This window comes from Trifolium pratense, linkage group LG2, assembly GCF_020283565.1.
Source record: "Trifolium pratense cultivar HEN17-A07 linkage group LG2, ARS_RC_1.1, whole genome shotgun sequence".
Classification (NCBI taxonomy): Eukaryota; Viridiplantae; Streptophyta; class Magnoliopsida; order Fabales; family Fabaceae; genus Trifolium; species Trifolium pratense.
In genome coordinates this window covers 9,433,947-9,578,125 of record NC_060060.1, presented here as the reverse complement: position 1 = coordinate 9,578,125, position 144,179 = coordinate 9,433,947, and the positions used below count along the sequence as shown (strand labels likewise).

At 32.0% G+C, this 144,179-nt stretch overlaps 9 protein-coding genes, 4 long non-coding RNA genes and 1 other non-coding gene across 29 annotated transcripts; 6 read left to right on the top strand and 8 right to left on the bottom strand.

Moving 5' to 3' along the window:
* The first annotated feature begins 10,423 nt into the window (after positions 1-10,423).
* Positions 10,424-14,175, top strand: LOC123905812 (trihelix transcription factor DF1-like). The gene is made up of 2 exons (XM_045955546.1): positions 10,424-10,843; positions 12,060-14,175. Exons 1-2 carry the CDS (start codon positions 10,563-10,565, stop codon positions 13,705-13,707), a joined length of 1,929 nt encoding a protein of 642 aa, XP_045811502.1. The 5' UTR covers positions 10,424-10,562; the 3' UTR covers positions 13,708-14,175.
* Positions 14,176-43,237: 29,062 nt separating this feature from the next.
* On the bottom strand, positions 43,238-45,547 carry LOC123905811. Its single transcript, XM_045955545.1, has one exon. It carries the CDS (start codon positions 44,883-44,885, stop codon positions 43,539-43,541), a length of 1,347 nt encoding a protein of 448 aa, XP_045811501.1. The 5' UTR covers positions 44,886-45,547; the 3' UTR covers positions 43,238-43,538.
* Positions 45,548-50,834: 5,287 nt separating this feature from the next.
* Positions 50,835-57,412, top strand: LOC123905810 (general transcription and DNA repair factor IIH helicase subunit XPD). Its single transcript, XM_045955544.1, has 13 exons — positions 50,835-50,952; positions 51,237-51,784; positions 52,449-52,729; positions 53,268-53,350; positions 53,431-53,834; positions 53,972-54,165; positions 54,249-54,429; positions 54,506-54,630; positions 55,345-55,434; positions 55,562-55,640; positions 55,735-55,811; positions 56,453-56,561; positions 57,084-57,412. Exons 2-13 carry the CDS (start codon positions 51,251-51,253, stop codon positions 57,204-57,206), a joined length of 2,280 nt encoding a protein of 759 aa, XP_045811500.1. The 5' UTR covers positions 50,835-50,952; positions 51,237-51,250; the 3' UTR covers positions 57,207-57,412.
* Positions 57,413-59,862: 2,450 nt separating this feature from the next.
* On the bottom strand, positions 59,863-65,682 carry LOC123905809 (fructose-1,6-bisphosphatase, cytosolic). The gene is made up of 12 exons (XM_045955543.1): positions 65,348-65,682; positions 64,232-64,279; positions 63,578-63,652; positions 63,437-63,498; positions 63,087-63,153; positions 62,703-62,816; positions 62,502-62,588; positions 61,508-61,578; positions 61,357-61,422; positions 60,908-60,994; positions 60,691-60,766; positions 59,863-60,112 (listed from the first exon to the last, which is right to left on the bottom strand). The coding sequence occupies exons 1-12, from the start codon at positions 65,504-65,506 to the stop codon at positions 60,002-60,004; spliced, it is 1,023 nt and encodes a 340-aa protein (XP_045811499.1). The 5' UTR covers positions 65,507-65,682; the 3' UTR covers positions 59,863-60,001.
* Positions 65,683-68,329: 2,647 nt separating this feature from the next.
* Positions 68,330-71,288, bottom strand: LOC123904129. The gene is made up of 7 exons (XM_045953823.1): positions 71,235-71,288; positions 70,124-70,446; positions 69,901-70,033; positions 69,400-69,804; positions 68,908-69,276; positions 68,687-68,761; positions 68,330-68,587 (listed from the first exon to the last, which is right to left on the bottom strand). The coding sequence occupies exons 2-7, from the start codon at positions 70,444-70,446 to the stop codon at positions 68,330-68,332; spliced, it is 1,563 nt and encodes a 520-aa protein (XP_045809779.1). The 5' UTR covers positions 71,235-71,288.
* A 1,492-nt stretch (positions 71,289-72,780) lies between these two features.
* TRNAN-AUU lies at positions 72,781-72,852 on the top strand. Its single transcript has one exon. It is a non-coding gene; the product is annotated as a tRNA-Asn (tRNA).
* A 1,647-nt stretch (positions 72,853-74,499) lies between these two features.
* On the top strand, positions 74,500-78,296 carry LOC123905808 (calcium-transporting ATPase 10, plasma membrane-type-like). Of its 15 annotated transcripts, XR_006808521.1 has the most exons (9): positions 74,540-74,790; positions 75,258-75,953; positions 76,024-76,069; positions 76,299-76,496; positions 76,572-76,687; positions 76,808-76,894; positions 76,989-77,077; positions 77,522-77,640; positions 78,066-78,296. XR_006808521.1 is itself a non-coding variant. In XM_045955539.1 (6 exons), the coding sequence occupies exons 3-6, from the start codon at positions 76,661-76,663 to the stop codon at positions 78,139-78,141; spliced, it is 279 nt and encodes a 92-aa protein (XP_045811495.1). In that variant the 5' UTR covers positions 74,500-74,790; positions 76,299-76,496; positions 76,572-76,660; the 3' UTR covers positions 78,142-78,296. The 15 variants fall into 15 exon arrangements, 3 of the variants coding, with proteins under 3 accessions (XP_045811495.1, XP_045811497.1, XP_045811496.1); XR_006808529.1 differs by lacking the exon at positions 77,522-77,640 and having other exon boundaries at positions 74,539-74,790; positions 76,814-76,894; XR_006808526.1 differs by lacking the exon at positions 77,522-77,640 and having other exon boundaries at positions 74,539-74,790.
* A 10,821-nt stretch (positions 78,297-89,117) lies between these two features.
* Positions 89,118-94,985, top strand: LOC123905807 (ubiquitin carboxyl-terminal hydrolase MINDY-3-like). The gene is made up of 7 exons (XM_045955538.1): positions 89,118-89,843; positions 91,030-91,108; positions 91,306-91,457; positions 91,622-91,745; positions 91,890-92,075; positions 93,449-93,520; positions 93,634-94,985. The coding sequence occupies exons 1-7, from the start codon at positions 89,464-89,466 to the stop codon at positions 94,456-94,458; spliced, it is 1,818 nt and encodes a 605-aa protein (XP_045811494.1). The 5' UTR covers positions 89,118-89,463; the 3' UTR covers positions 94,459-94,985.
* Positions 94,986-106,313: 11,328 nt separating this feature from the next.
* LOC123905806 (vacuolar iron transporter homolog 1-like) lies at positions 106,314-107,444 on the bottom strand. The gene has a single exon (XM_045955537.1). The coding sequence runs from the start codon at positions 107,332-107,334 to the stop codon at positions 106,693-106,695; it is 642 nt and encodes a 213-aa protein (XP_045811493.1). The 5' UTR covers positions 107,335-107,444; the 3' UTR covers positions 106,314-106,692.
* Positions 107,445-117,552: 10,108 nt separating this feature from the next.
* Positions 117,553-119,096, bottom strand: LOC123905805. 2 transcript variants are annotated; one of them, XR_006808519.1, is made up of 4 exons: positions 118,629-119,053; positions 118,376-118,546; positions 117,996-118,125; positions 117,553-117,881 (listed from the first exon to the last, which is right to left on the bottom strand). It is a non-coding gene; the product is annotated as an uncharacterized LOC123905805 (long non-coding RNA). The 2 variants fall into 2 exon arrangements; XR_006808518.1 differs by having other exon boundaries at positions 117,996-118,546; positions 118,629-119,096.
* Positions 119,097-120,199: 1,103 nt separating this feature from the next.
* On the bottom strand, positions 120,200-125,480 carry LOC123904128 (tryptophan aminotransferase-related protein 3-like). The gene is made up of 6 exons (XM_045953820.1): positions 125,194-125,480; positions 122,943-123,237; positions 121,723-122,021; positions 121,326-121,612; positions 120,499-120,705; positions 120,200-120,207 (listed from the first exon to the last, which is right to left on the bottom strand). The coding sequence occupies exons 1-6, from the start codon at positions 125,478-125,480 to the stop codon at positions 120,200-120,202; spliced, it is 1,383 nt and encodes a 460-aa protein (XP_045809776.1).
* Positions 125,481-130,657: 5,177 nt separating this feature from the next.
* On the bottom strand, positions 130,658-131,700 carry LOC123905804. The gene is made up of 2 exons (XR_006808517.1): positions 131,548-131,700; positions 130,658-130,914 (listed from the first exon to the last, which is right to left on the bottom strand). It is a non-coding gene; the product is annotated as an uncharacterized LOC123905804 (long non-coding RNA).
* A 7,465-nt stretch (positions 131,701-139,165) lies between these two features.
* On the bottom strand, positions 139,166-140,106 carry LOC123905803. The gene is made up of 2 exons (XR_006808516.1): positions 139,781-140,106; positions 139,166-139,496 (listed from the first exon to the last, which is right to left on the bottom strand). It is a non-coding gene; the product is annotated as an uncharacterized LOC123905803 (long non-coding RNA).
* A 2,587-nt stretch (positions 140,107-142,693) lies between these two features.
* LOC123905802 lies at positions 142,694-143,182 on the top strand. Its single transcript, XR_006808515.1, has 2 exons — positions 142,694-142,835; positions 142,938-143,182. It is a non-coding gene; the product is annotated as an uncharacterized LOC123905802 (long non-coding RNA).
* The last annotated feature ends 997 nt before the right edge of the window (positions 143,183-144,179 follow it).

Below are 144,179 nucleotides of genomic sequence, written 5' to 3'. Positions count from 1 at the left end.
TTGGTCAGTGAGTTTTTTTTTTTTGTTTGAGTTTGGTTTTGCCCGAAACCCAATTTGTTTAATGGATTTTTTTATTTTAAAATTCATACTCATCCAATAACCCCGGTCCAACCCTTTTTTTTGTTGAATTGGGTGGATTTAACCGGTTCAAATGGATTTGACCAACCCATGTACACTCCTAGGAATGGTTGAGTAATGTTTTTCACAAATTATCAAAAAGAACATTTATCTTAGTATATTAAAACAAAAAAAATATTGGAATTTTTTTTTTTTTATGTTTTGTGAAAAAATTTACTAAACCATCCACTATAACTATTTTTAAATTAAATGAAAGAGATACTAGTCATAATAACTATGATGTTTACAACTTTTTAAAAAGGATGGGTGTGTTTGTTCGGAAATTAAAATTATAACTAGTATATTATGACTATTATAATTTTAATCTCCGAACAAACACACCCATATAACTAGTATATTATGACTAGTATATTATAATTCTTGAGAAATTTTTTTTTATGTTTTGTGAAAAAATTTACTAAACCATCCACAATAACTTTTTAAAAAGTGGAATATTATGACTAATATTATGACCAAGAATCAAGAAAAGTGGAAAATGCACAAAAAAGAACAAAAAAGGAAGAAATTGAAGAATCCACCGCACCACGATGGATGGCGAGCGTAGCACGATGAGAAGTCGTTTAAAAGATTATAACAAATCAATTCATCGTAGCACGATAGATCGCATCGTGGCCCTGATGAGAAATCTGTGAAGCATCGTGGATACTATAAATAGAGTTCTCCTCCTTCACAATTATTCATTCAGAAGTTTAGAGAGCTATAAGCCTCTAAGGAGAAAAGGAGGAGGAGCAAGGAGAGCTAAGGAACTCTCAAGGGAAGGAGACTCTCCCCCACCATCGGGAGACCAAACTTCCTCCGCAAGGAATCGAGGTTATTTTTATGTATGTTTTCTTTATTGTTCAATATGTTTAATAGTAGCTAAGTCCTTTTAGGTTAGGTCGAGTAGATGAACTCCCTTATGAACGCTCAGACATGTAATTTGGTTCGAACAAGACTATATATAATTACTATTTAGTTATTATCTGTTATTGTCTCTGGTTATTTATACACTTTCATATATGAATGGCCACATATTTTGTTAGTAACTAGAGTCGAAGTGGATCCCGTGACACATCTGAGACTCCGAACTAAAGAGATAATATAACCAACCAACATGAGACCATTAAATTCAGTATCTGAGGTTATGTTTGTGATTAAGATTAGCACATAATTAAATTCTGCATGATTTAAGTTAATCAAACAAGGTAGGAGAACACGTGACAACTTGTTAAACGATGAACTCCAGGGTAAAGATACTATAAAAACATTATTTGTTAAACGTTGAACTTAAGGGTAGAGATACTATAAAAACAAGGGGGAAACCTACCAGCGGTTGATTTCACTTAGTCAATTGCAATAGAGATAAGGAATGGTAACACTGAACTTATCTTAATAGAAATTAATATACCAGATAATAAAGTAAGAAGATATAGCGCCAGTTACCGAGCAGGAATAGGGGAGGGATTGGAAAGCACTTAACCTACTTTTATCATCTTGAACTCTTTCTTTTATCTTTAGTCTTATATTATCTAACTTCTGTCTCAAAACTTTTTTCAAATAAACAAAACGAAAGCAAAACTATCTTAATTCCTAAACGAAACTAGTCTCCTTGGCACGATCCCTGTGGATACGAACTCATACTAAACACTAGAGTGTGAATTATTACTCGACGATAGACTAATCCACTTGCCAGACTGCAGTCACCCACCCTTTAACATTGAAATAGAAAGTGGGAAAGTCATGTGTAAATTGTATTCCAAGGAATAAAAAGTTCCTAGGCATAATTTATTAAAACTTGAAACAAACATAGGAATGAAAGATTCCCAAAGTAACATTCCTTGGAATCAATTTGTAATCCATGAAACAAACACCCCCTATGTGTAGATAGTGAGCATCTTTTGGCAGTTTTCCGTTAAAAGAGAGCACATAAATGAACTGAATTCTTAGTAAATTAGAAATTTAGTATAGGACCCTCAAATTAGAAAATTGATTAATAATATTAAGAGTAATTTAGTAAATTTGGTAATGATTACTAACAGTGGTTGTGCAAGTGCACAAAATCGCTACCAAGTAATAAAGTAGTAAGTTTATCGTTCTCCACAAGGATTGTGCCAAGGTTTCTAGTTTCGCTTAGGAATATAGATAATTGCCTTCGCTTTGTGTATTTAAGAAGGTATCTTTGCGGGTACTTTAGTAAATGCAAGAAATAAATGACAGAAAATAAATAGCGGAAAATAAATGTTGTGTGTGTGACCACACGAGAGTGTGGTCGGATCCCTCCCTTACTCCTGCTTGGTGGCTTAATTATTTCCCTCTTGAAGGATTTAGACTCTTGAAAATAGGTTAGAAGCAATATCTGTTCATATTTCTATTACAAGCTTTTACAGAGCCTAGTTAAAGGTTAGCCTTACTTTATTTAGACACCATAGTCCAGAACTCCACTTCCTCGTTTAAACTCATCGCCCTGGGAACCCCTAAATTATAAGTTGTCACGTGTGCCTAAAACTAGTAACTGACTTACAGGCAAACTCTGCAAGTTAGAAATTAACGCTCGTTCCAATCGTATACTAAGACGGCAGATACTGAATTTAATGGTCTCCTGTAGGCCTTAATATGTCATCCTTCGGTCGGGATTACTAGCTTCGTTTCCTATGCGATATCCACTAGACCTTAGATTTTATTCTAATGTGATCAATATTAAAATAATTAAAACCAGACAACAAAAGAGTTTAAATAGAAATAACTAAAATTCATAAATATTACAACCAAGCATTCGTAAGAGAGTTTCTCGACTCCACCTAACCTAGGAAAAATAAATTACAAAGACAGAAAGAAAAAGAACCTTAATGGTCCTGGAGTTCCTTGGCCTCCTTGCCTCCTTCTTAGAGTTCTCCTAACTCTTGACTATGTTGGAATATTGTGGAATGGAGTGGAATGAATAATAGTGAAGGAGGAAGACCCTATTTATAGTTTTACAGCTGGGTTTGACTTTTTCTGGGCCTCCATCGCGCCCATCGTGGCCACGATGGCGTGTATTTTTGCCTCATCGTGGCCACGATGGATCCTATCGTGGTACGATGGAAGATTTACTCGAGATTTTCTGCTTATTTTTCAAGTCATCATCGTGCCACGATGACAAGCCATCATGCCACGATGGTAAAGATTTTCAGCAAATTTTCTTCAATTTCATCCTTCTTCTCATCGCGCCACGCCCAGGTTCATGTGGGTACGATGGTGCGCTTTCTTAATTCCATTTTTGCCTTTTGTTGTTGTTTTTTCCATTTTTCTTGCTTCCACTCCTTGTGTCTTCACTTTTCCTGATATTTCCTTGTTTTTGGTCTTTATTTACTATAAAAATTATACTAAACTACTACTAAAAATATCATATAATTGGCTGTCATCAATTACCTTTATAATATATATTATCAGTAGATTGATAGGGAATCATTTTTTTTAATTAAAAATGTAATTAAAAATGTAAAAGGGAATCATATTTTATTTTTTTTAACAAAATAGGAGCAGCTAGATATATATCAAGGTAGAGGTAGACATCTCAAATATGTTTACATCTCAATATAAAGGCCATGAGCTCTGAATGCATCACCAAATGACCACTAATTTTGTGCGCAAAACCACCATGGAAGTAGTCTCTAAACAGTCCACCCGATGTAGCAGTTATCAGTTATCGAGTCGTTTGTATCCGCCTTCATCCAACCAATGATCGACGAATTCCAAAGGACCATCTTCGCCGTGACAGCATGTGCTGGTCTGTGCGCAAGCAATAGCATCTGTAGAACCTAAACCTCCACGTCTGTTGGCGTCCGATAACAAGTTGTGCACTCTTCTTAGTTGAAGTTAAAATCTTCATTTTCATTCGATGTGCAGTAACTTTGGTATTGCTGAATCGGATACCATTTCTATCCAACCAAATTGAGTGTAAAACATGAAGGACACCAATTGTTGCAATGTTCGTAAGAAAAGTGCTCTAACATACATCCAAACTCTTAAATAAATTCGAGAAGCAATCCCAACCACGTCCATTTTTGATTCGCGAAACAACATGTAAGAAACAAGTGTGAAGTCGTTTCCGAGTGAGCAAGACAAAGATCACAAGCCGAAATCACAATACATCCCAGCTTCGGTAGATTTTCATCTGTGGGCATTCTATAATGGAAACATCTTCATGCTACAAAAGATGAGTATGGCAGCACAAACACATGCCAAACCCATGCTGACCAATCAATCCGATTATGCATAAGCTTGTTTAGTGCTCAAAAGACCATCTTCGAAAGAGCACCAGACCATGTTTGTTTCGGTATAACCAGCTTATCAATATGAGCGTAAATGGAAGCACATCATGATGAACTATGCTTGCTGGAATCATTTTTATTATATTATAATTTTTTTTACTAGTATTAATATTTCAATGATGTTGTATTTGCCTTGAAATTATGATCAGGAAAAAACAGGTTGAGCTGTTGCCTCCTGCGCGAGGCCCAGCTGTGATACGCTGGTAGAGCTTTAGCTGCTGCCTCCTGCGCGAGGCGCAGGGTATTCTGTGCGAGGCGCAACCTGAGCGAGCCTATTTATAGGCAGTGCATTTTCTGACTTTTGTAAGGTGATTTTAGGATTTCTAAAGCCAACAAAAGACTAGGGTTTATTAAAAGAACTTCGCTTGGGCATACTCTAGGGTTGGGGATTGATTCATCACCTTATAAACACTTATTGATTGAATCTCTTGGTCACGGGGAGGGATTCGGGAAAATGGTAGAATTTAGGAAAACTATAACATCTTGCAACTCTTGTATTGAATCTTTGTAATCAAGCTTTTCATTGATAGTGGCTCTCTCCCCCATAGTAGGTTGTTATAACTGAACTGGGTAAACAATTTATTCGTGTCTTTTATCACTTTTAGTAGTTCTAGCTTTTGTTGATTTATTGCTTATTCTCATCCATTCTGATTTGGTTGCTTCAATTCATTTTCCCCACACATCAAAGGTTTTATTGATGTGGTTTTCGGTCCGAATTCACAACAAATGATAAATAATAACTATCATTTTTTTTTTGGTAAAGAATAACTATCATATTTATTAAACAAAATGTCCTATAAGTGTAGCTCAAATGGTAGCTATCAGGGATATTATTGGAGTGACTGGGGTTTGAACCCCGGATTCCACGTTTCTCCATATTTAAATGTGTCAATCTTGGCATTAGGCTACTTGTAAAAAAAAAATAGTTCGAAAACAATGTCACTTTTTTTTATTGTTTAAATTAGTATTTTTTTTTCAACTATAATATATATTAATATTGAATTCATCGTTATTAAGTAATTATTTTTTAATTTTCATTTAGTGGAGTTTTGGGGTTCCAACTTCGATCCCTGCATATATAATAACTTCACAAAAAAGGCACATTAATGGTTAATAAAAGTAATTTTGTAAAATCTTAAAAAAAAATTCTTTTGTTTATATATGTTCTTAATTTGTATAAATAGTCAAATGTGGTCATTATTGTGGGATAGAGGTACCCCCTCCTACAATAATGTTCCAGGTCTGTTGAGATCTGCAAGTCTCAAAATGTTAGGTCTGCCTCAATTTCGTGTCGACTTTTTATCTATCTTGGTCCTTGTGACTGTTGTCGGACTATTTTGCTCAAAAGAGCTAGTTTGCCTGTTGTTTTGTTCAGGAGGTTATTGGTTCGTGGATCTTGATTATGTGTTGGTTATCGATTCATTCTCTAGTTTTGAACCCTATTTGACCCTTGCAAATTCTCACTCTTCATTTTTTTTTAACATGGTTTTGCTCCCGTATGAAGGTTCGCTCGATTGCACTTGTGACGAGTGCTTGTTTTGTTAGGATTGATTAGGCCTGGTCCACCTATAATTTTTATTATCACAATGTATTCCCGCTTGGGTTGTACCTACGTTAGGTCTAATGTCCCCAAGTCTTTGTATCTCTTTATTTTTATTTAATATATCTCTCCTTTTATCTAAAAAAAAAAGGTATCCATTATAAAATTAGTGTCACCTTAAAAAAATTGTCTTAAAATAAATATCATTACATTTTTGTTTTACCAATAATATTAATTCTATAATAGTAAATGAACATAAATTTGTCATTTGGGACTAAAAACAAAACAACATATTTTTGGAGACGAAAATATATAATTTTTTTTTATAGGGATGAAAATCTAAATTCGATAATTTTATTGAAATGGAAAACATGTTTATTTAACTCTAAAAAAACGCGCCATGTCAACATATGATCTAAAAGCACATATTAAACAACCCCAAAGTATAAAGTTTGTATTAAATTTTTTTTTTCAAGAAATTGAATGCACATTTTTAAGGGAAATGTTAGCATTTCAAATGGAAAAAAAAATTATAACTCTTTTTTTATACCGATGTTGGCATTATTTCATCATTAGATCATATGTCATGTCATTTAAAACATATCGCATCGTCAATTTATAGTTAAAAATTATGATAGAGAGATCAAAATTGTCATATTTTAAAATAGGGGGACCAAATATGCAAAGTTATAAAAACAAATGGACCAAAACTGCAATTAAATCTAAACAAATTATAACTTTTATATTGAATTTAAATAGTTAAATATAGAGGCGTCTCAAACACACTAAGCCGGTATTTAGTCTAGCGGTGGCTTGGAGCATCCGCGCGTTTAATGAGAAGCTTCAATGTAAAGTTTCAGCGAATCACGGTAAAAGAACATCGGAACTCAAAAAATCACGCTTAAATGTAGAAGAAAATATTAAATTTATAGCGAAAAATACGGAATATATTGCAGCACGATTCGCGTTAAAATATATCAAATGTTGACGTAATCTTTTACTATGTGAATTGTATTTTTTATTTATTTATAATGAAGCTAATGAAGATTGAACTTAGAAGCATATTACTCAAATTCATTATCATTAGATCAAACCTAGTGACTTTATGTGAATTGTATTTAATCCAAGAACAAATTCTTTGACAAATGTAAAAAAGAATTATTTTAATTATATTAATTATTACTAGCGGTTTGGAGTGGTTTGGATTGTCGGGTCAATTGGATTTTTCTGATTCTCTTACACCCCTAACGGTGATAGTTGAGTTGTTAAGTGAATGTGTTAATTGACGGTGTTATTTGCGTTGTTAAGTAAAGTTGTTTTATTGCGTTGCTTATCTAATTGTGATTCGGTGTGGATTCTCTCTCGTATATATATATAGGGAAGGGAACTAGGTTGCAGATAGGGTTGGGAATAGGCCAGATGGCCTATAGGGGCCTTCGAACTAGCCTGTTGAAGCCTGGCATGGCCCGACCTGTTTATTAAAAATGTCAGGCTCAGGCTTTAAAAAAAGTCTATTTACATAAATAGGCCAGACTCAGGCTACTAAAAAAATCCTACAAGGCCTGATAGGCCGGCCTATTTATATAGGGTAAATAGGGTTTTACCCCCCTGCAAAATAAGCCAATTTTGCATTACCCCCCTGCAAAAAAAAAACTTGGGATTACCCCCTTGCAATATGAAGATTCTCTCTTTTTACCCCTTGCTTGACAACTTGACATAGAATCTTTATTTTTTATGAGGTGGCATGCATATGTGGCATTTATTTCTTTTTTATTTTTTTAATTTGCACATGTCATTTTTATTATTAAATAAATTGGTGACAAAAATTTTAAAAATTCCACTTAATTAGTTTTTAAAAAAATAAAAAATATTGTGTCAAAAAAAAATTATTAAAAATAAAATATGTTAATTCAAAAAGATATGTTAATCCATTGTTTCTAACAAAAAAAAAAAAAAAAAAAACTCACAATCTTTTCCTGTAACATAACACAAATCTTTCTCTTTCTCATTCTTCTTCTCAAAACCCAAAATTATTTTTTCTCTAACACAAACTTAGAATCCCAGAATCATTTTTCTCTAAAATAAAACCTAGAAATCCGCCGAATCACTCCGCCGAATTCGTCGAAACAAATGATTGATGAAGAACAAAGGCAGGAACTAGGAACCGGATTTCCTATAAAGGCAGAAACTGGGTTTTTGAATTTATGGGTTAGGGATTGAATTGATGGGATGAAGAATTGGGAAGAAGAATTATGTTTTTGGGTTAGGAAGAAATTGGGTTGTTGCAAAGGGATGAAGAATAGAAGAACAAAAGAAATTTATGATTATGTTTTTGGGTTTACCGAGATTGATTTTTGGAAGAAAAAAAATTGGGTTCTTTTTGGATTGTTGTTCTTGGTGGTGTTGATGATTTTGTTGATGTTGTTGTTGTTCTTGGTGGTGTTGATGTTGTTGTTCTTGTTGAATGATGAAAGTTATTGTGGTAGGGATGAAGGGGAAATTAGAAAAGAATTTATTATTATTTTTTTAATTTTTAGTTTATTTAATAATAAAAATGACATGTACAAATTAAAAAAAAAATTAAAAATAAAAATTAAATGCCACATATGCATGCCACCTCATAAAAAATAAAGATTTTATGCCAAGTTGTCAAGCAGGGGGGTAAAAAGAGAGAATCTTAATATTGCAGGGGGTAATCCCAAGTTTTTTTTTTTGCAGGGGGGTAATGCAAAATTAGTTTATTTTGCAGGGGGTAAAACCCTATTTACCCATTTATATATAATAATTATTATTTATATTTATATAATATTATTATCTATATCTTGTAAAAAAAAATATATTATTTATATAAATACAAAACATTAGAGAAAATATATTTGTTTTTTCTTTTACAAAGAAAAAATATATTATTTAAACAAAATATTTCAGCACAAATCACAAATCATCGAGTTAACATTTGTGCTTAAGAAACAATTTGTATTATGGCATACTCAATAGACTTTATCGTAATCATATTTGTTATTTTATTAGCTTTTAATTATTGTGCAAATCATTTTATTAGCTTTTTCTTAATGTTGTAGAAATTATTAAAATTTAAATGTGAAATAGGCTTTTAAGGCTGTTTGGCCTATTTAAGAAGACTATATAGAGGCCTTTATGTAAGACAGACTTTTAAATAGGCTACAAGGTCAGACCAGGCTTTAAAAAGTCTCAGGCCAAGCTTAGGCTTGAAGAAAAATCGTAGATCAGGCTCAGGCCTGTCAAAGCCTGGCCTGTTCCCAACCCTAGTTGCTGATAAGCTAGCAAATTTAGGCAGTCGCATTAATGATAACTTATGGTTTGATAGTTGTCCTATTGGTTTTAGGAATTAGGAGCGACCTTGTTAGTAATAGGTCTGGTCTTCCTATTTTCGTTTTTCTTAACCTTGTAGAAGGTTTATTTGTTTCCCCCCCTCTGATGTATTTCCCACCCTTTTATTTAAGTATCCAAAGGTTGGCCACTTTGTCTTTCCTCCTTTGTCTAAAAAAAAATTGTTAGTTTTGGCCCCCTAACACATATTTTGTCTAAAATATGGTGATACAACATGTTTTAAATTAATTTTATAAAGGTTTTTTGTTACAATTTCAATGATGTTGGTAATATTTTATCATCAAATCATGTAATGTCGTTTAAAACATATCACATCATCAATTAATAGTTACAAATTATGATAGAGCATCAAAATTGTCATATTTTAAAATAGGGGGACCAAATTGACAAAATTAAAAAATTAGACGAACCAAAACTGTAATTAAGCCTAAATAAATTATAACTTTTATATTGAATTTAAATAGCAAAATATAGAGGCGTCTCAAACACACTAAGCCGGTATTTAGTCTAGCGGTGGCTTGGACGCATCCGCGCGTTTAATAAGAAGCTTCGATGTCAAGTTTCAGCGAATCACGGTAAAAAGAGCATCAGAACTAAAAAAATCACGCGTAAATGTTGAATAAAATAATAAATTTATAACGAAAAATATGGAATATTTTGCGGCACGATTCGCGTTGAAATATATCAAATGTTAACGTAATCTTTTACTTTGTGAGTTGTATTTTTGTTTTTTTTCTACAATGAAGCTAACGACCATTAAACTTAGGAGCACGTTACCTAAACTCATTACCATTAGATCAAACCTAGTAATTTTATGTGAATTGTATTTAGTCCAAGAACAAATTCTTTCACAAATGTAAAAAAGAATTATTTTTATTATATTAATTATTACTGGCATGGTAATAAATAAATTACATTTATTAGTGTTGACAAAGAAAAATAATAAAATAAAAAGGTAAAAAAATAATTTCTTGAGATTACCTGGCAGATCGCACCCAAATAATTTTTTAAAAAAAATCACCAGACAGACACACGTTGTATTTCTAATTTTCTATAAATAAAAATAAAAAACCCTATTAAAAACAATTCACCACCCATTTTATTTTCTCATATATTTTTTCACCCTTTTCTCTCTAAATTGCTTAGGCTCTGTGAGAGAGAGAGAGAGAGAGAGAGAGAGAGAGAGAAAGAGACAGAAAGAGAGAGAGAGTACTAACTCCTATGCTATGCTAGGGGACTCAGCAGTGTTAGGAACAGGAGGAGGTAGCTCAGGAGATGGAGGAGCTTACCATGACGGCGGAGAGACGGTGGCAGGTGGTGGTGGATCAATATCAGGAGATGATGAAAGAGGGGGTGGTAGTAGAAATGAAGAAGGTGTTGATAGAAGTTTTGGTGGTAATAGATGGCCAAGACAAGAAACTCTTGCTTTGTTGAAGATAAGGTCAGATATGGATGTTGCTTTTAGAGATGCAAGTGTCAAAGGTCCCTTATGGGATGAAGTTTCAAGGTTAGTCAATTTTTTTACAATTTGTTTTACAATTTTTTCAATTTTAAATTTTTATTTTTTATCTTTTTGAGATATTTATTCAACTTACTTCAATGTCACCTTCAGAAATCTGAGAAAAAAAATTTCAAGTTTTTTTTTAATTTTATTAAACTTACTTCAATGTCACCTTGAGAAATCTGAAAAAAAATAAAATCATTTTGTATTAAAGTTTGGTATTTTAATTTAGTCAAAAAAAAAATTTAGTTTTTTAATCACTTTGAAAGAAAATAGTTAGTCAATGATTTTTGAGATTTTATTAAACTTAATTCAATGCTGCTTTGAGAATCTTAAAAAAAAATTGAGTTGATGGTATTCAAGTTTTGTATTTTTTGGTCAAGAAAAAAAAAGTTTCATTTAATTTGAAACCCATTTTTCATTTTTTCAATCTCTATCTAGATTTATGTTTTTTTTGAAATCTAATATTTTTTTTCTCTTTCATTTGGACTAGTTTTCTTGTACAGTTGAATTTTTAATATTGAATTATTGAATTGAGGTTCCCTCTTCTTGTTTTTTAATTTAAAGATACTGTTTTGAAAATTAATAATTTAGAGATGTGTGCAAGCATCTATCTATTATATGATGACTTTGATGTGATTTGCTTTTCTGACATTCATTTTGATACATGTTGTATTTTTTCCAAATAAAGTTACTCACTTGAATTTTGTCACCAAAAAGCAAGATTTTCTTCCTCCCTTATTTCAGTTACCCATTTTTCATAAATCTTCTTTCACACTTTGGTTCATGCATTTTCCATGAGCAACAAACTTTTTCTTTTTTTTCAACAATTCACACCATTTAATTTTTTGTTAATTATTATTTTTAAAAATTAATCTTCACTCCAATTACATCAACTTTGTTATATAATATTTTTATATTCACCTCTCCCCTTATCTCCAATTCTTAAGTTACTTGCTCCATTTCAATTCTTAGGTGGGTTACTCTTTAATAATTTCCTCTCTTATTTTATTTTTTGAATAATTAATTTTTATTTTTATTTTCATTTTTCACCTTTCATTATTTTTGACTAAATTCATTTATTACCATTTGATCAAATTGATTGATTCTTATCCTATAGATTTAATGAGATAAGATAAAGCCAGAAACCTTTATTTTATTTTTTATTTTTTTATCTTTAATTTAATTTTGTCTTTATTTTTGTGGTACTATTTTTTGATAGGAAAATGGCAGATCTTGGTTATCAAAGAAACTCCAAAAAATGCAAAGAGAAATTTGAAAATGTTTACAAATATCACAAGAGAACCAAAGAAGGAAGAGGTGGTAAATCAGATGGTAAAACTTATAGATTTTTTGATCAATTACAAGCTCTTGAAAATAACCCTTCAATTCAATCACCAAAACCACAACAATTAAACACAACACCATCACAATCATCTACACCTACAACAACAGCTCCATTACTATTACCACCCCCATTGTTAAACTCTACATCTTCTATTGCTCTTCCCACCCCTCCCACCACCACTGTTCCATCAACAACTACACTTTCAATTCCTATGTCTTATACACAATCCAACCCGACAAATTTTCCGCCAATGCCGATACCACCTCCGACAAATACAACTAACCCTCTTCCTCAAATTACTATAACACCCCCACCATCTTCATTCCCCAATATTTCAGCAGATTTCTTCTCTAATTCAAGCTCATCTTCGACTTCTTCGGAGGAAACAACGACAATGGAAGGTGGATCGAACCGGCGGAAGAGGAAGAGAAAGTGGAAGGATTTCTATGAGAGAATAATGAAGGAAGTTCTTCAGAAACAAGAGGAGTTGCATAAGAGATTCTTGGAAGCTATTGAGAAAAGAGAAAGAGAAAGATGTGCTAGAGAAGAAGCTTGGAGGGCACAAGAAATGCAAAGGATTAATAGAGAAAGAGAAATTCTTGCTCATGAGAGATCTATTGCTGCTTCTAAAGATGCTGCTGTTATGGCATTTTTGCAAAAGATTGCTGAACAACAAGAACAACAAAATATTGTTCCTCCTCCGTTGAACAACAACACCGTTGTTCCTCAACAAGTGCCTCAAGAAACAACACCGGCACCAACACCGATAGCAAAGCCTTTGCCAACACCGACACCATTGCCAATGGCGACACCACAAGTTCAAACTCCAGCACCATTGCCAATTCCAATACCAGCACCAGTTATACCTCAGGTTTCACCGTTGCCGCAACAACAGGCACAAGTTCAGCAGCAGCAAGTGACGAATATGGAAATTGTGAAGAGTGACAACAACGGTGGTGAGAGTGTGATGCAAGCAAGTTCTTCAAGGTGGCCGAAAACCGAGGTTGAAGCATTGATAAAGCTGAGAACAACTCTTGATATGAAGTACCAAGAAAATGGACCTAAAGGGCCACTATGGGAAGAGATTTCAAGCTTGATGAAGAACTTGGGGTACAATAGGAATGCAAAGAGGTGCAAAGAGAAATGGGAGAATATCAACAAGTATTTCAAGAAAGTGAAAGAAAGCAACAAGAAAAGGCCAGAAGATTCAAAGACATGTCCTTATTTTCACCAGCTGGATGCTCTATATAGGGAGAAGAACAAAGGAGAGGGTGCTGCGGTAGTGAGGCCTGAGGGAACGATGATGGCGCCATTGATGGTTCAGCCGGAGCAGCAGTGGCCTCCACAGCAGCCACCACCAACAACCGGAGCAGATGTAACCATGGAGGATGCTGAGAAAGATAGGCCGCACCGTGATGAAGAAGCGTTTTATGATGACGACGACGGTGACGATGAAGAAGAGGAAGATGAAGGAAGTGACAACTATGAAGTGGTTGCCAACAAACCACCCCCACCACAATAAAAGAGGAGTAAATAATATGATTGTAATCAATCATAGCAATGAGGCTCTAGGTGGGGTCCAGAAGAGTGCATGTACTTTTGTAAAAAGCGGCAGCGGGAGGCGGAAAGTGGTGGCAACAGCGGCGGCGACAATGGCGGTTGGTTATTGAAATTTTTGAATTTATACATGGTGGTGTACCATAGTCATCAAGATTATAAGTTTTTTTCTAAAGGGAAATAATTAATTATTTTTTGGGCTAAATAAATAAGTTAATAAGGGAGCTGGGAATTTAAGATAGAGAGAGGGGTTAAGAAAAAAATGAATAATAGAGGAAAAAACCTTGAATTATGTTATTGTCTGTTCTTTAATTTTTTTTTGTTTTGTTTCATGTTTAAGGTGGTGTAAATGGGAAAAACCATTAATTGGGGGGTTTATTTAATTTTTTTTCTTCTTTACATTCAATTTTATTTTTTGGTTTAAAATTTTCGATTTTGATTATGGTTACTCTTCACATGTCAGTCATATGTTTTCTGCTTTCATTGTTTATGTTGTTTTGATTGATTTGATTTTTCTTCTTTCTTTCTTTCCTGCATTTATAGTTAGAACACAAATGAACCTGAAAGAAATGTGAGAAAAGAGAATGTAGGATTATTTTCTTTGTCCTTTGACTTTTTTTATATTATACTATAGTTTATTGATTAAGTGGTAAATATTGTTTTACTTTAGTATTATAGATATAGATATAGATTTGTTAGAAGTACACGAAATCTAGTTCAACCGGTAAAAATGTTGAAATTGTTAAGTCTCATTCGATATGATTTGTCCCTGTTAATATTTTGAAACTTTTTCTATTCATAGAGTTCGAACTTTGGTCCCTCTATTTTGTATGTAGGAGTCTTTAGTGACTTGTCATTTTATCTAAAAAATTTATTTAGGTTAAATTTTTTTTTTGGTAGAATATTCAGGTTAAAATTAACCACTTAAATTTAAACATTAGGTTGGGTGAATATTTTTGGGATGGTGGTAAAATATGTGATCACAAAAATGAAAAGATAAGATGTAGTTTGTTTAAAATATGAGAATAGGAAAATTAAAATTTAAATTGTAGCTGAAAAAGAAGAGAGAAGCAAAACATGTTGCTATTCAAAAATGGGGAAAAAAAAGTAGGAAAAAGGAGCTTAAAACTGTGGGGACAATGACCCAACTCTTTGTATTGGAATAGGACCCTTCCCTTGCAGAAAATGCCAGCATCACACATGGAGTCATAAACTCTTTGTGCGAGGGTCCACCAAAAGGAATCTTTTGAGGTGTGAATAAGAGCCTAAAACCACACTGTAATTTTAGGCTAAATATATCTATTATCTAGGATGTTTAAGATTCGCATTGATTAACTGGAATAATAATAATGCAATAAATTAAAAATTTAAATGATTTATTTATTATTAAAAAATTTAAAGAATTATAAATGTGAAACTTAAAATGATTTATTTGTTGCGTAAAAACTTAAAATTTTAAAGGTTACAAAAAGACATTTGAATGCATTTAGCTGTAATTTTTCTTTTTTTTAGTTTTACAAGATACTACCATTGAAGCACAACACATTTGAGTCCTTAATAAGTACCAATTCTAATATAAGAACTCTCTCTCTTCTTTTTATGGGACCCACTTTATTTAATATATTCAAAAAATAAAAAAATCACAACTTTTAAATTGGCATAAAAATTTAATGTCAGCCATATATAAACGTTGGTAGTCATTGTTTGTTCTTTTTACCGTTGGGAAAAAAATAAATACTCCTATCATATAAATCAAAACCAAATTGAAGGATTTTACTCCTCTCAAAATTACCATTTTATTAATTATTTTAAATTATTTTTTAATTATGTAATTCTTAAAATTTGGCAATATTATTTTAAATTAAATTTCGAATTTTAATTATTTTTTCGAATTATAAAAAAATAGACCATACTAATTTTGTAATTTTATTATTAATTCAATCAATTTATATTATAAAATAGATAATTAAATATATTGTAATCATGTGAAGTTATTGATGGGATCCATTTTAGAACTTTTTAAGAAATGCTCCATTAGAGAGGTTGAGTACCTATTAGGTACTATTATTAAAAAAATAATAAATTGATGATGTGTCCATGTGGGACCATTTAAGTACTAAAAAATGTAGTGCTCTATTGTGGATGCTCTAAGTACTATGAAAGATGAATATTTCCATCGTGAAATTTATTATTTAATTAGTAAATATTAATTTCGTTGTTTATATTTGGTTGGTTTCATTGAAACTTTCAAAGAATTACACAAATTTCGAAAGAATATTAGTTTAGTTTATGGGTCTTGCTAACTAGTGCCCCCGGGGCACTAGTTAAGGAGCTAAAAGAAGAAATAAAGGAAAAGTTATGTATTGAAACAATCAAAATTTAGACTTTTCATGTGTTGACTACACAATACTCAAGAAAAACCTTCTAAATTTAAATTCTTAACCAATGCCCCTGGGGCACTATTTAGCATTTGCCTTAGTTTATAAGGAGTATTTTGCAATGAGGATGACTTCAATTATTGAAGTTAATTTGAGAATTTCGTTGGTTAATAATCGGTAAGCATCTATCTCTAAACACTTAAGTTATTAGGTTTAATTTAGTGTTGAGTGTTTTAAATAATATATATCATAGATTTAATCTTCTGCTCTATTATAAAAAAAAAAAAAAAAACACTTTAAACTTTGATATTTGTATTATTAGAGAATCTTTTAAGAACCAACCCATATTATTTCACTACACGAAAATCATCAGTGTCGTAAGAATAAAATTTGTTGAAAATTACTAAAATCCCTACGAAGCACAATGTTTTCAAAAATATTTCAAAGACATGGAGCATTTGGCGTATGAGAAATAATATTTTATTTAGAGGAACTCATACTAATGTACTTACTTTAGTGAACCAAATTATCTTTATGTCGTGGTTTTGGTTTATAGGCCGAGGTAATAATGTTAGTTTAGCCTTCTCTGATTGGTGTAGCAATCCTTTAGTTTGTTTTCAACGTACCTAAAGTGATTGTTTAATTTTTTTGAATTGTAAGGATTGAGTACCTCTTGTATTCATTATAATTCAAATTTTTTACTATAAAAAAAAATATCAAAGACAGGTCCCTAAACAAATATGGGATTAGATTCCATTTCTGAAGAACTTTCCCCTTGAAAATATTTCTGAATTCTTAGGACTAACCCTTCAAAAATATTTTAGAGGCATTACTCATAGAAAATAACCATATTTAATTTATTTTTTTCCAAGGAAAATACCCCTTAGAATTTAAATTATTTTAATCTCTTTGATAATATAAATACAAAATGAATTAAAAATAATTTTTTAACCATATTTAATTATTTTTTTCAAGGAAAACATACCTTGTAATTTAAACTATTTTAGAGATTAATTGTTATCTACTGACGTTGTAAAACTTTTTTATACATGCATTCAAAGAAATCACATCATAGGGCCACCTTTATAATTTATTCTTAAAATATAACCTCAAACGTTTACGTCTCATGATTTGATTGAATGCACGTATAAAATAATTTTACATTGTCAATGTATATAAATCAATTTTTTTTGAAGATATAATTAAAAATAATTTTATATTATTGATGAGATGACTAAGAAAATGGACGAAATTAAGGAGCATGTTAAAAAGTTAGAATGGACGTCATTAGATGCACTTTACACACAATGGTTTCATGACACTAAACAAGTATAGCACATAAATATGATCTTGATTACTTAAGTTAAAGAAGGGATGTAAAAAGTGGAAAACAACAAGTTCTCGCAAAGACTTTATTTTCATAACTCACAAGTGATAAATAGAGAAACGTTTGTAATTGTTGTGTGTGTATTTGTTGGGAATAATGCCTAAATATCTTTTTTGGAAGATTTTATATTTAAATATAGTTTAGATTTATATTTGAAATAATATAATATTAGGGTTTATGATTTATATTTTAGTTTAGAATATTTAAGATTTGTTTAGAATTTATTATAGGATTAGTTTTGTTTTAAAATATATATGATTTGTTTTTATGTAGCTCTATATATAGAGTCATAAGCATAATGAATAAAATAAGAACTTTAGTATTCTTCATATAACCATATATTTGAGGAGAGTTTTCTCCCTAAAATTATATCTCACCAAATCCCGCAATACAAAAACACAAAAAACCATATCAGTGGTATCAGAGCGCCGTCGTTCACAAGGACCCGTGAAGATGGAAGAAGGAGAAGATGAAGATGATGAAGAAGAAGACGAAAAAATCAACAAAAACCCATAACAAAAAATCATAACCACAACTACATCTTTATGTATTACATGAAATATTCACATGTAATAACCCATAACCAAAATCAAAATCAATACATGAAAAGTATGATACCTACACATGTATTAATAACCCATAACTCATAACCAATACATGAAAAGTATGATACATACACATATATTACAAAACCCAAAACCAATACATGAAAAATATGCTCATGTACCATATGAAGATGTAGACAACAACAACAACAACAAAAACAAAAATCAACATAAATCTCTAGCTGGATACAACACAAAGATATTCAGTCGGGGAGAAGTGTTAAACAAAAACAGCAACAAAGAATGTGGATGAACAACAACAAAAATCAACATGAATCTCACGCTAGATACAACACAAAGATTGATCAGTCGAGGAGGAGTGTTCAAAAAGGTTTTTTCAACTCAAATCCTAGGTCGGATACAACACAAAGATATTCGGTCAAAGAGGAGGCTTGAGAAACAAAAAATAAAATAAAATTTCAGCGCAAATCTCAGATTGGATACAACAAAAAGATATTCAGTCAAGGAGGAGTGTTGGGAATAATGCCTAAATATCTTTTTTGGAAGATTTTATATTTAAATATAGTTTCGATTTATATTTGAAATAATATAATATTAGGGTTTATGATTTATATTTTAGTTTAGAATATTTAAGATTTGTTTAGAATTTATTATAGGATTAATTTTGTTTTAAAATATATATGATTTGTTTTTATATAGCTATATATATAGAGTCATAAGCATAATGAATAAAATAAGAACTTTAGTATTCTTCATATAACCATATATTTGAGGAGAGTTTTCTCCCTAAAATTATATCTCACCAGATTCCGCAATACAAAAACACAAAAAACCATATCAGTATTTTCTATATAAATAAAATAAAAAGACCAAGGTCACACAATGTCTATTGTGTGTACATAAGAAATAAGTACTTCCAACCTTTACACTCCAAACTTAATTGCACCAAAGAAATGTGCAATCATGATTACTCAACAAGTGAGCATATCATGATCATATGTGCAAAGGAACACACCAAAGTTCTTATATAAGCTTTTCAGGTGTGAAGTATTCACCTTTACCTCTTAGGATAATTGCATACTTTGAATATATAAGAGGTTAAGGAATGGATTAATGTTAGTTTTAATCATTCCACTTCTTGATATATATGAATAATTCAATGTTCTTAATTCCTTTAGGGAATTGTAAAATCCAAGAATATGATCTATGAGCTTTTAGTACATCCTTTATACTGATAGTTAATTAGATCAATTTCTAAATCAATTAAGTTTGTCCTGAGCACAACTTATATTGATATAGGATTTTCTTTGTATATCCTCACTTATATAGATTTAGAAATCTTAGACAATGACTTTGTATCACACGGATACAAACTCAAAGATTATGTAAACCGCCCATTGATGGTAACAACTTGTAATCAAACTGTTATGAGTCTCACATCGATTGAGAGATGGCCTGACTAAATGTTCATCTTAAAATTGAATATTGGGACTAACTCATCCTTACAAAACCGGCTTGTAAAGTGAGGATTGCCTCTAGTTTATTAACACTTAGTCAGGCCATCTCTCAACCGATGTGGGACTCATAACACACTCCCTCACGCCCAGCACTATTGGGCTTGGTGCGTGGATATAAACGGTAGGTGGCCCGATAGAGAAAACCTGATAACAGGTGGCTCAACGGATCGTGGAGAGGCTCTGATACCATCTTAGAATTTGTGAGGTCTATACTCAACCATAAAAGTTAGTTTGAGAGTTGAGGTTTGCACTACACTTATAAAGGCTATCTATGTCATATCTCTAGCCAATGTGGGACTTCTAACACACCCCCTCACGTCCAGGACTGAACATGTTGGAACGTGGAATCAACAACAACAGGTGCCCCAGATATGAGAGGTCTCCACAACAAACAACAAATGGATCAAGGATAAGCTCTGATATCATCTTAAAAATTGAGTATTGGGTCTAACTCATCTTACAAAATCGGCTTGTAAAGTGAGGATTGCCTCTAATTTATAAACACTTAGTCAGACCATCTTTCAACCGATGTGGGACTCATAACACAAACAAGTCCTCCTTGGTGAGGCACTGTTGAGAGAGGCAACAAGTCGTCTGCTAAGGGGCAAGAAATCTTGGTGGAAGTCTTCCGGTCTGGGAAGCAAGAAATTTAGGGTATGGTCTTATCCTAGTAATTGTAATTGTGAATTATGATTAAGAAAGTCCTTCTAAATTTAGAGGGAAAAAAATACTCTAAAAAGGGTGGATTGGACTAGCTGTCTCGTTTGACAGTGAACTAGTATAAAAATATCGTGTGTATTGCTTCCTCTTTAATCTCACTATATACTTTGTCTAAGTTCCTTATGGTTTACCTTCACCAATCACCTCTATTGTTTGTTCAAATGAAGTTAAATGATTTGATAAAGAACTTAATACTTTTAATAAAACTAAAAGTTATTAAAAATGGTAAACACAATTCAAACTCTCGTTTCTTGTATTCCATCACGAACTCTTAAATTGTCCTAATAATTATGTTCTTTGCAATGCAAGTGATGAAGATAGTATGCATCTATTTTTTTCTTGTCAGAATTAAAAACACTCTTCGTTCAAAAAATATATATATATATTTTGCTTAATTACATATTTAGTCTCTTATGTTTATTTTAGGTTTCAATTTGGTCTCTTACATTTAATACGTATCAATTTGGTCCCTTACGTTTTTATTGTTTGCATTAGTTAGTCTTTTCTGTCAGTTTTGTCACATGTGGCAACTAGTTTGCATATGTGGACAGACACATGGACATTTGGACACACACGTGTATAGTTCAAATGGTGTTAGTGACAAAATTAACAGAAATGACTATATTGAAACCTAATGGAAACATAAGGGACCAAATTGATATAATGGTTAGTAACTGCCAAAAATAATGGTTAGTAACAAAGAAAAGAGGAAAATATAATGGTTAGTAACTGCCAAAAATAAATTTCTTCATATTATGAAAGATTTGTGTGATAAAAAGTTAAATAAATAATTTTACAACAATACCCTTATTCAACTAGTTTATTTTCTTGTAAAAAAGGATAAATTTGTTATTTTCTCATTTTTATTAATTTCTCTCTTCTCACTTTTCTATTCAGCCAAACCATATAAAATTTCTATCTAATTTTTCTTCTATCTCTCTTATCTCTTATTTCTCTCTTTCCTATCTCTTTTGACATCCAAACATAGTGTAAGAGTTTGCCTAAGAGATAATTATTAATTATTATTTTCACTCTTAGTGTGCATATTGGGTTCTTACTTCAAATTTTTTGTTTCTTGTTGTTTCAGAGAATGGTTGCTGCCACTTCGAATTGATATTCGTATATCAATATTAGACTGGTTTGTAACCATCGAAGGTGATTTTCTGCCTGTTTCTATAGTGCAGTAGAAAACTGTATATTATTGAATTGACTGTTTTATTCTGGGGACTTCACGGTCGATAATCTACTTTGCACAAATTTGGTAATGCCGTAAAACATCTTAAAAAGTGTGTATCGTACCGCGACTCGGCTAGTAATTTCTTCTTACGTATTTTCAAAAATCGGATTTTTACTAAACTTTGCCTAATTGGCAATGTTTCTCTTAGTTGGATAGGGCATATGAGAATGAGAGAGAATATGCATTACCCACTCACTATATATGTCCACCATATATTTAGGCATTTTACAGCCAAACAGATACCAAATATATATTTTCTCAAGAAAAGGTAAAATATACCAAATCCATACAACAACTGTATTTTACCTTTCTCTCTCTACACACTAGGTATTGTATTCATGTACTTATCGAACTATATTTTTAATTTTTAAAGTAATAAATATCCTGTAATACGATTTTGTAACTGTAGGGTATGCATGATCTGCAACGGAATACTATGTAATAAAAAAATTGTATGCTATCACAATCTCATAATTAATTAAATGTAACGGTATTGACAGCTTATTCCAGAAATATCTAATTTTATTATACAATTATGCTAAGGAACAAGGTTGAGTAATATATATTATTATATATATGTTTTGTGTATGAAGTAAAGCATCAATTTAACAACATGCAAGACAATGACACCAGAGAAATAAATGAGATATAGATGAAAATAAAATACACTAAACAAATGGAACCACCAACAGAGCTCCTGCAATGTTTTATATTTTATATATATATATATATATGGGAGGGATCAAATTACACTGGTGTAACATTTGAGTAATGTTACACCGCTCAATAACGTTTTAACGAATACAAATTTTTTACAAAATCTATAAAAATTTGATATATTTTTTATATAAAAATATAAAATCATTTGATATATTTTTGAGATAGATCAAGATTAACGGTATTCAATAAAAACGCATAAACCATTAATCTTCATCGGTCTCAATAACATATCAAACGATTTTAGATTTTTGTAAAATTTAACATGGATGATCTATACGATATAAGTTTTCAATCCAACGGTGGATTTTGTAATATTTGTATTCGTTAAAGCGTTATTGAGTAGTATAACATTACTCAAATGTTACCCCGGTGTAATTTGAATTCTCCCCATATATATATATATATATATATATATATATATATATATATATATATATATATATATATATAAAATTTTAAAATTATTTAAATAAATGAGATATAATAAACTTTTTAAAAATACAAGTAAATATACACAGACTATTTGCCTTTGGTTACATAGTTTCAATTAATTTTTTATTTTATAAAAATTTATGGAATTGATATATTCAATAAGAACTTATAATTTAATAGTTGGATTAGTAAATTTAAATCTGATGTTTATATTGAAAACGCTAGTAAATATCAATATGGTTAGACTCAAATATGTATGGACTACGGCATGCTATATGTTTTTTTAACGAGCAAAAATAAATTATTTTGATTCAAACACTAATCGAACTCATACTTAAACAAATAAATATAACTATAAGGGGGGGGGGGGGGGGGGGGGATTTGCTTGGTTCAAATTTTTTGACTTAGAATTCAAATTGATGAAGAGAAGCGATTGATCCTTATTGGTTCATCTAATTACTATTTTTCTTGGTAATTTCATGTATGATTATAAATTACTACATTTAATTTGATGATTAGATTAAATCTCAATTGATTATGCCCAATATCTTGGTAACATAATCTTTTCCCTTGATCATCCACCCCTGTTGTCTTAGGTGACTCGATGATCAATTGAGGAATAAAAACCTTAATCCGTAAAATCTCAATTAACAATCTGAAATGTCTTATGTGAAAGTTAATTGATCAATTATCCCTAGATCGATGATTCATTCCTATCGTCATTGTAAAACAAATCATTGAAATCATCATATAAGTCGCGAATTCATACAAAGCTTAAGCACAAGGAATAATCAAATAAACTAACTTCGTAATTTATTGATCATAATCACATTGTTCAAGAAAAATAACAACTAGAATCCCCTAAGGACCAATCATGGAAATTACAATCAAAAGAGTAAGATAAAGCATGATTACAAGTTGATTTTGATGTGTTTCCACACTTCAATCATTGCCTCCAAGCTCCTAGATATCTCAATTCTCCTCAAAATGATGTTTCTATGGTCAATTTTTTGATCCCCTTTCTCAGATCTACCGCTTCCTTTTATATATGAGGCCAATTAAATGAGATTTTCGCCCTAGGCTGCATTTGTTTCGCCTCCAGCTGCAGTAATTCCGCCCCAGGCGGCAGGATCTTCCGCCCCAAGCGGCAAAACAGGAACTTGGCTTGATTTTCATGAAATTTTCGCCCCATGCACCATAATTTCGTCCCAGGCATGAAATCAGCACTTTTGCCTCTTTTTTTTCCAAGCTTCAACTACTTTCTTCCTTTGCAAATATTCCCAAACTAGTGCATTATTCCTCCATGAAATAGGTAAAAATTCTTCTAAAAAAGCTTGCAATTGGTCTTTATTATCATGTAATGACGCATGTCATCATATGGTAGCTAAAGAAAAAATTAGCATTTTTCGCCTTCATCTGCCAAAATGAAAAAAAGTTTGACTTTATCCAACAGCTGAGCAATGGGTCCCGCTGAATTTTTTAGTAATTTGTTATTACGTTCATTCCAAACAACCCAAACACAATGCAGCCAAATGAATGGCAAAATGGAACGCCGCGCTTTCAAGCCACCTGTCGAGTAAATAAATTGAATTAAATGATTTGAGAGATTAATGCAAGACTGAACTAACGTCCTTAGAGAGTTGAAGGTACTACTTGCCAGAAATAAGTGATGAGTTGATTCCACACTTCCGCAATCAGAAACACTATAGTGCGCGTCTAGAGGGATAATGTCGTGAGTCACCAAATTTTCTTGTGGGCAACCTATCTCGTCAGAGTCTCCACGCAAATATAAAAACTTTCAAGGGAACCTGTCTATGTCATATTAAGTCTTCTACTGCATTCAAAATAACATCCTCCCGAGTGGTTAATAGTTGATACACATCACGAACAGAATAACCCCTAATAGGATCAGGCTGCCACTGCCACTTATCTGAAGAATGAGTCTGCAAAATAATATCATGAAGTAAAGTCCTACATTCCCCTAACAGCTCCTCCTCCTACACCTACAAATGTCTCTGCCACCTTCATGCGTCTCCCCTTTCATCTCATCCTAACAAAAACATCTCCTCCACCATACTCGACTTATTCTCCCCCGAGTCAAACAAGCGTCTAAACTTCACACTCAAAGAAATGTTCCACCTAACCACGAATCAATCCAGAAGAAAGTGTCCACCCCATCTCCCGCTTCTTTTGAGATGCACTCCGCGAACCAACTACCGTCTAGATCACTTAGTCCATCACGGATCCTCGCAATCTCCCTCCACCAAGCTGACCTATTGCGCCCTCCCACCTTCAAATTCCCACCCTCCACTCCATAACGGGTTGCCAACATCCTGAACCACATGACATGCTATATGTTAATAATTGGAAACAGAGACGTAAATATTTTGTTGCTATACGGGATTAGTTTTGTCTCTTCGCACTTTAGAGAAAATTACTCAAAGACTGATATTATTCCGTCTTTAAATATCCATCTTTTATTTTTTTTCAAAAAAAAAAAAAAGAGACGGATATTCAGAGACGAAATGCCATCAGTCTTTGATTATTTTGTTTTTACCATTATAAGATAAATATTATTTTTAGATCTAAAATTGGTCTCACGAGCATTAGACGGATAAAACCGTAGCAAATAAACTTAGCCACAGTTTTGAAAACAATGATTAGATGTAGTGTTGCTAGTTTTTAGCCACGGTTTTCGAAAAATTACTCACAAGAGTCACAACTATATAAACCATGGTATAACAAATATAGCGTCCGAATAATTTCAAGGACATCCAATTTCGTCACCAACATGCAAAAATTGGAAATGCATGTGTCTCTAAAATACAGATAATTCGTCATCAATTCAGCATTCTAGTGGTGACGTTCATTTATTTTTTGCATAAATTTTTAAAAAATGTATTAATCTAGCATTCATACCCTAGGGGAGGAGTATTTGTGTACTGTGTAGCAATAAAATAATCTTTGGTAATTACTCCATATTTCCATTTTTTTTTACGGTATTTCCATGTTTTTTAGTAAGTTATTATATTTTTATATTTAATTTCTTAATAATATATATTTAACTCCAAACAGAGTCTAGTTTACTTTAAAAAAAAAAGTCTAGTTGTTAAAAGTTACTGTAGATTAGAAACAGAGAAAAAAAAATCATCAGCTTTTCAAAAAAATAAAAAATAAATAAACACTAAATCATCAATTGGTTGAATGTTGATATAGATTTATTCATCTTTATTTTGACACTTATTTCACTTAAGTTGAAGATAAACCAAATCAACTTAAAAATAGTTCAAGATTCAATTCGTATTTAATTCTTTGAACTTAGTTTACGAGTCAAATAAGTTGAATTTCGGTAGAAAATTAAACTCAAAAAATAAATAAAATTGAACTTAAACTATATACAATTCACGAGTTAGCTCGATATAAATGTGTATATATACAAAAAAAAAAAATGTCACAACACCAACAATGTATTGGTCCAAGTCCCCTTAACCATGTAGTCAGAGATTCGATTCCTGGATAATCCGTATGAAAAAAATTCGGTTGGAAAGGGGGAACTCACCTCGTGTATCCCATAGGTTCTCTGATAAATATTAGTCATCACTAACAGTGATAGATAACTTCGTACTAATATCGTGATAAAAAAAAAATCACAACAGATGTAATCTAATTAACATATATAGTGAAAAAATTATCCAATAATATAGCAATTTGCATGAGTAAGTGTAAGTGTGAGAGCAGTGAAGCTATTAAAGACAAAAGTAGCGTGTAACATTAGTCGACATCGATAGTCTCTTGTGAACACAATAGAGAGAAAACGTGTTATAAAAGAGTAGCTAAACATGACTTAACAGGTACTATATTTTTTCGATAATTAAAACAAATTTATTTTATTTTATTAAAACAATTTTATTAATATATATATAGTACTACTATATGGGAACGAATTAACGGTGCTATGATAAATTCATAGTGAATTACATATTATATTTAAGTGGTCTTGAGACCTGTTTTTTTTTTTTATTTTGGGTTAATTTAATTCGAGCTATCGAGCCGAACTAAATTATTCACGAGTTTAAGGACCTGTTTGTTTTAAATTATAAAAAAATAGATTTTTTCTTTGTATTTTTTAAAATAGATTTTCTAAAATCGTTTTTCAAAATATTATAAGTTTTTTATATTTGTTTTTTCTAAATTGAAACACTAATTTTGACATCATATACTATAAACACATATTATTGAAGATCAAAACATAGTCAAAATCATAATTTTTTCAAAAAGTTGTATTTCAAAAATGATTTTTATGAAAATCTATTTGAAATAGCTTCAAAATTAAGTGATTTTCCGAAATTTTCATATCCAAATTTTTTTTCAATAAAATGATCAAATACCTAAAATAACACTTTAAGAATAATTATTCATAAATAACACTATAAGAATCTATCTTAAAAAAATCTATAACAAACAGGCCCTAAATCGGATTGATCAGCTTTAGATGGAAAAATAGTTCGTACATGAAAAACTCAAGTTATGTTCGAGCTGATAAGAAAAAAGTTTGATCAGATCAAATTTTTATCAAGTCGAGCTGAATTAAATTAAATTAGACTCGGTTCGACTCATTTTTAGCTCTACTACAACTGCAAAGTGAGTTAATGAAAACTTTCAATTTAAAAACAAAATAGACAATCACTAGCTACATGATAACAGACGAGCGGCAGAGGCAAGTGGCGGCGGCGGTTATGACTGTCACGAAATACTTATATATACTGGTGACAATCGACGGCGGTTATGATAAACCGCTAACATAACTGCCAGCACGCGCTTAACTCCGGTTATTATACTATTTGCGGCAGTTAAGGTTGAAGGCAAAAAAATAGTACTAATTTACTAGTGGCGGTTTGAAACTGCCATTCTTGTCAGAATTTTAAGGTGATAATTTAGAGGTGGGTTTAGTTAGCTGAAAAATGACTTTTCTGAAACTGCCATTGGTTATCAGAATTTTAAGGTGATAATTTAGAGGCGGGTTTGTAAATGACTTAATTGTTTACTTTGAAAAATACGTAGTTTGGTTTTGTTTGGTAAAATTAAGCTATAAGTTAGATGATAATTGATAAGTTAGTTTTTACCTTATAGCTGAAAAAAATTACTGGAAAGAAATTAAAGTGTTTGATAAATGTAGCTGTTGTAAGTATAAAATGACATAAAGGTACATGATTATTTTATGTGAGTGTGGGTACGTTTTTATTAAAAATAAAAAATAAATTAAAATAACAAGGTTTAAATTGGAATGAAAAGTAAAAAACAATAAGCTATAACTCAAACGCTACTTGAAATAGCATCTAAAATACCTCTAATTTTATGAAACAAACTTATAAGCTATATAAGTTAGCTTATTTGTGTTACCAAACCATCTGTTAATAGAACCTCAAATTCAATTTTCATAAATAACTATCGTCAATCTTTATTTCTTTTGCGCTACTTAAATTTATATTTTATATATATTGTTAATTTGTTTGCTTATTAATTAATATATTAGTTTTCAAAATATATACTTTATTTATATTTTGCCATTTCATAAAATATATGTATACTATAACTAGTTTTCAAAATTGATTTTTTCTTATCTGCTTATCCCTAACTCTACCATTAATGCATACTTTTTGACTCTTTCGATAAAATATATTGGCATGTATCTCAAATTCTCAATTGATCATAATGCGCACACACAGTGGTTAGATGAAGAGGAAGAGGAAGAGAGTATTTTATTGATCACACACCACACAACAAAGTTACAATTCATCACTTATTTATACTATTCTTCTTATAAGCTAGATTACTTAACAAGCAAGTAATAGGCACACTAACTAACTCCTAACAACTAGTAACTGTCATAACAACCAAAACATAAACAGTTACACAAAGTAAATCAACTCTATCTTAGTGCACAAGTAACACAAGCGATATGAGTTAAACTCAACATTTTTGCTTCTGCGGTATGGTACAAGGTCTCTAGGTGGTTAGGTTGGGAGTTGGTATTACCTCATGATTTGCCGGATTTTTTCTCTGTCTTTATAGATTTAGGGGATATGGCTAGGATTAGATTAGGCTTGACTTTGATATGGCAATCTGTTGTCTGATCCATTTGGAAACCTCGAAATAATCTTATTTTTTCCGACAAGAGAGTGGACGTTGAGCAACTGGTAGATATGATTCAATTTTTCTCTTGAAAATGGTTTTACGCTAAGAGTTCTAGTATAACCTCGATCTGCTTTATGAGCGGGTAGTGGAATGTGTGGTTGGCTCGCTTTGCCTCTCTCTTAGTTTGGAATTGGTGGCTGTCTGTTCGCCTGAGGCCCGATTATGTGGTGAAGTGCATATGATTTCTCTTATTTTGGTTAGTTTCCCTATCAGTATGGAGCTACCAGCTTCTTGCCACCGTTTCAGATTTTCTTTTATTGGTGTGTATAGCTGATTTTATATTTATGTTTTTAGCTTAAAAACAAATGTTGGCATGGAACTAATTAAGAAACATATGCTGCATATCAAAATATATTATTGATAAAAATAAGAAAAACAAAGGGAGCACATATACTCTTGTTTTTGACTTGGAACGATTTAAACAATTATAAGATATTTTATTAATGACAATGTAGTCCTTACTCCTTAAAGGGTTAAGATTATATATGCCATATGCACTTGCTATGTGAATCAGAAAAAAATAGCTAATATTTTTTTTGACAAAAATGATGCTAATATATCAATCCTCATTTGATTAAAGATGAGTAAGTGAAGGGGAAGGAGAAGAGGACTGATCATGTGGGTGTCCTATTTAATCAAATGGCTACATTTAATCCTCTCACCCTCTCGTTAAAATTCCTATAATTTGATAGTTCCCATATATATATATGAGTCAGGATCCGTTGACACCAACTAGTTTGACACCAAATGTTACACCTCTCAATAACGTTTTAACCGATATAAATTTTATAAAATCCACCGTTGGATTGAAAGTTTACATCATATAGATCATTTATGTAAAATTTCAGACAAATCCAAAATCATTTGATATGCTATTGAGACACATAAAGATTAACGGCATTTAAAAAAATACAAAAACCGTTAATTTTGATGTATCTCAATAACATATCAAATGATTTTGGATTTATTTGAAATTTTACACAAATGATCTATATGATGTAAACTTTCAATCCAACGGTGGATTTTATAAAATTTATATCGGTTAAAACGTTATTGAGAGGTGTAACATTTGGTGTCAAACTAGTTGGTGTCAACGGATCCTGACTCTATATATATATATATATATATATATATATATATATATATATATATATATATATATATATCAACTAGTATATTTAGGAATTAAATGGACATCCCCTTTTGATCAAAAAAGAAAAATTGATACTGCCTTATAATTTGAAGGATTATATTTGTCATTCAATTGTTTATAAGTTCAAGTTCAATGTACAAATACTCATATTATTAGGTTAGATGATTTTATTCGGCTTCAAATTTAAAACTTATATTTGTGTATGAGTTTCGGTGATAGTTAATATATATTTTTATATTAATTCTTTGGTTTTCAAAAGAATTGGTCTTTATAATTTAGAGATCAACTGCAATCAAAGTAAAGTTTGGCTGAAAATCGTTTTTACTAAAAATTAAACTCGAGTTTTCTTGAACAATTAGTTCTAAAAGTAATTCTTAGCATTTTGTCTGCAAACAAAAGTAATAGTTTCTGATCCCCACAACTACGATCGAGAGGGAGTTGAAACTACTTGATGTCAGAACTGACCTCCGAAACAGATTAGACGGTCCGGTGGGACGGGATAGTAAAAAAAAAAAGGTAATAGTTTGTGATTCACTCATAAATACCACTGCAACTTGTTACATATAACGGTTTATTAGGTTGATTAAATTTGTCTATAACAGAAAACATTTTCTACCTTAAAGTTAAAACAAGTTGGCTTTAATGTACCCTAAGAAAAAAACAAGTTGGCTTTAAACTATCATGAGAACAAAACTTTGCTTATCAAAAAATAAAAATCATGAGAACAAAACTCACGTCATTTTATATTTATATATAGCAACAAATTAAATTTCTTTAATGGTAAAAAAAATAATGGCACTGCACACTGACCCTGCAGACAAGGAAGTTACTGAAAAAAAATTATTATTTTTTACAAGAAAAAGAAAAAAACTTAGGCATATGCACACATTAAATACGTAACAATTTTGTGGATCTTGCTGACTTTATTATATTTACAGAATGAATTTAAATTTTACATGTAGACAAAAGGTTTATTTCACATGGGGTATGCATGTGATGTGAATGTACACTTACATCTTCTTCTGTCTACCATGTGGATTAACCCTTATATTTTTCTGTCACCAGCTAAGCAATCCACCAAGTTGATTCTTTTTTTGTCCCCCTCTTCATATTTTTCTACTCTTACCCTTCTTTTCCTAATATTCTTGTCCAAGTTAATTAATACATATTTCACAAAATAATATACACCACAATCTCAATCACTAGAAATAGGAGAACTTATCAACGGGGTTGAGTAAGGTAAAACAATTATTTTTCTTCAGTAGTATATAAAAGAATTTAGTCTAGTGATAAAGAGTTTTAGTCGTATGTTAGAGATCATTGATTCGATCTTCAGCTTCAGTGTAAACTAAAAAAAAAAAAAAAAAAAAGGTGTTTACATAATTGTCTTCAATAGAGAGGTATAAGGTTAGTTGTCTGATTAATTAAGAAGTTGAGCGATAAAAAGGTCGAAAATTCAAAGGTTATTCCGAATATATTATCAGAAACTCTCACACACAGTATTGAGATGTTGAGTTTGAACGCGGATGAAGTTGTTCGATTTAATAGTATCGCTTTTTGCAAGTTGAACTAGGTCATATGAATTTATTAATTATATCAATATTTTGTTGTTCAAAAAGAAAAAGTAATAATTCTTTTTTTTTATAATAAGAAAAAATAATAATTCTAGTAGAGGGAAACCTATGTAAATAAAAAAAGGAGGAATTTAGGTTCATCACTAAAAGGATTAATCTACCTAGCTCCTTTTTTTTTATTATCTTTCATTTTCTTTATGATCAAATTGTAGTTGCAAGTTGGAGCAACAAGCCATGATGTAATGTAAAAAATAATATATATGCACAATTATTTTTAACTTTTTATGAATTCCTTTTTACACTTGCCTCTTTTCTTTTTCCTTATGATAATCTTTACAATGATCCATATCCTACAATGATTAATTTTGAGCCGCTATATTCAGTAAAAATATGTTATAAATATAGCTTTTAATTTATGGACTTTTTCTCCACTTGAGTTTATTTTTTCTTTTTTAGAAATTATAATGATAACATTGTTTTGTATAGAACCTTCCTTAGTGGAGTATTCAACCTCCTTTCACTCATCTTCTTTTTTTATTTCTTCATTTATTCTTAAGAAAGGTTGATTAATTTGGCATATAAATGTCACCTTTAAAGCTTGTACTACGAAACGAAGTAAACAACTCAGAAAACAAAGTATAGTGGAGAGTAAATTTTAAGCAATCATAACCACGTGCAAAAGTTTTAGCTTTTAATAATAATCACATTATCACTTCTTACTTTTAAACTACCGTAAAAAAAGGTATACCGTAAATTCTCTGGAACATGAAAGCATGTGTTCATACCATAATGTAGTGAACAAAAAGTATCAATAAATTAACTTAGTACATATATAATTAATCTTCTGCCAAAAAAAACCTTATAGTATCTTAGAATATTGTTGGTTGTAGTTGTCAGATATAGTTGAATATTAAGGGTTTGGTACTAGTGAATATAGTTCAATTGATAATATATTGTTTTTATATGTAGATGGCAATGGGTAGGGTATGGGTAGGTTTTGTCCTCATACCCGCGGATTGAAAAAATACCCGTACCCATCCCTATACCCGCGTGGGTAACAACTTTTGTCCCTGTCCCCATATCCTATGGGTACCTAGGTACCCATACCCGTACCCGTTACCCACATTTTTACTAAAAATAAATTGATCAATTATAAAATATCATATAATTTTAATAGAATTAAAAAAATTTCAAAGATTTTAATATTGACTAATGAAAATTATAAACAAAATTATTATTAACCTTATGTTAAAGTTCATATTTATGTTAAATATTCACATTATTTTTATATTATTTTATAAATAAATATTTTTATTAAAAATATGTATTATGCGGGTATGGGGCGGGGTGGGTACTAAGGTACCCGTACCCGCACTCATACCCGTTCATTTTTGCGGGTAATTACTCATACCCGTGCCCGTACCCAAAATGCGGGTTTTTACCCTACCCGTTATGGGTAATTTTTGCGGGTACCCTCTGGGTATGGGTCAAATTGCCATCCTTATTAGGGTTCGAACTCGTGATCTCTAACTTAGTTAATTTCAAGATGTGAATTTCTACTCATTAGACTACTTGATCGTAAAGAAAAAAAGTTAAAGGAGTTATAATTAAGAGAAATTTTAATCTAATAACTAATTACTTAATTTTCATAATTTAAACAAAATAGTTTTAATATTAATTGCTTAGCATGTTTAAAAGTTAGTTGTGAATGGTTAGAAGTTTGATATATTAGTGACTTTATGATCACTATACAAGGGTGCCGACTCAACCTATTTAGAGACCTAGAAAGAAATTTGAAATGAAGCTCTTTAAAAATTAACAACAAAATAAAGTTAGTATTTCTTTAATTCTTATTAGTTCTACAATATTAAACAACACAAAAATAAATATTAAATACATTAGCAAGAGCATAGCTAATTAACACTATTAATTAAATTAGCGTTGTTCTCATGAGCATAGCTCAGATAGTAGAAACAACACATTTTATATACGGGTTGTGGTTCGAACTTGGATCATTCCCCACTTATTCACCTCAATAGTTGAAATTTCTACCCACTAAACTATTACTTGATAAAAAAAATTAACACTATTATTTTTTTTTTGAAGCAAAAATTAACACTATTATAAAAAATAAAAATAAAAAGACTTATACTATATGATCAAATTAAAATAAAAAAAAAAAAAACTTAAGGTCTCACTTAACTCCATTTTTTGTATAAGTGTATTTGATATTGAACCATTTTAATTGATGATAGATGTAAAATTAATTTACACTGATCATGCATGTCCTTTGAACTCTTACTATATAAGATGCATCCGACATTCATAATTTTTTTTGGTACAATAATATATACCTATTCATACCAACAATTTCAAAAACTTATCAATTTATTTTTCTATTTTTTGGGCTCTGTCGTCTCAATAATAGTAGCCAATATCCGATCATTTGATGTACCATCAAATTTTAATATTTAATTAAGTTAACATTGTGGGTAATGTACCTATGTGGCAATGCTTCCCATTTTTTCTAAGGTAGCAAAGAATCATTAGCAATCCAAAGAAAAGTTAGGTCTATAATAATTTTATGGGTAATCAATTTAAAAACCATAATAAGCCACAATTGCCAAAGTTATGTCATTGTCATTTTGCCTGCCCCTAATTAAGTTTTTGTTTTGGTCTGTGCCAAACCCTAATTAAAAGTTTAAAGATCAAATACACTTATACATAGAGGGTGACAGTAAATGGGCCACAATGTGGGCCCTAAGAAAGAAAGCACTCAAAGCCCATATTGAGCAAGGAAAGGTGGAGGACCCATGTGCCCATAAATTAACAACTAGGTGAAAGAAAGTGAAAGTGCTACGTAACACAAGAACAAACTCTTCTTGCGTCCACTTCTTTTCTTTTCATTTTTCAATTTATTAATTTAATGATATAAATTGGTTTTTTTTTAACTTTATTACTAATTTTTTATTTTATTCTCATTTTCATTTATATCCATTTCTATGATGTAATACTCATGGATAATTGGATAAGCTTGATTTGCTTGTTGCCAATTAAAACTAGGCAAGTTTCATAACTTGTTTTCCATTAGGAATCTACTACACATTTAATTTAAGAAAACAATAGATTTCTAAGTTAGTTGAAAAAAATAAACTAATTATATTTAGGTAGAGCGGCACACTATACTTGAGTCTCTTATTTAGTTTAGAATTTAATCTTAAAAAATTATAATTACATGTATGTATTATATAGATGAGTAAATTATTACTATCTCGTCAATTTAGTTTCTAAGCTAACTCATTGACCTTTTATTTGAAGTCATATTTTTTACAATATTACTTCTAATTTCATTAAGCACCTTTAAAATTAGTTTTCCTTTGTAGTTAAATTACAATTTTTCCATAAAATTCTCAAAATTAAATTGATGTATTTTTATAGTTTAAGGACAAGAGTGTTAATTGAGGGGCTATATAGTTTGATGAGAGTAGTTTAGTGACTTTTTATGAGATTTTTATAATCTAGGGACCAAATAGTTGGATGAAATAATATTTTATAGACCATTTAATAAATTTTAATACAAAAATTAAGGAGCTTACAATTTTAATTTTACCTAAAAAAAAATTAATAATTTAAAGACTAAATTATTAGTGAGAGCTAGAGTGCTAATTTATGAACTAAATTGAGGATATATTTTACATATGATCCTAGAATAGATCAAACACTTAATAATGAACTGCTAATATGTACTACAATTGAAATTTGAATTCAAATGGTAAAAAAAATAAGTGTCACACATTTACTACATGTAGAATCCAAATATAAGAAAGCCATTCAATGCTAAAATTGTAAGCTCCTCAAAATATATATACTTATTAATCGGTTCAGTGGTGATTGATGGAAAATCTCTCGACCACAACTGCGATTGAGAGGGGGTTAGAACCACTTGATGCTAGAACTGACCACCTGAACCAGATTAAACGGGTAGTGAAAGCCAAAATAATAATAATAATCACTACTAGAAATCTGCATTTTTCCTGCGGATTTGGACCAAAAATTCGTAGGAAACAAGCAGGAACATGTTTCCTGCGAATTTCCCCAAGGATTTTGGTTCCCAGCTAATACCTTTATGGGTAATTGTTTCCTGCGATTTCAGGAATCCTCAGAAAACTTTCCTACGGAATTTTCTGTTGAAAATGAAGTCATTCAATGAAGATAAATATCCTACATTGTAGGCCGTTTGATGAAAGATCATTAATCTCATATCAACAAAAAGAGAAGAAAAAGAAATAAAGGATAAGACTAATTTGACTTCAAATTTTTTTACTGCAAAAAAATCTTCTTTGACGGTAAAAATTGACTTTATAAATATAATAGACAAATATCATCTAAATCATATTTTTTGTTTTACTAAATCAGTTATAAAATAATTATTTGTATTATTGTTATTTTTTATTTCCACTTTTTTAAAAAAATAAAAGAAGATAATAATCCAAACATATCGCAAAGGGAGATAAATCACCAACCTCAAAGTCAAATAGGGATAAGATGAACAGAGTGTTGAACTCATCATATAGAAGATAAAACAAAATAAAAAGCCTAATAAAAGAATAAAGTTGAAACAAAAGTTAAATAAAAGCAACAATGGATGGTACTGTTTATCAGCCACGTCTAACTTTATTAATGCCGTCATTGTTGTGTGCTTTTAATATTTCTGTGTATTAGGTTTCTTTTATTCACTTTTTTTGCAAAATTTGATAATTATTACTAGACTAGACTAGATAGGGAAAATACTACATTGATAATTATTACTAAATAGGTAATTTTTTAGGTTTATTGAGTAATTGATATATTTGGTCTATATCATGAATTAAATATATCAATTATTTAATATATTCAGAAAGTAAGTTGTTTCTTATAAAAATGATCAAAAGGAGTAGTAAGTTGTCATATACGACTGTATGCTGAGTTTTTTTTTTTTTTTTTTGACAAAAACTGTGTGCTGAGTTGATAGTTGTAACTTGCAAAAGTGTTAATAGTTATGGATTTTAATTCGAATTCGAGATTTTTTACTTATCCAATTAAGATGTGTGAGTCTAACTATTAAACTAATTACATAAAAATAAAATTAAAATTGAAATGGCAGATTCAAATTTACAATTTCTCATTTCTTAATATTTTTTATTGTGCGTGATCAATTTCGCCCCTAAATATTTTGGAATTTATAAAAAAAAAATTATGATTTTTTTTTTAACAAAGCTAATGAAGAAAAGGAAAAAAAAAAAAGGACAACAAGACAAAAAAGAAAAATTAGTATATGAGAAAAAAAGTTCCTAATGCATTATTCCTTTATGTCATGAATTAAAACTACAAGGATATGGTTCCTAAATCCTATCTCAATCGAGAGAAATGTCGAAATTGCTAGTGTCGGATGTTATGACACGGAGTTCGAACCCCGGCCACTTCACTTTGTATGTATGTGAGTTTTTAATGACTTTGTCATTTCGTCTATCAACAAAAAAAAAAAACTACATGGATATGGTAATTAACTTGGGGTCCTTTGTGAAGAAAATTTGAATAGCATACATGCTCGTCAATGCTCATGTTATGGTCAACAAGAGATCCTTGTAAATAACATACAGCTTAAAATATAAAATGTCAGAAAATTGTTGAATGTAACCTGAAAACCCTGCTAAAAGTAAATGAATAAATAAAAATTGGGTAAAGTTAAAACGGGTGGGAATTGGGAAAAATGTCTACATCTTGGGTTTCATTGATTTGATTCCAATTATCTGGCGTCAGTGACAATAATTATCATTTAGAGAAAGGTTCAAAATTCCCATCTTAGGCAAAAGAGGTGCACACACTGTACACAATATGTAGCTATTGGAGCTTCTCAAATTAAGAACAGTATTCGTATATTCATTAGCCTATTAAACCTTATGAATTCAATATTAAAGTAAAGTTCAGTCAAATTAAACATAAAGCTATTTCATAAAATAAAAAATCCTAAAGAACAAACATATATATATATATATATATATATATATATATATATATATATATATATATATATATATATCACACTCATACGTCTGACTCGGGTGCTTTTTTACATTTGTAACCGTTAACCTGACTTTGATATTGTATTTAAATTGTTTGTAGAGGTTTGGACTTCCACACTACTCAGATTTTTAAACTATTGGACATATAAATGTGTCTGCGCACATCATTCTTTAAGTTAGATTTTAAAATGATATTCAAACTCATTTAACACTATACACAACTAAAACTCTCATGTTTTTTTAACCTGTGAATAATCGAGCTAGAATTTATGCGCAACCATAAGTTTTATATTATTAATAGTAATTATATACCACAAGAGTTTCGAATTTGCATCAAATAATTATATACTCTATCCGTCTCAAAAAGATTGTCCTTTAAGGTTGTTTCACACATATTAAAAAATGTAATGATGTTGTTAATATTTTTACTAAATTACCCCTATAAATTATAGGTTTGTTTCCTTGGGAATGATACATATAGTAATTATTAATGGTACAATTGAAAAGTATTACTACATTGAAAAATGAGAATGACAATTATTTTGAGACAAAATATTATTTCTAAAGTGACAATTATTTTTAGACGGATAGAGTACCATATGCATGCATATTTTAATTTTCTACTATTTATTATGATGACTCTTACTTTTGACTTCTCATTTATCTGATTGAATATGTTAGTACGGGAAAGTATTGTTTTCAAACAAGTTTTTAAAGAAGAAAAAAGGAAAAATGAGTGAATACCAATCCTTCATATGCACTTTGAGACTAATTTGAATTTTGGACCTCCAAGCTTTGCAGAGCTTTTCGCGCTCCCTAAAGTTTAAAAAATACCCCTTTATGATGTGTCTCAATTTTAGAATTTGGACATTGGTTTTTTGAATTATAAACTTCAGGGGGTTAATATGAGAAAACAGTCATTTTAGAAAGGAAAAAAGTTTACCAACAATTAAGTTAGTTAGCCACGGTTGAACGGTGGCTAAATATTTTTTTCATGATAAGTGTGCTTGCTTGCACACAATAATTCAAGATAATTTTTCACATATACAATGAACTTCCTTGCATATAGGGGTTCTCACGGGTCTGGGTGACCCGTTCAAACCGGTAACTCAACCAACTCAATCCGCATTTTATTCAAATCGATTTAAGTTCGAGTTCAACCGAACCATTCCTTTCAAATTTGGAGTGGTTTGGTTATCGGGTTTATGATTCCAAAATCGTGAACCCGCGAATCTAACTCGTTCATAAAATTTGTTAACTTTTTTTGTTTTTAATAATATTGTTTATGCATTTGTCAACAAAAAAAAAGATATATAGTTTATGCAAAATTAATCTATGAATCTATTAATTTAATCATTTTCTTTTTTCCTTTTTGTTTAGGTTAGTTTTCTTTTAAAACATGCACAATATTTTTCTTTTCCATTTTCCGTTCAAAAACATTGAAGGGTGTAAATTCACAATATAGAATGAACCGACAAATAAAGAAGAAAAAATTACAAAAACACATACGAGGACAATAGAGAAACTAGAATATTTGGTTTATTTTTTGAAGTTTTTATTTTAAGATTGTGTGTTAAAAGATAAAAATATTATTAGATGATAGTGTAATAGATTTTATATTGTCATTATATATAAATATATAAATTAATCAATAAGAAATAAACTTATTTTAATTTAATATTTATAATTGTATTTACAATTAAAATATACGCAAATAAATTTATATTTATAATATGCAGATTCAGGGTGGAGTGGTTACTACTTACTAGAGTACATGTATTTGCATCGATATCCGCTTAACTTTGCAAATAATTACTCGTATTTGTAGTGTGGATTTTTATCCTATACATTATAGATAGGTATGACAAAAAAATCCGCAAATGTGGCTATACGCAGATAAAATAAATGTATATTTTAACTACATGTTGATTAATGGATACGGATGCTATTTTAATAGTACCTGCATATATACGTACCCGTTAATAAAATAAGAAAATTACTTAAATATCATTAGTTATTAAATATATATGAGTTTTTAAATTCAATAGAACTTTGTGATGAACTTTGTTTTTGCTAGAAATGAAATGTATGGTTATTTTTTTTTTAAGAGAAATGTATGAATATTATTATGTTTTGGCAAAAAGAAGAAAAACGAATGTGGCGACTTTTGATGTTAATTAAAAGTGAAATGTATGAATATTATGTGTTAATATTTTTTTTTTGGCTTCTTTAGAATATGTTGAAGAAATTTTTTAGGTAATTAGAAGAAAAAAGTTCAAAATTCAATATTTTTTAGAAAAAAAAAATTATTACCCATAAATATCTGTAAATATCCGCGGTTACCTCAAAACTCGTAGATTATCCGCTTAACGGATACCCGCATGAATATGAGGCGCATACAGATATCATATTTATCCAACGGGACAGACACGAATATCATACTATCCGCCATTATGAATATTCATTTACATTCTTGATCGCATCTATTTTTTTTTCAGATACTTATTAGATATGGATCTAATTATCATCCCTAACAAAAACAACTTGAAGCTTCTTTAATGTTGCTTGTCTTCTACTTTTCCTAATTCAAAAGCATTTTGGATACTTATTTCACACAAATAGCAAATTTTCCACTTGGATATATTGAAAATAAGAGTATACTTGTTGGGAATGCATGTAGAAAAAAGGTGCTAATAGCAAACTTAATTCATAATATACACGGCAATCACTCTGAGTTGCCAAATTGTTGGCCAAACCTTTTTTTTTATATAAAAATTTGCTATTTAGACCCCAACATTGCTTTCAGGCTCCTCAAAAATCCATTTTTATCCCTCTAAATGTTTCGGAAGATAACTTTCAAACGCAGGAGGTTATGAAAGATAACTTTCAAAAAAGGTAAATTTATGTCGAAACATAACCTAATATATCATTTGTCTAATAAAAGATATCCGCTTCTAGTGAATAGCGAGATTTTGAACAATTCATGAGAGGGAAAAGAACAATTACCAAATTGTAAAACGTATGCCTTAGTCTAGAACTCCTTCAATGTCTCAACCCTTTACCAATGGACTACACATTCGGGGACATATAATTAACTTATTTAAGTTTATCTACTAACATAAACACTTGTAACTTGTATGCAAATAGTTTGACTTTATTTTATCTTATTACAAATAACTTGTATATACGCACTTTTACGACTAGTGTTTATGCTACAAACGAGTAATTATGTTGTGATAAATATAAGCACTTTTACAACTAGTGTTTATGCTATAAACGAGTAATTAAGTTGTTTATCACATTATTAATCGAACACCTTAAAGTATGATAAGTGTTTATGCTATAACGAGTAATTAAGTTGTGATAAATATAAGCATTTTTACTACTAGTGTTTATGCTATAAACTTGTAATTAAGTTGTTGATCACGTTGTTAACCACCTTAAAGTTTTTGGAACAAATATTGTCAAAGTCTATTGGTACTCCACTAAAAAATTCCCTAAACTATTTGGCACCCTTGAATGAGAATCACTGACAGAAGTGAAGCATATGGCAACACACTTGACAACTGAATCTAAGATTTGATTCCATTAACAGAGAATAAAAGTAGATGAGCATGACAAAGATATCTCATATGTAAAGATTGCAGAATAATACAGCATTAGTTTATGTTTACTGTCACTTAAATTCAAATCAAGACCAAACCAAACAAAAGGACCCTACTAAAGTGGGCTAGTAGTGAATGCTTTAGAGTATAATACATTCATTGTGCCAACTTCTCAACATAGAGATTCTAGACAACTAATTAATATATTCAGAAAATAGTGATTTGTTCAAATTCTGCTAAGCAACATATTTTTTTTTTTTGTCAAGTAGTCTTGTGGCTAGAAATTCACCTTTTTACGGGTCAATAAATGAGAATATCAGGGTTCGAACCCCGGTTTCTACATATTACATGCAATGTCCCAACCAACTGAGTTATGCTCACGGGGATACTAAGCAACATTGTTATTGCACCGCTATTTGACCACATTTTGCACTAAATAGTGTTAGAACAACAGCGATTTGTTCAAATTCCACTACATTGTAGCAATGGTATTCAACAACACTGTTTTAGTTTTATGGAGAAAAATAAACCTCCATACAAGGCAAGAGCTATCAACCCTCACAGTTTACCTTTCCGTCCGAACTATCAAACAAAGGCTAAAGGAACCAGAAGTATAGGACCTGTAATATACAAAACATAAAGACACTAGAGAGTAATTGTGCATTGAAAATTTAAACATTTCAATTTTCTTCCTACAATATACCTTTCACTGAACAAGTTCTCAAAAAGTAAATGAAGAATAAGTCTCCCGCCCCAAGACGTTTTTTTCATACCGTTTTCATTGCCATTATTACTTTGGACTCGATTATAAGCAAAAAAGTGTCTACATATATTGGATTCAAATATTAGCAAATGTCAACTAATCTATTCACAGTTTTCTGTATTCGAAAACATTACACAACTGATAAGATACTAATCAATTTTAGGCCTATAAATAAGCAATACACATTATTATAAATTAGTGACTCTAAAGTAAAGAGTGAGAAGTGGAAGTTAACCTTAGTACACTCACAAGAAGTAGTCTTGTTATGAATTGAAAAGAATTCAATGATATCATATAAACTATATGAAAGTAAACACCCCCCAGGTAAAGAAGCTACCTAAAAGCCCTATAAGTAAGGGTAGCTCAATTGGTAGCTACTAGGGACATTATTGGAGGGGTCAAGGTTCGAATCTTGGATTCCCCACTTATCCACGCTTATAGTGTGAGTATAACCACTAAGCTACTAGATCCAAAATCAAAAAGGAAAAGAAACTACCTAAAAGAGATTCTACTGCTCATAGTCATCTTTTCATTGTACTACGAACTTTTGGGAGAACTATTCACGGAGGAGATTTACTTTTCAGAAATGATTTCCTCCCACATCTTTATTTTCTTCATTGGATCTGATGTGCACAAGTATTCAAGATTCTACTTTTTTTAATCGAATTTTCACTTCATTTTTCGTAACCAATGATATGAAATTTTCTAAACTAGAGCGGTACTTATTAAATGTTGTAGGTTTGCAGCAAGCATGTAGCTCTTGCCCCTGATCTGTGTTTTGTGCAGTGCAGTGCCTGTTCAAAATCAGCTCTTGCCCCTTAATTATTTGTTTGACCTTTTTGGTGAGTGTTTCTGGGTATAAAGACTTATTTTCGTGATTAGATAGGTGTTTCCAAGGTCAAAGGACCAATTTTTTATGATAATCTATGTCAGAATATGTAATCTACACTACTACAGTTTTACCAGTTTCGATAGAAATTAAGAAGCTATACAGTACTAACACTTTACGTTGACGGCGTGTTTGAGTGTTCGACACTCAAACGACGCTGACAACTGTGATTACGTTCAATCACTTCTATTTTCTTAAATTATTACTAATATCTACTTATTAGTGCTGGCGTCATGTCTGTAACAAATAGTTAAGAAGGCAGCCTGCACTTTGCTAAACAAAGGTCACGACAGAATATAACATTCAAAACTTGATATTCCAAAATGAAAGCTTAAAGTTTCAGCGAACCATTCATTAAATACAGGCAACACAAATTCAGTAAAAGCCTAATCAAAATATCTATGCACCAAAATCTAAACATCACTAGGGGGTCTTAATTCTCTCCTTAGTTACCCCATCAAAACTGTATAGTTTCAGCTAAATATACCACAGCATACCATAGACATTAGAAAAATAATAAACTTTTTAAAATAAAATATAAAGAGCACCATACATGTAATGCCATTGACAAAAGCTTGTAATTTGCAAAACAGCAAACCTAGTTAAAGCTAGTGCCGCCGATCTCCTTTCGCTTTAGTTCTAAAGCAATACGTTCATTCTCAATCTTCATTCTATCGTTCTCCAGCTTGAACTTCTCCAACTCCCGGTCTTGTTTCTTGCTAAACCTCTCCCACTTCAATCTTTGTTTCTCTAATTCCAGCATCTCAACCTGAATTTGTAGCTTCTGTTCTTCTAACTGAACTGAGCGAGAATCCAACCATTGCTTCTGTAACCAAGCTGCTCTCATGTTTTCAGGTAAAGCTTGATTTCCGTCTGTTTGGACTGTTTGTCCATGAGGATGCGAACTTTTATGGTACTCCTGACAATTTATAGAATTCCCGAAAGTAGTAGCATCTTCGTGTCCTTGGCCTTGTCTTAGTCTTTTTGAAGTTCCTCCCAATCCTCCAAATATTCCTCGACTATCACCATGGGAAGCAAAATTCTCTTCGAACTCATCATGATCGTCAGTTTCCATATCATGATCATCTTCGTCATGATCATCATGATAGGACCTTCTCACATCATCGTTATCATGATCATCTCTATTTCGGAGAGCTATCTGCAGGGAACGTTGCAATGCAGGATCGTGCGGCAAATGCAATCTATTACAATTATGGTAAGAACACATCTCTTCATAGAAAAGATGTTTCGAGTTTAATATTTTTCTAACATCGTCCTTTTCTTTCTCGTTAAGAAAATCTATTACATCCAACAAAGCCGGATTTTCAACAACCTGACAAGAAGTTCCCCTTCCAAGCATATCGTTAAGCTTTTTGTATCTTTTATTAAGATCATTGAATTTATCCTCACATTGCTGAGGCGAAACACGATAACCTCTTTCAGCCATAACCTTAGAAATAGATTTCCACTTACCCTTTTTCTGCAACACCGCAAATTTCTTCCTTCCTCCACCTCCACCTTCAGAACTCCCGTCCTCGCCAATATAAGACACCGCCGTTATCAAAAGCCTCACCATCTTATCAGTCCATTTTACACGCTGCCAAGGCGTCCCCTTTTTCCCTCTACAGCCTTCTTGATGATGACCATCACCACCTTCCTCAGGCTCGTCTTCCTCACTCCCCGAATGTTTGTTTCTATCTCCCTGACCAAACTCATTAATCGACATTGTCTGATCACAGTTCTGCAACGTCCCCATTGTTAGAGGAAAACCATCATGAATTGACGAATGCACCGACGACCCTTGACATGGATGAGCTTGATGTTGATTCATTGTATGTTGCGCTGGACGATTAACTCGCATCGATCCCGGCAAATCAAAACCACCAAAAGAACCACCACCACCAACACCTTGAATTATACCTCCTTGAGCTAAATTTCCTTCCATTTCTTCTCAATAACAGCAAAAACCAAATCAAATCAAACTAATAAACCCATTATTCAATCTCCAACCAATTTTACACACATTTTCATATGATTTTCACCAAACCAACACACTAAAATCAAAATCAAACAAAACCCATCTCAATTCAATCTTCCAACACCTTTTTCAATTCCACCTATTTAGATCTTCAAATAAAAACAATCCCAAAATCAAATTCAAACATTTCTCCAAAACCCAATTTTTTTTTCTTCTCCAAAACCCAATTTCCAAACACCAATATCACAAACTAACAAACAAAAAGTTGGAACAACCCAAATGCTCAAAACAAAAAGTACAAATCTTCAACAAAATTTCACAACAACAAAAGTCAAAACAGAAGAAAAAAAAGCTCCAAACTTTGCTACTTATCTGATAAAAATCTGAAGAAAATTTGACACACCCAGAAGCCAAGATTGAATCTTTTTGATGGAATCAATCCAAGAATGAAGAAATGAAGAACATGATGAGAAAAAATTGTACCATAACTGAGGAAGAGTGAAAGGGAATGGTAGAAGAAAACAAAGAAGAAAATGAATGAAGAAAACGAGTGAAGCAATTAAAGACAAAAAAAGGGTTTGTGGTGAGCAAGTAACTTTTCAACAATAGTAATAAATTATTCAAAAAGATATAATAATTAAATGGTTCAATGTATAAAAACTATTTTGTGGGAGCCAATGCAATTTATGATATTTATTTTGAGGTATATTGTTTTAATTTTTTTTAGGTAAAAATAAATCGGTTCATTTCATCACAAATAACGGTATCTATATTGAGGATGATAATAAAAAAATATTTGAATTAAACTGAAATATAGACACTCTTATTAGATTATGAACAACTTTATTAGCTTGCTTTCTAATAAAAGCTAGTATTTGATGAAATAAGAGATTTGCAACTAGCCAAAATAATGACTAGTTGGTTAACATAAGCAATTAACCTTAGTTTGACAGTCGCTCTCAAAGTTGAAATAGGTATAACCACTTTCCACTGAGCATTAAGAAGGGCTGAAGCCTCACATTCAATAGTAGGAGCAACGTGGGGGAAGCATAAGGTACGAGCTTGCACCAAAGTGTCAGAGCTATCACGAAAACAAATGTCTATACCAAAGGACATGTCAGTTGAAAAAAGGGCAAAATCAACATTACACTTTAACCAATCATTATTTAGCTTCACCAAGAGATATTGTTAGTTGAAACAGGGGGTTCTTCATGGGCCATACTGCACCAATTATAGTCACGAATAGTGTCTTGTGCAGTAAACAAGTTATGGCAACGTCGAAAGATTTGTGATCTCACAAAAGAGCATTACGACTGCGCCAAATACCTCAGAGTGGCTGAAACAATCTCATTGATATCATCTTCTAAACATGCGAACAAGGAGAAACAGATAGTCGAGAGATTGATTTCTTGTCACATGTGCTTCTCAATTTTGAAATTAAAAAAGTTATAAATACATTATTGTTTTAACATTAAAAAAAACATTAAAAGTTGAGAACGTGTATAAATATATTGTTTGTAACAAGTGATTTGATATTTTTATAAGCTAATATCATCAAAAATCAAGAGAAAAATTGATATTTCAACCATGTCCCAACAGTAGCTGCGAAACGACCTCTCACAAAATATTTGTAGCTCAATTCGTTCACATGGACGGACTCACAAAACGGTTTTGCATGTATTCTCTATATATGCACACAGGGGCGGCTCAAGCACATGTGCAACATGGACAGTGGCATAGTGCCTCTTAAAAATGAGGGCCTTAAAAAAAAATATAGGATATAGTAATATTAGTAAGTTAGGGGTGTAAACATTACTTATATTATTCCCTCTGTCTCAAATTATAAGGGAAAAAACCAAAATCACACTTATTAAGAAAAACCAAAACATAATAATTTGGGGTATGTGTTTTTGTATTTTTCTTGAAGTAAGTTTCGTGGAAAAATGTACAAATAATTTTCATTGGTTATTGCTTATTGATAAAAGTAGAGAGAAAAAAATTAAATACAATTTGTATTTAGTTTTATGAGAATAAATAAAAATAATTATTGGAAAAGAGAAATTTTGGTTTTTTCTCTTATAATTTGGTACAAAGAAATTGAGTTTTTTTTCCTAATAATTTGGGACTGAGGGAGTACATCACTGTAAGGCCCAGTTTTTCTAAAGGAAAAAAATAAACAAGAATAGTAACAGAGCAGAGGCCCGGTCCCGGTGTTTCTAAAGGAAAAATAATAATAAACATGAATAGTAACATAACAGCAGCGCGTATGATAAAAAAACCAAACGAAATTAGCCTACACCACCGTCCACCACTAGCAAGCAACCATCGGCGGTCTGCCACAGCAACCCGTCACCGACGCTACCCTACTCCTCTATTCTCATAAACTTAATCTCCATAATTCCATTGAAGTTGAAACATATGTAAAAATTAAAATTTTATAAGTTGCGGTTTTTAAAATTTGAAATTAAAAATCACAATTTGAGGATGTATTTGTACAATTTTACTATTTTAATTAGTTGTGTTGTTTGTTTGAAGGGATGAGTTCATTGAGTTGTTATTGAATTGTTGGTACTTGGTAGATAGTAGTAATGGTCATTCACCTTTCACTTTGTTGGGTTTCTGTATTGTTTCCAATTATTGACAATGAATGTTCTTTTGTTGTTTTCAATTTTATTTAAAAAAACCTTTTATTCCTAGTTTCAACATGACAATGTTTCTTGTCCTATTTGGTTCAATGCAATTAGTTTAATATTGATAATTTATATGTCTACAAGAATGATTATGTTTCTATGTTATTTGTAATTTAAATAGATAATGTTGTTTTTTATAAGCAAATAATATTTTTTTTTTAAATAAATTTACGTTTTTTTAATTAAGGGCCCAATTTTACATTTTGAACATAGCCTCCAAAAACTCGGAGATGTAACGTATGCACACGTGCATCCATCTTCAAGGTATACACAATTTTATCCAATTTACACTCTCTCATCCATTGATTCATTTTATACAGATGATACATATAAATTATACTCCTTTCGGTCCTTTTTATGAGAAACACTTTAAAAAAATTACACAAATCAAAGAAGCACATTGTAAATAATTAGTTTAGTTAATATATACTCTTATAAATTTAAATTTATTCTATGTATACACTTATTTAATAATTCTTAATTCATATTTCTTATACACCTAAACATGAAAGTGATGTTTATCTTGATTTCATAGAAATTATTAAATAAGAGGGTAACCAACAAATAAAATAAAGCTTAACTCATCTCCTTAGAGTTCCATTAGTAGGCAAGAATAAGCTTCAAGACCCTTTAATTTGATCTTAAGGTATATAAAACAAGTTCAGATTAATTAGTTATTTAATGAATCTAAAAAGTATATTTTCCTTATAATTAAGGATGGAGGAAATAATGTATATCCATATTGTCTTGACTATCTTCTAAATCATTGTATATCCAATTATTGTCTTAACCTAAAGTAGTGGATGTGAGTTTTGTTTTTGCATCTTTGTAGCTTTTTGAGTTTAGTTGTTGCATCTTTGATGTTGTGTTTTCAAATAATGTTCGATGGTAATGTTGATCAAAGGTTGTAGAGGGACTCTCTTCCTCACTATTGGTTTGCAATGTAGGAAAATAAAGTCCATGCCATACCTGCAAATCCTACAATAAAACCGAATTATCACGCTTGTCGATTGATCAACGATATTGATATTTAACGAGACTCATTAAAAAAATATATTTAACGAGATTCATTTGAATAGTAAATAATATAAATAAATAATACAAAATATAATATGTAATCTTCATCATACACACCTTCTTTAATAATAAGACAACTATTAAATTTAATCAAGAAAATCACAGTCGTTTGAGATTCATCTATGACAATACCAAACCATAAAATAGGGCAAAATAGTCTGTGAACCGAGTTTTGTTGTCTTGCTCGTTGATCTAATGATATCCATTGGATCATATTTGGAAAAATGTTTGTAATTTGAGTTTTGTTACATTGCTTGTGGGTCTAATACTATCCATCAGGTCGGATCTGGAAAAATTATATGTGATTTATATTTTGTTGTCTTTCCTGTGGATCTAATGAATTCAAAGTTGACAACATAAAATTTAATAGCTACAAAGCTATTTTACCTAATATTCGACATATAGATAATACAAAGCTAAGTAGGATGAAGATACAATGTGTGTACCTTTCACTAATTTTACCTTCACAATCGATTCATTTATACCAAAATATTTGATATATCCAACTAGTGACGGAGAATTTGCTACAGGGAGAGGATCAATGTTATAGGGAAGCGCAACTGACTTTTACTTGTGATAGGATCGATGCTATGAGTCTCATTTTGGCTTGTTCAAAAAAAAAAAAAGAATCGATGTTATAGGCGCAACTGGCCTTTACTTGTGATATTAGAAAGTATAACTATACATTATATATAATGCATATGACGAAGGGGTTGGTGTTTTGTTAGCTAGACTTTCATATTTTAAAGAAAAAATAATTATATTATTTAGATGACAAAATCACATAAAAATAATATTTAATTTATAATAACCATATACAATATATATAATAACCCTCTATTTTTCTCTAATCATGGTTTTGTCTTATTATTCTTGAATCACACAATTTTAAATTTCAATATTTAGCATATATGTTGATGTGGCATCAACATGTATAGGTGAAATATGATTAGTTACTATTGATGAATAAAATCCGCCGTAAATTATGTTTGTGGAAGAGTCGCCACTTGTTTTATGGATGGAAACTCGTATTAATCAAATATGTTTTATCCTCAATTTCGATCTATTTTCTTTTCTTCTTTAAGGCTCCGACAAGTATCATTTATTTAATTGAATATATTTTTAAAGCTTTTCTGTGGGGTGGGAGTGAGGAATCTAGGAAAATATACTGGATTAAGTGAGACAAAATTTGTCTTGCCAAGTAGAATGAAGGGTTAGTAGTACGTCGGGCGGGAGAGTTTAATTTGTTAGGTAAATGGTGTTGGAGGCTTTTGCGAGATTATGAGGATCTTTGGTTTAAGATGTTGGCGGTGAAATATATGATAAGGAATAAGCAGGTGGATAGTGGGGGAAATAGAGCGTCAAATTGATGGAAAGTTATTAATAGTATTAGGTGTGGGACTGACACAGGGAAGGGGAAGTGGTTTGATGATAACATTGTTAGGAGATTAGGGGATGGGGAGAGAACGTTATTTTGAAAGGATAGTTGGGTCGATGAGATGCCTCTTAAGTATCAATTTAGTAGTTTATTTGAGTTGAGTCTAGACAAGGATAATACAGTGGCAGACATGGTTAGATTAGGGTGGGACTATGGTGGAAATGGTTGGATGTGGCGCAGGCAGCTCTTCGCATGTGAGGAAGAGTTGTTGGGAGAATATTGTTCTATATTAGCTAAATTTTTTTATTGTAGGTTATTGTGGGTTGACATCCCTGATGAATATGGAAATGGGTGCCAACTCCCAAGGAAAGGGTATTCAGTCCATGAAGCATATTTTGTCCTAGCTAGCTCAACTAAGGAAGAAGATCTATCGTGACTGCATTTAGAACCAACTTGCTCCGATGAAAGTTTCTACTTTTGCATGGTGTCTTATGTGTGACAGGTTACTACGAAGCATAATTTATTTGTTTGCGCTTTGCGGTGCCTTCGTAACGACTCTATTTTGTATACGACCGAATGTAATGCTGTGGAGGAATGTCCACCATTTATTCTTGAATTGTCCTCACCCGGATGCTATTTGGTATGGTATTATATCCCGGTTAAGGATTTCTTTTTTTCCCGATAATGTTATAGCTTTGACATCTCAGTTATGTGGGGCGCACAGAGGTTTAAAGAATAGAATTAAATAAATATATATTTTAATTTTATTACAATAACAAAATAAAATAAAACACACACTTGGATTTGAGCATTACTGAGAGTGGTGTCTGCAGATCCCCCTAGCTATCTCCTGCCGCACCTTCTGTTCGTCGCACCTCCCCCGACCACCGTATGTACTTCTCTTTCTTCTTTTTCACGTTTCTCACTTCAATCTGTGTGGCTTCTGATATAGATTCGTATTTTTTTATGCGGTTTTTCTACTTTAATACTATCACTATTTCTAAATTTTCGATTTTTTTTCATTCAATTTCGATTAAACCATCAATTCTGTCTTTAAATTATCACTCTCACATCAATTTAGTTTCTAAATTATGGAAATATTGATTTGTATGGTTTACTCTTCGGTTTCTGAAATTTGGTTATCATTCTGATTAATATTTTTTGAATTGGTAGAAGAAGAAACAAAAATGAAGTTTACAATTGAAGAAGTAACGGTGTATTTCCCATATGATAATATCTACCCAGAACAATATGCATACATGATTGAGTTAAAACGAACCCTAGATGCAAAAGGACATTGTTTACTCGAAATGCCGACTGGAACAGGAAAAACAATTGCTTTACTTTCACTCATTACAAGCTACACACTTTCAAAGCCTCAATCACCAATTAAGCTTATTTATTGTACTCGAACGGTTCACGAGATGGAAAAGACGCTCGCTGAGCTGAGACTTCTTCATGATTATATGGTTAAGTGTATTGGTCCTGCTGCTAAGATGCTTGCACTTGGATTGTCTTCGAGGAAGAATCTTTGTGTTAATCAGCGTGTTCTTGCGGCTGAGAATCGTGATTCGGTTGATGCTGGGTGTAGGAAATTGACTGCTAGTTGGGTTAGGGCGCTTGCTGCGGAGAATCCAGATGTTCCTAGTTGTGAGTTTTTTGAGCAGTTTGAAAGGGCCGGCTCTGGTGCTGTTTTGCCTCCTGGTGTTTATACTTTGCAGGTATTTGGAATTTTAGTTTTGTTGGTTGGTTGCATTGCTGGATTTTATAGGCTTTTGATGCTATGTTATTCTCAATTGTTTATAAGTTCCATTAATAATTGATTTTTTGGTTGACTAAAGTTTCAATTTTTAGCAGTTTTAGATGTTACTTAATTCTCAAATACTCAAACTTTGAGTGTAGTTGACATAATTTTGATTATTTTCAGAGGATCCGTAGGATGATGGATTCTGAGGATATAGGGAATTTAAGTGTTAGGTGGAGTGTTTGGTTTTGACCGGCTTTGGATGTTCTTTACTTCCCTTCCTTGTTTTGAAATATTTGATATTCTTATTCTTATCAAATAAAAACTTGATTTAGACAAGTTTTGGACTCGTCTTGATTCTAAAATGTTTGTATTTTTATGCATGATTTAAGGAAAAATTCAATTTTGATCACTTTCAGATGTTCTTGGATTCGAAAATGCAGGAATTCTTAGTGGGTTTGACTGAAAAATTTGATTTTGAACAGTTTTGGTTATTCCCCAGTGATGTTCAAACTTCAAAGGATGAATGTGATTGACTTAATTTTGATTTTTATTCATTTTTAGATGTTCTTTGTGGTTTTGTATTTTGATATGACAAGAACTTTTAAAATGTTTGAATCTGATTGCTCACATGATTGTAGGATCTGAGAACATTTGGGAAGGAGAAAGGTTGGTGTCCTTACTTTTTAGCGCGACATATGGTTGAGTTTGCCAACGTCGTAGTGTATAGTTATCAATATTTGCTTGATCCAAAGGTGGCTGCTATAATATCCAAGGAAATGCAGAAAGAATCGGTTGTTGTATTTGATGAAGCTCATAATATTGATAATGTTTGTATCGAAGCACTTAGTGTGAGTGTGAGGAGGCAAACTGTTGATGGTGCTAGAAGAAATATAAATAGAATGCGTCAAGAAATTGACAAGTACGTGCAATTTCTAGCTTTCACCTCTTGTTTTATGTGTTTTAGATTTTAAACCGAAAAATTCAATAGTGAATAAGGGGGTATAATTTCTTAAATTTTTTTTGGGGGTTCTAGTGATTGCAATAACTTCTGTTTAAAATGCACGTTATAATCTCGTCAATTTTCTTTCACCTAAAGCCCTTAAAGTCTCATTTTTGCATTGAAGTATTTGGGGAGCAATGATGAATTTGTGATATCAAATAATTTTTGAGGTTTAAAAGTTAATTTTTGACATAATTAGTAAGTTTTAAGTAAAAGACTAGGGGTTGTAATTTGATATTTTTGATAACGTCTTAAATAGTGAATAAGACATATAGTTTGTTTAAAATATAGGGGTTCTAGTAATTGCAATATCTTAGGCTACTTTGTAGATAGTGAATAAGGGCCTTCTTTATTCCTTTTGCTTTTGACAACAGTATCAATCTTGCTGAACTTTCCGTTTGTTCCCGTTACTAAAATTCGTATTTGGATTCTCTTTAATATTTGAACTGGTAGGAAGGTTCAAGGCCACAGATGCTAGTAGACTCCGTGCTGAATACAACAGGCTTGTCGAAGGGTTGGCTCTTAGAGGAGATCTTCCTGGTATATATGATGTCAATTTTGTTATATTTCTTAATGTTATATTCAATAGTCACTAACCAAAACTTATTTTCCTTACATAGCTGCCGATGGTTGGCTTGGAAATCCAGCCTTGCCTGATGATATACTAAAAGAGGCTGTACCTGGAAATATTCGTAAGGCTGAACACTTCATCCAGGTCTTGCGTAGATTAGTTCAATATCTTGAAGGGCGTTTGGAAACTGAGAACGTGGAGAAGGAAAACCCTGTTAGCTTTGTTTTCTCAATTCTTAACCAAGCTGGAATTGACCAAAAAACATTGAAGTTCTGTTATGACCGCCTTCATTCATTAATGATGACATTGGCGATTACAGACACCGATGAGTTCCTTCATATCCAAACAATATGTGATTTTGCCACACTTGTCGGCACATATGCTCGTGGTTTTTCCATTATCATAGAACCTTTTGATGAGAGAATGCCTCATATTCCGGATCCTGTATTGCAGGTCAGCACTGATGTTTTTGATTTGTATTTACTTCCTTACTATTTAATCCTCAAAGTTAGTTTTATTCTATGTGAGATTTATACATTTTTTATGTTTCTAGTATATATTTCTAATTTTCTTTATGCATGACATTTCAGCTTTGTTGCCATGATGCTTCCCTTGCCATTAAACCTGTTTTTGAGCGATTTCAGTCGGTTGTGATTACATCTGGCACATTAAGCCCCATAGATTTGTACCCTCGTCTTTTAAATTTTCACCCTGTCGTCAGTCGAAGTTTTACAATGTCCTTAACAAGAGATTGCATATGCCCTATGGTTCTTACCCGTGGCAGGTATTCTCACTAAACCTACTAAAAAATGGCCTCTCTAACGTCCCCTATCATTTTTTTAATGTTTCATTGGTTTGTTGTTTCAGTGATCAGCTCCCAGTCAGTACCAAATTTGATATGAGAAGTGATCTTGGCGTTGTAAGGAATTATGGAAGGCTCTTATTGGAGATGGCATCAGTTGTTCCAGACGGGATTGTATGTTTCTTCGTCAGTTACTCGTATATGGACGGTATAGTCAATAGCTGGAATGAAAATGGAATTTTGAAGGTGAGTCAACTAGTTAAATTCGTTGATTTCCCAATCCTTTTATAGTTTCATGTTGCTAAAAACATATCTTTTGCAGGAAATAATGCAGCATAAGCTTGTCTTTATTGAGACTCAGGATGTGGTAGAAACTACATTGGCTCTCGACAACTATCGTAAGGCTTGTGATTGTGGAAGAGGTGCTATATTCTTTTCAGTTGCAAGGTAAGATAACAGAAACTACTCTCGTGGCTAGTGTTTTTTGCAACACTGGATAAGATTAATCAAAAACTGCACTCTCTGTTTAACTAAAAGCGAAACATGTACTGTTTTATGGTAATATGTTTAATTTAATATCTAGAACCAACTGTTTTATGATTTGTTGGCAAGAGAAGTGATTAGAGGGTTTGTTTTTATGTGGATGTACCTTGGTTGGTGTGTATTAGCCAATTGATTACAGAATTTCGTGCAGTCTTGCTATGTTTGAAAACTGAACTGTCCTGCATATTTTCTGTGTTTTAGATAATTAATTTAGTCTCTTTCAAGCTCCTTTCTCCTGAGTTCTACAATAAAGTAGTATCTCGAGATTTGAACTCTGGTTGATATTCATAGCATTTTGGTTTTGTCAATCCGTGCTTATATACATACCTTTACATTGATTGCTGCACATGCAACAAGAACTAGATTGTTCAGATTTTAGAAATTATAATTATTACTGTGCCTCTAGTTTCTCTTAAGATTTTTCTTGATCTTCCTGTGCCTCTAGTTTTTGTGTGATTAATTCTTTACTTAGGGTAGTATTCTCCTCTTTTCACAAGTCCGAGCCATCTTAGGGGAAATTGTTCCTACCATCTTTTCTTAATATGTTATTATCTAATATATTCACTCAAGATCTTGGATTCAAGTTCATCACCGGCTATGATATTTCACTTTTTGCAGAGGAAAGGTTGCGGAAGGTATAGATTTTGATCGACATTATGGCCGTCTGGTAATCATGTTTGGTGTTCCTTTTCAGTACACATTAAGCAAGTGAGTTCCATTTCATTAAATTTCTGAATAAGGGTAATCTAGAACTATTGTATATCTTCTTCTTTTTCATCGTCCAAATTGTGGAGGTCATATTGCTTGTTGCAAAACTTACTAGAGTAATTTTCAGGATTTTGCTTGCACGCCTGGAATATCTACGGGAAACTTTTCAAATTAAGGAAGGAGATTTTCTAACGTTTGATGCCTTGGTAAGGCTTTCTTTCTTCCCCTCTATGTGATCATTCTGTTGCTAAACTTTGTGAAACTCGAACCCTTGGTAACATTAGTTTTGTGCTTAAGCAGAGACAAGCTGCACAGTGTGTGGGCCGTGTAATCCGTTCAAAAGCTGATTATGGGATGATGATTTTTGCAGACAAAAGGTTAGTGTTTGTATTGCCTTTACTTCCACTTTCAAACATTATTGTTTGCCAGCAGAAAGTTCAGTATCGGTTTAATACAATTGTGCTTCTGAAAATTTTCAAGTTTCTATTTTTATTTAAAATGCACAATGTATTCTCCTTATGCAACTTTTGTTGGAATTATGAAAAAATGGATCAAGTTAGTTAATGCCATCTAATAATTACTAGCAAAGATGATTTTGACGTCCTTTAAGCAAAGAAATAAATGTTTGTTTAGGAAAGTGACAAAAAATTGAGATGTTACTGTAAATATATGTTATTATAGTTATAGATTCTATCCAAAATAGCCAATTTAAACTTTGAAAATGTGCTTAGCATATAGAGTTGCCCAACATTTTTTACTGTTACATTGGAGTAAAATACCATATATTATAGATCTCTCTATCTGTCACTCTTTTTTTGTGATGAATGTATGGCCCGTTTACTTGGTTTCACTGTTAAAAGACCATATATATATATACACTTGGGTGTAGATGTAGATGTACTGAGCATGCCTTCTTGTTGTTCTGGTGAATGTGTCATTTACTTGGTTTCTGCTTCTACTTAATTTATCTTTGACAGAGTTATTGTGATAAATACATGGTTGGTATTGCTGTCTACAGGTATAGTCGTCATGACAAACGTTCCAAATTACCCGGTTGGATACTTTCTCATTTACGTGACGCCAACCTGAACTTGAGCACTGACATGGCTTTGCATATAGCACGCGAGGTTTGTTCTCATAGCTGTGGTTTGAAGTTTTGCTAGCTACTTGCATATACTATATTAAACTGGAATCTCATGGACACTATATGAGCCATCTCATATTTGGTTTAAGAATTCTTCCTATTCTTTTTTTACTGTTAGTTATTTGCCATTAGATCGATTAAAACAGTTATTTTATCAAAATAAGTATATAGTCCAAAAATCGATTAAAACAGTTATTTGCCATTAGATTGGTTAAATACTTTTGTTACTATTATTTAAAAAAATAAATAAATGCTTTTGTTACTAGCAGCCTAACTTTTCCTTTCTCTTCCTTTGTCTGCTATGAAATCAGAAAGAGATTCTTTCTTAGAGTTCTGCATCTTTCCAGCTTAGTTGAAAATGTAGATATCTAGGTTGCATTTTATCATCTTTGAACACTGTTTTTGTATTTGTATGTTGAGTAATATCCATGAAGTTGATGTATTCAATATGTGATAATATAATATACGGTTCCATAATGACCAATTTCTTATATGTTGAATGCAGTTCCTCAGGAAAATGGCCCAGCCATATGATAAGACCGGTGGCACCGGCCGGAAAACCTTATTGTCTCAAGAAGACTTGGAGAAGATAGTTTTTGAGGGCAGCATGAATGATATGTTATACTGAAGCTATCTACAAATTAAGTGTAACTGGGTGGCCTTTATTATCTTCACAAATAGTGTCATCATTTCTTTATGTGAATGGTAGCATACAACAATCAATAAAGATTAGGAAGATGCAATCTTTGTTTAGCATGAAGGTTCTTGTTTAGGAATTGGACTTCAAAATTTTGGAATGTTTCCTAGTGCTTAATTAAATTATGCTTTTGTCTAGGCTTGTAGAGAGTTTATCAAATTTAGGGTGTAGTAATTTTTTGGATGCATATTGGGGTTCCATTATTTAACTCATTTTACATTTTGGTGTTGCTTATCATCATTTATTGGTCATTCACGATGGAAATCTTTTCATTATTTTTAACATATGATAAGAATCAAGGACTATGTTCTCACATTAATATTCTAGCCATGGTTTATGAAAGAGTAAATTACACTCCTCCTTTAAAAGAAGCTGGAATAGTTTGAGTGCATGGTTCATGAGCCAAGCCAAATTTATGGTTCAGTAACCAAACCAAAACCATTTTTGTCTAAAACCGATTTATATTGCAAAACCGGTTTAGTTTGGTTCATAACCAGTTCAAAATTGGTTTATAATAAAAACCGGTTATTTACTTAAACTGGTTCTAAAAATTGGTTTTTTCTAATTCAAACTTTTTTTTTTGCCTAAAATTGATTTTTGTTGTGCTAATCCAATATTTTTTTTTTGCCTAAACCTGGTTTTTACCTTCAAAAACTGTTTTTTTTTTTTGTTGCCAAGGTTCACATGTTCTAAACTGATTTTTGGTAATTTATTTACTGGCTGCAATTTTTTTAAAGCCTCTAGTTCTCCGGAGAAGGGGTACTTGTAATGCAGAGTTTGACCGCAAGGTAAGTAAAGTTTGGTCAAAAATTGTTCTCACCATAAATTGAACTTAACTTCTTCTGAACGATTCGTTTTAGGGAGTGTCCATTAACTATTTGAACCCAATTTTGACACTAGCTTTTTGTGCAAATTAACTTCTAGTCTAAATCTTTTAAATTTATTTGCCGGCTGCACATTTTTTTTAAACCCTCTAGTTCTCAAGAGAAGGGAGCTCTAGTAATGTAGAATTTGGTGTTGAGGTAAGTCAAATTTGGTTAATAATTGTTCTTACTAGGAATTGAACTTGGATTCTCTCTAATGATTCATCTTAGCGAGAGTTCATTAACCACCCAATTTTGATACTAACTTTTTGTGCAAATTAACTTCTAGTCTAAATCATTTAAATTTTATGCTTTCTCAACACCAAACATAATACTTCAAGCATGTTTGTGATGTGTTGTTTGTGCTTTATAATCTTGTGCTTTATCTCAACATTGAGCACTTTTCATCTTTTAAATTCAGTTCCTCAAATTCTCCCAATATCAAATTGGTTTACTTACAACCAGAACAAATGCATCTAAAAACAAGTTGAGTAAATCCAAAGGAACATTGACATTGTTTTGCACAAGATCTTGGTATCAGTTAGCAATTTCAAAATATACAAAGCTTGCTATACTACATCTGTTGATACCATTGTCATTTGAAATTTGACTCCACACTCTCAGTAATTCCTTTTTTCTCACTCTCACTACCCCATGCTTCTATTATACATGCATGATTCAACATATTAAGCACATAATCAACAATTTCTATATAATTAACAAATTAAACAGAGACAGAAGAGATTAGATTCAACATTTGCATAGAATAGAAGTCAACCTCACCATAATCTAATAAATATATCATCACAACAAATTTTTTTTGTATACAATGAGCTGGGGATCGAACCCAGAACCTATAACATACTACCCAAACCCCTCACCACTAGACCAATTCTAATGGCTTAATAATTAACAAATTAAGCAAATAGAGATAAAATAGATTAGATTCAATATTTGCTAGAATAGAAGTCAAACCAACGATTTTTGGTCCCTATAGTTTATCATAATTTTGTTTTTAGTCCTTGAAATTTTTTTTCGCACTTTTTAGTCCCTGAAGTTTTTTCCATCAGTATTTTTAGTCCCTACTTTCAATCAAACTCTTGTATACTTTCACACTTTTTTAATGGTTTTTTGTATTGATGTTTCTAATATTATAAGAACATCTCCGATAAAAATTTAGAATTTTTTAACGTAAGATAAATTATTTATGAATTTTTATGTGCAAAAAACAAAAAACTTCATATTTAATTTATCTTTTGTTAAAAAAATTTAAAGTATGGACAAAAAACCAGGAAAAAACTTCAAGGACTAAAAAGTGCGAAAAAAATCTTTAGAGACTAAAAACAAAATTTTGAAAAACTATAAGAAAAAAAAACATATTTAACCCATCTTATAATCTAACAACAAATAGTTATATCGCTTCATAAAGGTGTTAATGCCACTTAAGATGTGCGATTCTGTCACATTCACATATGTTGAAAACTCACCAATTTTGTGATTTCTGATTCCTTTTGAGAGTTGAGTTTGCACCGATGACAAACAACATGATCATTTTTTTCTTTTTGAGAATACTACATGATCATTTTAATGAGAACTCTTACGCAATTTTATAATTGTAGTAGTTGTCATTAAAATGATCACGTAGTTCATTGCTTATAATTAAACTACGTTTTTTTAATCTAATGTTGTTTATCCATTAATAAACTACAACCAAGGCAAGCAAGCACATCAACAAGTTTTCTTATAACATATACATGATAAGAGGTAAACAAGTTTTAATTGTTATAGGCACTTGTTAGCCTAACAATTGCATAAATGCTTGCAAGTAGTGAAAAACAGAAGGAAGCTTTTTTCAGGTTCCTCTTATTTGCCCTCTTCTGCAGCATAAAGAGCTTTGATTTCCTCGATATCATCATAGCTACCAAGAAATATGGGAGATCTTTCATGCAACTTTGTTGGAACTAAATCAAGTGCCTGAAAGATAGAAGATTTATTAGTTCATTAGCAAAATGATGCCTTCATAATACGTTAAAAACCATAGAGCTAAAGTAATTTCCTCACACATCAGCGAAATGAGTTTTAGGGTTCGTTTGATTTGTAAAACGTAAGTACTGAACAAAATAACAAATGATAGAACAAACTTTTAAAGTGTTGAACAATTTTTTGTCTTGTACGATGTTTGCTAGACAAAAGATAGTTTTGGTATTTTAGACAGCTTCTTGAGACAAAAAGTTGTCATGTGGTTTACCGAGGAACAAAAATTTCAGTTTTTGTCCAATTCCTTGCCCTCCAATTTATCTAGTCTCAGAATTTTTTTAAAATCTAACACAGTATAACTTGAGTTGTCTGTCATGACCAATCGCTTATTTTTTAGAAGATCAAATGCATTCTTAAGGAATAAAAAAAAAAAGGCTCATTAGGCATTTACTAATAAAGTTAAATGAGTTATGCAAACAACACTCTTTAACACTCCTTTCATCACACTCTAACACTCCTTTGTCCTTTCAAAAAATATAATGAATTTTAAGAATTGCCAAATAAAGATACATTACCCTTTCCTTGCCGGTGAAAGCCTGTCCTCCTGCCTGTTCCATCAAGAAGGACATTGGGAAGACTTCATACAATACACTGCATAAAAGAGGTTAAGTTAAGAAATAATACTTCATGATAAAATCACAGTTTTTTTTTTTTCCGTCTAGAAGTATACTTCCTCGCGCATGTGTTGTGAGAAAATAAGCTCACAAAATGCAGAAGTTGAATTTGACATACCGAAGTTTTCCATTTGGACTCTTTTTGTCAGCAGGGTACAAAAATGTACCTCCATAAAGCAATGTACGATGAACATCAGCTACCATGCTGTTGATGTACAAAAATATCATACATTGAAAAATGATGTTAAAACTTAAATAAACTTATTCTGAAGAAGCAACAGAATATGAATAGAAATTGCGAAGTAAAAGATATTAGTGTTCTATTTGATGTAAGTTGAATACAAGTTAATTTCATGGGAAGTGCATGTTTTGATTGACAATGATTTGGCAGAATCAGTGTGTCACTGTAATTTTGGCAAAAGCTACCCTTCAACAAAATCATTGTGCCACTGTGATTGTGTTAAACCCACTGCGTATCCAAAAATGTACTAAACCAACTATGAAGAGGATCGAAACAAGGAAAATAAACAAAATTAGACTCCTCCGAGGGTATAGAATCTGTAATACCTTCCGATATATCTTAGAGACTTTGCTGGTGAACCATCAGTTGGGAATTTGCATTTCTCCACATAACTGAAGTAAAAAAACGGATTACAACATTATCATATTTGCACTTTAGTGCTTGAAAATATTATAACATTACTGAATTCATACGTACGAGGCAGTAGGGCCATCCCAATTCTTGGCATTCCCTTCATTCACTGAATAAATCTTGCCTTTCTTTGGAATCTGCACAGAGAACAACACACCAAACCATTAACATAAATGGTGTAGATATACATGTCTTTATACTCTATATGAATAATACACTAAGTTTACATTAAAAATAGGTAAATATGAATAGAGATAAGAGGTGAAGTTCTGAGGATATCTAAAGACACTTTGTACAACATAATTCCTAATTGTAAAGGGTTTAAGCATGAAAGACTATACCAGAAAGAAAAAGATAAAAAAAGAAAAACTTGTATTTACAAACATATATTGATACTTGAAGGAGAACAGATCATGTCAATCATCTTTCATTTTCAGACTCAATCATACAAGTAGTTATTAAATATTATCCGCCATTCGCCGTGGACCACATAGTTGAGAAGTCAACAAATAAGGAAAATTCCATGGTGGACCACTTTAATAGGTGGTCCATCGTGGGCCGATACATGAAGATCGTTAGAAATTCCAACGATGACAGACCGATGTAGAACCTCACAGTCCTCCTTGTCCTTACAGTTGAGACAGTGATTTGATCGGAGCTGGTTCAACAAAAACAGAAAAACAAACATGCATGCCTCAAAACTCAACACATATTCGTTTATCCTTATTTTGTGGAAGTAACACAGATCAGGCCATTGTGTCAGCTGTAAGGACGAGGAGGACCACAAACTTTTACTTCCAAGAAGCATCATTGATTATTGTTTGAGTTTCAGGTGATTTTTAAGTACTCCTTTATCGTGGACCTATCAAGGTGGTCCATCGTAGAATCCACCTCAAAATAACTTGAGCAAATTTGTATGGCAGTAATGCCTGATCCATCACATAGAAAATTAAGAAGGTCCTGACTTTCATAAGAACTGAATAGGCAGGTGGGAGGGAGAGAACATCAAGAGAGAATAACATAATTTATAATATTGATACGTAAGTTAGCAGCGTAATACCTTAATATCAGGGTGAGTTAAGATGAACTCGCCAAGAGAAGGGTCAAGGGTGAAACCATTAACACCACTGCCAGTGGTTATCACAAACTGCAAATCAATAGATCTCAAATTGTCATGGAGTAATTAAGCATTGTAATTTCAGAATTAAGACATAAAAAGTCGTGAGCAATGAACAAGGATACAAGTTTATTAATATTATACCGTGCAAGAGCTTCCATACATGCAATAACCAGCTGCCAACATGTTCTTCCCTGGTTGCAGAACATCTTCTATGATTGGTTCATGGTTATCATTCATCATATAAATCCCAAAAATCTACAAAAAGCTCAATTGACACCACCAATATCCAGTTAGTATGGAATATCAATTCTTGTACACATAACAATAACAACAATAAAAACAGTATTAATAGCAGTAGTAATAGAACAAATATACGAAGCACCGACACGGGACATAACACTGATACATCGGCACTTCAACTAATTTTAAAAAATGAAAGTGAGTGAATGTCACCACGTGTCTGAATTGTCGGTGCTACATAGGAACAAATTGCAAGAAAAATTGAGTAGGGAATAGTGATCACACAGTTCCAATGGAAACACCACAATCAATGTTGGAGGAGCCATCCAATGGATCAAAAACAACACAATACCTGAATCATAAAAAATGGAAGTTCATATTAACTAACCAGACCTAAAAATCAAAGTTAAACTTCTCCATAAAAGGGTTTAAACTGTGGACATCATGTCGCGATATGATTCTTGATAACCTGAAAATTATAATTATAGATGCATATTGTAATTCAATCAATCTTGATTACAACAGCACCTAATGGCTACAATGCAACCGCAACAAAATCGCCACTGCAATTTAAAACCTTCTAAGAGAGTATATAGGAAAAATGGACAATACTAAAGAAAGAGAGAGTGAACAACTTTCCACGCAGTGAAGGCTGCACAAATATTGCATCCTCATCTTCTTCAGAGACCAAGATGCTCTGTTAAAACATTGTTACCATCATCAAAAGCCAATAAACTCAGTTCTTCAATTCATAGTCAAAATGATTAATCACTTACAGTTCTACCACTGCTTATCAAAGCCTTGCAGAACACCTCATTGGAAAGAACATCCAGCTTCTTCTGTTCTTCACCCTTCACTCCAAACAATAAACAAACATAAAGAAAAATTTAAAATTATAAATAACACAACTTGTTATGGTGTGTTTGGTTTCACTAGCAAGTAAGTGTCCAAATTGATTTCTTCTCAGTTTTGTCAATTGTAGATCGCAAATTCCACTACACTGCAGTTCTATAGTTCTATAGCCGCTATTTGACATTACTGTTTCATCTCTTAACATTGAGTTTAGTAAGATACTGACTTTTGATTACTATCATCAATGAAAAGTGATTTTATATCCAAACTTCCATTTGACTAACCATCTTGAAAAAGTAGTATTTGCTCTAAATTGTAAATTGTACACCAAGTTCTGTGTCAAATTTAATTCTAGAGTAAAAATATTTATCCATACACTATTTCAATGCAAACTTAATTTTAATCATATCAATTTTATAAAATCAAGTTCTTTAAAAATCACTTTCTGTGTACCCTCATCCAACCACAAATAAAGTTATTTTCACTTTTTAAGATAAAAATGTACCAACCATGTTCTTTTTTCCTGCTGTAATAAATACTGACATTTTTAATCATAAGTTTGTTTGGGAAAAACTTGCCTGAACATTGGTTTCTCCAGCAAGTCCAATGAGCTTAGCAAGACCAGCCTGCACATATAACAAAATCTCATAATATATAATATCATCATCAACACCAGATTAATATATAAATTGCAGATGTAATCACAGTTTCATTATTGAAATTTGAAACATAAATGTCACAATCAAGACTTTGAAAATTTGGTGTGGTTGCTACATTCAAGTTATTCATATCTGTGTATCTGCAATCAATTGTGATTGCATCAGCCATATTTGACTTTAATAAAGCAGCTATGGTATTCAAAAAATTAAAACACTTTTTGATGTCTCTTCAACTGCAATTAGTCTGTGGACCTTCCGATCATAGTTCTAAATTGTGGTCCGCAACTGCAATACAAAAGATTTTGTAGGGACAAAAATTGATCTTGAATAAATTGGTTTTGTAAAATTAAGTATAGTTAAGAGTGAGTTGAATGTGAAATAACTTGTGTTTGGATATATTTACGTAAAAGTGGATTGAACAGTAAAATTAAGCTGTAAAAGTCACAATTTCAGTCAAAAATTACAAATCCTGTCTTCAAAATAGAATCAAATTCTTTATACAAAATCAATTTACTCAAGAACATCCAAACACGTCAAAAAACCAATTCTCCCCCTCCAAAATCAATAATAGTAATATTGACTCCTCCAAAATTGAAACCAAACATACATTTAGTAGTCGCCACAATCACATCGCAGGTGCAATTGATTCGAAATGTTAGCACAACTTATACCACTTCTAATGTCTCCACTCTCCACAACCATAAGTGTGGCCGTAATATCATATATATTTAATCATATTCTCCGCAATATCAAAGATTACAACGCTAACAACCAAATAAAACATCATGGATAACAATATTACTCCCTCTAATCTTTATTATAAGAAAAAGTTTGCTATTTAGATTCATAGAATATTTTGAATACGAACCAGATACATCAAACATTCTAAATCTCGTCTCATAGAAGTGATAGAGGTCTCATATTTAGTGTCTGACACGCCTCGAATAAAATCATGTTATGTGAAGTAAAACTAAGGAAAACCAAAGTAAAAAGAAGTTTGGGAGAAGAGATGAGAAATTAGTAGAGAGTGAGAACCTTGTTAACAGCAGAGCAAACGAATTTGCAGCCAAGAACAATGTGACTGAGCAAGATGGTGAAATCACCGCGTGATTCAGGGTACTTAGACTGTTCGTTCAAAACGAAACGTGTTATGGTCATCAAATCTGTGCGTTGTGCATCTGCGCTGTGGTCCATTCTCAAAAATCTTCGATTCAATCAAAATGAATAATAACTTTCCAATTCTAACCTATGACTATGATGATGATGATGATGATGATGAAGTGAATGAATGAATCGTAACTGACTGAACCCAATCAACTACGTACGTACCAAACTCATCAGATATATACATGTCATCGCTTATATACTGCTATTTAAGATTTTTTGTTAGTTGGTAGGAATATTGTATATATTTTGCGGCGGGTGGAATTTTTAGCTACTAGATTATTAGACAAAAACTAAAAGGAAGTTTAGCATCTACGTCACTTAGCAGCAACAATTCGTAGGCAAATCATATTATATATGCATGAGCCGAGTTTGAAACTCGGACACTCCAAAAAAAAGTCATTAGACTACCACACACAAAAAAAAAGTTAAGCGTGTAGCCGTTAGTTTAGCTCAATTGACTCGGACATCCTATTATATATGTAAGGGTCAGTGTTTGAAACAAATACTCTACTAATTCATGAAATTTCTATTTAGTAGATTACAAAAAAGTTTATGATGTTTCATAATTGACAAATATCGATATTATAGCAATTTTTTTTTATATAAATTTAAATTAAAATCTTGCGATTGTTAATATGAGTTTAAGTGACATTTGTCACTTTGTCTAAAACAAAGAAAAAAAATTAGATGAGTTGAATTCAAGACTCGTTGTCAGGGAATCGGATAGACCTATTTACTCATAGTGCTTTGTTGAGGACAATTTTTTTAGGACATTGATCTCTTTTATTTTTTCTCGAAATCAGAAGGGACTAATTTGGGCTAAAAATGTGGGAGTCTTTTTAAGAAATTTTATATTGTCAATTAATCATAACCATCAAATCAATAAGAATATTTTAATATTACATTAATCACTTTTAAATTCATACATATGATTGTATTGGATCCAAAGTGAAAAACTTGTATGAAATTCTAAAAATTAAATTTGAAATGATTGAAATATTAAATGATCAATTTTTTTTTTACTTTTCACCACTAGTTTTATCTGATTTTAAGGTCAGTTTTGACATCAACTAGTTCCAGACTTACAGTCTCATCCCGATCACAGTTGCGGGGATCGAACCGTGATCCTCCTACCAAGTTCAACGCCAATCACCACTTAACTAACTAACGATTGATATTAAATGATCAATTAGTCTTTTAACATTTTGTCTACAAGTCAATATAGTCCATTGTAAAAAATAATATCAAATTATTTCTTAATTTTTATACTACTCACACAAAATGTAAAGGATCTAATTGGGTCATTACTCATTATTTTTTTATTTTTTTGGTACATTGGGTCATTACTCTTTGAACCATAGTAATATAATACTTTATCAATATTCATTGGTTTTTTAATCCATTTATAAAATTTTAAATTGACCAAAATTTGGGGGAAAATGGATATTACTATCCAAATTCCAAACATACCCACCCAAAAAAAATATTTTCTAGTTTGTAGTAGTAGTAGTAGTAGGATAAAGTGTGGGAGGGACCATAGAAGTAGAATGTGAGGAGAAGGGGGATATGGTGGGGTTCAAAGGTTTTGGGTGATGAGAGAAGAAGGAGAAAGGGATGGGGCTATCTGCGTGATATAATGACACGTGGCGTCCATACAATCAAATACCCATTCGTGGCTGTTGCGTCAGACGGATAACGATTTTCGTCTTTTTGCTTTGGATTGTGTGGCACTTTCATTTCTGTTTTCGAGGTAAGTTAACGGTTACGTTATTCTTAAGATTTTTTCTTTTCTTTTTTTAATATTTCTTTGGATAATACTAAAATAAAAAATGTTTTTGAGCAACTTGTACTACCGGTTATCAGGTAAAAGGAAATTAAAATGCAATGATATGGCTAATGGTAATTGCTGTGTGTTAGAGATGCTGTGTGTTAGAGAGCATGACCCTAACACCCCTTATACTACTATTACTATTCAGATTTCCATTCTCTTCAATTTTTTCTCATGTTTTTTTTTTTTTAATTTAAGGGTTGATAAATTACAAAGAATAAAAAGGAGAGAAAATCAACTCTTAATTTAGAAAAATTAGAGAAAACATGAGGATAAATTGGAAATAATCAAAATCCTTATTATTCATATATACAAGTGGAATGTTATTTATTTTTAAGGTCTTGTTAACGCTCCAGACACTCTTTAAAAATTTTAGTTAAAAAAATTATTTATTTAAAAAGTTAAATATTTTTATTTTAAATGTATTAACTTTACATTTTTCGTAATTTGTTTTAAAACTTATTATTTAAAGTACTTGAAGAGTGTCTTGAGAGTTGAGAGCACTCGCACTACAAGAAAACATGCATTTACTGAGGGCCAAAGGCCCTCAGTAATGCACAAATTTCGTCTAAAATGCATGCATTACTGACGGCCTTGGGCCCTCTGTAATTAGCTCGCCAGTAATGGTTACTGACGGCCCAGGACCGTCAATAACGTTACTGACGGCCTGGAGCCGTCAATAATACACACCGGTCAATTCAAAAGGCCACGCATTTGTGACGGCCTGGAGCCGTCAGTATGGCATGTTCTTTTCATACATTGTGACGGCCTGGAGCCGTCAGTAATGTTGAACGGTTTAAAAAAAAATTAATAATTTAATTATTTAAAAATTAGTATTTGATTTTTAAATAATTAAATTATTAATTTTTTTTTTAAAAAATTAATATTAAAATTAAAATTTAATAAAAAGCATAATAAAAATACTTAACATAAGCATAATTAAATATAATGATAATATTGTCATTACAAAAAGAAAACAATTAAACAAATAATAATCAACAACAGATTATTAAAATTACACATCAACGTTGGTCAGGCGGCTGATATAGTGGTCGCTTCCCCTTGCCAGTGTCTGTTGGCTGACGCGACCTTCCTCGGCCTCGGCCTCGGCCTCTACCTTCCTCGTGTATTATGACTCCGGGGAGTGACGTTCGCGAAGGAGGTCGTGCCACAGGCCTATGAACGAAGTTAATTGGGGCTTGATTTGGGAAGAAGTTGCCTTGGGGTTGATTTGGGTTTTCATGTGGGATTATGAAGTCTTGTTGTGGATTTAATGATCTCTGGTATTCGGTGAAAGCAGTTTGTTGATTATTTCTACCGCTTCCGCCACTACTGCTTCCACTTGTTTGCCCAGTAGGATCAAAAAATTGTAAATGAACTGGTTCATTAAGCATCTGACTCATATCCTCTATGCTCATACTCAGTACTGGATCACCCTCTCGGTACTCCGGCAGCTGATTCAAATTAACCATGCTACTCAAATCCGGTCGATATTCTTGTTCACCGGCATTTTGATTTTGTCGTGCCGAAGCCTGAGATGATGATCCAACCCCCCCCCCCCCGCCGGCGCCCTCTGCTGTGCAAAGAATTCCTGCAATACATGTTGGACCCGTATGTCCACCCGGTCATCAAATGATGCTTCGAACTCATCGCGGAATTCTTCTCTATACGTGGCCCTCATTCGCGCTTCATACTCATCATCGATTTCCTCTCTTTGAGTTGGACGAGAGCGTCCTGTACTCGATGAAGATGAAGATGTGTAAGTGACATCTCTCAAACCAGTTGGGTCACTTGCATATAGAGAAGATGTACACCCAGCAGCGAATTTGCGACCTCGAATCGCACCACCAGCATTCTTAACAAAAGCCAACGACATCTTGTTTCGACGAACATCCTCATTATCTCGCCTATGAGGTGGTAGTCGTAGTTGGCTTGCATTATATTCTTCAACCCAAATTTGCGTCAACCTCTACAATAAATTAAAAAAAATTTATAATTAATTAATTATAATGTTTAGATATAATTATATAATGTTTAAAAAATAATGTTATACGAAATAAATAATAAATAATATATATAATTAAATACTTACCGACACTTCTTGCGCCCTTGCCCCCGTCCACTCACCGGAATCTGCATACCGGTGCATCATGTCATTCATCTCCATAAAGGTGGGTGGACGACCAAATTGTTGGATGAACTCAAGACGAAGCGTTCCGGCAGATTTAGACCCTCCAGAGTGTACGCACGCACGATTGGCTTCATCAGTATTTCTGTTGGCTTTGTTCTTTATACACTTTGCAATATACTCTTCCTCTTCCCATCTGCGGCAGAGCATAGGGTATGAATTGCCAGCGAGCCAAAGTGGTGGTTTTGAAGGATCCTTTTTAATCTTTTTCCGCGCTTCAAAAAGTAAGGTCGACAGACGCTTGGTGGCTTTTTTGTTGAATATACGCTCAATAGCCGCTGTGTGGTGATTCAGCCAAGTTACTTGCGACTACGAAAAATAAAGAAAAATTGTTAATAAATTAGTAAATATATGTTTAGTAACAAAATTGATTGGATAAAAAAGTAATTATAAATAAAAACGTACCCTGAAGCCATTCCAAAATTGTTGATATCCACGCTCATCTGCCCTGACCTCCGTCCAGTTGAGATATGGAGCCTGGAATTTGGATTTCAATGCATTATTGATTGCCTTATTCGCCGGATTTTGGGGTTGCAAACTGCACAATATATATATATTAGTTAAGAATAATTATCATATATATCCAATTAATTTATTAAACACAAATTCTTAATAATAATTAACTTACTCTGTGGCGGTATATGGCATGATGATGGGTCTACCATGCCGGTCAATCAACAATTCATTTTGAGGAGCTAAAAGTGCAATATCGGCTATTTCCTCGTCCTCGTGGTCATCATCGTCGTCGTAGGAGTCGTACTCCTCTTCCACACCGTCTACGGTTCGAGACTTGGGCATACCCTCCAACCATCGATTCCGAACAACGCGGCGGGGTAAAGCACGTCTACGTGGAGCGCGTCCGCGTCCGCGTCCGACACCCGGTGCTGGTGGAATATCATCAATGTCATCATCGACATTGTCATCATCAAAATTTTCTTCATCTGGATTCATCTATAATAAAAAAATATATGATAAATATATTTATATAATTAAGAAATACATGACAAATATATATATAATTAAGAAATACATGACAAATATATATATATAATTATTGGGGAACAACAACGGGCTGAAAAACACTGCTTGAAGCACGATTTTGATTCACGGGAACAGTCGTGGAACATCCTTCGCCATGACTTGACCAAACCCAATAATTAGGTTGGAATCCCTTTTTATATAAATGAGACCTAATTTCATCTTCGCTCTGTATTCTTGTACATCGACAAAGTACACACGGACATCTAATTCCCCCTTCACGTATCACAATGTCATTATATTTTACTGTATTGATAAACATTTCGACCCCTATTTTAAATTCCTCTTTAACCCGGCCCCTCTTTCCAGGATTATGTCTATCGTACATCCAATTACGATTGCTAAAATCCATATCTGTGTAGTTTAATTAATATATAATTAGATCGATATATGTATTAAATTTATTACTTTATTTTTCAAAAGTATTTTGGACATATATATATGTCTACTCAACAATAACATATAAACTTTTAACATTTTATTTTTAAAGTTTATGGTTTATTAAATCTAAAAAATACTAAGTTTTTTAGTTGACAAAACTACCGACTTTTTAACATATATATTATAATTTTTTAAAATATAATTGTTTTTCTTTTTTTAAATACATAGTAATAATAAAATGCTAGTAACTATTTCTAAGTGTACGGTAAAAATAAAACTATCACTAAATATTATAAATTAAAATTACATATATTACTTACTTGGGTGCCGGGTAGAGTCTTACTTGGCGCGCGCTCCTAACCACAAACTCCGCTCCTAACCCACGACCTCCGATGACCACGAGAATTTGCTAATAAAAATTGTAAATAACAAATTATTAGAACATATACATTTAAATAACAAAGTAAAAATTTTAACTTTAAAAGTAAAACACAAACACTTACCACTTTTTAGATGGAGATATGAAAATTACATCACTTTTTTAAAAATACACAGTTAAAAAATTTCTTTTATAAATTTTTTTTAAAAAAATTTCGTTTTTTTAAAAAATAATATAAATATACTGTTTTTTTGAAAAAAAAATACTTATTTAAAAAAAATAATTCTGTTTTCGAAATAAACAAAATTAAATATATTTTTTTAATTTTTTTTACAAAAACAATAACTTTTATACATAGTGATAAGAAAATATTAGTAATAAATTACAAAGTATTAATTAATAACTATTACTAAGTATACGATAAAAAAAAACTATCACTATATAAATTAAAATTACGTTACTTACTTGGGTGCCGAGTAGATTCTTACTTGGCGCGCACCTAGCCCACGAACTCCGCTCCTCACGAGAATAAGACTTGCTATTAAAAATGGTAAAACACAAATATTAGAACATATACATTTAAATAACAAAACAAAAATTTTAAATTCGTAAAAGTAAAACACAAACACTTACCACTTTTTGTATGGAGATTAAGTTGAAAGTATGAAATTAGAGAAAATTTAAGAGAGAAGTTAGATAAAATTTAGAGAGAGAATGGAAATGAAAAAATGAAGTGAAGGAGTAGTAATATATAGGAGTAGTCATAATTGACCGTTACAATTTAAAATTCAAAATCAACCAATACTGACGGCCATAAGCCGTCATAATTGTCCAACGGAAATGTACTTACTGACGGCCTGGGACCGTCATAAATCACATGCGTTACTGACGGCCCAGGACCGTCATAAATGCTTAACGGCTATGCGATACTGACGGCCTGGGACCGTCTGAAATAGGCAGTTCAATACTGACGGCCCAGGACCGTCACTAATGCTTAATAGTTAATTTTTTAATTATTTCCGTTCTTCAAGACTACTTACTGACGGCCATAAGCCTTCAATATCCCACAAATGCATTACTGAGGGCTTTTAGCCCTCAATAAGTTTGGTCAGTAATATTATGTTTTCTTGTAGTGTCGTTAGCATAAAATGGGATGTTTTTGTTATTTTTATTAAATTCCGCTTTTGTTTTAGTTCACAAATAAACATAGTTTTATGAAATATTTGACATTTTTAGTCCTTAGAGGTGAGGATATGCCGCGAGATAGTGTTAATATGTATATCAATAATATGTTACAATTAAATTTAAATTTGATTGGAAAAAGGACGCCAACAAAAGAGATGTAAAGAAGATTCTAGCCTAGTACTACAAAGATCGTACTTTTTTCAGTTTTTAATATAAGAGAAATTTTACTTTTTAAATTTATCGAAAATCTAATGTATCTAGTTCATAGGAATTGAACTCTATGAGATAGAATTTGATGTTGTTCCTCAGTAGCTCAGTGGTAGAGCGGTCGGCTATTAACCGATTGGTCGTAGGTTCGAATCCTATTTGAAGAGATTTTATTCATTCTGAATTAAAGAATTTGGAAGGAAAAAGTTCGCTTGTTAAGTAATATTATGTTTACACTCATGTGTTTCCCACTAGCAAGTCATCAGTACATCACTCTATGAAGAGTTATTTGATGAATATATATTAACGATAGCAATTGAACATTTTAACACATGCAACATAAATATTACGTTCTGCTGGTCATAAATATTACGCCCTATCAACAGAAAATCTCAAGTATTTGAAATGTTCAAGTCACTTACAAAACTTATTCAAACACAATTTTTGCAAAATATAAAATCTTTTCAATGTGACAATAGCGGTGAATACAATAATGAGCTATTTCGACAATATTGCAATAATAATGGTCTTGTTTTTCGTTTCTCTTATCTTCACACATCCTCGCAAAATGGAAAAGCTGAACGCAAAATAAGAACTATTAATATTATGATACAGCTTAATTACATGAGACTAATAATAATTAATTATTTATGACAAAATATTCTATTCTATCAATATAGACCACTTTGGGAAATTCATAGTATTAAATATCCAACAAGAAATGCAGCTGGTACCTTTGTGTTCAAACTTCATCATGCACTTGAAAATGGTTACTCTTTCGTGGCTGGTCTTCTTTCATGTTTACGAAAGAGTTGATAATTCATATCGTTCATTTCCATTCATATTCCCATAGGATAGGAGTCAAATATCAATTTTCAACACCAAAGAATTTTTTTATACTGCAAGAAAACTGCCTTGTAGCTTCAACATTTTAGTGTCGGCCACGACACGGACGCTACTAGCGTCACAATTACGTCTGCTGACTGGACGCTATAACTATTTTCCATTTAATTTTAATTTTTAAGGAATCATTAAACATAGCATCTGCTCTTGTTGACGTTACTTAGAAGCTAATCGAAAATGAAAATTACAATACATATTAGCTTCTGATTTGTTAGACTCAAATACTTCTCTTTTTTATTAGTTAATTAACAAGTTTACTAGCATCTGCTGGAGCGGATGCTAAAAAGACTAAATTAAATAAATACTTAAATAAGAAAATTAATAAAATCTTGATAGTTTACTTTTAACCACGAAATCCTCTTTTATACCCTCTCATTTTTTATTTCCCTTTCTCACTCAATCTCAAGAACCCTAGTTTCGATTTTCAAATTTTCAAAAAACCCAATTCAATAGAAGGGAGGGAACCCTCTTCACTGCTTCATATGAACCCTAAAACCTTTTTCCTCAAATTCGGTGAACGGTTGACCACTTCACAAAGATCACTCAATCAAAGGTCACGTGATTTTCTTAGGGTTTTCGTTCAACCGACACTACAACAAAAGTGGTCTTTAGCTTCAAAAATTTAGCGTCTGCCACGACACTGACGTTAGTAGCGTCACGTTTGCGTTTGCCCAGCAGACGCTAAGGGTGTTTTTCCAAAATATTTATTTTTTTAACAATTTATTATAGTTAGCGTCTCCTCTAGATGACATTACGTAGACGCTCGATTTTAGTGTCCGTCTATTGAGACTCTAATCCTTTTCTTTATTCTATTTAAAATTAAAATATTAATTAGGTAGACGCTAATGTGACGTTAATGTAAAAAATGAAAATTAATACTATATTAGGTGTCACACAAACCCTAACTTGATACTACTACATAAATCTTTTTCCTCAATCTCACTCATCTCGCGTTGTCACTCCCCACCGGCCACACTGCACCTCCCAGCCGTCATCAACCTTGGAGGTGCGCTGACCTTCTCTTCCAGAACTGCATCGTCGGACCTTCTCTCATAACTACGCCGCCAACCAATCTTCTCCACACCACCGCACCATCAATCTACTTCCACTCTCATTTTCACACTCGTTCTTCCAATGATGTTCCTCTCCAATAGTTTGTCGCCCTAAACTGTTCTGCCACCATACATCTCCTAAATTTACTGGTTAGTAGCTATTGCTCTTTGTTTAAGGATTTTCTCAAATGAAACTTAGGTTTTGTTCTTGTTTGGTTAAACGATGAAGTTGTTTGATTCTTCAAGGTTAATTTCCTTTGTGGAAATTTAGGGTTTTGTTCTTGTTTGGTTAAATGATGAAGTTGCTTGATTCTTCAAGGTTAATTTCCTTTGTGGAAATTTAGGGTTTTGTTCTTGTTTTGGTGTTCATTAGAGTAATGAATTTTGAATTAGTCAATTGCTTATGTATTTCCACCTTTCCCCTTTAGTTTAAACACATGTATATGTATCTTTTGATGTGTTGCAGCATGTTAAGAGCCAAGCCTCTGCTTTTCAAACTATTTCAAGGTTTCAATTTTTTTTTTTTTGTAGACAATTCCAATCCCAAGCCCAATTTTTGAATCAAACAACTAAAATAGAAGTTAACAAAGTAGTGATATATTTGCCTCTTTTTTCAGAAAACATGTATTGTTTCATCTCTGTCGATTCAAATATTAACTCAACTAGACCACCTAAATTGAGACAGAGTCCAATTAACATTTGTGGTTATTTATTTTGCATTGCTTGGCCTAGTAGTAGTTAGTTAGTTAAAAACAACTTCTGGCCCCCAAAATCCAGACAGGTGCAAATATACCCTTCTCACTATCAAAACCTATGCATTCTAAAAGATATGCTACTATTGATCACAATGACACTATGAGGTACACCACTCCCAATAGATTAACAAACTTGTAGTGCACCATGTGCTTCAAATCGTAAAAAACCACTTTTAAACCAAATTAAATTTAATATAGCTCTTTTTCCACTTCCATCATGATGTTTTGTTTTTCTCCGTGTCAATACCGCGTAAAATTCGTAATCATGATGCCTAATAATAGGCACACTACCGCATTAATTGGCCTAGGGAAAACCCATAACCGTCACTTCCATCAACTCTTTTTCCACGTTTACTAGCTCAATGAATTTGATATAGGTCAATGAGAAAATCCCTAACCCCGCTGAATCCTCTGCCGTCGAAGAACAATCCCTCCACTGAATCCGTTCGCCATTGAAGAATAATCTCACAACGCATCTCTCCTCAATCCCTCCTCCGTTGAAGAACAATCCCTCTGCCATTCTCCTTCAATCACTCCGCCGTTCTCCACGGTTCCATGGTAAGTAACTTAATCTCTCTGCCGTCGTTTCTTCTCTTTAGCTTCTTTCTCATTAGCTTGTTGTTGTTAGGTATCTATTCTATCCCTTCTCTCTGGGAATCGAAGAAGCCCCTTTGGTAGTTGTTCTTATACTTTGTTTCTCAATTTATGATTTGTTTCTTTTGATATACTGTATTTTTTATTTCCCTGGTGTGAATCTTTGTGTTGATATTAAGCTATTATGTGTTTCTGATTTTTAGTTGTTCTCTAAAGATTTTAAGGATCCAATTTTATATTATTAAACTCATTTGGTTTTCAATAGCTTGCAAATTGATCTTCTGAAATAAGAAAGTTTTTATTATGCAGGTTTTATATATCATTTTTTAATTTCACTGTTTGGATTTCTGATCAATGGTGCCAATGTCAAAACTGCAAAAGCAATTGCTGTTGAATGTGGAATACTTGGTTCACTTGCTGATGCTACCAAGAGAAGTGTCATTGAAGGAAAAGACATTTCGAGCCTTGTCTAATTCAGAGAGAGAAGAAATTGCGGACTCGATATCTGTAAGTATAAAGTCTAGCTACTATGGCATCCTTATTCTTTTAGTGATATACATTATTAACAAATATGTCTATCAGGTTATGGGAAGGTCATCTCCAATGACAAACTATTGTTAGTAGAAGCATTAAGGAGGAAGGGTCATGTTGTGGCTGTAACTAGGGATGGAATGAATGATGTTATTGCACTTCCCGAGGTTTGTGTAACTTTTTTGTCTGGCATTTCATTTGTTTGTTATCTCTAGTTATAGTACACATTACAATGATATAATCAAAACCGGAATGATACATTAAGCGGGTATATGTGACTGCTCTAGTTTCAGCTGATAGTCAATATGGCAGCTCTTGTTATAAATGTTGTTGCTGCAGTTTCCTCTGGGGATGTTCCACTGAATGTAGTGCAGGTCTACTCTCTTTCACCGCGTAGTTTGTGCCTGCAGACATATTTAGGGAATTTTTATATCTGTTTGTTTTCAATATCTGTTACTTTCTTTACAGCTTCTCTGGGTGAATCTTATCATGGATACTCTGGGAGCACTAACCTTGGCAACTGATCACCTGATGGATCAATCTCATGTGGGTCGTAGGTCAGATTTTTTTTTTCTTTTCTACTTATTACTCGGCATTCTGAATCATAATATCTTGGGTTTACACATTGCTTTGAAAATTTGATGAGATTGCGAATCCTGTTCTTGTTCTTTTTCAAGCTTTTGGGTCATTTTAGTAGTAGAAATAAATTTGGAAATATACTGCAAACTATAGAGTTTATGTTTTTGGTTATGGTCTAGTTGTAGAAGACAATACACTTGCTTCTACACATGTCTTATAGTTTCCTTGTTAGCATGGTACTATTGTAGGTATACATATTCATGTATCTTGGTTAGTGTATATAGATCAGCTAGTGTCACTGTTGTGCTGCTTCGTTTAGTTTGTAATCCATAATTTCATTATATTATTTTACCAATCCTATCATTTCCAGTTTTTTATGGCTATCAACTTGTAAGTACTAAGTTATTTGATACTTCTACTAGGTATTGAATTATTGTCATTCACAAGGAATTATGCATCGGGATGAAAAGTCCCATAATATATAATGATTGTCCATGGTTTGGAGCTTATTGTTGAGTCTTGGTTGTATGTTTTCCAAATGGTAAGCATCAAATTTTTCTTATAATGCAATATAACTACAACATGATTGATCTATTTGTACTCTTAAAGCCAATGTAAAATTTGAAATTTCCTGCTTTACTTACCCAATGCGGCTCTGTAGGTAGTTTCTGTTAATGGACCATTCCATCACACCCTATAATAATTAATATATTGAAGCCTACATTACTACTAGGCAGAATTATAGATAGTATCATGTAACTTTGTCAAAATTTGATGGTGGAGACGATTCTTTGATCTTCTCTTTATATATAGCTTGTATCTACCTTTGTTCTGCCCGGCCTATATCATGAATTGTGGTATTTCATTGAGAATCACTTTGGTTGTATTTTCATTGAGTTTGAAATTTGTTTTTACTCTTTGAATTGCCTCATTATTAATTTAGTCACTTTTGTGTATAATTTCCAGGTTGTTACTGATGATATGGAAGTGCATAAAAGTACAAGTGTCGAATATGGTACTCTATGCAACCTTCAACTTGTAAAAGGGATGCTTCATAAGTTATGTAGACATGTAGTAATTAACACTAGGGAAACGCCGTCATCACGAAAGAATTTATGTTTACAGCTCTTTTTTATCTTACAAATTATGTTTGGATAGTTTTTTGGTGTAGACTTTACTTTCGATTTGTTAGACATACACTTGGTTTGTTTTTTCTAGAGTTATTGTTGTATGACATAATGTTGTCACTATTTTACGATTTTCAATTCACACTACGAATTTGTTTGTGGGTTGAGATATTGTGTTTGTCACTTTGTATGACTATTGATTATATGGATCTATGTATGTTTGGGAGAAAGTTTAGTTAAAAAATTTTTTTTTTTTTTTTAAAATGTAGACTAGCGTCCGCTAAATGGACTCTATTGGCAAATAAATAGCTTTGGGATAAAGCAGACGCTAGAAACAGCGTCCGACAAACAGACTCTAATGGAAACAACCAACCATACGTTTAGCATCAAACACAAACCGACACTACTAGCGTCTGCCGTATACCTGTGATTGTAGCTTCAACATAGCGTCTCCTCTGACGGACGCCAAATAGCGTCTGCTGGACGCAACTGTCTAGCTTCAGGCATTTAAGTGTCTGTCACGACATGGACGCTAAGTAGACGCTAAATGCTTTGTAGCGTCCGCTTTTTGCCATTTAGCTTCTAATTTTGGCCGACGCTAAAAAGCAGATTTGTTGTAGTGCGAATCCCTTTTGTTTTTTTTCCAAAAAACATGTCGCTGAATCCATCGTCAAATCATCCACCTATCGCTTTCTCCTTCTTCAATTTCTCTATGCCAACTAATGATGGGTTCAACAACGACGATGCCGAACAACCGTTTCAGATCTAAGGTGACAAAAGCTCCAGGTATCAAATACCAGATGTTCTTCTCAGATATGGATTTGATTTTCGATTTTGATTTCTCAAACATCTTACCGAACAACAACGACATCATATGTAAGTGAATTTGACCAATTTGAATATAGCAACTTAACTTTGACATTGTTGTGGAATTAGTTACAGTTCTTTGTATCTCTAAAACTATTTGGTCATTGATTCTATTGCAGAATACTAAGTTACTTATGCATCTCTAAAGCTATTTGGTTATCATGCAAAATACTAGATTTGTTGGTCCTTCGTAGGTATATTTTATTTTAATCAACATAATTTACTATATTATGCATGCCACTTAAATTTGGTGACAACAATTTGGTTATATTATACTACTCATAGTTAGCTATGCCATTGTTGAGGTCACAACTTTCTATCTTGAAACTTTACTATGGTATTGCTCGATTGATATGTCCTTTGAATAAATGTTGTTGAATGTTTATAGTTTACCCGGTGACTTATCATATTGTGCTTTCTTCATTAATTAATCCATCCCTTTTTCATTATCCCTGCATATTCCCTCTCAAAGAAAAGAAACCCTAACTCTGTCTCTTTGTGTGAATCTTGTCTCTCTGAATCCCATTATTGACGCAACCCGCCAACAAAGCTGACCAACAACTCCCATTCGTTGAGGAAACAACCTTCAAGAAGATACCTCTTCCGCAGGTTTCCTCATTTCCATTGAATTGGATACATTTATTCTGGTATCAAAGAAGACCACTAAGATATGAGAGCATAGTCACTCTTGCTGCCTAGAATCGGCAAGTCTGTTGTAACATTCATAGTAAGAACAAATTTCATGTCAATGCCTTACAAAGTTCAAACAATAGAGGACTTTGCAAAACAAGTAGAGGCAGGGAATCTGAAACTCCGAGTTCGAGTACTAGAGGTAGGTAAATAAATTCTTTAATCTTCACATCGTATGGTATATAATTTTATACATTGAACTCCACTCCTTGTTTTGGATAAGTAGCTTAAGCATTTATCATATAAGTTCTTATGTGATTCTTCAACTTATTTTTTCTTATTGGAAATGTGTTTCTTGATTTCTCTAGTCTAAAAAGAGCTACTCGGAAAGTGACAGTGTTACAAATGGCTACTAGAGCTGCTCAGAAAGGGACAATTTGAAATAGCAAGGATGGTTCTTTGTTTCTTATGAAGGGGTTATCGGAAGGTCAGTATTAGTAAATCTTCCCTCTTTTTCTAACTGTCTATTATCTAAGCTTAATGTTAGAAGGTAAGAGTTCAAGGAACATGGTTTTGCTTTTTTGGTAGACCTTGATGTGCTCGAGGTTGAGGTAATTGAACCTTGTTTGTTTCAGGATAATTAGATTTGTTTTTTAATTATTGCAGAGTAGAAAGGGTGGTTTGTCAGCATGGAAGCAGGCAGGAGCTCAAGAGTGGTTAGAAGTAAGTGTTGTATTAGTATGTCCTCATTCACTGATGATGGGGACAAAGGTTTTTTAGTTATTGATCTTGATATGCTTTCATTTCAGTTTTAGTTTCTATATTGCTCTTTGGTTTCATCATAGTTGAAGCTTGAATCTAAGAGAATTTACTGTTGTCATTTCACCTATGTTCATTATTGTGCCTCAATGACTTGCAATTACATGATTTTCTTATTAGTTATGGATTGTAATGTATGAATGATAGTGGAGGTTCTATCTTTATTTCTGTTAGTCATTCCAAGAGACTCAAGTAATTTGTTTTGAATTATGAGTTGTGTATGATTTTGGAGTATTTCGAATGTTTGTATAGCAGCAAAAAAATGGTTTTTTAGAGCAGCAGAAAAAAAACAATTTTTTTTTTATAAAGTAACAGTTCCACGTCGGTTGTTTAGGATTAATTTCCTTTGAGGATTAAATAGATTTCTGCATCAGTAATCTATTCTATTCATTGCAACAAGTGTGAAAATTAGGATTAAATTGTGTTGTGTGACTCTTTGGTTGATTGTCTGATAGTTGTGATCTCTAGTGCTTTGTATTTTTAAATCATGTTTTGCATCTCTATATCATGCTTGGAATGAAAGTGTATAAAATAGCATGCTTACGATGTGGGTGATCCATAAATATATGTACATTGTGGCTGTTTTTTTTCATCTCTAACATGTTGGAGAAAGTACACGCTTGTTGCTTATAGAAATTGCTAAAGTCTATTAGTATTTGTGACATTTCTTGAATCTACTATGTTTTTAATTGGTTCTTTCTTCCCTCACATTGAGCAAATAAAAGTCCTGATTGCTTGAGTCTAATTGGCATTTTGTTATATACGCATGATTTTAAGTTGTTCCAAAATGCATACTTGTTGTCGTCGTTTGCTTCTCCACTCTATGTGAGCCTTTCTCTCAAAAAGTTTATGACCTTAAGATTTTGTGGGATGTGTGCTATTGGATTTAATGTCTTGTATCAGTTATTGGCATAAATTTTGCAATTTTTTATCCCACTCAGCTTGTGAGTGATTAGTTCTTCTATTTCTTCATCTACATATTCACACATTTAATTTTCTTTGAATTTGGACGACTTTTGATGTGCTTATCAGTTGCCTTATCTTTAGCTAATTACACATATATGTATGTGCATATAATTATCTATCTCTATGACAAAAATACTTCAAAATCTGATTTGCATTTGTTTAGTTTTATCCCTAAGCTTCTCAATTGTATCTAATTGGTCCTTACTCGTTGAATTGCCTCATGATTAATTTAGCCACTAATTTGGTGCAATATGAGCTAAAGATTTGAGTTATTCATTTAGTGTTTTATATCCTTATTGGGATCTTCACCAATCTTTTCTTGTGTATAAATTTTCAGGTTGTCACTGAAGATTTGGAAGGATCTTCACCAAATAGGTTTTTTGGTGTAGACTTTACTTTCGATTTGTTAGACATATATTTGATTTGTTTTTCTTAGTGTTATTGTTGTATAACATAATGGTTGCCAATCTCTTGAGATTCTAAAAATTTACACCAAATAAGTTTAGTTTGTTTGTTGGTTGAGATATTGTGTTTGTCACTTTGTATGACTATTGATTTTATGGATTTGTATGTGTGGTTGGGAGAGAGTTTAATTAAAAATATATTTTTTTTAAATAAAATAAAATAGTGTCTGCCAAGCCGACTCTATTGGCTAATAAATAGCTTCAAAATAAAGCAGACGCTAGAAATAGCGTCCGCCACACGGACTCTATTGGCAACAATTAATAGAACCAAACCAAACCCATAGTGTCATACAAACGCCGAAGCTACTAGCGTCTGCCGTATACCTGTGATTGTAGCTTCAACATAGCATCTCCTCAGACGGACGCCAAATAGCGTCTACTGGACGCAACTGTCTAGCTTCAGGCGTTTAAGTGTCTGCCACGACCTGGACGCTAAGCAGACGCTAAATACCTTATAGCGTCCGTTTTTTGTCATTTAGCGTCTAATTTTGCCCGACGCTCCAGAGCAGTTTTGTTGTAAGAGATCATCATTTCCATCAATTTTCTCCAAATATTCAACAGTCAACAATATATCAAATTTTGGATGGAGTATACTAAAAAGTAGTTTAGTTGAAGATGATTTAACACCAATTAATTAGTATTGTGCGGATGACATCAAACATAGACAAATTACTATCTCAAGTATCTCATTCTCTATATTGCTTCAAATAAGTGAAATCAAGACTTGGAGTGGTAGGTGAAATATCTCAAACTAACTAACTATTAATAAACATGCATGTTTTTACACACACACACATATATATATATATATATATATATATATATATATATATATATTCAATTATATTCTACCCCCATATATAAACTATTTTTAAGTTTTGAAGATGTCTTTGGTACTTAAAATTAGAAAATATTATAGATTTTAAGGTGTAAGGCAGAGAGACACTGAGGAGGAGAAGACCAACGCGAGGGAGAGGTTTGGAAGTCGATGGGAAGACGATGATAAAGGCCGAAATTAAGAAGAAGAATGAGGTAGCAAGCCAACGACGGAAGGCAAAGAGACACAGTGAGAAGAAGGTGAAGAATTAGCGTGCATTATAATTCTCATGCTGGGGAGAGAGAAAGTACACATGTGGCACATGACTCACTTAAGTAATAATATTTTAATATCATTCATTCATTTAAATCTGACTCTAATTTATTCTCATATATAATTGTCATTCTCATATGATATATTCGCTTTATCTATAGTATATAAAAAGAATTATTCAAACTTTTCATAAAATATACAATACAATTTATTTATTTTTACGTGGAGAAACAAAATACATTTCATTCAATAGAAATATAAATCTTCTATGCAATGTGGGAGATAATCATAATCAACGAGACTAGCATGAAGACGAGATACCCTTGCCAAAGAATGAGCCACTATACTGGTTTGTTTTCTAATGTACCATCTATTACTTGACCCTACCACAAGAGAGTTTCACTCTAAGAATGGATTCTCTCCATTGGAAAAGTAAATTGACGAAATAATGTTTATATATAAACCATTGGATCAAAAATATATGTTAATATTTTAATTATAAAAAAATGAAGAAAAGTTGATCAATGGTTAAGATGTATAAATTGAGAGAAAGTGAGGGAAAAAAATTGAGAGATCCTTTCTCTACTTATAGATCATTCAAAGAGAAAAACCTGAAGATCGACAAGCATACACATGAAGCAAGCTGGAGATGTTAAAGAACACGTAAACATTGATTCTTTGCAACATGGGAAGGCTGCATTTTTTTCTCATGTTTTAGAACCAAATGAGAGTGTTAATGAGACCCTCATGAAGAATCCATCCAAGTAGGAAATGATAATATAGACCAAATAATTGGAGATAATAACGATAATAACATGGGATCAACCCATGACACGAACATGATAGTAAACTAATGTATCATTTTTTACAAATAGTTTGGTTTTTTGTTCCTTTTATTTATTTTTTAATGATTATTATTAATTGGAACCGTAGAGGTGCTCAAGGTATAAATTTCCGACGAGCACTTAATAATTTTTGCAGGAGGAACAAAATTGATATAGTAGCGTTACAAGAAACACGGTGCAGTGGTAATATTGCCAAAAAATCAATCAAGAGGTTGGGTTTCAAGAATTATGTTCTAACCGAAGATAGGGGTATCTGATTGTTGTGGAACCGGTCAGATATGCAAATTCAGTTAATTCAATATAACTTTCATTTCCTTCATGTGCAGGTTGAAGAGAAAAATGTTGTGCCTTGGTTTCTGACTATGGTTTATGCTAGTCCACGAGAAAATGAGAGACAACATACTTGGAATCTTCTGAGACACATTGCAACTATTGTCACTAGACCATGGCTTATGATGGGAGATTTTAATGAAATTGCTCATCCTGAGGAGAAAAAAGAAGGAGCACCGAATGATGCTAGAAAATGCCATCTTTTTAACAATTGGATCAATGATTGTAACTTGTTGGAAGTCACGACGTCGAGGACACGGTTTACTTGGCGAGGTCCAAAGTGGAATGGGAGGGATAGTGTTTTCAAAAAATTGGATCGTATCCTCTGTAATGTTGATTGACGCCTTAAGTATCAAGAGGGATTTGTGAAGGTCCTCCCGAGGGTCCAATCCGATCATCACCCTATTATTGTGTTGCTACAAGGTGAAAACAATACCAACAAAAACCGTCCTTTCCGCTTCAAGGCAGCTTGGACTTCTAATGCTGATTTTAACAACTTCCTGCATTCCAAGTGAGAAAAAGATAAAGATATAGTGCAAAGTCTTCATGAGCTTATGACACATCTAAAAAAGTGGAATAAAGAGACCTTTGGAAATATTTTTAAAAGAAAGGGGGAACTTTTGAGTAGACTAAATGGGATTCAGAAAAGCTCCAACTATGGGTATAACATCTTTCTTGAGAAGTTGGAAAAAGAGTTACAAGACCAACTTGCCGTCACCCTTCATCAAGAAGAGTGTCTTTGGTTTCAAAAGTCTCGAAGTGAATGGGTTTCTGATGGTGATCGGAATACCAAGTACTATCATTCAAAAACCATTGTTAGAAGGAGACGCAATAAGATTATTTCTCTTCGTAATGATGACAGGTCATGGGTTGATGATCCGGAAACTCTAAGAGACATGGTGCGAAATTTCTATATTAACTTATTTAAAGAGGAAGAAAAATTTCGTGATCCGATAGTCTCTTGGAAGACTTACCCAACAACCATGGAAGCTCATCATAATGCTTTATGTGGTCAAATCCAATTTGATGAATGTAAAAAAGCCCTTTTTGAGACGAGACCTCATAAAGCTCCAGGAGAAGATGGCTACCCTGCACTCTTTTTTTAACAATGTCGGGACACCGTGGCTGACTCTCTTTTTCGGTATGTTAACCAGGGTTGGATTAACCCTACTATTATCTCTTCGATAAATAATACTCTGCTTGTGTTAATCCCTAAAGTTGACAAGCCTGAATTTGTTTCTCAATTTCATCCTATTGCATTGTGTAATGTGGTTTATAAAATTATTACTAAAGTTATTGTTAATAGAATTAAGCCCAAATTTGATGAAATTATTTCACCCTATCAATCTAGCTTCATTCCCAGGCGCTCCATTCACCATAATATTATTGTGGCTCAAGAAATGGTGCAATCAATGGCTAAAATGAAGGGTAATAAGATGTTTATGTCCATTAAAAATGATCTTGAAAAGGCATATGATCGTCTTAATTGGAATTTTGTTAAAAATTGCTTGAAAGAGTGTAAGTTTCCTCCTAACCTTGTTAACATTATTCAACATTGTATTACTTCTCCGTCGTTTAAAATTTTATGGAATGGTGATAAGACAGATACCTTCACGCCCACAAGAGGCATTAGGCAAGGGGACCCTTTGTCTCCCTACCTTTTTTTCATTTGTATGGATCGACTGTCTCACATGATTGCTGATTAGGTGGAGGCTCAATATTGGAAACCAATGCGCGCAGGTAGGTATGGTTCTCAAATATCTCATCTTCTTTTTGCTGATGACCTTCTCTTATTTGCAGAGGCCTTTAACGAGCAAGCTCATTGTATCATGAATTGTCTTGATATCTTTTGTAAAGCTTATGGGCAAAAGATTATTAGCCAAAAGATTGAGATCTACTTCTCAAAGAATGTTGATAAACAACTTAGGGAGGACATTTTAAAGCACACGGGTTATACTCAGGTCAATAATATAGACAAGTATCTTGGGGCAAATATTTCCTCAGGGAGAACCACCAGGGGAAAGTTTAACAACATCATTGACAAAATTCGAAACAGGTTGAGTGGTTGGAAGCAATATTGTTTGAGCTTTGCTGGTAGGCTTCTCTTTCTAAATTAGTTTTGAGCTCCATTCCTTATTATCATATACAATATGCCAAACTCCCTAAGACTCTTTGTGACGAGATGGAAGAAATTCAAAGGAGTTTTTTTATGAGGGGAGACAAATCAATTCCGCAGATCTCATATGGTGGGATAGGATGTTTGTTGTCTTCCTAAGAATGAAGGTTGGTTAGGCATTAAAAGACTTCATCATATGAATAATGCTTTCCTTGTGAAGATGCTTTGGAACCTTATCAATAATCCAGATGATCTATGGTGTAAGGTTCTTTAGGGTAAGTATGGAAGGAATGATGATCTTAGGGTGACCATACATTCTCAACCTTATGATTCTCCTTTATGAAAAGCTTTAACAGGTATTTGGGATCAATTTCAACAGAATATTGTGTGGCAGTTATGAGATGGTAACAATATCAATTTCTGGTTGGACAAGTGGATTCCTGGCGGAAATTCTCTTTTTTCCACAACTAATCAATCATTTATTGACACGACACTCTCGGTGAGGGAAGTGGTAACCCCCTCAGGTAAATGGGATTATGATTTTCTTATTTCTAACTTGCCTTCTAATTTTGCTTTACAGGTTCTTGCCCTCCCTGCGCCTACGGTCACAGACGAACAAGGTAGTATTGGTTGGGGAGAAACTAGCACAAGGAATTTTACAGTCCAGAGTGCTTATGTTTCTCAGAGTGCTAGGGGTCAAACCATTGAAGGAGACTAGAAAGGCTTGTGGAGTTGGAAATGACCCTATAGAATTCAAACTTTCATATGGATAGCTGCTCATGAGCATCTGCTCACTAATTATCGTAGGAGAAAATGGGGTGTTGGAATCTCTCCCACGTGCTCCGAATGTAATAGAGATAATGAAACCACACTTCATGTTTTACGTGACTGCCCCAAAGCAACCCAAATTTGGATTAGGTTTGTTCCTTCCAATCAAATTACTAATTTCTTCTCCTTTACTTGCAGGGATTAAATCTTCAAGAATATCAATAACCAGCTACAAGGAACTCAGAAGAGGAAGTGGACAACTACTTTTTTAGTGGCTTGCTGGCACATATGGACTTGGAGGAACAAAACCATTTTTGAGGATGATTTTCAGCGTCCATCCAATCCAACCTACACTATCCTTAAAATGGTTGATGACATAGATAAGTGTAACCACCATCCTATGAGTATTCGCCATGGAGATACCATTTTCATAGGCTGGAAAAAACCTGAAGAAGGGTGGGTCAAGCTTAATTGTGACGGAGCATATAAGGAAACTCTTGAGCTAGCTGGGTGCGGTGGGCTCTTGCGTGACTCCGATGGCAGATGGCTAATAGGATACTCTCGCAAAATTGGAACTTTGTGATGCTCTTAGTGCTGAGATGTGGAGGATGTACTTAGGTATGCAGCTCGCGTGGAGAATCAGTTTTCACCACCTTCAGGTGGAAAGTGACCCAAAAACTTTGGTAGACGTGATCATGGGGAATGTCAAAATCAATGGTAAACCGCCTAATTTGGCGTGTCGCATTCAAGAGCTTTTGAAGTTGAATTGGCAAGTGCAGTTCAAACATACATGGAGGGAGAAAAATAAAAGTGCTGATTGACTGGCTAATTTTAGCTTTTCTATAAATTCTTTCCAAATTCATGTAATGGAGACTCCCCCTAGTGGGATCTCAAATCTCCTTTTTGATGACATGTCCGGGACTTGTATGCCTAGGAACATTCGTGTAACCATGTAGTTTTTTTTTCTTTTTGGGCTTCAGTCCTCTTTCTCTACCAAAAAAAAAGACAAAAACCTATTGATGTAAGAAATAGAAAAATAAAGAGTATGTGAAACAATATCTTGTGCTCCAAATACAGTAATTACTAAACTTTAAGAAGGTAAAGTAGTTGAATTGTGAGTAAACAATGATATGCATCAATGCATCATTAAATCTTCTTCGGGTTTGTGTATGAGAATGGATATTGAGTATAAGGATGAAAGGTGGTACTAATGTTAGGAAAATATGTGGTCGAACTCAGGAACAACCTCGTAGAGTTCAACCTCAGCACAATAAAAGACAACCTCGTTATGGAACATCTTCAGGCCATTAGGGTTTTGGGCGTTTACAGTAACATGTTGTACATGATGAGTAAGGCTTTCTTTTACGTGCGGTTTGTTGTAAGTTGTATTTGGTAAGTGTGGATTTCAACAGAGTCGTACCCGACATGTGGGAATAATTAAAGTCGTATGTGATGTGTGCGACCTTTTAGAAGTCCAATATGTGAAACATGACTTCTTTAAAGTCACACATGGATAATGTGACTTACTCAAAGTCGTACGTGATTCGTTTAGTTTGAAAAATATAAAATTGAAAAGCCTATGAACATAGACTTAATAAAACATCGCACATTTTACATGCGACGTACCCTAACTAACGAGATAAAAACTTTTTGCACTACACACTATTTTGACAATTTGACTAGTCAAACTATACTACTATCCCACACAGATGCACAATTGTATTTAATTTTTATACGGCGAACAATTTAAATTTGCCACAAGTAACAAATACTAAATTGCTTCACTATTTGATCAATGATTCGATCGTGCCACCAACAAGTATAAAAAACATTTTGTTAGTAGAGATGAACCTCTTATATGAATTTCTGTTAACTCGATGAAATTAATCGAATACACAAGATACAATTTCCATAGAAAATAGAGCCGTTTTCCTCACATTAATTGAAAATAAAAAACAGCATCTCATTCTCCGGTAACGGAAGACACAAAATCTGTGAAATCAAAACATGTAAGCTCTAAATTCTCGAAAATACCCTCATAACCTTACTTAACAAATTCACTTTCACGCCACTTCACAGTTCCTTTCAATTCAAGGTTAAAACAGTAAATTCACCACCGAAATTTCTCACACTTGACACTACACATTTCCGTTACATTCTCTCCCGCCACCGGTTACCGGCACAACCGATAATCGCCACCTTCCATTTCTTTCTTCTCCTTAACATTAATCACTTTCCATAATTGCCCCTCCCCGGGGGCTATAAATTCAATTTCGATTTTCAACAATCTCCGAAAACCAAAACCCTCCGATTTCAACCGCTAGGGTTTCTCTTCTGTTAAAATGACCGATCTTGATGACGAAGAATTGCAAATGGCGATTCAGATGAGTATGCAGTGTATGCAGATATCACCATCGGAGCCAAAGAGAAGTAATCCGGTTGAAACTGCCGCCGGTGAAGTAGTTTCGGAGTTACCGGAAGCAAATAATCGGCGGTTTCAGAGGGAGAAAATGGCTGCTGCTGCTGAGAAGAGGTTGATGGCGGGAAGTGAAAGCGGCAGCAATGTTGTGAAGAGAGAGAATCAAGAAGTTGAGGAATTGGAAGATGGAAGCATTGTGAGTAAAGATTTATCAATTGAAGAAGTGAATGAGTTGTTTGTTATGGTTTTTGGTTATGAAGTTTCTAAGGGGATTCTTGAACAATGGTGCAATCAAGGAATAAGGTGCATTTGATTTAATTGTTGATGATTTCTTTTTTTTTTTTTTTGGGATTATAATTGTTGATGATTTCTAATTAAGATATGAAATACGAAATTTATGTAGTTGATTGGCATTTTAGTTAGTGCAATAGTGCTTTACAATCATTAGTGATTTATAATTTAAATACTTTGTTATGATCAATGTTGCAGACGCGGATAGTGAAAATAGCCGGTTAAAATCCGGCTACACAATAGTGCCATTGTCAAATGCGGATAGCGAAAATAGCGAGTTGTTAAAATTCCGCTACACAATGGTGCCACTGTCAAATGCGGATAGCGAAAATAGCGGGTTATTAAAATTCCGCTACACAATGGTGCCACTGTCAAATGCGGATAGCGAAAATAGCGGGTTATTAAAATTCCGCTACACAATAGTGCCATTGTCAAATCTGGACAGCGATAATAGCGGGTTATTAAAATTCCGCTACACAATAGTGCCATTGTCAAATGCGGACAGCTAAAATAGCGGGTTATTAAAATTCCGCTACACAATAGTGCCATTGTCAATTGCGGATAGCGGAAATAGCAGGTTATTAAAATTCCGCTACACAATAGTGCCGTTGTCAAATACGGATAGCGAAAATAGTGAGTTGTTAAAATTCCGCTACACAATAGGCCATAGTGCAACTATAGCCCGCTATTTCAACCGATTTTATACTTTTGTTCACGCTTCCGAAGGCTTTTGTTTTTCTCTTTCGCCCTATCCAGGACTACTGTAATGCGTTATTAATTGAGCATATTAGATTCATATTTGGCAAAAACTTTGAGGTTACTTTGGCCATTTCAGATTTATCCCCTGCCATGCCTGACTGCTGATAAATCTTGTTTGCATAAACTGTTTTGTCCAATGATAGATAGTCAACTTTTCTTTCTTTATCAATTTTGTATCTTACATCCTTAGTTGCCCAACCATGAGACTGAAACCATTGTTGGGTCTATGAAAGTTCAGAAATCTGCAGAATTACTACTATGATATAACTTATATATGTTAGTTTCAGTCTCTGAAAATAACTACATCTGCATGCTCTGTTTTTTAACCTGTCACCCTTTACTTCAAAGGGTTTTGCATTATTTGTTTCATACGCATCTAAATTCTACTATGTTTACTAACCTGCTTTTTATTGATGATACTATGAATTTTTTTCTATAGGTTTAGCTCTGATCCAGAAACATCCATTGGCCTAGTGCAGCATGAAAGTGGACCATGTGGAGTTTTGGCAACTATACAAGTAATGATCCCATATATCATCTGTGGTTTTGAATTTTAAACATGATGTCTGTGACATTGTCTTTGTTTTGATATCTAATGTTTTATTTATTGAAGGCTCAATCATTTATATAAGATTCACTGCTATGAACATAAAATTTTATTTGGACATCTGATGTAATTTCAAAATCTGAAAAACTAATTCCTTTAATTTTGCAGGCATTGGTGCTCAAATACATTCTTTTCTTCCTTGATGAGTTGAAAGACTCAGTAAGTATGCCACATAACTGGGATCCAAGCACTAAGTTTAAAAGTCAAACAGTTCCATCATCAAATAATTTTTCTTCACTCACTGAAGATGTAAAAATAAGGTGATAAACTTTTTCCAGAGATCGGTAGATACATAATTATGGTGTTCTAGTTTTTTTTTATATATGTTTCGTGGCACTTCAATATTGGCACATATTCTTTTATAGTTTATGCTTATGCTTTTTGTTGTAACTTATTATAATAATATTTTTGTGAATTTTGGCAGTGCCCTTGTAAGAAGTATGAGTGAAATATTATTTTTGTGTGGAAGTAATGAAAGGGCTGTGATTGCAACTTTGAGCATTCTAGGCAATAACAGTCAGCATTCTGAAGAAATTTCAAAGAATGAGGTACTTGACTGTTATATTGATGTCAATAATTTGGACAACATGGGGCAATAGATGGAATTGAAATTCCTATGTTGTTATTGCTGTCTTCTGAGGTTTTATTTTGATATTTTTATTTACCTGGGGAGAGTTTTGTCTGATGAACAGGGTATTACAGAAGCTCTTGAAGGTCTTTCTATTGAATCGGCATTGGATCTGCAAAAAGTTCTTAGAGTTGAAACATACACATCGCGAGCAAGTTTATTAAAGAGGATCGAAGCTACGATGCCCTTATTCCAAAGTCGTATGGGGGCATTGCTTTTCTTGACTTCTGCTTTACTTTCCCGGGGACTGGTATGCTTTATTGACTACAATTACCTGTCTAAAGAGTTCATTATGTCTTTTAAAGTATGAGATTCTTGGCATGTTTCTTCTTCATCGTTTTCTTTTCTTTATTCTGAAAATATGACTGGCACTCTACCTGCAAAGTATGAACTAAGATTAAACTGAATGTGCACAAGTTTGAATGCCAGTTGAACTGTATTAGAATTTCACCAGATGTTTTGCAAACTGCAAAGCATGTCATCTGATGACTTTAGCTAACTGAACTATTGATCATCCTATGTTTCTACTTTAAATAACTGATCCAGTACGATTACTCATGTAAGATTATTTGGCCCAAACAATTCTTTGTCTTCTTCTAGTTTAAAATTATTTTGTCAAACACTACAAATTATTTATATGATATATATTACTATATATGCTTTACTATTAAAAAAATTAGCTCGTAGACTCTAATTTTGTCTCACAATTTGTAACCTATGTGAAACTTGTTGGGAGCGTGTCAGAATTTAACTATTTTTATTTAGAAAAGATATTCAATACATGGCTTGTGCATGTTGACTGAGTATCAGAATATATCGGCATATCAAAGAGTTTCGATTTTGACATGAAAGGAAAAAATGTAGTATTGGTGGATCATTGCGCCCAACCTCGTCAGGAGATCAGTTCTTTGTTTGCTGTTCGATCAGTTGGCGTCCCACACGTGGGTCCCATAAATTTATTTGCTTTTCGGTCGGTTGGCGTCCCACATGTGGGTCCCATAAATTTATTTAGAAGTTATAAAAATTATTTAAATTGTTTCCAATGGAATTCTTCTGCCCTCTCCTCCATCCTTATCTTCTCACTTTAGAGGAGCCTTTTTCGTAATTTGTGTATATTTTTCCCGTTAGTTGTATGCTTGTGAGCTTTTGAATGATCTAGACCCATAATTTGTATTCTTTCAAATATTAAGTCAACGTTGGGAGGCTGGATTCATTCCAATATGTGTAAACCAATGCAACCTAATTTTCAAGTTTTATAGTTTTATGGTTTAAAGAAACTTTTGTATTCTCTGTCTTTGACTTTAAGAACGATATGAGTCAGTCACTTTCAATACTCCTTAGTCCTTACATGTTAGGACTTAGGATGGGGTAGCCAATTAAGCATCAGTTATTTCAAATGGTGTTGGTCTTTATAGCAATGGAGTTCATTTTTACTAACTTCTGTGTACTACATCTTTGAATTTAAGAAAATTTGGTCTTATCTTGGCATTTATGTTGGGGATGTTGGGGATTATAATCAATGGCTATTTCTCATTAGTGCAAAAGAGTAACAGTTGTTTTGGTGGTGGTTGTTTTTTTTAAATGGCTCATGTTAATAATACATGTAACCTTGCTTTGATATAGGACTTGATTCAAACAGATAGGGACGATCCCAGCCTACCTTTGGTAACTGCTCCCTTTGGGCATGCATCCCAGGTAGATACCCAGAGATAATTGTGAAGAGCTGCTACACTTTCAATTACCACTCATTTCAAATTCTCTACTAAAACCTATTTGACCTTCTCTTTTCGCTGAATATTGTGTTACAGGAAATTGTAAACTTACTGCTCTGTGGGCAGGCTGTGTCTAATGTGTTTGATGGGAGAATGGATTTAGGTGGAGGAATGTTTTTGAAAGGTGTATCTAATAATGTGGAAGTTGGGTTTCTCACACTGCTAGAATCCCTAAATTACTGCAAGGTTGGTCAGTATTTTAAATGTCCAAAGTGGCCGATATGGGTTGTTGGCAGTGAATCCCATTACACAGTATTGTTTTCTCTTGACACCAACGTTCAAAACGAAAATGAACTGGAAGAAAGGGAATCACAGATTCGCAAAGCTTTTGATGCTCAAGATCAGAGCGGCGGTGGTGGTTTCATTACTGTAGAAGGGTTCCATCAAGTTCTAAGAGAAACAAATATCAAACTTCCACGAGAGAAGCTTGAGCACCTTAGCAGTACAGACTATATTGTATGGAGTGAGTTCTGGCAAGTCATTTTGGATCTAGACAAGAGTTTGGGAGGTTTGAAAGATTCATCAGGACTGATGGGTAAGAAAGTCTTCGATCTTTATCACTTCAATGGAATCGCGAAATCAGATTTGAATGGCAGTCAGGTAAATTCCGGGGTTGACAGTCCACTACAAAGACCGAGGCTCACTAAATTGAGAGTTTCAGTTCCTCCAAAGTGGACTTCAGAGGAATTTATGGCAGATGTAACAATTTTCTCCGCTTTTAGTGGAACTGAATCTTCTGGGAAGGACCCTGAAGTATCAAAGCCTGAGCCTTCCCAGCATGCACCTTTGGTAGACTGCATAAGGACTCGATGGCCCCGCGCTATCTGCAGCTGGTCAGGGGATCCTCCTAGTATAGTCTGAGCAATAGCATATGTATGGATTTGATTTTCATTGTGCAATACCGCCTCACAATACAAATCTGACCGTGATATCAAGAAGCTTCATTTTGTTGCTTCTAAGTGTCCGCACGGTAACACCGTGATTTCTTAAAATTCCATACACATACTTACATGGAGTCATTTGTTGTTTTTGTGTGTCTAACATGGAGAAACAATTGGTTTAGCAATGCAAAAGAAAAGAGGTAAATTTTGTGTTATGCTCTGATGTTGTATTTTATGGCACATATTTGATGCCAAATCATCAAAGTTTTCTTCAATGTGCATACCTGTTTTATAATGTGGAGTAATTTGTCTTTCAACATTTTCTTCAGTTTTGTAATATCGTTCAAAAGGTTACTAGGAAGAGCGTTTTCATATACATGTTAAGCCGGCTTGTATGTTTCATCCAGATGTGTGTTATTTATTGTTCTGGGATTCTAAATAGCAAAAATTGAATAGTTATTTATATTTATAATAATATCATCGCGCCATCTACTGTTGAGCAATAGCCGAAAATTGTATTGTTTATTGTTCTGGAGTACTCTTTTTATTTTATTAATTAATGATGACATTTCTGCTTGTTTCACCAATAATCTTGGCAATCATCCAGATCTTCTGGAAAAGTTTTTGTAGACCATCTTTTGGGGTTTACTATGATAAAGCATATCATTTGTGGACACTGAAACGAATGCTTGGAGGTGTGGTTTTGGAAGTTTTCTTGTCCTAAATTCAAGAAAAAACAGTTCCACTTTTTCAAAAAAAAAGAAAAAGAAGTGGACAAAGAATTGCAACAATTGTTTTCCTAATTTATTAATGGACAAAGAAGTGGGAAATGTTACAAATATTCTTTATGTATTTCCTGAAATTTACTAATGGACATGAGGCATTGATCTGTAATATGTTGGCATAGTTGCTGGGAAGAACATTTGAAACTTGAAAGGAATAATCAAATGAAGAACATTAACACAAACTCAAACACACACGTACGTAAGTGTGTACACGCGCGTATTACCATTCCAACCACCTCAGGTGTTGTTCTTGTGAGAGATGAGGGGACTCGCAATAAAGTGTATATGATGTTAATATTGTATAGGATATGAGTCCTCTAATCAAATACATGGAGTTGGAATCAAAAACAGGTTGTTTCTCCTAAACACCGTAGCTCCCAAGACTTCAGACATATCCAATTCCTCTGGTTTCATTCCATTTGGAATTTCCCAATTGAAGTGGTATAGTAATGCAGCCAGAGGAAGCTCCATGTTTGCTAATCAAAACAAAATTCCTGGACAAATTCTTCTTCCTCCCCCAAAAGGCATGTAAAGCTATTATTAAAATCAAAACCACTACTTTCATGAAACCTCTCAGGCATAAACTTCTCTGCATCATCCCAATGATTGGGATCTCTTCCAAGTGCCCATAAATTTACTATCACTTGAGTCTTTATAGGTATTTCATATCCACTTAGCTTGCATGCTTTGATGCATTCTCTCAGAATCAAAGTAGCAGGTGGGTGTAACCTCATGGTTTCTTTGATCACTGACTTCATGTAACTAAGTTCATGTAAATCACTCTCATAAATTCTCTTTTTACCTTTAAAGGTTTCTCTTATTTCAGTTTGTACTTTCTTCATCTCTCTTGGATTTTTCATCAACTCTGACATAGTCCACTCTAATGTTGTTGCGGAAGTATCAGGTGCACCACCAAACATGTCCTGTTAAATTTCACATATACTATGTTAAAAAAAAAATTGGGTGTCCAAGGTTCTAACCTAGCCCCTACATATAAGATGCAATGTCTCTTATCAACAGAAAGTGAAACAACTAATAACTAACATTCTACATTCTGTTATCAAAGTAACTAACTAGTAACTGCCTAATCCAGCTAAGCTTAACGGTTAGACAGTTAACTTGTTGCACAAGTTATGTAGATGCTTGAATATCACGATTATCAACATCAAATAAATATAAGTGCTCAATGTAACAGAGAATCATGAGATTCTCTCGCTTATTTGACTAGTTTTTAGGTTAGACTCATCCTAAGAAGTTGCTCCAACAATGGTGAACCAACATAAATTTTCTACTAAACAACACTAGACAAAAGGACAAATAAAATTTAGTTAGCTAATAAAAATATTGGTCATGCTAACCGGTGCCCCCGGGGCACTGGTTAAGGAAACTAAAAACAGAAAGTTTTGAAAAGAAAAGAACACTTTTTAAACTTTCGAGGAGTTGACTGCACAAACTCCAATGCCAAATTACTATTTTTGCATCCTTAACTAGTGCCCCGGGGGCACCGTTTAGCATTTTCCTAAAAATATTAAAAATATATTTAAACCTCTAATGAATCTTACATAAATAATGACACTCTCTTTCTCATGACATAACTACATAGGGTTTTTTTAATTTTTTTTTTTATTACAATAAAACAAACTTCATTAACTGATAGGCTAAAATAACAACCATACAAAAGATGTAGATAGTTAAATGCTCACTAAAAATGCATATAAAATTTTTGGTCGACAATATTGCATTAACAAATCAAAATATAAATCTTAACATTCATACTAAATCCTACCACATATGACCAAAGGTTAATAATATTTTGAGATCCACAGTCTTTGATGACATTCAACTTCAGAAAAAATATATTTGCATGTGTTCGCACAAAAAATCGACTATACGTGGTCTCTGAGATGACCGATTTTGCCACATACTATATAACAAGATATTTGCGAGGTTGATAGAAAATTGCCATAAGCCCCTTGCTCGAATTATTGTATTTATGTCTCTGAATTTGTATATCATTGTTTGAACCTGCAATGAGTCAAAAAATGATATGTCACTCTGAACAAACAAAACACCACACTAAGACAGAACAACTAAAAAACATTGCAAGACGACAAACAAACCAATGCAACAACGCCACACTTAGACGAGAAAAATAATAACTCAAATATATGAAAATAACACTTATTTAGATAGATAACAAGAAAATTAAAAACGATGAAAAAAGGTGATTCCAGACAAAAAATGGCCCAAAACCTTCGATAGAGATGAATGATGAAGAAAGGTAAGTAATGCATAAATATATTTTACAACCTGATTTTAATGTGTATATATGGCATGCATTTTCAGGAAGATTTGTACTTCCCACATCCTCTGATCCAAGATATGTTATCATGGTTTTCTTTATCTTGTGGGAGAGAGTTTCATGAATTGCTGGCCTTTCTCCAAGCTTAGACAAAAGGCATTAGAAATTGCAATTAATCATGTACATTATGCAAATGAAAACAGTAGATACGTTTCCTATGGAAGTCCAGAGAAGGTAATTGAGAAAGAATTATACGAACAATATACTATTAACACATAGCATTATAATACTTCAATACAAAACTTTAGTTATGGTTTGATCCATTTGACATTATAATGATGATGAATTGAAATGAGTCAAATGACATGAATACAGATGTACTGTTTGTTGTCTTGTTGGGTTGAGGATCCAAATTCAGAGGCTTACAAACTTCATTTAGCTCGAATTCCTGATTACTTCTGGGTTGCCGAAGATGGTTTGAAAATTCAGGTTAGCAGTCTATTTGATTTGACTTCTCTAAAATAAAGCAATTTAGTGTAACGGCAGATTGCAAATGCTATAGTGTCGAAATAGAATGTCTGTTGTAACTGTGTTAACGCAGTTATAGTATCAACCGTCTGATTTAAACAAATATGGTCATGCTCATTTTGATGTATACATATGTATTATAACCGCTCGATGCGAAATATGCATTTTGTAGGGCTTTGGTTGTCAGTCATGGGATGCAGCATTTGCTATACAAGCAATAATTGGTTGTAACCTGAGTGAGGAGTATGGTCCTATGCTTAAGAAAGCACATCACTTTCTCAAGGCTTCACAGGAGGTTGGACATTCTCAATAAAGACTTCTTGACCATAACAGACGAAGACGCAATATCTCAATCCAGAACCTTAACGTATTAGACATATGAACATCCCTCTATTATATATCTAAGTGTTAGCTCATGCATACTAATAGTTGATTTATGACTAACCACTTTTTTTAATTATTTAGGTGTGGTGGTGATTGACGATGGTTGTTTAATTATTTTATGGACGAATAATTAAATAATTGATACATAAAAATAACGATGTTATTAATTAGAAAATATAAATTAAAAGAAAAAGAAGTAGAAAAACTAGATAATGAGGTGTTGAGAGCATAGAGGGGGTGTAGATAAGATCATAGTAGAGATAAGAATAAAAAAAAACATGATTTGAATTTTAATAAATTCGCTATAATAGTAATAATAGACCTTGTCCCTTGGAGTTAATTTAAAAAAGGTAAGGCAAGAGGGATGTTGGCATACTGAACATAAAAAAAAAAATATAGTGTGAGAATAGAGAGAAAGAGAGCATGTGAGAGAAGAATAATAGAAGGGAAGGAAGGGAAGTCTCAAACTTCAAGTTTAGGGAAATCACTACAAATTCAAGTAAGGCTTTTTTCCCATATATTCATGCTACATAGGAATTGTGTTGTGAGATGATAATAGAATCTTTGTCTATTTAGAGAAAAATTAATTAAAAGGAAACAAATTAGAAGAAACTAATTGGATTATTTGTGTTTACTATGTTTAGAGTTCAATATGTATAATGTAACCTCTTGTTCTTATAAAACTAAATTTATTTGATATAAAATTTATGTTTGGTCCTGTGTTATCAATTGAAATATTTTCAATGTTATTTCCGATTCAAATAACATTGAATTAGTTGAATTTATTTCCGATTCAAATAACATTGAAAATATTTCAATTGATAATAGGATCAAACATAAATTTTATATCAAATAAATTTAGTTTTATATGAACAAAAGGTGACATTATACATATTGAACCCTAAGCATAGTAAACACAAATAATCCAATTAGTTTCTTCTAATTAGTTTTCTTTTAATTAATTTTTCTCTTAATAGACAAAGTTTCTACTGTCATCTCACAACACAATCCCTATGTAGTCTGAATATATGGGGAAAAAGTTCTTACTTGAATTTGCAATAATTTCCCTAAGCTTGAGGTTCGAGACTTCTCTTCCTTCCCTTATCTTCTTCTCCCACGTTCTCTCTTTCTCTCTATTCTCACACTATATATTTTTTTTGTTTCTTTGTTCAGTATGCCAACATCCCTCTTGCCTTGCCTTTTTTAAATTAACTCAAAGGGACATGGTCTATTATTACAATTAAAGCGAATTTATTAAAATTAAAATCATGTTTTTCTTTTATTCTTATCTCTACTATGATCTTATCTACACCACCTCTATGCTCTCAACACCACATTATCTAGTTTTTTTTACTTCTTTTTCTTTTAATTTATTTATATTTTCTAATTAACAACATCGTTATTTTTATTTATCAATTATTTAATTATTCGTCACACAAAATAATTAAACAACCATCGTCAATCAACACCACACATAAATAATTAAAATACGTGGAAATTCTAATTTTGGGTCGTTACAACTCTCCTCCACTTATAGAATTTTCGTCCTCAAAAATTACTAGAATAAAACAACCTCAGGATTCAACCTCACTCACAATCCAAAGAAAACGAAAACTAATTATTCAACAAGTATTTCACTCAAAATTAAAGTAGTGCTTCTAAACGCTTATAAAAAAAAAGTAGTGCTTCTAAACTATGAGAAGGGATCAAATTACACCAGTGTAACATTTGACTAATGTTACACCGCTCATTGACGCTTTAACGAATACAAATTTTACAAAATCTACCGTTGGATTGAAATTTTATATCGTATCCTAGTTAAATTTTACAAAAATCTAAAATCGTTTGATATGTTCATAAAATATATATATATATATATATATATAATCATAAAATATATAGATTTTTTTTAATAGAAACATATTGACAAATGCACAACGTTGCAATTATATAATCATATTGACAAATGCACAACGTTGCAATTATATAATAATTAAAACAATTAAATTAGGCATTCATTTTATGATGTTAAAAAAAAATCAAATAATTAAGATATTTAACTCAAAGCATAAATGCTGATAAATTAAGAATAATAATAATAATATCACTTAAATATTGGTCAAGAAAGAAATTTGATCTGCTCAAAACGACAAAACACACATAGTCAACATTTTCTTAATTTTTATTTTTTTTTCCATGAAATATTTAATCTCAGACCTTAATTGCAAAAATATAATAATTAACATGATGACAAACAAATAAATTTATCAATACATATACCAAACAATTTACAAGCAAATTAAGCTAATAATATATTTAACAATCATAGCAGCACAGATAAACCAATTCATGAATAACACCATAGATTTACATACATATAACTAACATTTTTCTTTTAATTAATTAAAAATACTTTATTAGTTTCTCTCGATAGACAATGGTTCTACTATCATCTCATAACATAATTTCTAAGTAGCATTAGTGTATGGGAAAAAATCTCTTACTTGAATTTACAGTAATTTCCCTAAGCTTGAAGTTTGAGACTTCCCTTCCTTCCCTTCTCTTCTTCTCCCACGTGCTCTCTTTCTCTCTATTCTCACACTATATTTTTTTTTTGTTTCTTTGTTCTCTGTGCCAATATCTCTCTTGCCTTGCCTCTTTTAAATTAACTCCAAGAGACAAGCTCTATTATTACTATTAAAGCGAATTTATTAAAATTAAAATCATGTTTTTCTTTTATTCTTATCTTTACTATGAAATAATGCTAACAACACACTCTTTAACAAACACACTCCAACACACTCTCTTTTATTGGTTGAAATTCACATGGGTCCCATAAAAAAATGTGAACCCATATAACTTTTATGGGACCCATATAAATTTTACGGGGGATTATTTTTTCAATATATGGGGAACCCAAAATTTCCAAAACCAATCCATATTGTTATCGTAAACTCAAAAATAAAAATATACTAACCATGTTTCGGTGAGCATAGTTTATATTGTAGGAACATTGCAATATGTAGAGGTCAAAGTTTTTTAAAGATAACGATATTTATTCATTCTAATAATCGATAGATTACATCAGATCCAAATACAAATTCAACATCGCTAAAAACAAAAAGGATGAATTTGCGAACAAAATCACAACATCCGTGTTAATAGCATACAACGGCAAAATGCCTACAAATAATAATATGATAAAATTAAAGTCACCGAAATGTCAATGCTCCCGGATCTGCAACGTTGATGCCCAAATAATTGATTGAATCTGCAATTGATTGAAGACGATCTTTCAATATGAACTAAACGAACACCGTAAGAAGACGGATAAAATCAACAACGTCGTACCAAGACGACTACCAACACAAACGCCGCACTTAGACGACGATATCACAAATACAAAAGAAAAACAACTAAAAGACTAAATCTATGTGAAAAATCACTTATTTAAATTAAAAACAACAATAAAAAATATGTAGCTAGAGGGGTGATTTTAGGCCAAATATGACCTAAAATCACCCCCTAACTGGTAGAGGAAGAAGAAACTCAAAGAAAAAGAAAATAGAATATTAGGGCCAGCGGTGTGGGTTGGTATTGTTATAGTCTCATTAATCTTTTATTGATATTAGAGGTCAAAGTTATAAACTGGAATTCCCCACTTTTTATCTTAATGAATGAAATTTTGGCAACTAAGCTATTTTATAATAAAAAAAATACTAACCATAAACATTTTTTTTTGTTTTCAATGAGCTGAGGATCGAACCCAGGACCTATAACATACTACTTAAACCCCTCACAACTAGATTAAACCTAATGACTTTACTAACCATAAACATTTTTTTGTCATTCTCTACAAAAACATTCTTAAAAAAGGTGAAACATTCTCTACAAAAACATTCAATATACTAGTAAGTCTATAAAAATAAAAAGATTGCTTTTTTTAAAAAATAATAATAATAAGGTGCAGTGGTTTTTTAATCTGACAAACAAAAATTTACAGGAAGCAACAGGAGTATTTTTTAGGATCTGTACCAACAACTATGCGTCGTATCGAAACATCTATCCCATATGGGCTATTGGAGAATATCGTCGTCTAGTATTGTCTACACAAATACCAAATGCTACAACTTGAATCTATCAACTTAATTACCACATTGTGTTCTATTTTGTTGTATTTGAGATTTATGTGACTTGTGAGTGTTTAATTTGTGACTTCAGTTTTATTAGGCCGTAGAGGAGAGGCTCACCGGATTGGAGCAATACATTTGTGAATGTTCCGCCTTTGTTTTGGAAAGAATATTTCTTCATCCGTTCCATTTTAAAAGACCTATTTTAACGTTTTGGAAAGAATATTACTAAATTTCACCTTTGCATAAGTTAAGATTTCTATTTTCTTTGCATTTTACTTTACTGTTTTTATCCTATTTTCTACACTACTCACCATGGTTTCTTTCGTAATAAATTTGTTACCTTTTAATTCATTTTTTTAATACTTTTTTTTACTAAAAGATAATATTAATTCATTCATTTAAATTGGTAGAGTACATAAAAAATAAGTATAAATTTAATATCGGTGAAAACCAATAGGAGGAATATCCGAACAAACTCACATCATCCAATTCAATTGCATAAAGCAATAAAAAAAACTTCCAAACCTACTACATCAATGACCAACTCATAACCGAATCTCTAATTTACCGAAGTTAAACAACCAAATAAATAATCCAACAAAAAAGAAAATCAAACAATTTTACATCAAGATAACTACAAAACAACACTAAACTAAGATGACAAATTAAATAAAAAATAAAACGAAAGTAAAGCATAACCATTATAAAAATCAATTATTTAAATTAAAAGCAAAAAGGGTCTGTTTGGATGTAACCCAAAAAAAAAATGTTTGGTAAAAATAAGCTATAAGCTAGCTGATAAGTTAGCTGATAGCTGAAAAGCTAGCTTATAGCTGAAAAGATAACTAATTGAAATTAAAGTGTTTGGTAAAATTAGTTTTTAAAGTGGTTAATAAATATAAAATGACATAATAATGTGTAGTTTCTTTTTTAGAGTGAGTAGTTAATAAATTAAAGGGTAAAAATGGAATAAAGTGAAAAAAGTTATAAGCTATAAGCTCAAACGCTACTTGAAATAACATCTGAAAAAAAAGTTATAAGTTAGTAAAAAAAGTTTATTACCAAACACCTTTAAATTTTTGAAACGAGCTTATAAGTTTATATAATAAACTATAAGTTAGATTATTTGTGTTACCAAACACACCCAAAGTGTGATTTCAAAATAAAAAATACCAAAAATTATCCGTTTATGATAAACGAAGAAAAAAAAATTTATGACTTGACATTCCTCAATATGTTAATGATTTAAAAGGAGAGATTCCATTTTATGTCAAAAAAGAAAATGTGAGATTCCAAATTGTTAGAATCAAAGATACAAAGCAGAGAAGACAAAAGTGGCTACTAGGGTTTCATAATATTAGAATTGCATTAGCTGATAAAATAGAGTTACAAGAGATTATATAGCAAAACCTAATGGACTATAAACCTAATGGGTCCAATTGCATAAGCCCAATATTTTATTATCTAACACAAATAGAAAAATCGCACATCACATTCTGAATTTTGTCGTCATTTTTACACTCTTTGATAAAAAAAACCAAATAACATAGGCAGTGACGGAGCCAGAAATTTCATGGAGAGGGGGCACCATATATTTGTAGCATTAAATATATTTTATATTTCATTTTTTAGCGCATAAATATATATATACATCACAAATTTTCTCTACGATCTGCCATATTTTGAAAATATTGAATGATTTTCTCATTTTCAATCTCAATAAAAACATCTTTATATAAGTAACTAAACAATCATTTAATCATTGATCCACCATGCTATTTTGCAACTCATTCTTGATAATCTTCATAGCAGAGAAAGCTCTTTCAGAAGTTGTTGTTGCCACATGTAGTATCAAAGATAACTTTAAAAAAAAATATATACTAACAGATAAACAATATGTTTTCTTGTCTCCACTGTAATTTTATACTAATATATCACTAATCCCCTCTAATTTTGAAAATGCATCTTCACAACATACATCTATAAAATAATTTTTAAGTTGAAAATCTAGAGCCAATAATTGAATAGGAGAAAACTTTGAACGATAAAATTGAGCCAATAACTAAATAAATATCAAAGTTATTGTTGAAAACATTCCAATCTCAAACAAGCAATAGCTAAACAATAGATCAAACTTTCTATTGGGTGATTAATTATTGTGGGCCTAGTTAGTCAAGTGTGAACACATGCATACTATATAAAAAAAATTCTCAAAATGTAGTGCAGGCTTGTGCCCCCAGGATGGTCTATGTGCCTCCGTCCCTGCATAGGATCGTAAGACATAACATGATCATATTATAAATTATATGACCAAACTAATTGTAAAAGCTAAGTACTAGAATAACTTGTACGGCTAATCACAATGTTTGATTCCTCATCTCATATTATAATTTATATGACCAAACTATTTGAGGAATGATAAATTATTTTGTTTAAGTGATTAAATTAGAATATTTGAAAAAGTTGAGAAGTTAGTTAACACTCATCCAAGTGAAGATCAATATTTTAAAATTCAGACTGACGTTTGATTTCGTCACACCAATGATCAATGGGTTAGTGGTTGAACCAGTGGGTCGCTAGTTGAAATATACTATAAATTATATAAGTTTTTAAAATTTATATAATTAATAATTTATCTATAGTATATTTCAACTAATGATTTACGTTTACTTTAATGGTGAAATCAATTTGATTGTCTTAGCAGATTAGATATACGTCCAATTTCGTGTTAAACTGGTCGGCCTAATTAGTTCAAACTTGTTTTTTAAAATTATGGTAAAGATTTTATATTTTCTTAATGGAATTAAAAAGTAACATGATTTAAATCAATACAACTAACTATCTTTGGAAAAAATTGATGGAGAAGAATAGAATGAAACACGCAAGAAAAACATGACTTGAGCCTAAACATGTTTTATGCTAATGTATTTCTTCAAGCAAGCTTTAAAAGCAAGTATTGCATGTTAGGTTTCATCATTAGTGAAAATTTCCTATTTTTGGGAGCTTTTTGGTTGATAACATTGTGACAATTTCACAAACAACTATGCTAGAGTATATCAACATTTGTTATTATAAAAAAAAAAGAAGCAATGTTTGTGACACTTTTTAATTTATAGAAAAAAGAACTTTGTTACTTCAATATTTTTTTTCTTTCACCACCGCTTTAATATGGTTTGAGGTTAGTTATGATATCAAGTGGTTCTAGTCCCCTCCCGATCGCAGTTGTGGGGGGTCGAATCGCGGTCTTCCCTACCAAGTTCAGCGTCAATCACCGCTAAACCAACTAACGATTGGTTGTTACTTCAATATGTAATGAAAGACACAACGAATTAAAATATTTACTATCAAATAAAAAATAAATATGATGGGTCCATAAGTCTTAGTTCAAGTTCAACTGACAAAATTATTAGGCCGAACGTCATGATCAGATTCGAATCCCGACTTTCTAACTTGTGTGTATCAATTTATGATGATTTTGTCATTTCGTCTACGAACCAAAATAAAATAAACATGATGTATTTGTGATGCCAAGTCTTGCGACATTCATAACTTTTGTTCTACAAATCTTCTTTTAAACAAAGTATAAATATAAGCACAAAATTCTTTAGACAATCATACCATTTTTTTGAATAACATTTTTCCTATCAATCGCCAAATTTCATTGATTCAAATATAACTATATATTAATTTCCACAAGCTTAACTTACCAAGTGAAAAACTTCAAGCTTTTATCAATTAACATAGATGAAATAATACCATCCATGTATACAAATTACAAAGAGGCTAAACACCTTATAGCCTCTTTCAATAATAATTACCAAAACTAATTTCTTCAACTTATAAACCATAAATAACATGCTACATATATTTGCAAAACACACTTTACAAATAAAAAAACTAGGAAATTTCTTTTCCGACCCCTTACATGTTTTTTGGATGGATAAATTCGAAAAACACACATTTTTTATTCTCTGGATGGATAAACCCAGACAAAAATTGTGTTTCTTTCTTGTTCGAAAGTGTACTTTTAATCAGAGTGTAGTTTTTAAGAAATCACCTGATATAAAAGTAGCTCTAAAAAACTAAAGTCCACTTGAGCCGATCAACTTAGTAAGCCCAAAAGTGATGGACATAGCCACCCAACCACCAACCAAAACCCTCAAAACAGACCTAAAAATTGGAGCCTTACCCAACACAGCCCCAAACCAACCAAAAACAACCAAAGCAACACTTACTGCAGCTACAACAACACCAAGTCTCACCTTATAATCTCTTATAAAAAAAGCTGCAAGCAATGGCACCATTGCACCAATAGAAAAAGCTAAAGCTGATGCAGCTGCAGCTTGTAATGGATTAGGCAAACTTTCCTTCTCTTCATCATCATCATCAATTTGTCTTCCTCTTTCTTTCTCTCTTTTCATTTGAGCAACTTCAATGTCTAATTGCGAATAAACCGAGACAAATTCTCCGATCGCCATGCTACAAGCACCGGCTACCAAACCGGCAAAACCGGTCAAGATCATCGCTTTGATGTCTTGCTTGACTGCGCCGACTCCCATCATTAACGAAGCTGTAGAGACTAATCCGTCGTTAGCTCCTAAAACGGCTGCTCTTAGCCATTGTGATCTTTTCGAGTAGTCGAAATCTTTTGATTCGACTTCGAGATTTGTTATTGTTGATTGTTGTTGTTCAAGGTCAAATTTGGCTTGGTTGAGTGATGCCATGAGAGTTGATCAAAGAGTAAGCTAACTATAAGGAAAAGATGATTAGAAAAAAAAAAAGATGATTAGAAAATGATTATGATTATGATTAAGGAGAAGAGGGTGTGTGGTGAAAGTGTGGAAGACACACGTTACCAAAGGGTATTTATGGATGAAAATCTTCTCGTGTTGGATGCAAAAGTGGGGCAACACCACTAAATAAAAACAAACAAAAGAATATTAATATTTTAATTCACAAAGAGTTATAGAGATATAAATTTGATTGAATTATAAAGTATATAATAGAAATTTTGCCTCACTAGTTAAAAGATTGTTTGAAAGACGAGAAAAGGAATTCCACTCAAATTATAATAAAGTTTATTTTTCAATTCTAAAGAGCTTAGGGAAAAAATTTACACACACACTATGTGCTAAAAATTATAATAATTGTTTGTCAAAAAAAAAATTTATAATAGTTGTAAATTCGAACTAACGTCTCAGCTGCTGAGACTCAGCATATTAAATATTTTTGCAATTTTTTGAACAAAAGGGATAAAAAAGGAATTTCACTCAAACTGAAATAAAGTTTATTTTTCAATTTTAAAGAGCTTAGGGGGAAAATTCTCTCACACACACTAAGCACAAAAAATAATAATTGTATATTCGAACTAACATCTTAGCATATTACACAACAAAATGTATTTTTTAAGGGAAATTTTATGGTACATTTGATAATTTTCAATGTACCGGTATATCAGGTCATTAAAATGATAGGTAAATGAATCTTTTTTAAAATAAATAAATTTTCTATCATTAAAAACAATATAATAACCAAATATTATTTATCGAAATTGTCAAAAATATAAAATTTGATATTTTTTGAATTTTTATTCCTTATATTAGTCAATATTGTATTTTTTTAATCAAAAATTTTAAAAAAATAGTGAATTGCTTATAAACAGTGAAATTGTGATTTTTCTTGTAATATTATTATTATCTCTAAAATACAATAATAAGCTTAATTCATAAAAATAATCGTTAATTTATCAATTTAACGACTTAATGTATAAAAATATTCTGATGTACCGTAGAAGCTCCGATTTGTTAACAATGTAAATTTTTAAAAATATCACTGCAATTAAAAATGTATTGAACTTTTCAATCTTTTTTAGGTTATGTTTGCGACCTTTTTTTTTGCAAAAATTGAGTCAAATGCAGCTAATGTAATCTCAATTGCAGCAGACGTTGAGACATCAAAAACCTTGATATTAAAGTCTAAATCGTACTCGTGAGCCTGTTTTTTTAACTCATTACTATTGATATGTGCAAATTATGCATTCTAGTATAATCAAAGAATTGGAGAATGAAAGTTATAACAGAAAAAAACTAACAAACCCAAAATAGTATAAAGACGAAGCCTTTATGATTGGAGAGAAAATCATGGAAATCAAAGGAAGTGATGTCATTTTTCAGATTTAAAAGCATCTTAAAGTTATGAAAGAAAGTAGAAAGACTGTTTTCCTAAGATTTAGACTAATGGCACCCACTTAATTAAAATTCAAAGATCATGAAAACAGTATTCAAAAGACAACTCTATAATCAAGTTGCAAATTTTTTAACTTAAATTCACTATCAATGCTTTTATTAAAAAAAAATAAAAGATAAAAGATCACCTTTATTAATAAAGCTCCATTTCACATAAGCTGAGACTGTTGATTAGATAAAAGATTCACCACCCAATATTAGTATATGATTGAATCCAAGACGCAATTAAATTGAACAAGGTATAATAAGGGTAATGATTTATTTGGTTGGAGAAGAACAAAAAAGGTTAGTAAAGGTTTAGTGGTAACCAAAAAATATTGAAGGTTTTGGTGAGCACATATGGAAATGCATATTTAAGGATCCTAAGATGTAAGGTAACTGAAATATGATATTAATTAAGGTGGTTATAAATCAAGTGAATATATGAGCTAAAGTCGTTAATGAATTTCGGTGGTCTCTCCCCCTCTGGCAGTATTGTTCGCAGAAAAATATTTTTCAATAGAATTTGTTTATAGAAGATATTTTTCGGTTGATGGGAGGTTTTCTGAGTAATTTATGGAAAATAATTGTTTAGAAAACATGGGCTCGGTTAATCCTCACTGAAACAATTATTGACTACAATTATCTTGCTTTTCAGTTAAACTCTGGATTATAAGAGTTCTTTTTCCTGGTAACTGGCTAAACTTCGGATTATTAGGTTTTTTTATTCCTAAAAACAGGTATGTTAGGACAAGAGAAAAATATTAAGGCGGTTATACACATGTATAAGGAGGCTAAAGAAATGTGTCAATTATAAGTATGGCATGATTCACACAAGGACAAAGTGTAATGATAACTCATATGCAAAATGCTTTCTTTTTTTTTCCTTTCATGCAAAATTTGAGGGCAAAAGTGTATTATTTATATTGATGTATCTTCGGTTATAACACAAGAACTAGTAATAGTATAGAGAAATTCATGTTGCGTTTTGAAACTATGCAAAATTCATGTGATTATGACTCAGTGTTTTAATATAACGGGTGTGTTTTTCATTCATAGTATGTATTATGTTCGTTGCTATATATAAGCAACTAATTTGAAACTTAGAACGTGAACTTAATTTTTTATTAAAAAGGTTTTTTGAATCAATTCTATTAAAAAAAAAAATTCTCTCTAATATAAACAGCTTAAAATTATTAATTTGCATAATCAGCCTTAAATTATTAATTCCACCTTTAAGATGAATATATGGAGTATCCGGTATTCGAACTCCTGCACCAATATACATATAATGCAGTGTTCCTGCCAACTGAGTTAAGCTCACATAATATTAAATATTTTAGATCATTAAATACTAAATTTCTATATTTGGTTACCTTTTAACTTGACCCTTATTTTAATAAATAACATTATTAATTAGTATCATGAAGCTTAAAATTATTACTTTCCCATTAGAGAAACAAAAAATTTCATTTGGATATTAATGAATGGAACCTAATAGATGAGTAGTGATTAGGCATGGCAATGGGGCGGGGCGGACACGGGTTTTGCCCTCCCCAAATTTAAACCCATAAAGTTTGGGTTTCCCCAAACCTATCCCAAATTCGAGCGGGGTTAAAAATGATAATCTCAAACTCATACCCAACGGGGATCGGGTATCCCCATCGGGTTTCGGGTATCCCCATTACGCATTTTTTCACATGAATTTAGATTATATTTTAGTATTTTTTTTATTAAAAAAAAGTTAAATTTCCAAAATTATTTTCTCTCAACAATATTTTTTTAAATAAAGAAAATAAATTAGAGAAAATGATTTGCTTAATACTCAAATTAAAATAAAAAATAAATATATGAACGTAATTTAAGAGATTGTTTAAGTGTTTATAATTTAAAAGAGATGAAATCTAATTTTTAGTATAAGCAGGGCGGGTTCGGGGACGGGTTCTGGGTGGGTATCAATGTACTCATTACCCGCCCCAAACTCATTTTTTGAAATCGAGAAAAACCCAAATCCGAACCCAAATCTAGTCAACTCAGATTTTCCCCGTCAAAACGGGTATGAGTTTTATTGCCATGTACTGATTTCTCTCACCCCATCACCAAAAACCTCCTCACCAGCCTGCCTAAGTGACCTCACAGATATTATGGTCTTTGTAACCATCACGTACAATCAACAATTTAATTATTATCAACACATTCATGAACCAAAGTATTATTAATCTCATGTAAAGCACCCTACAAACTGTACATTGATGTAAAGCAACAGTAATATCAATCTATTGAAAAATTATTATAATAAGTGATCAAGGCCGACACAAGGGCCAGAAAATAAACAAAATGGCCCTAGACATCAAAATTATTACCCATTCCGTTTTTTTAAGTTTCGTTTTAATATAAAGCTTTTCGACTAAAGTAGTAGATTGTTGTATTATTTTTTCAATTTCACCCTGTTGGGATGATGAAGGTCCGGGGATCATCACATCGAATCTTGAACAACTTCACAAGTGAGTTAGACACCACACTTTAACCCAAAACCTTAAGATGATAGGTTTATCGGTCCTCTCAGTTATAAACCATTTAACATTCACTGTTTTATCCAATGTGAGACTCAACTCACACTTGAAATTACCAACATCTTCCCATCAAGTGTGAGTCCATCCATTATTTTTATGAGTATGCTCCCCCTAGAACGGAAGCTTTTCATCCACTTTGTACCATCGTTGATTGGTCTCAACGGGACACGCCGCCCGAACACCATATCAGGCAGACTTTCGACACAAGAAGCCAGATCAACAACCATCCGCTCAGATACCATTGTTGGGGTCATGAGGGGGTCCGAGGGATCACCACATCGGACCTTTAACAACTTCACAAGTGAGTTAGACACCACACTTTAATGGTCATCTCACTTATAAACCATTCAACATTCATTGTTCCATCCGATGTGAGACTCAACTCACACTTGAAATACCAACACACCCTTCATTTAATCCACAATTTTTTTTCAAATAAATTTAGTACATACACTTTTCCTCTCTCCATTGAACTTTATGGAAATATGAAGTGGAGTTATTGAGAAAGTAGAGTATAATTGACAAATTGTACCTTAACCTATCAAAACGGTAATTAACTAGGAACAAATTATTTTTTCTTTTTTAAAACATCACTTAAAAAGGATTAGAGGAAGTATTAACAAAGAAAAAAGGTCCCCAATTCAAAATAGGTTGATGTATAGGTGATGACAGTCAATTATATGATGTTTTTAGTAGCAAATTAAAGTAGTTTTAATATCAATTGAAGCCCAAAAGCAAGCAAACACCTGGAAAAGTGAAGTTACTTGGCCCAGAAGCAAGAAAAGTGGAAAAATCAGCAAAAAAGGGCAAAAATGTAATAAAGCAGCGCAACCATCGTACCCACGATGAATCTCAGCGTGGCGCGATGAGAAGGTGGTTAAATTGAAGAAAACTGCAACAAATCTATTCCATCATCGTGGCATGATGATGACTTGAAAAACACGCACAAAATCCTGAGAAGATCTTTCATCGTACCACGATATGATCCATCGTGGCCACGAAAAGGCAAAATTACACGCCATCGTGGCCACGGTGGGTGCGATGGACGCGCAGAAAAGGCCCAAACCCAGCTAAAAAACTATAAATAGAGTCTTCCTCCTCCACTATTATTCATTCCAAGAAATTCCAAAATATTAAATACTTTGAATATTCACTCTAGAGTTAGGAGAACTTTAAGGAGGAGGCAAGGAGGCCAAGGAACTCCAAGGTCAATAAGGTTCTTTTCTTTCTGTCTTTGTAATTTATTTTTCCTAGGTTAGGTGGAGCCGAGGAACTCCCTTACGAATGCTTGGTTTTGTATTTTGTATAATTTGGGTATAAATTCACTTGCTTTCTTATTGCAAACTCTTTTATTGTCCGGTTTTATATTTATTTTAATATTGATCACATTAGAATAAAATCTAAGGACCTAGTGGATATGCTAGTAATCCCGAACGAAGGACGATATGCTAGGGCCAAAATGAGACCATTAAATTCAGTATTTGAGGTCTTAGTATAGGATTAGAACGCACGATAATTTCTACCTGACGGAGTTATAACTAGTTAGAGGCACATGTGACGGCTTATGACACATGGAGCCACTAAGGTAATGATACCAACGTTTTTAACAAAAAAGTGGAACCTGGGGCGATGAAACTTAAATAGAGTAAGGGTAACCACTAACTAGGCTCTGCACAGTTTGTAATAGAAATAGGACATGATATTGCTTCTAACCTATTTTCAATAGTCTAATTCATGATAGAGGGAAAGAAGGGAATAACTACCAAGCAAGTGTAAGAGAGAGATTCAGCCACACTTAACCACTCCGTGTGGTCACACACACAATATTTACCTTTCTGTCATTTAATTTCCTGTCATTTACTAAATTACCCGCAAAGATACCTTTCAAACAAACAAAGCGAAGACAACTATCCATATTCCTAAGAGAAACTAGTAACCTTGGCACAATCCCTGTGGAGAACGATAAACTTATCACTTTATTACTTGGTAGCGATTCTGTGCACTTGCAGAACCACCGTCAATAGAAAATAAATAAGTTACAAAATAATTTATTATTTTATTATAAAAAAATTTAAATGGAGTTTTGCCTCCTAAATTTTACAATTGTTTGACTTTTAGCCCCTTAAATTTTAATTGCTCAATTTTAATCCCCAAGTTTCACAATTGCTCAATTTTAACCCTCATTTTTATCCTTTTTTAAAATATCAAGTAAAAATATTTTATGTGACATTTTAAAATTTTAAAAATATAATAAAATAAAGAAGACTTGTTTTAAAATTAAAATATATGTTTATAAAATTAAAATATTTTGTTTCAAAAAATTTATAAAAAATAAATAAATAAAAATTGTTTTTTTAAAAAATAGTTAATATATAAGAAAAATTCGTAAACTAATTTTTTATAACAATTATTTTATAAACTACATATATATGACAAAAAAATTATTTTATAAGTCATTTTTTAGAAAAAAATCCTTTTATTGTTAAAACAATTTTTTTATTTGAAAACATCTTTTTAATTTTAAAAACATTTTTGAAGCACGCTTTTGTATTATTATCACTCACTTTATTTCGTAAATTTTATTATCTCCACTTGAAAAAGCCACATTAGAAAGTTTGCTTTTGACCTCTAAATTCGTTTGGCAAGCAAACTTTGTAGTTATCAAATTAAAATTAAATAAAACTTGTCACCATCTCACTGTATAAATTTAGTAATGAAATTAGAGACAAGCTTTATATTTTTTTTTTCCACTAAATTTTGTCAATAGTTTTTTTTCTTTTCATAGGAGTGTGCAAGTACGATTTAAAATACATATAGTTATTCCGTGACCAATTTTTTATATTATATTCTTTTTTTCGTTTTGGATCTATTGAAAAACTGTATTTGTTCTTGTTCTTTTTACAAGAACTGTATTTTGTTTTTATTTGCGTGGAATTTCAGAGATAACGACGTAAATGCAAGTCCACACGTAAATTTATATATCCAATCTTATAATAATTCAAACGGTTACCTCTATGTCTATCAAACATGGAATTTGGATTTCATCACTTGAGTGGAGCAAATCCGTATAATTTGTACTATTAATGTCACATGAAAGAACCATATAGGAAACTTCTTTTTTAGAAAAACCATTCATCAATATTAACAATATCCTCAATATATAGGAAATACTGTTTGAACCAAGTATATAGGTTAGACTCACAAAATGGTGAATGAAAGATGAAAGAAGTAACCAAATATTTATACGTACACTTTAAATATGATTACTTTTAGTAAATAGACTCTATATAAAATTTTAAAAAAAAAAAAAATTATGTATTTTATTTACTTACAAGAATGAGTGATCACAAGTTAAATAGTTTTTGGTATAATATTTCTGTGTAGACCTATCATGTGATGTGAGGATTTATTTAGGAAGCGCGCACTAATAGTTAAAATGGTAGTGGCATGAAAAACTATAATTAATCAAGATTGATATCGTACAATCATTTGTTAATAGTGTACACAATTGTACTTAAATATATACTCCCACCCGTTTCTTTTTCTTTGTCGTTTTAGAAGAAAAAAAAATAATAAATTTAAAAAGTGTATTTTTGCACCTTATCTTTCTATTATATCCTTATTTTAATTTATCAATAAATTCCTTTTATTTTTTTTCACGCACTTTATTTTTTCCAATAAATTTAATATATTATGTACAAAAAAAATTAATATGTTATGTACAAAAAAAAAACTTTAGTTTTTCAAATATATATTAAATCTTTTACGGTTTCAATATTTACTCCTAAATATTTGAAATTTATATGAAGGTATAATAGACAAAATATAACCTTAAATTATCAAAACGACAAACAATTTGAATTTTTTTTTTCTTTCTAAAACGACAAAAAATACAATAATATAAGATGTTGTTTTATTGAATTTAATTTTCATATACTTTTATGTAAATTACTAATAAAATGGAGTGCTTTTCTTTTCTTCTTCAATCTCTTTGACTACAACCATCACCACTTTTCTCTGAGAAAGAGATGGTATTAAGGGTTAATTTTGCTCTGAAATCATCTTTCAGAATCATTTTTTTAGTTAAATAAGTGTGATATATATGTAGTGATTTTATTTTATTTTTGTGTAATTTCGCAGTTTTATAATTAGTATGATATTGTTTGTTTAGACTTACCATCTTAATGAAGTGTATTGTTTTCCATCTTAGTGTAGTATATGTTAATTTGTTTCAAGTTAAAGTATTAGTTTCGACTTTCGATCAAGTCAATGACTTTGGTATGCTCAATGCTATAGATCCGGAAATATGATATTTCGGACACTTGAATACATATTATGTTGGGTTTTTTTTTTTTTATTTTTAACTAATTTAAATTTATATTGTATCAATATTTCTTTATGAATACCTCTAAATCACAAGGTCTTAATTTTCTTGAATGGAAAATTATCCAATGCCATATAAGTATAGGGCTGGCTCAAGGTAAAACAATTCAAGCAAAGATTTTAGGCCTTTATTAAATAACAAAAATTACTAAGAATAAAGCCTAATTTTTTTTTCATAAGTCATAAGTTTATTAGTCTACAGTGAAAAAAAAGTATCAGAGAAAGAAAAATATAAAGATCTCAAAAAAAATATAAATTTTTAGGTCATTCACAACTTAACGTTGAACCGACCTTAATATGCAATCTGCATGTATATGCAATTTTAACTTCCTTTTTTAAATATTATTTTTAATGCCATTCACAACTTAATTAACTTGTTAGAATTAGTGGATTGTGAAAATGAAAGCACCAAAGTACTTTGAAGAGAAAAAAAGTAAGAGTGGGGATATTAGGTTATTTATTAATGGAAGGAGTGTGTATCCCACACGAACACCACCAACTCATAATATCTACTCCAATCACAAATAGAAACTTATTATGTTTTCTTTGTTTTGCAATCCAATATTCTTCCATTATTCTGGTCACCAACTTATTTCATGGATGAGAGGGAAAAAATTCAACAAGGTCCACAAACTTTTGTCTCATTAAAGCTCAATAATAATAAAGTAATCCATAGTAGTGGTTTTGTTTTTAAAAACTAAAAATAGTAAAGGCAGTTCTATTGTTATAATTGACATCCATTAACAAAATATAGCGTAGATAAGTTGAATTCATGCGTGAGTGATAAGATATTGAAGTCCATCGATAGGTTGAACGTTTTTATTCGAGTTTAAAATTGAGACATTTTTTTTGTTTGTTTAATTTCACTATTAGTTTAATCTGATTCGGGGGTCAGTTCTGACATCAAGTGGTTTCAGCCCCCTCCCGATCGCAGTTGTGGGGGATCGAACCGCGGTCCTCCCTACCAAGTTCAGCGCCAATCACTACTGAACCAACTAACGATGGGTAAAATTGAGACATTTTGATAGTGTGTAAATTTTATTGGTATTTATTATTTCATCTGTAAACTAGATAATGTGTGGTCACGACGAGACAATTGAGAGATTATCTATATTGGGTATAGCAACTTTATAAGTGAGTTGAACATTATTTTTTTACCCAAAATCTTAAGATATTAAGTTAATGGGATGTCCTCTCACTTATAAAATATTCAATCTACATTTTTTAAAGCAATGTGAGATTTTATTCACCTCACTTGCCACAACAATATGTTCCTCATGTGTGTGTCATTCAATTCTCTATGTTCCACCTCAAGCGAAAACTTTTTTCATCCATCACTTGCATCGCTGTTGGTAGCGCTCAACGAGACTCGTTGGCTAACTACCTTTCACTACTAGAAAAAAATTCATTTGGGACGGAAAAATCTGTCGCACAACAGTTGAAATTTCTGTCCCAAAATAATTTCGGGACGGAATTCGCGACAACTGAAATTTCGTCGCAATTCGCACTGTCGCAATGTATGGGGACAGAAATAATTCAATCCGTCCCAAACTTAGGACGGAATTCGGGACAGAAAAAATATCAACTATCAGACAAATTTTAGAATTCCGTCTCAATTTAGTGACATACTTTAAATTTCCGTCCCAATATAGTGATTCATAATCTTGCTTAATTTCTTCTTCAATTCCAGTAAACATCCTAATAATAGACATTAATTAATAACATAAATAAATTCAATGTACCCAAAAAAAATATAAATAAATTCATAATCTAATAATCATCGAATTTCATTAAACTGATAAGCAATTACATATTTATTTGTCCCGTGCAAAATATAAATTGTACAATGATAAACATAATACATAATCCAAATTATATATAACAATACATCTAAAAGACTAAACTTCTAATAATTTTGAAGATTTTTAAGTCCAAAGCCATCACTATTATCATCGAGGTATGAACACATGTTTCCACCATCCAAATAGAATCCATCATAATCTATAAGCTTAGGGCGAGTACTCCATTATCATCAGACTCATAATGTTGAGTTAGAGATTCAAGTTGTGACCATAACTTTAGAAAGTTTTCCTGTAAACCAAAAAAATAGAAAATCAAAACAAGACTAAGAATCAAATTCACAAAACACACTTTGGTCCCTTATCTGATACAACCTAAACACCTCAACTAAGCAAATTTAATTACCTCTTAGGACTGAAATCATAGCCACCAAGCTTCCAAACACAAAGCCTTACAATTATTAGCTCCATCTTGGTCAGTTATATTTTTCCTTGTAGGATTTTTCCAGCCAAAAGAACAAATTGAGTTCAAACCACTAATCAATTCAAAATGAACAAAAATTAAAGCACAACATTAAGTAGAAACAAAAAATACCAGATCAATTTTCTTATGAAAAAATACCAGATCAATTCAATCAAAAAAAATTCAAATGAATCATTAACTAAAATTGATAACATACTTAATCATGATACCCTAGATCAAGGATGACTCAGAGATAAACAATAATACTGATTGTCAAGTAAAAAGAACATTCAAAACTAGAGACATATGAAGCATTTTCATACCGATCTGAAGCAATTCCACAATAAAAAATGGGCAAAAAGCCATAACCTTTCCACCAAATCAGCTCCCATTATCTCTTTCTCTACATAATCTTTTTCTTCTTAATCACCCACAGAAAGCTGAACAAAATTAACACTTCAAACTGACCCATTTCACCACTGGCTCATTTGGATCTACATTTTCATCACACACTCAAATCAACAAACTCAGATTAATCTCATATTAAAAACAAAAATCAAAGAAAAACAAACTTACAAATGAAAAATAAAACAAAATCGACCACTTCCTTTGAAGAACAATTTGTTGATATGAATGGCGTCGTTGTGGATGCTATCTCGAGTCGGTGAGGCCAAGCTTAGTGGTTGTTCTGGTTGTGCATCTTCCGTTGCCATTGAGAGTTGGGGAAGGCAAATAAGAGTTATGGAATCTGAAGGGTGAGGGAGTGGTGGTAGGAGAAGGGTGAGTTAAGAGGTGAGTGACGGCGGCAGAGGAAGAAGAAAACCCTAACTTTAATTTTATATCACTAGATCTAGTTCGATGATGATGATATATTAAGAATTAAGAATAAAAAAATATTTTAGTAAAAAGTTTTTCTCTCAATGATGGCGCTAACTTTCCCACAAAAAAATTTAAATAGATATCTGTGACAGAAAGAAAATGTTCGTCCCAAATTTGTGACAGAATAATATATTCTGTCCGAAGTTTGCGACTGAAACACATTCCGTCCCAAATAAATGAATATAGATTTATAAAATCCGTTGTGACAGAAATATGTCACATATTCCGTCCCAATTGAATATTGTTGCGATGGAAATATTTTCCGTCCCAAAATTCCGTCTTAATTGGATTTTTTTCTAGTAGTGTTTGTTAGGAAAACTTTTGATACAAGGAGCTGATCGAACCCTTCGTCAAACTATCGCCTATGATACCACTGTTGGGTCATGATGAGACAATTGGAGGATCATCACCATGGGGTTTATAGCAACTTTAAAAGTGATTTTGACACCACTTCTTTACCCAAAAACATAAGGTATTAGGTTTATAGATCCCTTCACTTATAAAGTGCACTGTTTAACCTCCACTTTTCTAAGCAATATGAAACTTAACTCACCTCACACTTGCCACAACAACAAAATATAAGATATTGAAGGATTATGATATTTATGTAAGCAAAATTACATATATGTTGTCGTTTAAAATTGTTTGCGTACAAATAGATTTTTTAACAAGTTCTATTATAAAAGAATGAATGACAATTGAATTTTGACATATTCACTTAGACCTACCTATCAAATTCTTCGATTTTCTTTCTCCCATCGCTTCTTAAAAAATTTAAATTCTTCGTTAGAAATAATATAAAATCATTGATGTGGTTCTATCCTAATATCTTAAGTTTTAGGATAATCGGTTATTTGACATGGTATCAGAGCTTCTATGACTAAGTAGTCTAGAGTTCGATCTTCGCTCCCCTAACTTTTTAATTAAAAAGTGGAATTTAAGCATATGGTAGGTGGACCCTATGCATTATTCACGCTTCAAGCCCAATGGACTCTTGCGTGAGGGGGCATGTCAGAAATAATATAAAACCATTGATGTGATTCTATCCTAACAGCTTAAGCTTTTGGGATAATCGATAATTTGACAATTTTTAATTCAAATATTTTAGATTATCTAATTTTTCACATAAATCTCATCTTTCAGTAGCAATAGTTTTTTTTTTTTGATAAATCTCATCTTTCAGTAGCATTGATGCAGAAAATAGGTGCAAGAAAGGTTCAAAGAAGCACAAAACTTAGGCGCAAGATATAGAAGGAAAATTTCAATACTCACAAATCTGTTTGATATAATGGAATGATCTTATATAACTTATACATCATAAGACTAGAATCAACTTAACTAATTACAATTACAAAATGAAACTAATACCAAACTAATTATGATACCAAACTGCTTTGACAGCTATCAACTAACTGAAAATTAGTTGGATAACTTGTGATGCAAGTAATTAACTCTTCGTTTATATTTGACAAATGTAGTGAATTGTTCTCACAACATTTAACATGCAACATCATCCTAGGCTCATTCCTTTGACTTAAATCAGTTGAACTTGTCGTAAAAAATTTACCTTTACTTTCTACATCAACTAGTTTCTTGATTTTTGTTAACAATAAATCAAAGTCATCTTCACTTCTAACCAAGCTAAGACGAACATAACGGTTAAGATCAGTACCACCAAATAAACTACCTGCCCGACCGGTAATATTAAATGTTTTGAGAACATCATAACAATCAATGTTTCCTAAAACATTATCACACTTCAACCAAGCAAAAGCTACAAAACATCAATATATAAATAAACCTATGTTAGTTATAAATTAAATTATCTACATAGAAAACATAGATTATATTTCTAAATAATTAAACAATCAAGTTTTCCACAAGGATCCATATATATACTTGTATGGGTCTGGTTTTAAATTGCGGTCCGTATCCGCAATTATGGTTGCAGTATTGCTGATGCGGTAGCCTCCGCAACCGCATCACACTGCAATTGCGGTAGGATTTTGATTCAAGTGTACGACTGCATCTTAACCTACTTCAGAAGCCGCATCAGACAATTTCGGCCACGTTCGTTCAAAATTTCTCACCAACAAATATAATTTATGAACCTCAAAGCCTAATTCGCGTCAAATCTAATGAAAAATCTTACTTTTAACAAAATCTCTCAACCTTGTATTTTAAGCCCAATTGAATCGGTAGTTATGTAATAAGCTAAGACTATGCAATAGTGGGTAAATAAATAGTGATGTTATTTTATATAGTTTGTGAATTTCAAAATGATTTCACGTCGCAATAACCGCATTGTACGTTGCAGCAACCTTAATGACTGCAATCACAACCGTAATTTAAAACAATGGGCCTCCTACAATTATAACTAGATATAGAAATTACCTGGAGAAGGTTTCCGGAGCTGATGTGAAAATGAGCAATATTGAGGATTTAAGTCTTGAATTGAAAAATATGTTGATTGAGACAAAACATTGGTCAATCTTATCCATCGATTCTTCATAGTGTTGTAACCAAATTCATATATTGCATTTTTATTTTCATTACCACTAAGGACTACTTTTAGAAGCTTTAGAACTCTTAATTGAGTTTCTCTAGAGACGCCGTAGGTACTCATGTCTATGTATGTCAACATTCTTTTGTAAACATCTTCGTCCTTTATTATTGCCCACCTATATTCATATACACATGTACATTTAGATTCTATTAATAAAATGTGAATTCTTTGGTACACATATTATATGCAAATAGGTGATAAGGTGCGTTGGGTAGCTGAACTTACCCAAATCGGCTTCCACCATGACCGGTAAACTTAGAAAGTGTAAAAATCATTAAATCTTCATCTGCAGGTTGTAAAATAGGTGTGTAATGTGGCCAATAGTAAGCAAGGTCATGAATTGTCTTCACATTTTGCCCTTGATCTTGAAGTATAGCCTTCTTCAATTGCCCATCTGGATTATTTGGGGATGTCACCAATTCAATGTATGTCACATTTGAACCATCATTATTTTTCCACATTGTTGTGTCCCCAATAAATTTACAGTTATCAGATTTAAAAAACTCAATTTGCTCTTTATAGACCTGGTAAATGATCATAAACAATTTTATTTTAATGTTAGCTTCTAAGAAATTTCTATAAATATATATCTACATGGTGTGATTCCTTTTGAATAAAAACAACAAAATGAGACTAAAATGCTAGGACTAATTGGGCCCAAATCTGAAAGGTACAAATAGTCCAAGAAGTGATGGATCTCTTCTATCTACACCTCCTCTCAATTAGATACTACATGATATGGGATCAGGTTTCACTGTTGTTGCAGTTTTTAACGGTTTCCCACAGCAATCAATCTCAGCTACTGAATTCAGATCGAATAGTTCAAATTAAATAAACAGTTAAATAATATTTTTTGTTGATTTAGATCGGACGAGCCACAGTAATTGAGGAAGTCCATTTCCCATGTTATGCTAAGGAATGGTTCATTATGTTTCCCATGGTTTTAGTCTATATAGTGTGATTTTTCTTGTCGTAGCCTAATGGTCATAAATTTCATCTTTAAGGTGGATAAATGGGATATTCGGTGTTCGATACTTGACCCATGCATATAAAATGCAATATATTTGCCAATTGATCTAAGCTAATAGGGACGTCTATATAGTGTGATTTTATTGGAAGAGTCCTTCGCATATAAATATTTGCGCGTAATAAATATTCAATTTTTTAAAACTAATAATTAAGTTTTTTTTTTAACGACAAATATATTATATATTAATATAAAAAATTAAAAAAAGTACAAGTTAAAAAAACAAAAATGTATCAAAAGTACACTCTACCAGAACCCAATCAACTCTGTAAGACAGGAAAACAAACAGACAAATAAACCTACAAGAAAACAAAAATGCATGCCTCCAACAAACTATGATTTCTCAAAGGCACCACCACGAGATGAATAATATCCCTCTCAGAGAATAATTAAGTTTTAATTGGGTCATGAAATTTACCGGGTAATATGGCTTTGAAGCTACAACTTTTGTTGGTGTAGAAGAACCATATGAAGAAAGGGAATGAACTGCAGCATTAAGAAGATGTGTAGCACCTACTCCAAATATTATATACTTTCCATCTGTTTTGGCATTTCCAACATGAGCATGGACATTTCTAATGTGTTCTTTTAATACTTTTGAGATTAGAGAGCCATCACTAAATTCGTAACTCATACGATGCCACCCTGAAATTAATACTGCACTCCTTGCTGCATTCTTCATCCAATAGGGTTCCAAAAATATTGGATCTCCACTGCAAAATCAGTCATATATGATAAATAAATTTATTTATTTTTAACTGAAATAAAAAATATATGATAAATAAAATTAAACAAAGTTAATTTTTGTCGTAATTTTTTGTTTAGGTTTTTATTCATTTTAAGGAAGCACTAATATATTTAGAATATATATATGTCATATGGGTGCAAAGTGTGCACAATGCGCAGATTAATTAATGGATGCAAGTTTATAAAATTTAATACAAAATATATAGATTACAAATGATTATATATTATTTTCTTAGCCGTTTCAGTAATTTTTGTGTTTTATTTTGCTATATATTCATCTAGTGACCATGACCAACACATATTTAAGTAATGACACATCACAAGAAGAAGGAGAAATGTGGAGACCCCAGAAGCTAAAAAAAAATGTCTTCCCAAGGAAACTACTAGATTGTAAGAATGGAGAACAAAATGATTCTGACAGTTATGAAGGAACCGCCGCCGCTATATTAAGTTATTAACCAAAAGGCTTTGCGGCCGTTTCAAAAGAACAATCGTGGAGTTTCCAGCCAAATCTATTTCCTTTTAAAATAGTTTTACATACGTTCAATCAAATTTCAGTTATAATTATTTGTTTAAGTATTTTAAGAACTAATATTATAATAAATAGCTTTGTACGATTTTGGCTGTTTCAAAAAATTGTACAAAATAATGTCAAACCATCTAAAATATTTGAATAAAAGATAATATATAGAAATATCTTAGGGAAGAAAAAGACCAATAGTATCCTTTGTGATCTTTATGGGGTTGCATATCAAAATTATTTTTCAAAGTGTATTTAGGACTTATTATATTAGCTTTCATCTCAGATTAAATTAGTATCTTAGAGACTTAGAGTTGATTTACCTATAGAATAGAGGGGTAATAAAATATGGGTAAGAGTTTTTATTTTTTATTTTTGGTACATTGGGTAAGAGTTTATTTATCTATATATAGAGGTGTATATGTGGGTGGGAGTATAAAAAGAAGTCCAAAGGTCAATCCTTGTCATTTTTACTAAAAAATGTTGACTTTGTAAATGAAAATAAAAACAAATAGGGACGATATGTGGAACTCTTTTTTGGTCTATATTAAAAATGAATGTAGATTGACTTTAGCATCTAATTAAAACTAATTTAAGGGTACTATTGGGACATCTCAAAATAACCATGATCAATTTTTTTATATAAATTAGTGATAGAAATTAGAAATTCAATTTAGAGGAAAAAAATACCAAATTTACCTAAAAGAGAGTCATCACAAATTTCATTTTTTTTCTCCCTCAAATAATGGTCACTAATTTTATTTTGTTTTTATAAGAAAAAAAAATTTGGTTTTAGTTCTTTTTTTATATAGAAGTTTGGTTTTAATTCTTACAAATATACCAATTTTTTATTTTTTTTTATATGATCCTTTTTTTAAAGCAAATATAATTTTATAATAAAATGAAAGAAATTTAAATAGTACTAAATCCATCAATTGGGGAGAAGTACAAGGGTACTCGACCCAAACCAACACAAAAAGTGAAGAATCTTGAATTTAAATAAAGAATAGGGTTAAAATTCCACCAAAAAAAATACAAGTATCTTTTAATATTATCTTTAATACTTTGTTTTAATCCCTACAAAATTTAGTACTATATTACAAAAATAGTATATTTGTTCAATTCCCCACAAGTGTGATCGAAAGGGGCCTGAAACCACTTGATGCTAGAATGACCCCCGAACCAGATTAGGTGGTCCAGTGAACCGGATGCTGGTATTGAAAAAAATAGTATATTTTGTACAAATTAAAAAAAAAATTACAACAAATAAAAGCAAAAAAAAAAAAAAATCATATTTACAAGGGATAATGTCAAAAAAACAAAAGGATATTTAAACCTTTCTTTTTATATCTTTTATACAAGATTTTTATAGAACAACAAAGATTAATATTTATAGTAGTACCTATCTGCATCAACCATACAATGAGGTAAGAGCTTGGAGCAATTAGTTCCTCCATAGCATGTGTTGCATTCACAAATAGCTTTTCCATGAACAATTAAACCATCCAAAAAAGCTCTTCCATGTCCGGAACATGAAATAGATGATACAGCTTCAGCTTCTTCAACAGCATTTTGTGTCCAATTTTTCTCAAAATTTTCATTCATGAAAAGGTTAACTAACAAAAGATAATTAATTGCAATTGAACAAATAAAACATAGCTTATAGTTTTTATTATGTATGTTAGCCATGTTTAATTTCTCCTTTGTGAAGTCTCATTTTGGATCATATATATATATCTATACAATCTATATATGATGGGAAAACAGAAAATTCAATTTGTGATATTTTATGATTTATATGATATCCACTAGTGGAATTTTAATTTTTTATTTTTTTGACTTAAAATATTAATTATACAATGACCATATATAGAGCATTCCTATTTCGAGTCTTAAAAAATAATGTTACTCTATTTATTTTTTTAATTTTTTTCAGAATATAAACATATTCTCAGAAAGATACCCGTTGGAAGATTAAGTGTTTTCACACTTGTAAATTTTAATGCAACTATGCTTCTTTTTTTTTTTTTTTGACTAAAATGCAACTATTCTTAAATAAATCAATATATGTAAATTGTGCGATCAGCTTTTCTAGAGATTTTTAATTTTAATTTTTCATGTGATCGAAGAAGCAAGAGCTGGAAAAGCTTAAAGATTTATCTTCAAGCATGAGGTGGGTTCCTCTAGATTTGGGTAGTTACCTTATTTATTTAGCATGAGTAACAACTAACAACAATTGTTAAACATGTGAATCTAGTGCTTTATCTATTTGGTTCCATGGGAAATTATGAATTTAACACCAAATTAGTTAAGTTTAAGATTATGCTTTGAACTCATCAAATTGACGAATTAAAAAGATTAAGACATTCCCGATGCCATTTTAGTTTTTTTGGTTAACACTACTAGGGTGCGTTTGATTCGCCAAAAAATAAGAGACTGGACAAGACAACTTCAGTTCCTGGGACAGGACAACTCAGGGTCAAGGGACGGGACAAAAACCTAAATTCTTGTCCCCCACTTAACCACGGGACAACTTTTTGTCCTCTGCACAAGTTGTCTAAAATACCAAAATAACTTTTTGTCCACCAAACATCGTACAAAGACAAAATCACTTCCAGCAACCCTAAAATCAGTACAAGAAATTGAATCCCCAAATTTAAACCCTATAAAATCATTAATAGACACTCAAATTGACTCCCTTCACATTTACATTCCATCAATCAAAAACATTAGATAACAAACTTAAACCCTAAAATCAGTACAAGAAATTGAATCCCCAAACTTAAATCCTAAAATAATGAACAAACAATCAAATTGAATCCCTTCACATTTACATTCGATTAATAAAAAATATTAGATAACAAATCACGAATTGAATCGCTTCAGATTTACCTCAAATTCATCGTTACAACATGCGATTTTGAACAAATTTCAATTGAGAACGATGAACCGATTCTGATTTAGTTGGAACGAGAAAGATGAACTGCGACTTCGAACGATTGAGATCAATTTCAAATGATCCAGAGAAATTATACAGGACTGAGAGTGGAGTTTAAGGAACGATTGTGTGAAATTTCGCAAATGCGGTGAGAACGATCGAGAGCAACCGTGAGCGAGTTGGTTTGAAATTTGGATAACTCAGTGTTTAGTCCATTTTTCTTACTTCTGATAATAATAATCAATAATAACGATAACAAAATAATAATATAATAATGCTATATTTCTACTTTTAGATGGCAACGGCGCCAATTTGATCCGCTGTCGCGCACGGGTCAAAACAAGTAATTTAAAATGGTAGTTTAGGGAAGCGACAAGAGTGTCGTATCGCAAGGACTCTTTATCAATGTTTAACGAATATTAGAATCAATGAGAAATTATGAAAAAGGGGGTTTTCGGTTTGTAGTAACAGAGATGATGAACTTAATTTATATAAAGGCAATCAATCCATTGGTTTTAGGAAATCTTGTTTATCATCTATCCTAGGTTCTCATGAGAATGTTCGTTTAGTTTATGCTTCGGCTGATTATAGAACTAATTTAACAAGCGAAAATCAGTTCAATAAAAAATTTGATGATTAAGCATCAACGTGTTCAATTAACTATGGGGATGATCAAGCGTCACCGATAACACAGATAAGATCCTAACAATAATTCGTTCAGCCCTTTTTGCAAGCGAAAAAGCATATAATAATTTTCTATGCTTTGTTATTTTATAAACTCTTTCTTAAGATGCATCAGTGCATGAGGTATATATGAATCGGTGCATCCCGTGAAACTTCTCAAATGTCATTGATTTCATGTATAGGAGGGTTATGAGCTTCATGCCGTGTTACCATTTTATATGAGCACAAACGGACTAGTCGACTAGTCCTCCAAGAGCGGATCACGTCTGAGTGTCCTTCGAAAGTAAAATAACCTAGAGTTAATATTTTGTTTGGTTCATTTTATTTATCTGTTATTTATATATGTTGAGAAAATAATGTATATAATTATTACTTGATCAATTGATTCATTATGGAACCCCGGTGTAGCAACCTAGTTGAGGGGTAGTAGGAGTTCAGAGAGGCTTAGTAATCTCAACTCGCTCCCTTTTATTTTTATATATAGACAGGTCAATTGTGGTGTCGGAGCGTTGGAGTAGGAATCTTCAGAAGATGAAATTATGCTTTGAGCCGACGTTCACTACTAGAAAAATCTTAAATACCGACGGGCAAAATCTGTCTCTAAAATGCCAATATTCCGTCACTAAACATGTTAGAGACAGAATAAGAGACCGATTTGATTCTGTCTTTAATTTCCTCGTCTCTAAACTATCAGAGACGGATTTTATATTCCGTCTCTGATTGGAGACAGAATTTATCTGTCACTATCAAATAAACATCTGTCTCTAAACATTGAATTCAAAACATAATAAATCCGTCTCTAATGGAGACAGAATTGTCCGTCTCTAAATTCAAATAATACTGTCTCAAAAATTCCGTCTCTAAGCATAGAATTCCGTCTCCATATTGACAAAACACATTTATACAATTAAATGCTTATACAATTTTTCAAATATTAATTTTTATCTACTATATGTAATTTATATAATTCTTGAATGTGAGAAAATCAAATTTCGATTGACACCAAATGTATGTCATTCTTACAAAGTATCAAGGCACCACTACTGCACTAAATATAATATCAAACCTAAAATTGTCAAAGACACAAAAATTCATATAATTGATTTAACAAAAATACATAAAAGAAAGTAACTAAAGCTAATCTTCATCATCCATCACATCATTTTCATTAGCATCGATCTCATAATTTTCCTTATCACCTTCTCTTTCAAGTTGAACCGGAGAGTTTTGATTAATACTAGGCACAAACCTTCCAAAAATCTGCTCACAATGCTCCATCTTTTGTTTTAACATTTCTTGTTCAAGATTATTTTGCTCAAGTTCAACGATTAATGCTTCAATCTTAGCCTCCGTAGCAGCAACTTTATCTGACTGTACCACATGAGTAGAAATTGAAGGAGAAAATTTCAAAGATTCTTTGATAGTGGCAGCTTGAGATCCCAATCCAAATATGTGTCCCTTCTTGTTATAATGCCTCCAACAACTTCCATGTATATACTATCATCAGATTGTTGGTTACTACCCTCACCTATTTGAGAATTTCTCTCAAACAATTTAGTTTGGTAACTTTCCTGAAAAATTGTAACTATTAGTATATTATTTACATTGCTAAAAGTTATAACTTAAACAAGATTAGTTTATACTTACAGCTATAAGAGCTTGTTCTTTGTTAAACCACTCATTTGATTTTTCCTTTGGTTTATGCATTCTCTGATAAACCTCAAAACATGTTGGCTCTCTATTCAATTTCATCCTCTAAAACAATAACCAACATAAATTTAGTATAATATGTTTAAATTGAAATTCACTAAAGCAGATTTACTACCAACCATTTTTTTGGCATTCTCAGATTTAGTATAATATGTTTAAATTGAAATTCTCTGATAAACCTCAAAACATGTTGGTTTATGATTTTTATTTTTTCGTTTATAATTTGGGACAAAAGGAAAAGAAAATATTTGAATTTAATAAGACAGACGCTAAGTTGTATTTTTTTATTTTTGCAAGGCAAACACCTTGACAGAGTGAGGATTAGTGAGCGATAACTTGATATAATGGTCGTGACGGAGCAATGGTGTGAAGGGTGAAAACGAGAGGAAGCGGTGGACTAGTGTGAAGTGGGCAAAAAGTGACTTAGGGTTAAAAAAAAAGAAGATAATTTTGTCTAATGAAATAATATAGTTAGTTTGGCCGGACAATGAAGAAAAAATCTCTTAAAATTCTAAATAAATGTCTAGGCGGCAAAAAATTGGCGCAAAATGAAATAGTATTGTGTTAATTTAATATAGACAACAATATACGGAGACAGATTTTTTCCGTCTCTAACAAAATTTTGACTATTTTAATAACAAGTTGACCGATTAGAGACAGATACAGAGACGGAAAACATTAGACACGGCTAAAGTTTGTCTCTAAAATCCGTCTCCAACTATTGTTATCTATTTATAATTAAAGAAATAATCAAGTAGAGACGAATTTAGAGACAGAATGATTTAGAGACAGAATATTCCGTCTCTAACATCGGTCACTAGTACATATATTTTATTTTTCGTCTCTGATTGTTTTTTTCGGTCTCTAATTTCGTCTCTAACAGAGAAGAAATAAATTCCGTCTCTAAATTCCGTCGGTATTTGAACTTTTTCTAGTAGTGGTTATGTTATCTTATAACTTTTGTATAAGATTTAGTCAACTTTTATTATCAGTTGTTAGCCCAGTTGTGTATTTTATCCCCGAACAGTCGTAGTACTTCTATGTACTTGAGCAAATTGAATTGTAATTTTGTTGTATCGGGATCCATTATGTATACTTCTATTGATATTTTACATAAATCAATATGAGGGTGTTATGTATAATCTCAAGTTATCAAATAGTGATAGGAAATAGATTTGAAACAAATCTAATCGTCTTCTTCTCTTATTTCAGAACACTTTTACTTCATAGCTAGTTCTTTTATGCTTATCGAAATTCACAATTTCTATGTAGACGAACTTTTATAAATATTATTACTTGACGGCAATTTAATACACTTGTTAAATAATCCATCGGTAACTATATGAGCATATTTTACTTACAATCGGTAATATCCTGATAAGACTTATACTGTTATGGATAAATAAATTAAGAGAGTAGAAAACAACCCAGAAGACAGATAATATTATTTATTGTTATTTCATTTCATTACCATTATTAGCTATAGGAATAAAATTCTATAACTCTATGGTATATGAAATTAAGAAAGCAAAAATAAAAATAAAACAAATTAAATTAAATTATTGGGTGCAAATACAATTATTCAATGACATATGATTATTAAATGACTTATATGACATATATCATAACGATGTTTCATAGATCTTTTGCTGGTGCATGAAATCATTCTTCCTTATAAAGTTGTACCAGAGATGGGATCCATACATTTGCATTGAAAAGTACTAGTACACCGCGGAATCCAAGAAAGCTTACACTTAATATGTGCACAATGATTGTCACCAAAACACTCACCTGTAATAAAAAAGATAACACGTACAAGAATTAATGTTATTAATTAAAGGGCATATTCGCTCCGACCTTATTTATATACAAAAGTGAACAAAAAGTTTCACAGAAGTGGATAACACATTCTGCAGGTTTTTTCACGGTAAAGGCACAACACTGCGAAAGCTTTTTTGTTTGAATAATGTTCCGTCGAAAGTTAGTATTTTTTGTTAGAGATTGTTGCTTGACAAACTACCAACTAGAGAGGCTTTATTCAACAAGGGCATCATTACAAATATCCATGAGAGATGTTGTCTGTTTTTGGTGAATCAAATTATTTATATTGCTTGGTTTTGGTTTATAGGTCGCTTAAATAGCAATGTTAATGTAGCTTGCTCTGACTGGTGTAACAATCCCTTAGATTGCTTTAGTAGTATCTAAGAAGATTGTCTTTGAATTGTAAGGGTTGAGTACCCCTTGTACTCTTTATAATTCAAATTTTGCTTATAAAAAAACAAAAAAAAAATTGAACTCAAATATAAACAAAAGTTATAAAAAAACACTTTATTTAAAGATTCTTTCAAAAGTATTCCTAATTAATTGTACTGCTTTATGACATGACTGTATAATTTTAATGCAAAAGAATGAAAAATAGCTTACGGCGGTCATCACTTGTTGCAACATGAAATAGGAAAAGAAAGAAGATCATAACACAAACAAACTTCATAAGTTTAGTCATATTTCCTCCTTTGCATACAAAAAACAGAATATAATTTTGCCAATTTATAATGTATAATGCTCAAGCCTTCTTTACACAAGTTACATAGTTTTTAATTATAAAATTGGGTTGTCAAAAAAAATAACTTATAGAATTGGTAATTTTTAACCTTTCATGATCATAAAAAAATATTAATAGTATTGTTTGTTATGTAAAACACAAGAAAAGAGTTTTGAATTAGATTTTCTTAAATCATTTTGAAAATGACTTTTTGTTTTAAGATCCTATTTGATATCATTTCAAAAATATTAATAAGTTATAGACTTTAAGGAAAAAGAAGATTGCCACAAGAGATTTATATTAGGGAAAATTTTACGGTACATTTGAAAAATTTGAATGTACTGGTACATTAGACCATCAAATTAATAGGGGAAATGATTATTTATTTGAGAGAAAACATTTTTCTATCATTTAAAAAAAATGATAATAACTAAATGGGAAATACTATTTATCAAAACTATAAAAAATTGATATTGTTTTTGAATTTTTATCACTCATAATAGTTAACATTGAATTTTTTATGAAAAAAATGTGAAAAAAAAATTAACGTAATGCTTATAAACAATAAAATTGTGTTTTTTTTTTATGAAAGTATTATCTATAAAATACAATAAACAACAAATAATTTTTTATTCATAAAATAATCATTTATTTGTTAATTTAAACTATGTTTGGATTGGTGGAAAGTGGTGGACTGGGATATAGACATATTCTATTTCTTTTTTTTTTGTAAAAAATGAACGGAATGTAACAGAGTATGATTAACTCATTTCATCCATTAATGACCACTCATTCTTCTTAATTTGGGGTTTATCCAATGAAATACAATTCATTAATACTGTAATTACAATTTTCTCATCACTTTTCTATTTCTTAAACCTTTTCTTCCTCCCTTGATTTTTCTACTTCTTCTCTTCGACAACTCATTCACTATACTATTTTTCATATGATAGTGGTTGTAATCCTCATCGTGATTTCCTTATAAAATTGTTTGATTTCCTTATCATGAAAGTAGATGTAATAATGCTTATATTTGTGATACCTTGAGTTTCTTCAATTTCCTTCTGGTGATGCATAAATTGTGTTTCATGTATTTGTTAGACTGGACATGAATATCAACAGTGCTAAGGATTAGATGATGACAAATGAACATGTATTAACTTTGAGATGCATGCAATGTGGATCTCTGTTATTTGTGTTATCTCTGGCATTTGATAATTTATCATATTGATGTTTTTAAATAAAGGGTGAAATTGTAATTAAAAATTATAATTTATTTCTTTCCGTTCACTTTTCAAATAATGGTGTGAGAAATTAGTTTCGTTCCGTTATAAAATATCCAAATAACGGAATGAAATCTATGTTTCATTCCACTATGTTCCATTTGATTCCATTTCACTCCGTTCCATTATTAACTTTAATGTACTTTATATATATATATATATGGGGTTTTCTAACTTAGACCCTAGTTAGGTCTAAGTTAGCAAAGTGCACCTTTTCAATTGGACCAAAATACCCATTCTTTTAATTTTTGAAAGAATAGAGCAACAGGGGCATTTCTGTAATTTTACATAAAAAAAAAAAATAACAACACGCGCCCCACCTTCTTAAACAATTAATAGACGTGGATCCAGTGTCGCGCGCGTACGGAAGGACCATGGTTACAGACCGTTGATTTCCATCAGACAGCCAAGATGTGATCTCATTAAGACTGTCTGATCAATCAGACAGCCCAGATCATCCTGATCTATCAGATCATCCTGTCTGCGCCACACTAGATTATAAGCTGGAGAGAGAAAATTTTGCTTTTGAAAAAGGCAGCCACGTGTCAGCATATGAATGGGTCTGCGTGATTTTTTTCATTTTATACTTTAAACTCGATTATTTCGTCGTAAATTAATTTTTTATTTTTTATTTTTTATACCAAAATTCATAATTTTTTTTTCTCTACAAATAGAGACTTGGTTCGTTTGATTTGGACACCGAAAAAAAAACGCAATTTTTCACTACTTTAAACTCGATTATTTCGTCGTAAATTAATTTTTTATTTTTTATTTTTTATACCAAAATTCATAATTTTTTTTCCCTACAAATAGAGACTTGGTTCGTTTGATTTGGACACCGAAATCCTTCTGAAACCATTTATATGGTAGAATGGTTTCAGAGAGTTGTAATCTGAAACCATTTTGCTGGTAGAATGGTTTCAGTAAGTTGATTATTAGTTATTTGCTTCTGAAACCATTTAGCTTGTAGAATGGTTGCACATAGTTGTATTCTGAAACCATTTTACTGGTAGAATGGTTTCAGTGAGTAATTTATTAATTGTGTTTGCTTCTGAAACCATTTATCTGGTAGAATGGTTTCAGAGAGTTGTAATCTGAAACCATTTTGCTGGTAGAATGGTTTTAGTAAGTTGATTATTAGTTATTTGCTTCTGAAACCATTTAGCTTGTAGAATGGTTGCACATAGTTGTATTCTGAAACCATTTTACTGGTAGAATGGTTTCAGTGAGTAATTTATTAATTGTGTTTGCGTCTGAAACCATTTATCTGGTAGAATGGTTTCAGAGAGTTGTAATCTGAAACCATTTTGCTGGTAAAATGGTTTCAGTAAGTTGATTATTAGTTATTTGCTTCTGAAACCATTTAGCTTGTAGAATGGTTTCAGAGATTTGTACTCCGAAACCATTTTTCTGGTAGAATGGTTTCAGTGAGTTGATGTAAGGTAGTGAAAAATTGGGTTTTTTTTTTTCTGTGTCCAAATCAAACGAACCAAGTCTCTATTTGTAGAGAAAAAAAAATTATGAATTTTGGTATAAAAAATAAAAAATTAATTTACGACGAAATAATCGAGTTTAAAGTAGTGAAAAATTGCGTTTTTTTTTTCGGTGTCCAAATCAAACGAACCAAGTCTCTATTTGTAGAGAAAAAAAAATTATGAATTTTGGTATAAAAATTAAAAAATAAAAAATTAATTTACGACGAAATAATCGAGTTTAAAGTATTAAATGGAAAAAAATTAACGCAGCCAATCATATGCTGACACGTGGCCTGCCTTTTAAAAAGGCTTTCTCTCTCCGCGTCATCCTTTCCACCACGCGCGCCTGTCGGCGCGTGTGATGCACGCGCTCGATTTTTGTCAAATGAGAAGCTGCCACGTGTCTGGGGGGGAAAAAGAAGTGGGGGGCGCGTGTAAAATTGCAGAAAATTACAGAAATGCCCCTGTTGCTCAATTCTTTCAAAAATTAAAAACATGGGTATTTTTGTCCAACTCAAAAGGTGCACCTTGCTAACTTAGACCCAACTGGGTCTAAGTTCGCAGCCCCCTATATATATATATATATAGCTGGAGTTCCTAAAGTTGATTTTCGTGTCCAGTTCACGGCTGAGACTTGAGAGGAAGTTCAATGCACGTGTTCAGATAATTTCATGTGTTCGTGATTTTGCAAAATTTGATAATGGGGGGTTTGTTACACTGAAATGTCAAAGAGGCAAGTACATCAACAAGGAATGAGAATACGTGACAATAGTGAAATGTAGTTGTCCATTTAAATTAAAGTGTTATATGTTGAGTAGCAAGCAGTGAAGCCTTAATGTTGTAGACGGATAACACTATCACGAGATGACTCAAATAGTTCAAGGTCACAAATATGCATAGAGACTTCAATCAGAAGAGAATGAACTAGTCCGTGAAATGACAACCAATATCATGTCAACACTGAAGAAATGATGTTATTTGACTTCAACTACGATCAAGCATATTTATAATTCACGTCTGATGATAGTCAATTATATGATGTTTTTAGTACCAATTTAGGGTAATTTTAATAGCAATTGAAGTTCAAAAGCAAGCAAATACTTGAAAAAGTGAAGTTACTTGGCCCAGAAGCAAGAAAAGTGGAAAAAACATCAAAAAAGGGCAAAAACGTAATAAACAGCGCAATACATTGTACGTACGATGAGATCCAGCGTGGCGCGATGAGAAGGCGGTTTAAATCGAAGAAAATCTGCAACAAATCTTTACCATCGTATACCACGTGTCATCGTGGTACGATGAAAGGCGGTTGAAGAAAGCAGAAAATCTGGAGAAGATCTTCCATTGTACCACGATATGATCCATCGTGGCCACGATGAGACAAAATTACACGCCATCGTGGCCACGATGGGTGCGATGGACGCTCAGAAAAAGCCCAAACCAGCACCTCTTATGCTGAGAAGACTTTATATATATATATATATATATATATATATATATATATATATATATATATATATATATATATATATATATATATATATATATTCGAATCTTTCAAATGTACCGTAAAACTTCTTAAGAACATCAGCCCACATACAAATTCAAGTTGGTGAAGTTTGGCTCTAAATTCACAAATTTTTTTTTAAAAAAAAAACTCACAATTTCAAATTGAATTTAGATAAAGGATATATGCGTGGAATGGGTGTTACGGTGATGAACAATGATTACGATGATAATTGATGAAGGAAATCCTCCAGTACTTAAAGTTCAGAGTTTTGTCAAAAAAATAAAGTTTAGAGTTAAAATATTGGACATCTCCATGAGAATGGTGAAGGGCGATTTTTTTTAGGTAAAGACAAATCAATTCATTTCATCACGAATAATAATATCAATATAATGAGGAGATTATGAGCAACTCAATTCATTTCATCACGATGTTGGGGCTAAACTGAAATATAAACACTCTAGTTAGATTATGAGCAACTCTATTAGCTTGTCTTTGAACCCTCTCTCTCTAACCTAAAAATCAGACGCCGCCTAACTTTTCTCCCCTTCAATCTGAATCCTACTGACAAAATGTAACTTTAGCTGCAGTGGTGCGCTAATAGATCTAAAATATGCATACCTTCGAGTAGTAGTTTTCTTAAATAAAGTTTGCTTATAAGTCAAGTTATTAGTACATTCTTACTACATTTTTATGTTTTATCTTTTGTACGTCCAAATGCAAGAACAAATGTAATTGTGTACTTTTAAGGTCCATTTTGATGACTTATTGGCTAAGGCATTAAGTGAAGACATTGAGAGTTTATTCTTAATGAGTTGCTAGTGGAAATTCATTGCATAAGTGATAAATTCGTTGTTTATGGCAAAATGAACAGTTAATAAAGGCTTAAAAATGTGAACGGACAAAATTTCAGCATCGTGAGACCTGGCCATGTCCGTGCTGGGCTAGTCACGGTCGTGCCAATAAAAATAGAAAGCCATCTCACGTTCTGAAGTGCTCCCTCAGGTCGTACCTCGCTGGTCAGAGCCGTGGCACCCTATATGTTGAAGCCAAACATCAGTTTTGGACAGAGCTGTCAAATGGGTTGGGGCAAAAAAGGTCTGATTGGATTTGAGCTAGCTATTTTGAGGGTTTGGCCCGTCCAAATCTATGGGTTAATGGGCCGGCCCATCGGCCAGACCCATTTTTGATAACTCTACTTTTGGATCTTTGTTTTCCCACTTTACTGCTCACTAGAAAACATCAACTTACCTGCCAAATTTAGCGCCGGCCCCCAACACCGACACTAATAGAGTCGGTTGGACCGAGCTAGGTGGTAGATTCTTTTGTCATTTTATTTTTCAAGTTATTAGTGTCGGCGTATCCAACACTACACATGATAAAGTGGCTCACACTTAATTTTTAAAATTCTTTAGAGTCGGCCCATCCAATTCCATGTTTTTAATCCAATAAAAAAATACCTTTTTTTTTTCTTTTCCATTTTATATTTTCAAACGTTTTTAATTCTTACCTTCTTTGTTTTTTCCACCATAAGTATCCAGCCCCCTCCACTTCAATTCTATTAACATCATCACTGACCAAGAAAAATAAACCTCACTCTTCAAAAAGTCTCACTCACCAAAATCTCCATGGATTGAACCCCTCACTCACCATAATCACTCACCGAAATCCTTCAATTCACGTCACTGAAATCACTCATTAAATCACGGTCCAGAGCCGTCTCGCACACATGTGCGGAGTGCGCGACGGTACAGGGCCTCAAAATTTTGAGGGCCCCAACTCAAAATTTTGAGTTTCTATAATATTACTTATATATTATTTATACTTATAAAATATCAGATGTATATTAATAGATTAATTTTTAGGCCCTAAAATAATAGTTATATATTGTTAATGTTCATAAAATATCATATGAGTATCAATAGATTAGTTATCTATACTTGTAAATATAGTTCTAGTACATTTTAATCTTTGCATAAAATTTAATCTTAGATTAGGATGTTCCTTTTTGACGTTATATACAAAGATAATTATTTTGTATTTCTTGTTCCATTTAATTTAATGCAATTGATTTAATATTGATAATTTATTTGTTTACAAGAATGATTTTTTTTATATTATATGCAATTTAAATGACAATTTTTTTTAAAAAAATTATATTTTTATTAAAAGGCCACTTTTATATTTTGCACAGAGCCTCCTAAAATTCGGAGACGCCACTGTCACGGTCTTTCCCTCATCTTACTGGAGATCTCAAACGTCACCGATCTTTCCCTTTCTCAATCGTACCCTCTTTGTTAAAAAAAACGGCGGTTTCCATTTCCACGAAAGTTTCATATTTTATGCCTACATATAAATAAAATTGTTCTCGGTTATTTTTCAGGTTTTGCTCTTTGTTCATAGTTTAGATTAGTTTAGTGGCTGCTCATGATGTTTAGGTGTGAGTAATTCACCAACACCTTGAGGTTATAGAGAGTAATCCATAGAAAAACCTTTTGATTCCTTTCTTGTGTGTCTTTGTTGGTTGTGATTAACAAGTATACCATATATGTTTGTAGATATTCTTATTGCTTATATTAGGGCATTGGTGAAGGTACCATATCGGAGAAGTCGGTGTCTCGATCCTCTACAACTATGGTCAGCGTATTGAGCTAACCGTGCATTAAGGGGTATGCGAGGGCGTTCAGTTGCAGTTGCGGAAATCTGTATCAAATACCCGTTGTGAGAGGGATGATTGTTCCATGGCATCACATTATCTATACCTTGCTTTTATGTTTGGAAGGGGTTGAGATTTTGTGCTTGTGATAAAATTCATGACATTGGGGTGATTATATTATAAGTGTATCTTTTTTGTTGCTTGCTTGCTTGATCAAATCATCATAAAACTAAAAAATCTCTCCAAAATATTCTCTCAATTTCTTATCTATGTACTATTTCTCTAATTTTGTTAATTTCTTTTAGTAAAGTTCTACTTTGTCTCTTTTTAGTTCGTGTGGATTCGATACTCTTTTTATTATTATTAAAACGATATACTCATGCACTTACGAGCATATTTTTAGTTCCAATTGGTAATATCCTGATAAGACTTACGATGTTATAGAGAAATCAATTAGAGAGTAGAAGACAATTCAGATAATATTATTTATTATTATTTCATTTCATTATCATTATTTTAGAGTAGAAATGTGTAACTATATTGATCTATATGATCTGTAGGGTAATGAAATTAGAAAAGGAATAATAAAAAGAAAGCAAATGAAAATTAAATTATTGGGTAACTTTTTGTCCATCTGCACAAATTGTCTAAAATACTCAAATAACCTTTTGTCCATCAAACATCGCATAACACGAAGTTTGTTCAATACCTTAAATGTTTGTCCTGTGCTGTTTTTTCTTGTACTGTTCTATATTATTCTTTCCCATTTTTATATTTTCCAGATCAAACGGACCCCAAGGCATTTTGGTAAGATTTGGAAGGAAACAAGCACATTGATTATTACTTTTACACTTTGGAATCCATAAAGGCTTACACTTAACATGTGCACAGTCAGAGTCATCAAGACACTCAGCTGTAATGAAAAAGATAACACAAGAATTAATGTTATTAATTAAAGGAAAATGCTAAACAGTGCTCCCAGGGCACTAGTTAAGGATGCAAAAATAGTAATTTGACATTGGAATTTGTGCAGTCAACTTCTCGAAAGTTTAAAAAGTGTTATTTTCTTTTCAAAACTTTCTAATTTTGGTTTCCTTAACCAGTGCCCCGGGGGCACCGGTTAGCATGACCCTTAATTAAATGGCATAATGTTAGACGTATATTAAGAACATTTTAGAAGAATGAAAAATAGCTTACGCTTAATGCTTGTTGCAACATGAAATAGGAAAAGAAAGTAGATCATAACATAAATAAACTTCATAAATTTTTCCATATATTATTCCCCCTTTGCATATAATAAATAGAAAATGATTTTATTGATTGATAATGTATAAAGCTCAAACTTTCTTTGCACAAGTCACATAGATTTTAGTACTTATAGAATTGTAAAGGGAGTGGAAGGATAAAGAGGTCATGAATTTGATTCCAACCCATAAAATTGAAAAAATAAAATTTGTAAAATTAAAATTGTTATAAAATGTCTCTTAACTACATTGAAGTTTGTGTTTGTGCCTCTTTACACACTTAAGGAGGTGGCAAACAAAATTCAAATTATTCCATATAATTTATTTTTTAACCTTTCATGATAATAAAAAAAATATTAATAGCACCAATCGATAGGAAGATAATTCTTACCAAGCTAAGAAACTATAAGAACTATACTATTACTAAAGAATGCAATAAAAACTATCTAAAGGACTACACATAAATAGTATCATAATGGGAAAAAAAAATAAACATAAGCAGTGACGGAGCCAGAAATCTTGAATAATGGGGGCATGATATGTGTAATTTTAATTTGTAGCCTTAATATATGTGATTTTTTTTCTACATTGTCCTTTGATAATTTGAGCGTATTTAGCCAAGAAAACAAGTCATATGTAAAATAAAATTTGGTCAAAAGTTAACTGTGGATATCACATGATTCACATGTATATTTATTTATGTGACATTTTCTTATTGGTTGGTGGATAAATACCCTCAAATTATCAAAAGAAATATTCTCTACAATTGATATCTTTGGGAAATATCGAAATATTTTTTCATTTTAAATTTCAATAAAAACATATCTCTATATATAACTAAAGAATCAGTTAACCATTAATCTTTCATGCTATTTTGCATCTCATTCTTGATAATTAGGAAGCATTTGAAAATCAAATCCCAATTTTATTCCATAGATGGATCCAATTTTATGCTTCTACATTCATCAAGTGCATGAGGAATAAGTTGATTGGTGCTTTGAACCTGACTTTCTTTTGAATTTTTTTTTCATTATTTGTTGTTAAATAAAAGAATAAAAGAAAAAAAGGGATTTAAATTTGCTACACTAATATTAACTCTCAAAAAACCATATGTTCCGTATAAGAAATCATTATTTGTGCTAATGAGTTTAACTTTTAGACTCTCATAACAACTTTATATTGGTGTGTTTTGGTTAAAGTGTGAACATAACATATACATATTAGTATTAGTATGACAATATATGCTCTATATAAAAAAAATTCTTAAAAAATTTGTGGAGGCATGTGTCCACACAACTTAGTACGTGCCTCCCGTCCCTGAACATAAGTTCTTCATTTTTCATTGATCGATTTCAAATGAATAAAGACTACACATAAATAGTATCATAATGGATAATATTCTAATTGGCCCAAAGGCAATAAAGTTCAACTAAACAATTCAAAGACTAAAATTTCAGGATGCGAGCACTTTTTGTGAATAATATTCTAGGATGCAAGTACTTTTTCGCACTCTAAATAGCGAGTGACATATTTTTAGCTCAAAGCCAACGTATGCACCCCCTATAATGAAAAAAATCATGAAAAAATGAGTTCGCATTCTAGAAAGCGAACTCAGCTGCAGTTTGTTATCTAGAAAGTGAAATCAGCTGTACTTTGCTATCTAGAAAGCAAACTCTTTATTTCATGATTTTTTTCATTTATGGGGGGCGCAGACGTCGCGTTTGTGTATAAAATATTGTCATTCACTATGTAGAATGCGAACAGTTCTCGCTTTCGCTATTTAGAATGCGAACTCAACTTACATTTTTACACTTTAACAAGTGTACCTTATAAAAATGTGGTCATTATCTTATATCATATTTTAATTTGCCACTGGAGCGGTTGTGACATTATGGAACCATCAGACACACTGACACACACACACACACACACACACGCACATCGTAAATATAGCTATCCTGAATTGTTACTTTATTTGATATGACCAATTAAGTTTACCTTTATACTTACAATAGACATGTATCAAGGCTACAAGAGTTGATAAGTTTGACAAAAAATAGAAAATTAGGCGAATGAATAGTTCACACGTTAACTTGCGAAGTGTGTTTCTTTCAAAGTTATTTCATGGAAGATGAGAGAAGGGTGAAGAGGACAAAAAAAATTGGTTTTTATAAGGTTTGCATTCTCTAAAGAACTTTCTCTCTGACCTCTCTCTAACTTTCAGATCTACTTCATCTCTCTCAAATCCAAAATTTTCTCTTCACCATGTAGACAAGGTGGTGGTGGTGCGACAACGATGCAGGCAGCCCTCCACACCACCGTGTCAGAATCGGCGTCGGGTTCTGTTGTTTCGTGTTATATTTTCTTCTTCTGGGTGTTCTGACCGCCCACCACCAGCTTTTGTCGGTTTTGGCATGGTTACTCCGTCGAGGCAGTGGGTGTAGTGGTTCAGAGGGAGTTGGTTCAGAGGCACAAAACACGACATACTTAAGACTTAAGGGTGCGTTTGATCTGCTAAAAATCAGGGGACTGGACTGAATAACTTTTGTTGTACCCTGTTTGATTTTAAACTGGTTATGAGACTAGACAAATTAGGTAGCAAGGGACAGGACAAAAACAAGATTGTTTGTCCCTCACCGAACCACGAGACAACTTTTTGTCTACATTACAACTATGAAAAATACGAAAATACCCATTTTATTTTTCGAATATAAGGATATTATCGCCCTATATCTCTTCGGTACAGTTTTGTCCAGTCCTGTACTGTTCTGTCCGGTACTTGCTGTTTTACGAATCAAACGCATCCTAAGAGTCATTTTATAAGCGTGGTAAAAACCATTTAAATTGTGCCAACAAAGTTTGCCCTTTATTCATTACAAGGTAATCAAATCATTTTTTATTTGTTATATGCAAATTAAGAGGGAAATATATGGCTAAACTTATGACGTTTATTTATGTTATGATCTGTTTTCTTTCCCTATTTCTTGTGGCAACAAGTGTTGAAGACGGTAAGCCATTTTTCATCCATCTAAAATGTTCTTATTTACATTTAACATTTTTGTGTTTTCTTTTTCATTAATAACATTTTTGTGTTTTATTTTTCATTACAGTCGATTGTATTAATGATTCTGAATGTATAGATGTTAAGTGTAAGCCTCCTCGGATTCCACGGTGTACCGATAGTCATCGATGTAATTGTTTGCTTCCATTTGTTCCTAAAGTTCCTTGGAGTACAAGACTTAAGAGAGTGCACAAATATCATATAGGGAAGAATGATTTTTTGCACTAGATAAAAATCTATGAAACATTGTTTATGATAAAATATTCCATGATATATTTAATAATTGTGTTGGAACCCAATAATTTAATTATTTTTTCTTTTTTTTTTCATTTTTCCTTTCCTAATTTCCATGCAATTATAGATTTCTACTCTAAAGTGATGGTGATGAAATGAAACAAACAATAAATTATATTATCTTAGGATAATAGGACAATGATATGAAACTTCCCTCGGCAGAGCCCATTGACTTGCCCATATCTCCAAATAGAGTTTCGCAGCAAAGTGTGACCAAGAATTGTTTATAAATAATTGAATTCGAATTCTCTATAATAAATTTATTTGAACTTATAATAAATTTTGAAACAATAATAATTACTTTGGGACTAGGATTCGATGCAGTCGTAAATTCATTGGAGTTAAACAATCATGCGTCACAGACCGTCTGATCAAGATCGAACGGTTTTGATTTAAGTGCAATATATTTAATATTATTAAATAAACTTAAATATACATTTGCTTTAACGCCCGATCATAGTCAGATCACCACAAATGTCGTGACTGCACGAAAAAGGTGACTCCACCTAATCCATTTCCCAAATCTTGTAAATCTAATGTGTGAATGAGTAGCTAAACCTCTCTTTGTTAAAATTGCGTGTAATCAATCAAACTCTCATGTCACTACTAGAAAAATCGCTTTTATGAAAATCGGTCTCTAAATCGATCGCTAAAGGCGAGTTTTCTAGTAGTGTGTATTGCAATTTTTAATAATATTTTACTTTGACTCCCATAGACAAAACAAATTGATGTAAAAACTCGATATAGTTGATGTTTTTTCAATTGCATTTGCAAAAACTATGTTCTTTCGATTGCATTTGCCAAACAGATGTTATTTCGATTCCAGTCACGGCACACACTAAATTTTTTCTATAATTTGCCTCTTAAATAGATTCAATTGAGTTGACACCTTATGTGAAGTTTGACGAATTGCCGCAAGATTTAAGTTTGATGAATGTCCCTCTTCTATCTTGGCTTTAGCTAACCATTATGGGTAAGGAATATGTGCAGGGACGGC

Coding starts and splice junctions, on each gene's coding strand:
- LOC123905808 (XM_045955539.1), top strand. CDS start 76,661: ATGAATGATGTTATTGCACTTCCCGAG. Junction 76,895..76,988: donor TTCCACTGAATGTAGTGCAG/GTCTACTCTCTT, acceptor CTTTCTTTACAG/CTTCTCTGGGTGAATCTTAT. Junction 77,078..78,065: donor CAATCTCATGTGGGTCGTAG/GTCAGATTTTTT, acceptor TATAATTTCCAG/GTTGTTACTGATGATATGGA.
- LOC123905812 (XM_045955546.1), top strand. CDS start 10,563: ATGCTAGGGGACTCAGCAGTGTTAGGAACAGGAGGAGGTAGCTCAGGA. Junction 10,844..12,059: donor TTATGGGATGAAGTTTCAAG/GTTAGTCAATTT, acceptor ATTTTTTGATAG/GAAAATGGCAGATCTTGGTT.
- LOC123905810 (XM_045955544.1), top strand. CDS start 51,251: ATGAAGTTTACAATTGAAGAAGTAACGGTGTATTTCCCATATGATAAT. Junction 54,631..55,344: donor ATATTCTTTTCAGTTGCAAG/GTAAGATAACAG, acceptor CACTTTTTGCAG/AGGAAAGGTTGCGGAAGGTA. Junction 56,562..57,083: donor CTTTGCATATAGCACGCGAG/GTTTGTTCTCAT, acceptor TGTTGAATGCAG/TTCCTCAGGAAAATGGCCCA.
- LOC123904129 (XM_045953823.1), bottom strand. CDS start 70,446: ATGAATCCAGATGAAGAAAATTTTGATGATGACAATGTCGATGATGAC. Junction 70,034..70,123: donor ATGCCATATACCGCCACAGA/GTAAGTTAATTA, acceptor TATATTGTGCAG/TTTGCAACCCCAAAATCCGG. Junction 68,762..68,907: donor TGGACATACGGGTCCAACAT/GTATTGCAGGAA, acceptor AATTTGAATCAG/CTGCCGGAGTACCGAGAGGG.
- LOC123905809 (XM_045955543.1), bottom strand. CDS start 65,506: ATGGACCACAGCGCAGATGCACAACGCACAGATTTGATGACCATAACA. Junction 63,653..64,231: donor CTGGAGAAACCAATGTTCAG/GCAAGTTTTTCC, acceptor TTTGGAGTGAAG/GGTGAAGAACAGAAGAAGCT. Junction 61,579..62,501: donor TAACTCACCCTGATATTAAG/GTATTACGCTGC, acceptor TTCTCTGTGCAG/ATTCCAAAGAAAGGCAAGAT.
- LOC123904128 (XM_045953820.1), bottom strand. CDS start 125,480: ATGGCTAACATACATAATAAAAACTATAAGCTATGTTTTATTTGTTCA. Junction 122,022..122,942: donor CTTCAAAGCCATATTACCCG/GTAAATTTCATG, acceptor ATCATTTACCAG/GTCTATAAAGAGCAAATTGA. Junction 120,706..121,325: donor GCTCCGGAAACCTTCTCCAG/GTAATTTCTATA, acceptor GATGTTTTGTAG/CTTTTGCTTGGTTGAAGTGT.
- LOC123905806 (XM_045955537.1), bottom strand. CDS start 107,334: ATGGCATCACTCAACCAAGCCAAATTTGACCTTGAACAACAACAATCA.
- LOC123905811 (XM_045955545.1), bottom strand. CDS start 44,885: ATGGAAGGAAATTTAGCTCAAGGAGGTATAATTCAAGGTGTTGGTGGT.
- LOC123905807 (XM_045955538.1), top strand. CDS start 89,464: ATGACCGATCTTGATGACGAAGAATTGCAAATGGCGATTCAGATGAGT. Junction 89,844..91,029: donor TGGTGCAATCAAGGAATAAG/GTGCATTTGATT, acceptor TTTTTTCTATAG/GTTTAGCTCTGATCCAGAAA. Junction 91,458..91,621: donor ACTGAAGATGTAAAAATAAG/GTGATAAACTTT, acceptor GAATTTTGGCAG/TGCCCTTGTAAGAAGTATGA.